Raw genomic sequence first — 144,179 nt, 5'->3', positions numbered from 1 at the left:
TTCCATCACATTCATATTGATGTTATCACGATATCTGTTTCACTGTGGTCTGCAAACCTAACACTAATTGCAGACCTGAGGTTGATGTTATGTACTGAACTAAGATCTGTGCTCCGAGAGAGGCTCGAACTTTCGACCTCCGCATTATAAGTACGGCGCTCTAATCAACTAAGTGCCGGCGACCATACCACGTTGAAAGCACCGGTTCTCGTCCCTATGACTTTTAACATAAGTGATATGTAACACTAATCAAGAGTGAAAAAGCTGCCAATTAAAGACTTAAAATATCGAAATGAATAGCATCGTAAAAGAAATCGATAAAAAATTGTGAACTATAAGAGTCATGAAGAATATAAAAGATAAAAGATAGAAATTTACAAATGAATTATTCAGTGTATAGTTTTCATATTTCTACAAAATATTCTGTAATTTGTATTAAAGTACATTGGTTGTCCTCACTTTTGTTGCACTACTATTATTGTCAGCACAATTAATTAGCATTATAACATGAATCATGAAACTTTTATAAGAAATTTTGCATTAGATTTACAAATAACTTAATTCATTAATCATAAATCAAATGATCTAATCATTTATTTTATTGTTAGCTCTAATCTTTAAATGCAACCTTTCTTGTATTTTAATAGTTGAGATTATGAGTCAATTGAAGTTAGACCATCATAGAAAACCTGGAAACACTAGATGGCCGTTTCGTCCTACTGTAGGACTCCTCAGCAGTGCGCATCCACGATACTACATCGCGAGATTCTTATATTTATTATTCGAATACTTATTGATAATTATTGTAATAGAATATAATCAATTATAAAATATTCGAATATTTCAAAGTGGGATTTTGGATACTGAGGATTTTCACAATATGACAAAACAGCCTTCCAGATTTTCCATGATAATCTAACTTCACCTGATTCATGATCTAAATTATTAAAATTATGATTAGATTCACAAAAAAACCTCCTTTTCTGATATAAAATATTTGCTCAATAATCAATAATTAAGAGAAAGAAATTTATTAATCATATGATTATCAGAATGTGTTTTGTGGAGATTTTTAGAAATTTTCACAGATTGAACTCATGAGTCAGTTGAAGCTAGACCACCGTTGAAAACCTGGAAGCACTGGACGGCCGTTTCGTCCTAGTATGGGACTCCTCAGCAGTGCGCATCCACGACCCCACATCATATGGTTATATTTCTATAGTAATAATACATAGACACAGGATGCACATATGCCAACATGAGACTGATCAATTACAGTTCTAAATAACAATAGGAAGATATAAGTAAAACAATACCAAGTGAATATAAACTTCACTCCATTGCACAAGCAAGTGGAAAACGCTATGGTGTTGGAAGCGAACAGTACTGGGTTCGAGTCCCGGAGTGAACATCAACTCTAAGATGCAGGTGCATCCAGTTGATGAGTCCTACATTGGATGAAACGCGCGTCTTGGATTCCACTGTTAGCCACTATCCATTTTTGCTTAAAAAGCTTGTGAATTAAGGCAATATTGAGGCAATCCTCACACGATACACATATGTCAACATGAGACTAATCAGTTACAGTTCTAAATAACAATGAGAAGATGCAAGTAAAACAATACCAAGTGAATTTCATACATAGACTATTGAGAATATTATCGATTTAATTCAGCTATAATATAGAACAACAAAAATAATAATTGATAATAATGAAACACACAGTTCATTAGACATTTTATTGTTTTTCTTTTCCTTTTCGTTTTTTTCTTTTCAATCATTTTATCGTTAATAGAAATAAATTAGATTAAACTGTTAATTATTATTGTAATACTATTAGTATAATTAGTGTCATTCTATTTAATGGATATAAATTCTATTTAGAGTAATAATGATTTTCTCTTAGTATCTATCTTAGTAACCTACTCATAATAATCACTTCATTATAAGATGGTATAAAGATACAACTTCAATCTTTTGCAATAATCTATCATGTTAACAGTATTCTATCTAATTCCGTCAGACTGCGAATCCTACAGACGGCTGAAATAATTGTTATTCGGTTCAGAAAGCCAGAGTTTTACATCCAAAAGATGGATGTTCAGCCTTTCCTTTTACTATGGCCAATTTAGTTAATAATCAATTTTATAATATGATGACGTCATTTGACTAATGTTCATTTTTATGTCCCAAGCTTATTATTATTTAAAACAATTAGTCCCTTTGATAAATTTCGATAATGCAATGAGAAGACGAAGATTATCAGAACTATTATTATTATTATCTTTATCATTATCATTATGATTATTACATTCGATAATCTTTTTTGAGAAATTTATTCAACATCCACCCCTATCATATTATTCTAATTTATTACGTAATTTCTCATTTGTGATTACATTATTCTCTCTCTCTCTCTCTCTCTCACATCCCATGTTGACCATATTTATACTGATCATTTATCTCACAATTTCATTTTACTTATAAATTGATTCAAGTTAACATTTCATATCAGTCAGCCCCAACATGAATGATCTGAGTTCAACCAGGTCTATTGTGAGATATCAACTCACTGAAGACAATGATGTACGGTGGCGCAACTCCGTGGAGGCTGTTGTTGACATTCTGGACTCAGCTGAACGGGCTAGGCGTGTAACAGACCAATAGGACGCTAGGCTGATCAGACCGGTCGGATGTCATCGCTTTAGTACAGTATAAGAGCGAATTTTGATTGGCGAATAGATTACTTGATAACTGGCGGCCCATAAAGTCACAACAATTGGCGACGAGATGGGATTCGAACTCACGCGGGGAAACCTCGATGGGTTAGCATCATCATTTAATGCTCAGTTTTGTTTGATGAAATATTATCAAAACATATATCGACAATCATACTTAACTAACTGAATGTATGTAATTATAAGTAATATGATGTACATTGATTAGATTTTTACTTGGTGCCAAATTGTAAATGGTTAGATCAATGTGAAAAACATGTTATTGCCAATCGAGTTTGTTTTTCATCTAGAATTGACAAAAAGAAATCATATTGATTATTGTCGCTTTCACATTGCTTTTTCTTCTTTTGTTATTATTTAATTTATCTATCTTAATCGTTATTAGTTTCCATATATACAAAATATACTTCATATGTAATTGTATGATCTTATTATTTGAAATGTATTATATCATTCTGGTTGTCTGTAATGGTTTAACTTAGTTAAGCAATCATTTTGATAACCATTATCATATAAATCTCTAGCGGCGTTTGGACCTAGAAATGATGACTATACAGTTTATTCACAAATAACGCAGATAAGAAAGTTACAAGTACATCAAGCGAATTGGAGCAGTGACATTTATATATACAGATGTGAATTTATAGTCAAATCGAATCAAGACGCAGCAAGGCAACTAATAGAATTCCGACACATATATACCTAGGAAAGAGAATGATTAATGGAGCAATATTTAAACGATCAACATTTCAGTTAGACTAATGTACGTATGCTGTCATACGTGATCATCAATTGTACACGTTTATATAGATATATTAGTTAGTGATCATTAGAATACAGAATAACAGTGTTTGTTAAATAAGTTAATAAAAGGGTTCGATGTAATGAATCACAAACGAAATCGATCGTAGGTAGAGTTGCCATAATCTTTGTCATTTCATTATATTATCCAAATTAGTCAAAGAGAAAAACGATTCTTAAATTACATTTTCTAATATACCTTTTTTCAGTTATTTTTTGTAAAAATTTGTCAAACTGATATTCACTAAATGTAACTTAGAACTAGAAGTAAATGATCCAATCTTTAGCGCGCTAAGTGGTAACTTAAACAAAGCGTTTATTTGGACATAGAAGATATTTGCTTAGTTTTCAGTAATAATTATGCACTTTTGGAATGCAAATTTTGGAATCCTTCACATACCTGGGAAGCATCATCGATGAACGAGGAGGATCAGATGTAGACGTAAAGGCGAAGATTGGCAAAGCAAGGGCTGCATTCCTACAATTGAAGAACATATGAAACTCAAAACAACTTTGAACCAATATCAAAGTCACAATCTTCAATACGGACGTCAAGACAGTTATACTGTACGGAGCTGAAACTTGGAGAACTACAACAACCATCATCAAGAAGGTACAAGTATTTATAAATAGTTGTCTACGCACGATACTCAACATCTATTGACCGGATACATTCAGCAACAGCCTTTTGTGGGAGAGACCAAACCAGCTTCCATCTGAAGAGGAAATTAGGAAATGACTATGGAAATGGATAGAACATACATTGAGAAAATCGTCAAACTGCATCACGAGGCAAGCGCTAACTTGGAATCCTGAAGGAAAGCGGAAAGGAATAAGGCCAAAGAACACATTACGTCGGGAAGTAGAAGCAGGTATAAATAGAACGAATAACAACGGGAAAGAGCTGACAATGAGTTTCCCAGGACAGGGTTGGATGGAGAATGCTGATGGGCTGCCTATGCTTCTTTACGAGGAGTAACAAGCGTAAGTAAGTAATTTTGAAGAAAAGCAAGAATAAAGAACTTTATTGACGATCTTAAAGTCAAAGTTTGTAAGGATTTTCATAAATCTGTATCAAAAACTTTGATAAGAGAATAACTATGTTTAAGGTTTCTGTAAAACACTTCGAAGTTTATCTAGAATTTATCAAATATGAAGCTTAATAATACATAGAAATAGAAACCTTATCACAGGAACTCAAATTTCGTATACCAAAACAAATACTGATAGGATTATTGATACAGAAGCTCCTGCTAGATACTTTAGTCTTGTTATTTTCAAAATGATAAAGGGAACTATGTGTATGAAATTATATAATTATGTTGGAATGGAAGTAAATGATTGTTCATTTATTAAGCTGTAGATGTTATCCAAAGCAGTATAGTTTGGATAAACCACATTTTATGGATGATTGACAGTAAACTATGAGGACATTAAGCAAAGAAGATAATCATTTAGTATAATCTGAATTAAAACAATATTATTCTTTATAGTGTTGAAAGGTAATTTATAGGAAAACTTGAACATAGATTTCATGCTAGTTAGTGCATCCCAGAAGAGAATACTGATAATTACCATGTGCTCAATAGTGACTAGGTTTGCGAGATAATTCTCGGATTTCTAGTGAGAAAACGTGACCAGTGGAGCTAATCCATGTCAGGTTGAGACAGGTATGTAACTCAGACAATGGAAGATGATCACGCAATTTCGTGTATTGATTGAAGTTAGACATTGACATTGTTGGTTTCCGGCTCAGTGGTTTGGAGATTAAGTATTCGCGTGCGATACCGAGGGTATTGGATTCGAATCTGATGTGCAGGATCGTAGATGTGCACTGGTGAGGAGTCCCATACTAGGACGAAATGGCCATGTAGTACTTCCACGTTTTCGATAGTGGTCTAACATCGATCGACTCATGATCTCAATCAAAACTAAACAATCACCACAACCCCTTATTTAAAATCAATGTAACCTGTGAGATTTGAACTTGTTAATCAAACCTCAAATTGTCACACATTATCATTAAACTCTTCGGGTCACGAATGAACTCTTGTTGGATTGATGAATAATAGCAAATACGAGATATAAATCCAGGGTTTTCTGCCAAATGTTTCTAAACATCAAATGTTTTTCATTGTAATGAAAAAATGAATATTTTATGTAAATTGAATAACAAACTACTTTAATTCTGGCAAACAGACTGGAATTGTGATTTATTTAATTCCTTTATTAAAAACTATTAAATTATGCCAGTTAATAATACAACATTCCATGAAAATAGAAAAATGTTCCTTGAAATTATACATCATTCTTGATAAACACTTACTGATCAATTAATGAGAATTTATGCACACAATTCAATGAGATAGGAACTGGGAAGGATTACACATGACAGAGTACGATAGAGAATGTTGGTGAGAGGCCTATGCTTCTCTACGAGAGGTAACAGGAGTAAGTAAGTAAGTAGGCAGTGGGATAAGACTCCAGAAAGTACTGATATCATTCAAGTATTGTTAAGTCAATATATTTTTTAAAAATCTAAGATATGCTCTCCCTTCTCTTTGGCCAATGTAGCTACTTTGTCAAGTACATGTAAATTTATTAAACACAGTTTTTGGAAGTTTGTTGAAGCTATTAATATCAAGAGTCAGAAGCATGATTCAAAAAGAGATCATTGTTATTCTTACTTTACCGTTAGGACAAATATTCCTTCATTACATCATAAAATTCTTGTTTAACTCTTTCCTTCAGTTAAATGCATCATTATTTCTATTGTGAGATGGTGGAGAAGATTTGTAGCTCAGGTGGATGATTTTGATGAAGTTTTGTTCTCTGAGCTGGATAGTTTAGTCGTGGAGCTTTCATCGTTCTTCTGAACGACATCGTCAGCACGAACTTCAGATAGAAGTGAAGTTTGTGCTGACGATGTCGTTCAGAAGAACGATGAAAGCTCCACGACTAAACTATCCAGCTCAGAGAACAAAACTTCATCAAAATATTTTTATTGTCTTCTAGATTTGTATTAACATTTAATTAACTGAGCTTTACTCATTTTATTCTTATTTATTATCAATATTTACTTATTACGTAACTATTTATCTCTAGCACATTGTTATTATCAACGTTATAGAATGTTCTTTTATATATATTTTCAATAATTCATTCAGTCTATTAAATTTATTTAAACCATTGTTATACCATACAGATGTGTCTTCAAAGGAACTTCCAACTGAACTCCTTTATTCACTTGGTATAGTTTGATTGTATCCTCCAATTGTTGTTTAGTACTTCAATTGATCAGTATCTTATTGGCATATGTACATCCTGTGCAGATTGCCTCGATATTGTCTTAAAAGTTACAAGCTTTATAAATAAAGATGGATAGTGACTAGCAATGGAATCAAGGATGCGCATTTCATCCTATTTGGGACACGTCAGTTGGATGTACTCCTTTATGTAAGTAATTTAAACCTATTGTGTAATTATGATTTTTAAATATCATAGATTGTAAACAGCTGACAAGTAATAAACGAGATAAAGTTAATTCATGCTATTCTAATAGAATCTTTATTTTTATTCTTTTGAATATGATAAAAGAAATTATGTGTATGAAATGCCAGTAGATTTGGTAAATTCTTCGTTTACTATAAACTAAATAGGCTCAGTGGTCTAGTGGTTAAGCGCTCGCGAGCAAGATCACTAGGTCCTGAGTTCGAATCTCAAGGGATGGGGTCGTGTATGTGCACCGCTGAGGAGTCACACAATAGGACGAAATAGCCGTCCAGTGCTTCCAGGTTTTCCACGGTGGTCTAGCTCCAATTAACTCATGATCTCAACTACTGAAAATACTAAGATCTCCGCAGATTTATATGAACCCTATGAAAATGATTTTAGGAATGTTTATCTTAAACGTTTTACATTAATTTTATAAGGAAAGATGCATCTTTTTATTATTCAAAACTATGTTAAGGAAAATCATTCATCAGTATAGTGTTTCAATTTGTACGTATAATCTACTTGCTTAATATGATCCATTTTATCGAGTTAAGAAATGAGATTATTTCTTCATCTTTGTATTGGTTGTTTGAATCTTTTAATTGAGGTTTAGGACTACAGACAACAAATGCCCTGGTACAGCTGATAGTGAGGAGAATCAACTCTCCTTCTTGAAATGCTTTCACATGGCCACGTGTATACAACCACTACCAGGGAAATCCTACCCACTGATTTCTCGCGGCTGGGGTGTTGTTTACGAAATTGAGAGGAAAAAAAGTGAATGTCCGGCGCTTTAACCAGGTTGGTGGACACGGAGAGTCCAACTAGGGGAGTTTTGCTCCAGGATTCTGAAGGAACAAATGGCGTATGAACCAATCGTTGGTCTTTGGCCACCATGTGACTGAATTTCCGGACGTTGCTCCAATGCCTTATGGATCGGACTTTTAGGTCAAAGGCTCCGAGTGTGGCTCTCTAAGAAAACTACCTGCTTCAGTTTGGGGCATCCGAGCAGTATCCTAGCCCTCATACAAATCGAATGATTTATGTGGTGCATATCTATTTGGTGCATTCTTGTATCAATGTTAATATGTTTAAATAAATAAATAAAAATTAAGACTATAATTAATCAACTACATTCAGCTGTGTTATAACTTGTGACCTGCGATTAGAGGGCAATGACTTATCGATCGGATCAATGACTCGTAAACCCCTATAAGCAGCCTAGAGTCCTGATTGGCCCTGCTTTCTGCCTAGCCCAGCCAGTTAAGTCCAGAACACCAATCTCAGCCTCTGCGATATGAATCATACATCGAACGAAAGTTTATGTTCTGTAGAATAGATTACGGACAAAAATAAATGTCAGTGTTTTACAAGCTTTGAATAAGATGGAATAACGTCCCGAAAAATAGCTTTCGTAGTTTGTCAGGGCTTCTTGTTTCCCTGCTCACATCAAGCTGATGAATCTCAAGCAGAATGAAACACACGTTCTAGATTTCACTACTAACTATTATTACTCACTGCTTATAAAGCCATTTCCTTTTTTAAATGATCATAAAATTTATGCAATGAATAATAATCTTAGACCATAAATGATTATTTATGAATAAAATAATAACCATAATTAATCTACATTAAATCTTATTAGATTAATAAAAACATAATATTACTGGGTACCAACTTAGCAACTATAGTTATCACTATGAACAAAATTCTACTCTATGGGTATTTTTAATATATATTTAGCACATATATTACCTAAACAGACACTTAATGGCTAAATATACATAAGTTAACTCGTTTAACAGTATAGTACCAATTACATGAATTATTAAATGTTAAAATAGGTCTCTTTGCTTCTACTTTAAAACTATGGTTATTGTATCAACAACAACAACGACAGCAACAACAACAAAACGTGACTTAATTGAAATATTATTCGATTGAGTTTAGAACTTTACATACTGTATCATATTATATGATTGATTAATTGTAAGATTTGAGAACATTAATATTGATTAACAGTATGAGATTTTTATTGAGGATTCAATAGTAATATAGTAATGATTATAATTGTTATATCTAGAGCTTAAATTCTTAATATACTGTGTGTAACTTAAACATTTGAGCATGTTAGAATACTTCCAAGTTGCAAATAAGAAAACAGAAGACAAATGACAGGGAATACTATTCTAAACAGTGTCAATTATGGTACAAAACTGTTAAACATTTATAGTTTTTAGTAAAAGTCAAATCGTCATTATAGGCATTCAATCCGCACACAGAGAGTTTGTCTAATAGGGAAGCTACATGTAGGGATTCTAGTATATTCTTCCAAAAGATAGATCGGTTCTTTCTGAGCTTCTTAGAGCTTCCTCGAGTTCACCCATCGATCGTTCTCATAATAATAATATTGATTAAATGAAATACCGTGTAATCATATTGAATAGTGAAGTTGTATTTATGATGAACAAAATTTTATTCAAACCTAATATATTTTACATCTGGATTTTATACTCTTTATGTTGTGTAAAAATGGATGTTTTTGGAGAAAGTTAAATGTGCTAAACTATCTATCGTATATAAATGAACAAATGCAAGTGAAGAGAACTAGTGTAGCAATAGCCTCTACATCAATAGGCCTCAACATGCACAAAAAAACGCCAGATCCTCAAGTGCAACATAGAAAACACCAACCCAATCACACTTGATGAAGAAGCTCTGAGAGATGTAGAATGTATCACGTACCTGGAAAGAGTCATTGATGAACAAGGAGGATTGGATACGGAAGTAAAGGAAAGAATTTGCAAACCAAGGACCACATTTTTAAAGTTGAAGAACATATGGAACTCAAAAAAACTGTCAACCAATATCAAAGTTCGAATTTTCAATACGAATGTGAAGACAATTCTATTGTACTGAGCTGAAACTTCGAAAAATACTACAACCATCTTCAAAAATGTACAGTTATTTCTAAACAATTATCTACACAAGAAACTCAATGTCCGTTGGTCGGATACCTTTAGCAACAACCTACTGTGGCAAAGAACAAACCAGTTTTCAGATGAAGAGGGAAATTAGGAATAGACGACGAAAGTGGATCGAACATAGATTACGGGAATCGTCAAGCTGTATCACGAAGCAAGCGATAACTTGGAATGCTGAAGGGAAAAGGAAAAAAGGAAGACCAAAGAACAAATTATGTCAGGAATCAGAAACAGGTATCAAAGGAATATACATATGTATAATTTCAGTCTCTTTCAGTAAACAGTATAATTATGAACTTAACTGACCAACGTTATGAATTATTAAAGAACAATTAATTAGGCGCGGTCGTAGATGCGCACTGGTGAAGAGTCCCACAATAGGGCGGAACGGCCGTCCAGTGCTTCCAGGTTTTCCATGATGGTCTAGCTTCAATTGACTCATGATCTAAACCGTTGAAATTATTACAATCTCCACAAATCCCCATCTGATACTGAACAGTTAGTCCTTATAGAGTCTTGTGACATTAAAAATATTCATTACTATTTGCCGTAAAATTTTAAACTCTGTAGTGTAAAAAAAGTCAAATCTTAAAGCTCTATGATAAATTACTGTTGATGTTATAATAATCATGTCAAGTAAGAACCCTCGATATTTATTTGGAGAAGTGATAGACATTTTGACCTGAGTTAATTAACATGAGACTAATGTGTAAATGATATAATTTGATTGTTTTAATTAAATAATTCCTTAAATAATCTTAACAAGCTAGATTGATGTGTGTACATAACCTTGAGTATGGATTTGAATATAAGTTTGGTATTTAACATTGAATGATGCTTAGGTTTCGCAAAATACTACTTTAGTTTATTTACGATATAAGCATAAGGGTTGTTGTATGGCTGAATCAATGTTAGACCACCATTGAGAACCTGGAAGTACTGGATGGTCGTTTCGTCTTAATGTGTGACTATTCACTGGTGTGCATCCACAATCCCACACGCAGGACTTGAACCCAGGACCTTCAGCCTGACTATTAAACCATTAAATTGTGCTACACACTTGATTAATCAATTAATTCTCATCAATCCACTAGATGGCTTTTTATACAATTATTTGCTCAATAGAAACTTGCTTCATGAAATTCATGTCAAACTCTAACGAAAATCATAGTAATATCAGATATAATAATTAACTGAAGTTGGTAATTTAGTTATTAACATTTGCAATGAGATTTAAAACCTGTAGTGACTGTGCTTCGTTGACCAATCACCCTCGTAACCGTTACCATATAATCCTCAACGGTGTTTGAAATCAGAAGGCAAAGAGAAGCAGCTACTACAGTTTTATTAGCATATAACTCAGACCACAAAGCAGAGAGGCAAATGAATGGGTCAGCGAACCGAGAGTGTAGAGTGTAAATGTACATGTATATATATATATATAGGGAAATGAATGGATCATCGAATCGATTAAGCAGCTAATAATAAAGCCAGCAGAATGAATACATGCGTAGGCGGTAAGCAATGTTCAAGTATACTTATTTCATACAAGCACAACAATAATAAAGGTACAATAAGTTGTTATAGTACGGATGACTTTGTCCGCTAAATAAGTTAACAAAAGGGCTTAATCGAGTTAAATGAGAACATACTCAATTCCACGTGAGTTGCTACAATCCAGTATGTTGGCAGAATCCACTTATTTGAACAGTATTGAACCTTGCCATTCTAACAACTTATACGCTTATAAATATTTCCATTCTAATCGTTTCATATAAGTTTTATTGAGTGTGTAAATATCTGAATCATAATGGGATTGTAAAGGATAAGCTAATAGGCAAGTTAATGCAATTTACTCGAGCTAAGTATTAGTAATTGTAACTAAAGTAACAAAATCAATTTCTTAGTTTTTTTTATTTTTGAGAGAATCGGAAAATAAATAAAACTCAACGTATTATACACTAAACATTTCAGTGATTCTTCTATAGTTTCTATAGTTTTCAACACCCAATTTTTGACGAACGATATGGTAATATTTTTGATTGAGATCATGAACCGTTTGGTGTTAGACCACCATTGAAAACCTGGAAGCACTGGACGGCTGTTTCGTCCTACTGTGGGACTCCTCAGCAGTGCCCATCCACGATCCCGCTCGCGGGACTCGAATACAGGGCCTTTGATCTCTCGCGTGAACGCTTAACCTTTAGACTACTGAGCCAAAATCCAACTGTGTTAATGTCTAACCTAAATCAACCAGATGAGGTAATATCTCATGTTGAAGATTAATTCAGAAAACATCTTCACACCTATTAAATTAATATTTGAACTTTCTACCTACATAGTAATCAAAATGAAACTTTACAATAAGGTAGGTCTTTGAATCCCCTGAAGATTTCACCAAATCAGACCACAGTAATACACTTAATTGGAGTGTTAAAGCCTGAGCCATCATGTTGATTATTTTCAGTTACTCTGCCTCAAAATGCACCTGAAAAAAAGATTTGAAATGTTGTCTTGATATTTACATCAACTTCTTCATTTTCTATCCGCATTTCAATGATTAATGGTTGTTGGTAAAATCTATTATAATCTGAAGTCAGATTCGGCCAATATGTACTTTTCCAACTACTGACCGACGATACTATGTAGATATAAAAGACAAAGACTGTCGAGGAAGTTCTACTGTAAAAAGTTGAATAAATATGATTACAATCTATTCAAATAAATGTCGCCGGAATGGCTTAGTCAGAGACATAGGAGCAATGACCCCGACTAGATAAATAATTCATCTACCTGTAATAATTAGCTCACACCCCCATCCCACTTATCAAATGGCCTTGATGTATCATATGGTCTTTCTCGTATCGAATGACATTTTAGGGAGCACCTCACACCAGTGCTCACATAACAAGAAACGAAGAAGATCCATATATTTTATGGAACACGATACCCTTAATTCATTGTGTCAGTAACTCACTTTTGATTGACCTTTCAGTGAGAAACCGTAAACTATATAGTTATTCAAGAGAGCAGTGAGTCAGTTACTCACCAGTGATAATTAGATTAATATCGCGACATAAGGATAACAGGCAATGGATGAAGGTTGGGCAATAATATGAACTAGGTGAAGTTAGACATGAACACAATTAGATGCCTGCTCAGTGGTCTAAGTATTAAGTGTTCGCATGCCAAACCGAAGGTCCTGAGTCCGATTCCCGTTGCCTGGGTAGTGGACACGTACTGAGGAGGCTCAAGCAAGGATAACATGGTCATTCGATAGTTCTAGGCTATCAGTGGTGACTTAGCTAGGATTGATTATTGATTTATTATCCAGTGTAACTATTATTGACATGATAAATTTCACTGATTGTTAATCTGTAAAAAAAATAATTTGAAAAATATCTCAATAATCTAGACATTTACATCATTCTTCTTATTGTTAACATATTTTTAATTGACATAGGCTAATTACATAGAGATTTTGAGGTCATTACCTTACTCGATGAGGTTACTTATCAAGAAGAAGAAAGCCATACTACTTATAAAAAAAACGGGAAACACATGTCATCATAAGATACTTGTTGATACAAATTACTGCTCTATTTCAACGAAAGTCAGACACAGTAGAATTAATATAAACTAAAATTAACTAATTAGAAGGAAAGATTAAATGGTCATGCACCTTCCAACTAATGATTATCTTATCTAATTTCAATGTAACTAATATTTAATATACGGGTAGGAAGAGGCTCAACAGTGAATGAATACTTGTATGTCGTCGTTAGTGTTTTGATTAAGATTTGACAAGTCTTAGTTTGTATATGTGCATTTAGACAGGATGGCCTCGATATTAGCCATTGTAACACAAGTTTACACAGAATAGATGAAATTTAACTAATGGTGGGATAAAATAAACCGTTACAGACTAAACTTTAATTCATATTCGTTGCATAGGTAAGTGGATATTTAGACTCAATAGCTAAGTGGATAATCCACTGAGCATTTGAAGCGAAAGATACTGAGTTCGACTCCCGGACTACTTAACTTCTCTAACTATGAATTATGATTATTTCAGCTATTCCGATCAGGAAGTCTGGACCTAGTGATATGGCTCAGGTTAATGATTTCGCACTCATCTTTCTTTTAACTTCGATGCCATCCATTGTGACTGGAGAAATAAAGACAATTTAGAGGAGTAACTTTTTCCGAATCGACACAAGTTGCATAATTATCTAAAGTTTAAGGAGAAATTGTATCATGGAAATAGTTTACAGTTCACGGTTATGGGGATACCTGTCGAAGTAATAATAAAAAATTGGAAGAGGGTAATAATAAGTGGTTAGTGGATATGAAAAACTCGAACAGTTGTCAAGGTCACTGTTAAACTAGATACTTTAGCTTAAACATTTAGGCTTGAAATGATAAACTGTTAAAATCACTGTAACTTTTACGTTTTTGATTTGCATTCCGTTTGAACCTACTTGTTTGACTGTATAAATAAATTTGGAAGAGAACCCCGGTGAAGCAATACGACTATAATTGACAAGATGGTCCAGAAATAAACTTTTGACTGTTTTCCATTTTTCTTACAAGTCATATAGAGTAATGCTATGAGATGTGTTAAAAAGGCGTTTGCTTTGTGAGTTAAACGTAAGGTGCTCCCCAAGAACAAGTAGATTAACAGGTTAACATGCCTACTTATTGAAGTGAAAAAGTGGGCAAGTACTAACAGGATATCGTTTGACATACCACTGATAAGCAATAATAATTATTGAGTAGAGTTCAATTGATATTGTTGAGGGGTCAATCAAATCCAAATGCCTCAAGCACATATAAGGAGCTACAATTTGTCACTAATTCTAGTAATGGCAGCAGAAAGATCTTTGTGATACACTACAATCATGTTTTAACTTAATCACAATCTATAAATCTGATACCAATAATATTATGGAACATATGGTTGCTCGTTAGAATGAACAAATCCTTAGAATTCCTTAACAGAAACATAGGATAGGACAATTGTCACATATTTAGCTACAAAGTCATAAACATATTTCATTTATTATGCTTCATAAAAGAACAGTTGAAAAAGACCGGTCAGTCAGCTACAACGTAGAATCAGGCACATATATGTATCGATCCAAGTCGTCATACCTCATTAATACACCAGATTCATAGAAGTGGTTTATTCAGTGGTGGTGATATATAAAGGAAAGATTGCTTATACGGGTTGAGTACAGGAAGGAAGAGTTAGTTCGTAGAAAGAAAGATATGAAATAGTTTTAATCTCATAGTTTAAAGGAAAACAAAGAGAGTATACACCGACGCCATTGTGATCGATTCTGAGCCGTGTCACCTACAGCCTCCGACCATTGGTTACGATAGTCATACGGACCACAACTATGTAGTCTGCATCTACCAACATGGCTCAGATTAGAAGTTAGTGATTTCAAGCACTGATGCAACGTTTTGGTTTAGCCGCCGCTAACTTCCTTCCAACCGTCCCCTACACTAGTCAGCATTGCGCGTCGTGGTAATGATCCAAAAATGATGATGGCAAAAATAATAATAAGGTGGCATTAAAAAGGCAGAAAACAATTGTCCACAAGAAACAAGATCAACCTTAACATCGGATTTTTTCGCATTGAACGCATCAATTCAATATTTCTATTCCCTGAACACTTAAGGACATACACTCAGAGTTATTTGACATCCCCATTTTAATAAAACGATCAATTTCACCAACAGATCCATAACCAATAAGCTGTCGTTGAAAATAAACAGAGTTTCAAACCTTGAATTTAAATCTACCTAAATTATAAAACACTTGCTTACCCCAGTGAAAGAAACAGCAACTATTTGATTTTAAGTTTGTCTAACTGGGGCAATATAAGTTCAGGACAATTAAGAAAATATGAAAAGTATAAGTGACACAATTTTATGCATAAATGATGATTGACAATTGTATGCTCTAATCCGATTATATAAATCCAGTAAATAGAAATAAGTCAAGTCGTGAAAGAGAACGAATATTAATAAACCCGAGAGGATGTTTTCTGAATCGAACATAAAGATAACAGCAAAAACCCATTAACTGGATAAAGGTTAGGAAAGGTTGTTTCATTAATAATAATAACATCTTTTAACTTCTTTGATAAAACTTCATTACGATCTGGGGCATATCGAAGTAATAACTGTAAAGAAGCTCCTTGATTATATGCACGTGCTGACGAGCGCATAAATGACGATAAATTGTTTTATCTGCTTTGTTTTTCTGTAAAAATCGATAAATATTGAGTTAAAAGTAGTGGCGCAGATGTATTCATTCTTCATCCTTCCTTAGTTTCTGAACAGTAGAATCTTATACCTTCCTTTTTCTACACCTATTATTGTCTACTACTCCCGATATTGCTGCCACTTCTACTACTCTGGAATTTGTCTTGATGCTTTCATCCCGCTGTTATGACAATTTGAGCTGACGCATATGTGTCACGTTTTATGCTGGATATCAGTTTCAGTTTGGAAAGGACAGGAGGCTTGATGGCCTGTGTTAGTCCTGGAAATGGTGGTCTCTCAGTCGATCCAACTTTCTTTTGAAAGAGTCGACGGATGGAGCCTCAACCACGTGCTGAGGTAGTGAATTCCACTCTTTGACGATTCGATGGGAAAGTCGATAGTCAGATGACAAGTAATTTGTTCTGGGCTTGTGAATTTTTTGGAGTGTCCTCGTAAATTCTCTGTTTTGAAAGACAAAAAAAATGAGGACATATCAGGTGCAAATTTGACACTAAGCAATTTGTAGACTGTAATCAAGTCGCCTCTAGTTCTACGATATAACAACGGGAAAAGGTTTAGTTTGGCCAGTCGAGCATCATAGGAAGCTTCGCTATTCCGGGAATCAGCCTAGTTGCTGTTTTCTGAACCTTTTCCAGAAGCTCACTATCTTTTTTTAAGCAGGGGATAGCCGCTTGTATGCAGCACTCAAGTTTAGGACGTACGAACACCGTATACAAAGTCAAAAACGTTTTAGCGTCGACATGACTAAAAGCCCTACGTATTGACCATAAGGTTCTAAAACCTTTGGCGGCTATTGCATGGCAGTGTACAGGTATATCTAACTGACAAGTCCCAAAATTGAACAAAACGAGCCTACTGTATCCCACTGCTACCTAGATTCTATCTATTGTGTAAAATTATGTTATAATGGCTATATGAAGACAATCTGCGCATATGCCAACTAAGACTGATCAAATCTCAGTCAAAATATCAACAACAGTATAAGTCAAACTACTCCAAATTAGATGTAGAATACTCATACTTTTTATTTAGTGAGTTCATCTTTTCTATTGAAATATCTTGTTTACAATTTATGTATTCAACTATTACTGATACTGTTAATACTTCTACTAATCTAGAATTTGTCTTGACAATTTCATCTTATTGTGTTAATTTGATGCGGGACAAATTGAATCAATGTACATATGTGCAAGATTCTATGTTTCTTACGACTGAAACAACTTGTAATAGTACTCACACACTTGAAATAAATAACCACAGCTCGACAGAAATCAAAAATTTATGCATAAATCTCACTTTGAATTAAATCAATTATGACAACAAACACAAACAGTGTGACATTCATACAAAAACTAATTCCCAGTAATATATAATAAATGCAAATAAGTTTACAATCAGCTGATCCCAAATCGTAACAAATCACATGCCCGGGTATCCTAAGATCACCAGAACTAAATATTTATATATATATATATATATATATATATATGACATGATTTGTACTATTATTAAAAAGATTTTTTCGAGATATTATTCATCACTGTACAATGAAAAACATCTAACTTTTAAGTAAATTAGTCCTTTGTAAACGCTATTTCGAGCATGGTTCCCATTGAAAGTAAGCATCATTTGGAGTCTTCCAAAATTAGAGTGTTGATCCTTTTGTTATGAGATTTCGTAGAAATTTATTTTCTTATCTCTATAATCAACCCTAGTAATTCAATATTTAATTCCAATTAGTATTCTAAAAGTTTCTTATTTCAATCAATAATATGATTACATTTATTGATAAAACTCTGAAGACACTGGTGGATGTATTGCTCAATTTCGTGGATTAGTTGGAGTTAGACATGAACACTGTTGGAGCTGGGCCAGCTCAATGGTTTAAAGGTTAAGTATTCGCGCGCGAGATTGATAGGTCCTGGGTTCGAATCCCGCGAGGTAAGGTCGGGCACTGCTGAGGAGTCCCACAATAGGACGAAACGGTAGTCTAGTATTTTCAGGTTTTCCATGGTGGCCTAGCTTAGATTGATTCATGATCCCAACTATTAAAATTGCTATAATATCCACAAAACCCCTTCTGAAAAGTCACTAAGTATATGTGTAATCAGATTGTTTGAAATGTATTGCGCAAATATCTATCGCATAATCCTGATAACTTTGGCCTTCTCATTGCATTACCGAAAAAAACGTGCTCAATTTCTTATTGGAATTGATTAACTTGTTTAACAGAATAGCACTAAACAAGGATTATTCTTAATTTTATCAATGTGGATTCAAAGCACTATAAATAACTGACCATTTTTTATAATAATTTGAACCTTAATACACAACAAAATCTCTAATTTGTACAGATGTAGTGTAAGTACAAACAGCTGAATTAAATTCAAATAATGACAAGGCTATAATTTATGGACAACCTTCAAGCGAGGCTAAACTGACCTTGAGAGTGAGTGTCCACCTAATAACTACGACCGAATTAGGGTTATAAATTAGTGTGACGAACCCGAATTATGATTTACATTTAATGGTTAAGATTAGAAATCAGAGTTAGGGTTTTCATCACTAACTGACATCAGCTATAAATCTATTTAACCAAATGGATGAGTAAATTTCGTGCCAAAATTCGAGACCTTCTATCTTATACCTGATTGGTTCGTCTATAAAGTATAGTCTCACCTAAATAATTACCAACTAATTAAAGTATCATGTATATAACCCGAAGTACAACAGAATAAACACCAACTGTACGGATAGACTATCCTTTTCATCAATTCCTAATTGGTTTTTTCTTTGTTGAAAGAAATCACAAAAACCGTGTCCACGTTCATTCACATTATGTATATATATATACATATATATATATGTATATATTTCATAGGTTAAAATCATGAGTCAATTGGAGCTAGACCACCATAGAAAACCTGGAAGCACTGGACGGCCGTTTCGTCCTAGTATGGAACTCCTCAGCAGTGCGCATCCACGATTCCGCACCCCGCGGGATTCGAACCCAGGTTTTCCATGGTGGTCTAGCTTCAATTGACTCATGATTTCAACTTATGAAATTTCTAAAACTCTCCACAAAACCCATTCTGATAATATATATATAAGTATGAAATTGCTTGTTTAATTTGTTTACATTTATTTATACCTTATTGAATAAACATCAAAAAAATATTGTTTTATTGTTAAAAAGAGAGAGAAAAAGAACAAACAAATCAATTCAGTCAATATGAAATTGACATTCATATATAGGTAGAACCACCATTTTATTCATAACACCAAAATAAATAATCATAATATTTACATAGAAAATAGGACAAATGTACGTAGTATGTGTGTGTGTGAGTGTACGTGTGCGGATGGACAAAGTTCAGAGAGCGAGAGAAATAGACATAGAAACGATATGATCACAACAACAACAAAAAATCGACAAAAAAGAAGAGAAACAGAAAATCAGACTTACGAGTAAGTAGATTTTAACTGTTGCATTGTTAACATAATAAGTATAGTGCGCTATGAAAGACCAATTAATTACATCACAACAGATTACAATAGTTATTAACTTTCATAGGAAATACACACACACACACACATGTGAACGGAAGTAGCAGTAGCGTTGAAATAATACAAACAGATGAGGAATAAAGAAGACAATACGTTTGTCAGGGAAAGGAAAAGTGACAGAAAAAGAATTAACAGACATAATACAACAATTATCATAAGTGAACAAATAGATTTTTAACTCTGTTTAGATGAAATGCTTACTGAAATTGAAGAATACCACAGAGAGAGACAGCATAAGCCAACTATCAATAGGATAAAAAGTGAAATGATCTCCATTCGACATTATGAACAATAATGTTATTGGTAAATACATACATCATTATGAGAACTTTTATTCGCAAAAATGTGAAGAGATAGCAAACTTCAAGTCACCGGACAAATGAATTAAAAGCGATAATAATAATATCGAAGATCAATAAACCATAACTACAAGAACATGTTAAAAAGACTAAATCTCTTCTCTCTCTCTCGTACATACACAAACATATGAACACTATGAAGGAAGGAAGACTCGGTGGAGGCGGGCAAGGGAAGCATAATTACAACCAACTATTCATATGTAATTGCTTAATAATGGAATGCAAAACAGTTGTAATAATCACGGGAATTTAAAGTCTAGAATAGAGAAAAATAGAGATCTAAAATAACATACATGATAAATAAACATGTGTACACACTGTCACAGAGCGGATAAATCTATCTGTATAACATATTGAATGTCGATAATTTCAACGTACATATTATAGAGGTGAACTGGGAGAAAAAAACTGACTAAGTAATTCACAAATCTTTCAATAATAATAATAATAATAATAATAATAATAATAATAATAATAATAATAACCGCAACAACAAAAGAAAAGAGAGAAAAAGAAGAGAAATAATACAGATACATCTTGGCATCTTATACATATAATTCATGTGCATATATAGAATTAAGCATCTTAATACATTTTATTAGTAAGACCATGGACAAAAGAAATTTTTAATTAATTTATTTATGAAATGTAAGGTAATAAATGCCTCACTACATTTTTTTAAAATATGAAATATATATGTCAATTAGTAGAGTTTATAGACTTATTCAAAACCAGTTTTGTTTCCGAGTAGATTAGAATAGGAAATGCTTATTTAGTGATCATAGTAACAATAATAATGATAATAATAATACTATGTTAGATTATTCACAAATAGTTTTGTTAATTGGAACAATAACATCGACTAATAATAAGGTCACAGTAATTGGGTCACAACACCAACACCATAATTTCATACACCAATATATATATATATATATATATATATATATATATATATATATATATATATATATATATATATATATATATATATAAAAGAGAGAGAGAGATTGGTACCAAAGATTAATTGAAGGAATGCTTTCCTGATTGATTTTTTTTTTGTGTGTAAATATAATGTGACTTATCTTTTTAAATATTCTGTTTAATTAATTCACTGTAAAAAGAAAACTGTGTAAGGGATACATCAGTAACTAAACACAAGGGATAATGGACACAGGGTAATTAAAAAAAAGAAAGCAGAAGAAAGATATTGGACAACTAGTAGTTAATATAAGTTCGACAGGATACCCCATATATATATATATATCCGGACACCAGTCATAACACAGATTATTGTAAATTTAAAAAAATAAATTGAGAAAACGAAAGACAAAATCAAACAAAACATAGACACACACACACACACAAAGAAAAGAGACAAACAAATCTTACATATATCAGTCAAAATGAACAATGTTGTGTATGCTCCATTTATTGTATACAGGGGAATTATGATCATTCAACTAACTACTCTCTAGGTTAATACCATATACATCATGAATGTAATCATGACAATATTTTTAAAAAAAAGTAATAAGAAGTGTGAAATAGCCGGCACGAAACAACTACTGATATAAAAGATTGGCAAGATAATTGAGACACTTATTTAACCGAAAGACAACGAGAGAGGGAGGAAGGAGGAGGGAGAGAGAGTCAAATACACTGCATAATCTTTGAGAGAATTAAGTTTTACCAGTGTTAATAGGTGTAAAACGATAAGGAAGAAAAAAATCTGTAGCTGTATTATTCCTTCTTATTTAGTCGTAGTCTTTCAAACTTGATTACATGGGAGTAGACTTGAATAATCGTTTGAATCAGTTAGTAATTGACGATAACAATTATTAATAAGACGACTACTATTTTTATTTTCATTATTATTAGATGATTGAGCAATATTGTTGTTAGGCATTGAAGATACTTTACTAGATGATGATTTCATTGAAATAGATTTTATATTGTTATTATTATTACTCCTAGGAAGACGATCAATTCTATCACCTGTTACATCATCACTAGTAGTAACAGGTAGAATGCGATCACGATGACGACCACCATTATTATTGTGTTGTGATACAGCAAGCCTTTGTTTTAACAATCGTAATTTATGTACCATCAATGTTAATTGAATTTCATCATCACGATATTTTTGTGAACGAGAACGACGTATAAATTTATCTAATTGATTTGCTAAATGGGTTGTAGTAGCACTATCGAAACCTTCAGTTCTAGTGGCTTCTAATAATTGACTTCGTAGATTACTGACAGTTTTCCAAATATCTGAGAATGAATGATACATTCGAAGATAAGTTGGATAGGTACATTCAAATTCAGCTAAATACATTGAAGCTTGTTCTGATGTTGAGATTTCTGGATAAAGCCTTAAGAAAGAAAAGGATATAAATATAACTGTTTTTTAAAAAAATATTCACAACTTCACATGCTGTTAAAATCTATCCATTGTATGAAAATCTCAGTTTATTGGTTTGATTTAACTGTCATAACTCAAAATATTACAAAATACTTAGCAGGCTCAAAGTTATTTAGCTGCTGTAATCTAACGAGAACCAGTCCTTTAGATGTGGTATAATCACAGTGGATTATTGATTAACACACTCGACTTTTAATCACTAAGTTCAAGGTTCGAATCCCGCTCTGCATATTTCGGTTTGACAATCCGGGTAGTATCTGTATAGCCCTTATACTGTAAATACTTGATGAATGAGTAAATTTTTAAGATATTACAAATCCTAGTCTGCACATACATACGTTTAATATCTAGTTCAATAATGTGGTTCTCAAACATATATTCTAATAATATGAATTATATATACATTGTGCGACAACATTACTTATATCAAAAATACTACTAAGATATTCACAGAAAACCATTGAAGTATTAAAAATTGATTATCTACAAGACGCTAAACAGGAACCAGTTGACAATCTATTGTAAGTTGTATCATAATTGCTGTAAATAGTTTTGAAAGAGGATAATGATAATCCAAAGAAACATGTAAGCGGAACTTTAAGCATCTCATACCATTCTAGCCTGAAACATTGCCTTTCAGAAAAAATACAATTCATTATTATGCTAAATCTAACAATACTGCTTTACAATTAACAAATTTAAACATAAACAATGTATAAATAATTAAGAGAACATACCGGTCGATTTCAGCCAATTTACTGCTCAAATCGCCTACATGAAAACCATCTGTTCCGACAATACTTTGAGACAAAGCTTGTTCAGTTATACCATATGCTGGTGTATTTGTTGTATTACCTGAAAATATGGAAGAATGAGAGAAATAGACAAAAGATAAGCAAGAAATGAAACATAAATTAAATATATAAAGACTAGACTAGTACACTCAATAATTTTCCATTTCATGAAAACCAGACTGTTCGAAATAGGTACAATATACTTTTAGGAATCTCTTAAAGACATACATAATTTGCTAAGCTAATATGAGCTATCTTTGGAACAGACTTAGTAGTGATACATTATATAATCTTATATTATACTGCCGCATATAAACAAAACATAAAGTATATATGTTTCATGCAATGTTCAATTTAGAGATAGTGTTTATTCATAACTGATATTTTTGTAAGAGAGAACTACCATTGGAAAGTGCTTACATTTAAAGCATTATCTTTGAGTAGTTCAATTGATTGGTATTTGCATCAAAAAAGGTCAACCGGTAAGACGATAATACAGAATCATTTGTTTGACAAATTATTAACCGCTTTATTCGACAACAACATAACAAGTTGAAGTAACATATATCCTGTCATCAGATCAGAAGTTTCATCAAAACAATTTCAAAAGTACTAACATGGTTTCAATCTTTATATAAGTGCAACATATGTAAGCTAATAGAATGAAGTGATCATTCCTATAATACACAATGATTCACTTTGAAATGATAAACAAAAGATAAATACAAAACTGTAACGTATACAAAATAAAACAGAATGACCTAAAAATAATGAATGACAGTGTCATGAATAAACGACAAGAATTTTTATAACTGAAATTTTAATGACTTCGATGGAGTGCACCAAATTTATTAATTTGTTTAAACATTAATACAAAAGACCACACAAATAATTGAGTTTTTATGTGGATCCTCGATATCCACTAACCCAGGTTAAAGTGTTGGATATTCGTTTTTCGTCCTCACAATTTCGTAAACAACACCCTCGCCGCGAGAAGGCAGTGAGTAGGACTTCCCTGGTAGTGGCTGTATGCACATGGCCACATGACAGAATTTCGAGAGGGAGAGAGGCCTCTCCTTATTTTCAGCCGTACCAGGGCATTTGGGACCTTATCGAAAGATGTAGATGATACTCTATTTGCATTATATTAGCTTACTGTTATTATTATTATTATTATTTAAGCTTAACATAGAAATAATATTGTTCAGCTTAAAATTGTTTTTCATGAAAGTTGGTTCCACGGCATTTTTTATGTAATAGTAGCCAGCATACAATACTTAAAGTGAATAACTTCAGAATCCCCAACTTATTTTTATCCTTCAAGTTATAACCAGCATTCAATGAATGTTATTCACAAATACGAAGCTTTGACAATACACCCATTAAATCTAAATTAACTGCTTTATTCAGTAGTTGGATGTGAGGGTTAAGGATAACATACAAATCTCAAAACCGAAGTAGACGGTGTGGAACTCGAACTTGAGAGTAAGCGATTGAGAGTCGAATGACTAAACTATCATTTCATCACTACCATCAATGCCATACGCACAAATATATTAATAAGAGTAAATATCTTATAAAAACATACACAAGTAGTACACTCGACACTAATGTTTATTTGTGAGGGAGAGTATGATGATAGCAATTTACATTTTCTTGACATTTTGTTTAAACAGAAAGATGGATCAATCAGTAGAAACGTGTTCAGAAAAAGTTCATCTGGGTGTCAACACATACACACATCTCAGCTTTGTAATTAATCATTGCAAAAGAAATCTGGTTAGTTGTTTTACAAGCAGAGCTAGAAAGATATAATACGACAATGTCATAAACAGAGGAGTTAGACTATATATATTGATTGTAAACGGTTACCGATAAAAGATTATGAGGAGACATATGCATATAGTGAGCAGAAAGTCAGAAACATGTGCTTTTCGTAAGAAACCTTTCTTTTTGAAACTACAATTTAATGGAGATATAGATAGTTTTCCTATATGGTAGGCTGATTAGAATTGAAAAAATGACTTCATACACAGTTAATCATTGCTTGTCATTTTTTAAAGTTTTTCTTGAATTGACCAATTTAGTTCATCAATCTGTGGAGAAAGATATTTACAGGCCTACTGTTAGACAATTTAGCCAATTAGAAAGTGAGCATCTTCCTTCGTGGAACACTTCAATACCCGGGTTCATTTTATTATACCTGATTGATATTGGTTATGTGATAGATGGAACTAAAGCATTCTGAGTGATTTACCTGCAATCCGATCAGTTCATCTCGATAGCATTTGATACGTATAATGAGAATTGTAGGGATTAGAACTAATAAATCTAGTCCTGTTTAAAATAAGTTTGAAATACCTTTGTTTATTTCTTTCTGAAACACTTACATCTCCCTTTTACTCAGATATTTAAACCGATTATTCACACCTCCCGTATTACATAATGCTTGATTAGTTCATTTTATCAAGTTTTATTTACTTCCTGTGTTGAAATATTTATTCATTGTGCTATTATTTTTACTTTACTATAAGTTTGCACTTTTCATTGTTACCAATGGCCCAGAAAATCTTCTAACCAGGTTAGTAACTGTCATTTATATGCATATAAATAGATTATATTCTATTGAACATCTTTATGTTTAAAAACTCAATATAAGTTCTAACGAAGAAAGTTTATTCTTAAATGGTTTAATAAAATCTACAAATGAAGAGTTTTGATTTATATATCATAAAAAGTATATTTGTGTATTTGAAAATGAAAATTTAAATCATCAGTTTAGGGGTTGTGGAGATTGTTAAGTTTTTGATTGAAATCGTGAGTCAATTGAAGCTAGACCATCATGGAAAACCTGGAAGAACTGGACGGCCGTTTCGTCCTAGTATGGGACTCCTCAACAGTGCGCATCCACGATCCCGCACCCCGCGAGGCTCGAACCCAGGACCCATCAGTCTCGCGCCAGGCGCTTAACCAACTAGACCACTGAGCCGGCATCCAGTGGTGTTAATGTCTAACCTCAATCAATCCATGAAATTGCGCGACCATCTTTTATTGTACTGAGGTAGATACCTGTTTCTACCCGACACGGGTTAGCTCACTGGTCACGGCTTTTCACCAGAACTCCGAGAATTTTCTCACGAAGCTAGTCACTAGGGATCTAGCTTCAATTGACTCATGATTTCAATCAAAAAAATTTAAATAGACGAGTTATTTTATCAACCTTAGTATTCTCAATATGTACTATCTGCCAATTTCTACAAACAATTAATCAGTGTTAAATGTATACAACAACATTTATACATAGTTAGTCTGCATCACAAACAGTTTCTACTTTGAATTCTCAAGACCATTATATTATATGCTAACAAAGTTATGTCCTTAGTCAGTTGAACTCATTTACTTTAATTATGGCCCCTATGATATTTTAAACATGTTTGGAAATTTTCAGTAAAATTCATTCCTTAGACTCTTTGAACTAAAGACCTAGACAAGCTAACGTTGATGGGAATGTCAATTATTCAAGGTTGTTATAGAATCATATAATTAAATGGTATATTATTAATTGTTAATTGATAGTCAACCGGAGTGAAAATTTATGTTTCTAAGTTCAATGTCATAAGTTTGAGGTGATGAGGTCTCTGAGCTTGATGGACTGGTTTTGAAGCTTTTATTGTTTTAATGAACAACAACATTAGTATGTACTTCAATTAGAAGTGAGTTATTAGGATTTCTTCATAAGTGGCTAACAACCTGTTTTGTTGATCTGAAACTTGGTTGTTATCTACAATTGTATGGTAGTTGTTTATAAGTGTTTTTTTCTCCTGACCTGAACTCTGACCTTGCAGTTGTTAATTCTTTTCCTTATTGGTCGATAGATTAAATTAATTCTATTGTATATATATTGATTAACGATTAATTATAGTTACAAGCGTCTAATAACTCTTTAGTTGTTTTCGTGTTTTTCCTGTCCAATAACTTCATCCTTTCTCAATCGAATTTATGGTTACTGTTGTTCACATGCATTGACACGAGCGAGTGTATGTTATATAGATGTAGACGAAGAGGGCATCCACTTTATCCTACGTGGTGTTGATTGAAATTTATCTTGTAGATAACATTTGGCGTATAGCCAGTTTTCGAAATACATCCAATAGGTATTTTATTTCTTTATTTTTTGAATAACTCCAATCTGGTTATTCGTTTGAAAAGTGCTCGTATACAGCTGATTTTGTGAGACATCAAGTTATTGGTATGTAATCAAGCATCAGATTGGTATGAACTGATTTCCGGTATATATATATATATATATATATATATATATATGAGCATCTATCTTTTTCATATTGGTTCTGGTGATTGACATGTTTAATGATAGTTTGTCTGTTTCTACCTCTAATGTGAATTTTATGTTGTTTAACACGCAGTTGATCAAATTATTATTAGATGATATTTTTGGATGATGATGAATGTGTCGTTCACATAAAGTATACAGATTTTTAGTTTGATCGTTGGCAGGATCGAAGTTTTCCAACCTCTGCATATATGCTTTCGTAATTAATTCGAATATCGGTGAACCCACTGAAGTTCCTTTTTTTAGTATATTTTCGAGTTAGAAGTAGGTTGTCAATGAGATTAATCAGGCTTTGGCATTGAAACTTGGTGTATTCTGAAAGATTTGTATTATTGGTGAGAATGATGAATAGTGTCCTTTGTTATATTTGGTTCGATAGAGGCAAATAGGACAATAGCATTAAAGGATACCTTCAATTTGTTGTTGGACATTAGATCTAGTGATCATATGAGTTCGTCAGATATTTTAACGGCTGTGATAATTCTTGAAAGATTGTACGTAGAGGTCCATGGAGGTGCAACGACTGGTCATAGAGGGATGTTCAGTTTGTGTAATTTTGGTATACTATAGGTTCATTTGACCTCATTCTCCATTGACCATATTTTGTCAGTAGTTCCGCTTTGACAAGTTTGTTGACAGTCCCGTTGATCTTATTATAAATTTTTTGGACAGGGTTATCTTCCATTGATTGATATGCACTATCGTCTTTGAGTAGCTCCTCAGACCTCTGAATGTAGTCTTCTTCATCCATTATTATGGTTGTGTTTTTCTATATTTCCAGTTATGTTAACGCCTTTTGTTCTCGCATAGTTAATTGATAGTAACTTTTCTTTTGTTAAACCAGGAGTACCACCGTTTGTTTTGGTGTTTGTTGAGTTTCTTCACTTAGTAGTGAAATTTTGAGTGATGACTCCAGCGTTGCGAAGAATTCCGTTTTCGACACCTTTTCAGTGTTGTAGTTCTTTTTGAAAAAGACATTCTTCCACTTTGGTTAGAGACTGTTTGAAGAGTTCATTACGCAATCGTTTATTTCTGCTTCAGCTGGTGTCCGAGAGATTTTGGTCGATTTTACCCTTAATATTTTGTCTCTCCGTTCTATGTCGTTTGCTTGATATTTTGATCGCAATTATTAAGGTTGTTGCACAAAAGGTCAGTCTAGGTCTAAATAACTCAATAATAACATATCAGGTTGTGAAGCTAAGTGATGCCTGTTTGAATCTCACATTACATAGACCGATGATTGGTCTGCTGGATTTGTAAAATTCATCTCACAAACACGATGTGAGAAACCAGTTTAATCAGTATATATATTAGCCTAACAGATTAAAAATATAGTACCCAGAAAACTGAAATGAGTGACTATCGATTATAAAAAGTTTGATACTTCATGTAAGCCACGTTATTTATGTAAGTCATGTGAGTAGGTAATAAGCAACAAAATCAACACACAGAATACACAGTTTATGGTCACTATTACGAACTGATGAACACATTGTTTTATCCAACAAATCGATGGCAGTTTGAGTGTAACAATATAAATACCAGTTATAGGCTTAAAATATGGCAGAAAAATTATCTATGAGATATTGCTATACATTGAAACTACATACAAATACAAAACCATAAAAATAATTTTGGGTTAATTTAAATACAACTCATCAAATAATGAATGGTATATTACGTTCTACTAGAGAACTATGGAAGCATGAGTATGAGTACGGAAAAGTCTGAAGTTATTTGTTTATTTTTCGGTTAGTTGTTTTTTTAATCGACAAGATTGTGAATATGAATAGGTTAAGTTAGGTCAGAATATACTAGAAATGTACAGCTCAGTCAGTAACAACGTAGAACTTCGTACGTACGTACATCAGTTCGAGTTGCCATACAATTAATATCTAATTTAATTATTTTAATTAAGCCGATGTCGAGTAAAAGAGCTCTAAAGGTGATTAGACAGAGGAATAGGTCTGCTGATGATTTATATGTTAAAAGTAAACCATTGATTTTCATCTCAAGTTCGAAATACGATGGAACTGTGTGAATAGATAACTTAAACAATAAGAGTTAGGTAGAAGCAGAAAAACGTTTATACAAATCTGTAATAAATTTCAGGTTTAGAAGCTCATTTAGGATCAAACTTGCTGAGTGAAAGTGTGATATCCTATGTAGCTTTTCAAATCGAATTAAGGATTTAGATCAAGAGCATAATAGTTGATGGACATGTTTTTAAACAAGTCAGATATGATATGAAATACACAAATGTATTTACTGATTTTACACTCAATGATGAACAATATAATATAAACTCGTCAAATCATCTCAATACATTGTTTCACTAGTTACAAAATATTCCTATACAACCTGAATCGGAAATTGAAACACTTCCGTCAACTCTTAGGGACGTTCAAAATAAAACATTCAAATTGAGGTGAGAAAAAGCATCAGGACTAAAAAAATTGACTCCAAGTGGAGAGTATATCGTACAGCAGTCTTCTCTGTACTACACTATGATTTTCAAAAAATGATTTATGAAAGTGAAAGACAAGTGTCAGTTAAGTGTTTGGATATAGGTGTCTTCAAAGCGTTAGTCGTGCATGCAACTGAGTGAGCAGTGATAGTGCAAACTGATAAGCAAACCAGTTGGAGAGGTAGTGGAATCCTATCGGTTGGTGTGATCAGGACATGTGCTACCTCTATCCAATCACTATTTGCCTCAACCAGAACGTTAACTGGAGTAAGAACGAGTGATGAAACCAGGACGCACCATCAGTCTACAAAAGCATTGGCTATTGGATAGAAGCACTTCGACAGGTATAAACTACCTGATTAGGAACCGCATGATAATCGATATCAGTGGTTAGAGGCGCTAGGTGGCATAGCTTAGAATAGGTCACGATGGTACAGATGTGTTCAATCAGTATTTCTTTAGATCTCGAGCTCAGGGATGCCTCAACACATACCATTTCATTCTAACATTCAAAATCTCCAGTCTCCCTCACTATTGTTGATATCGCTATTATATTGACTCATCGTATTTTTCTCATTAGTCATGTCTCGTTAGAGTGATAGGGAATAGCAACTTGAGCTAAGGCATATTTGTCTCAGACTATAATGATGATGGCTGACTGGCCGGCAGGAAAAGTACGTATTACAGTAGGGATTATTAATTACAAACAAATACTCTTAATTTCACCCACTACAAAACAATGGAGGTTCGGTATTTGAAAACCAACTGAAATTTTACACTAGTCCAATAAACAATCGACAAATATTTTCGTAATTTCATTAAACCCTAAGACAAGGATTATGGGGTTGTGTAACACTGGTAAGCCAAAAATAATAGTATATAAACATGCAAATTGTTCAATTGTACCGTTTTGCATTTTATACACGATGTATAAGATTTAGAAGACAAGTGAGTACACTAGCATTTCAAACAGAAGTAAATGATAAATCATTGAACAGAAAGAAAAACTGGTCCCACTAAGGATCAATAACCGTTATAAAAAGATTTGAAAACTAGCTATCACTGGTAAACTGATCTGTTATAATTAAACATTTGGTTTTAATCACATTATACTCGCTACAATTCAACTCAGCATGATATAAGAAAACTAGTCATTTCATTTCACTATTGAGTGATCTGTATACTCTCGAACAAACTATTAATTTTTCGAACTGATAGTATTATATTAAGAAATACCCAAAACTTACCATTAGACAATTGATCTTCAGCTTTTAAGCGACTAGACAAGCATTCAGAATGAACAGACATTGTCAAATGGCATCGAGATGTAGATCCTATTAATCCTTCACGGCGATTGTCAATATTAATACTACTGTTTACTACTCCACTAGAGGCAGTTAAGCCGTTGTTTGAACCACCATAACCACTGCTACCAGTACTTGAATTGGAGAATGGAGTATGTTCGGCACTTTCTCCCTCACTCCCACCGGCTATATTATATGTACAGGGTTGATTTGAACGACTATACGTATCAAGTGTGTGAGGGTTATCGTGAAGTGGAGGAGAAATAGTATTAGTTTGATTATTATGATCATCATTGTTTTGATTTGGAAATGAATGCATAATGGATGATCTTGAAACAGTTTTATCAGAGGTAGAATATGTTAAGTCTGTTTGTTGGTCAGCAGAACTAGAGGGTGTATTGGGCACATCTAATTTAGCACGTTTATGGGGAGAAATTGTATTTCCAGGATTTGTTGAAGTAGAACGTTGACTGCCAACAACATCATTTGCAGTGGACATAGTAGGATTTTGGTGACGAACACCGACAGACTTATCATACACCTGGGAATGTTGATTGAAACCGGAGATCTGAGTTGAGGGTGCTGAATTTGTGTTTGCATTGAGTCGACGAAATTTCTGAGAATAAAACAAAAGTAAACACAATAATGAGACATTATTATCTGGATAAAAATAAAATTTAGTATGCAAAGTAACTGAAAAATGGAGTGATAAATGCTTAGTAGTAAATGTGTTTTAGATACTTAGCTTAAAACCACTGGATTACACGTTTCCTTCAATATGAACATCCGATTGATTTATTCAATACATAGAAGTGATGTACTGACACAGTTGATTGATGGGTTTTGATTTTTGAAGTTAGGCAGAAGTCGGTTGGAAACAGAATCTGTCTGTACCAGCAACTTCAATTTACGAAAATAACCAATAATTTTCTGCATGTCAAACCCGATTCTGTCAATATAATAAAACTTATGATACAAATAAGCCAAATATTCATGGGTAGATATACATTGAGAGCTCTTGGTCATTATAACACTGGGATATATTTGCTATATCTGAAAATTCGATAAAGATTCATCTTGAAATTTATTTATCAGCTAATAAAATTGGATCTATAAATAGTTCCTATCCAAACTAGGTTGGATACATCAGAACTGAGTACGAAACGATGATTTTGGCTATTAAATAATTTATAAGCCTATAAATTATTAATCAGTATTTATGGTCAATCTACAAGTTATCACCTTCCTTGAGTCTAACTTTTTGGACTTATATTTAGAGATCTCTTGAACACACAGATTTAAATTGAGTGAGAATAAATAAGTAGTCAACTAGATTCAGTGTAGATTTAGACTTATAATCAATAAGAAAAGACAATTGTATCACAAGATAATATTAACGGGACGTAAACAAGTTTGAAATGTGTTGGGCTTTAAACAACTTCTGAAACAATTTCTAGGGCGTACAACTGAAGCCAATGTTTACCAACAACAAAAAAGCAAATATATATTACATCAATCGTTTTGATATGAAAATTTTTCATAATTAATTGTGATAAAACTATTTTAAATGTACTTAGCTAATACAGTCTGCTATTGAGTTGTATGATCCAAATATTCACTCATTTACGCAACTCTCTCAGTTCCGGGACTAATAGTCCCGGACAATCAACTAGTGTACAAGTAGAAGTTACTGAAACCAATTGTTCTTTTAAACGTTCCTTGTTTCTTAACACAGAAAATAACTAATAAGACACAAGGAAATTAAAATCCTAATGTGAAATCAGTGATATTTTACAACTAGACATTAGAATTTTCCGCATTTATCTATATAACGTTGTAAGATCCCTTTCTACTACTCATCAATAACTATCAAAAGATTTAATTTTATGAGCTGTAGATTTAGATATAAGGATCTCTACCTAGACAAAGTGATTACATGGATTATATAATTACTCCATGTATAAAGATTTAGTCATCTACGAAGGGTTGCTGAAATGTGGCAAAAATTGATGAAAAGAAATTAAGCCTGGTAAAATGTACGAATGATACTGAACTTTGGTAGCATTTACAAAGCATGTACATCAGAGAAACCATATAAAAAATGAGGTGACCATACTTTAATACTGATATCGCAAAGGCAGAATACTACAAAAATTAAAATTAAAACTACTTTTCACTGAAGATTTGAGGAGTAAAATCTAATATGAATGATGTCAAGTTACTTTTATAGGAAAGATAGCTAATCTGGGAACACAAAGTAGGTAGTATTAATATATTAGGAGAGAGATCATTCATGTAATATATACCAAAAATGTAATCTATATTTTGTTGCTTGATGGCTGCACACAACGATAACTCTTGTTAAGTCCACTGTTGACTATGAAAAATAATTGAAAGATCTGCAAACGACTTGAACAAAATTTTACAAAGTCAACATAGAAATATTCTCACCTCTCGAAGTTCTGATTCATTGGCTCGCCACTGATCCAACAGTCCACGGAATACTCCTAGACGGGCGGCAACTTCCACATCACTCACACCTGCACACAACATATCTAGTGCAGCAATCTTCTTACTCAATGCATGAGGTGCCGAAGGAGCATTTGCTCGTGTTGGACGTCGAGTAAACTGGTCGTCCGAGGGGGTGGACGAGTTGTCAGGAGAAGCGGTTCGAGATCGGTCAGTGGGAGATTTGGGAGGAGTTTGAGACTGCTGACTAGTCTGGATAAAGAGCAAAATGCCGAATGATGAAAATTAACTTAAAAATTCAGTCAGTCTAAAATACACAAAACAACTGTTTGGTCTGAGCTAAGTAGAGTTTCGGACATGAGACAACAAGAATTTAACATATCAGATAACAAGCAACGAGAATCACCAACATTGTCTGTTGAAGCCGAAGCAATAATCAGCACGTTATACAGATCAACAACTTAAAAGTTAATAACTAACCTTCAAAGAAATGATCCGTTTTCTCTCAGCACCAGTATAACCTGGCCAGTTTTCATCTAATTCTGATACCACAGACGGTATAAGGTAATATGCCGACTGTCTTCCAACACGACCCACTGACGACAATATGTCGGATATTTGGTCTTTCTGGATATGAGATAGGCCATCACGAGACAACCGTAATAATAATTCGGGGCGCTGATAAGGCCGTAATGCCAGTATGTGAATAATGCGTTCTCTAAAATGTATATAGAAAAGTATAATATATAAATAATATGGTTTTAAAACACAATTGGGATGTCACAATGCAAACAAAACTAACCTTCGAACGTAGGTACACATCTTTCATATAGTGACCGGCAATAATGTGCCTTGACATGAAACGGAAGTTATACACCTAACGTCACTAACAAAGCGTTATCCATATTAGGCGCACTAAACCCAATTATCACCAAACACATCATCCCTATATTTGAGGTAGCTTCCTTTATAATATCAAATTGAACAAGTACTTATGAGACCCTTGACCAAACGAAGGAGAATTCAAAAATATGGTTCACAAATTAGATATAATGTTACAAACTAAACCATATTTATGTCTAAATTAATCATATACTGTCTTCTTAAGTAGGTCACGACTATCGAGGCATATCACAAATGACTTACAATAACCGATATTACTAAACACATGTCAAAATATTACGCGAAAGATGGTACTTTAAAGCCAGTGGAACCCACGTGTACAGTATCATAGTAAAAAGGCTAACTTTGAACTAATTTCAAGAAAACAAAGCAAAGCAAGGGTAAAGAACTTCTCACAGCACTTAAACTACTCCTAAATTGTAATTATAATCAGAAAATTATGCGCACTTATGTGGTTGGTTAGTAACACCTATATCACATTAAAAAGAAGCTAGTGAAACTGACGTTTTTTTACAAAAGTGAATCAGTTAAATACTTAACCTGATTATGACCGATAAGATCATCAACAAATAAAAGTCAGTCAGTCAACTACAACGTAGGAGCAGGCAGGTTAGTATTCAAATCCATAAAACCTACAACTAGAAGTAAGAAGGCCTTACGGTACATGACCAATAAATTTATATTAAATAAAATCAAACGAGTTACGCTTCGGGAATCATAAACTACCACCAAGTAATATAGTACTGCCGTATTTACTCAGATATAATGTACACAGCTGTATGGTTTCAATACAAATGTATAATGTAGTAAGAACAATAAGATAGAAACCTACAGTGGAATGCCATGATAAATTTCCCAAATATAAAAGTTTTCAGTTAGATTGTTGGTTACGTACAACTAGGATATGATCATACGATATATATATATATAACTATGCACCACAAATGATTAAGTTATATTTAAACGATGGCAAGTCTTTATTACTTGAGATGTTATTGCGACTAAACGAAGAATGATCTGCAAATGGTAGACAAACGAGTCTTACCAACTAATAGTACACTAATAAAAAGTAAGTACTTCAACAGCCATTGATTCAGAGCCAAAACAATCCATTCAATGTAGAACTTCCAAACAGCCACTACGGTATATTAGAGTGCCAACAGACTGAGATTACACGTACATTTTTCATGTGTATAAGCAAGAAGTAAACACACCTCAGTGAGCGTGCCAAAACGTCTGGATTAGATAGTGGAGGACTGGGACCACAACCAACAGGATTCTGGGACTGAACTCGGTTGGCTACGTTAGGGAAATCTATGTTCTGAGGTGAAATTTCATTTCCCTTTCCCTTCAAATTCACACCCTGATTGCCTTGTTTGTGAGTGGATTGAGATGCTGCTGTTCTTGAAGCCATGGATTTAGCAGATTTAATCTCTTTTGTCTGAGACTTTTTGTTTTCGTCTTCTAATTGTGTCATTCGCTCCTTAGCCGCTGAGAAGCTATCCTCCTTAGCATTGACCGTGATCCTGGAGACCATCCTTCCCAGACAATGAGTTGAAACTCTTGAGTAAACGGTAGGTTACATAAGGAAAATTCCTTACCCTTTGGTGCGCAAGCAATTGAAAGATTCATCGTGAGTACTTGTTAAGCTTGAGGTACTGAATGTAAATCTGCTGCTGCTTTTCCCGACAGGAACAATAAATGACTACAGAGGTGAAATAATTATATAATAGAAAATTACTCCTTCGGACCCACTGAACGTAATGCTAAATTTGTGGTTTCCCTTTATTAGTTAATCAACATAATACTTGAATAAAAACTTACTGAACTGCTAGCAAGTTGCTCAATATGTTTCAAGGCAGAATCAGTAAGACGAAAGTGAACTAGTTCCAGATCGTTATATGAAGCATCATCGAACACAAAACTAGAGTCCTTCAGACAGCGGAGAGACATACCAAGTGCAGACGCTGCGGATAACGAAGTCAGCTGTAACCCGCACCCGCCTTTAACTCAAAACTTATAGCCATTGACAGATTCAAACAAAAATATAACAACTCATTTTTCAGAGTTATTTTGGTGTAACGATTGGAGGGCTAGCATCTTTATATTATTGAAAAAATTTAACATATATTTACTACATTCTGTTACAAGCTAGTCAGTTTCTTTGCCCTTGAATTATGTTTTTAGCGAACGGTTTCAGGTCTTCGGCGACGTCCAGCTTGTTTTGACAAGCGACTCACTTTCGATGATCCGAACTACTGTAACAATCTTTTGGAATCAGAATGTTTTGAAGCAGATGATTAACCTCACCGAATATTGTATGATTAGAGTTGAAGAACAGGGAGGATTTTAAAAGTAAAAAGAATAATAATATAAAAATGTCCAAGATGGCTTGCCAAGACAGCCTAAAGGTAAGTATTTCTGACCGTCCTTGACTAACGTCAGTTATGTGAGAGCTTTGTCTGTATTTTCAGCGAACAGTCACCTCTGTTGTTCAGACTATCTATCAAAAAATGTCCAGGCTAAACGTCGCCTGAACGCTGAAGGAGTCACGGCTGCAGAAAATGTAGGTGTTATCTTTCTGCTAGGTTCATATAAAAAACAACTCGAAGCTTCATCATTTATTTGAATAGTTACAGTGTGTAATTGTGGTCTACTGTGGTAATAGTCCATTTATTTTCGCTACCGATATCGTAGACCTAATTTCGAAATGTCAGATTTATCATGATGTGACTTCCAAATCCATATGATCTTACATGGAAGCCACATCATAGTCTACACTGACTTTTTCTGTCTTGGCAATCATCAATATTATGTTCAGTACTTTCGAAGAACATATTTCGGCTAGGGATGAAGTAATATATTGAATGTGAGAAGGTATGGGCTACACAAAACAATTATGTCTTCAAAGATGAGCCATGCCATGACGATTCCTTGTTGCTGCGTTCACCATTGTTGACCTTCTCTTAGTGTTACATGTTGAACGTAAATCTTTTCAATAAGTGTATTCTCGGCTTCAAAAGTCGTGTAATTAGGAATCAATCCCACTACAACGGAAATCTACGAACATTCGGCAAAGCAACTGACTGGTGGTTTTTTTAGAACAATGACATCAAGTGCTGATTTCGGCCGTGAATCGCTACAAAGTTATGAAAAAGAGGCAATTAGACACTTGATGTATAGTCCTCTAGGTAACTAATAATGTACAGTGAAAATAATTTAAATTCATTTAGTTTGTTTCTTCGTATGATGATTCATCTTCAGCATTTGCTGTCGCCAGTTAGGACACTCAAGGAAGAATGCAAAGCGAAATTCATGGAGGAGTATTAGGCATCACAGAATTTGTTCCGGCTTTGAGTGTTATCTTGAGTTTCCGGCTTCGACTCAAAAATGGCCAACTGAAATCATGTGGCTGCTTCAGTTATTAATTCACTCCTGAGAGGTATACAGTGACTTCCTGGTCTGTCCCAGCATAGAATGATGGGCAAGTCGTTTTGCTTCCGTAATTCCTTCTCAGAAGTAGTCGAAAAGTGATAAGAGATGTTTATGGTTGACAGAACAAAAGTGTACACAGACGGCGATGAAGCTGTCTTACATTCAAATATTTGTTTCCTAGGTTTTGGTTTTCTGTGAAGTTGAAAGGAACATCATGACCTTTGCTAGGTCGTTGAAGATGAGATCTTGTTAACAATGAGTAAAAAGGTTCAGTGTTAAGTCACCAATATTGCAAACGCATGAACATTCTGTAGTGGTATTGGTTCTAACCACTTGACCCTCAAAGTTGAACATAGGATAACTAGGAAAATTCACATTCAACAGTGAATACGGAGTGTAGATCAATAATGGTGAGTTAGGGAACAATCAATCGAAATGGCATGGTATGATAATTAGGAGTATTTGAATTATAGTATAAACTAAGAATCCCAAAAATAACACAATTGGATCATGAAGTACTATATAAGCACAAACGAATGTACTGTATTTAGAATTCGAAATCAAGCATTTAACAACTAAGAAAGAATCATTAGTTCATTCAAACACCACATATGGCTTGGTCATGCAGGCGTGGTCAGTCTATGTAACTTTTGCCTTTTATATCCAATATTTTACTCTCTTCTCAGCCCAAATGTGTTCTTCAGAAGTTCGTGGCGTGTTCCATAATTCAGCTCACCAGTTGTAGCGTGGTGTCGAGTTGAGAATAACTATGAACACCGCTACCAAAAAACACGTGCCAAGTAAATCAGAAGGCGAAAGTTGAACGTAACCAAACAAATCCATAAAATCCCCGAGAAGCCAAATATCAGAAGACAGTTAATGGACCAAGTCGAGATATATTTGCTGGCAATCTCGTGGTATCGAAAGGATACCGAGGTCGTGCCAGGATACAAGCTTGGTTACAGAATGTAACCGAATTCGCGCGAAGTCACAATCAAAGTGTAAGAATAAGAATGGAAGCACAATATAGCTGTAATTAGCACAGTCAAACAAAAGTACATTATAATAAACACTGGTACAGTTGGTCATAATAATGATGATTGTTTTTATTAAACCAGTCGTGTTCTCGTGATAAATGTGAGTCACTACAAGTTCTAGACGTCACATTGCTGATTGTCAAGACAGAAAAAGTCGATGTAGACTATGGTGTGGCTTTCATGTAAGATCATGTAGATTAGGTGGTCATATTATCCTAGAGTTTTAGTACTAGATCTATTATCATAAAGACAAAGACCAATGTCCTAATGTCGAACCAGACCATGATTTCACAATTCCACCGTAATATGATGTCACTCGTGGTCGGGAAAGTGCCATTCTTCAACTAACTGCAATCTATAGTATATGTGAACGGAGAATAAGTGAATGGTAGCTGCCAAAAATATTTATGGACTATTATTATACATATTCTTATGACATTGTCATTAAACAAATATATTTTACATATTTACATTCCTTTCAATATAAGCTTTTATTTGAGTCGTTAATTTTTATTATACGTTTTACTGTTCTTAATTTATTCCCGATCCATTATTTACAGTTTATCACTTGACTTGGCCCTATATAAATGTTATTTTTTCATTTCATTGTGTTGTAGATCATTACCGTAAATGATCTATGTCAAATGATCGGGGGCTTACTCGAGTTCGATGGGAATAGTGCGATCAACCAGCTAACGTCGAAATCACAAATCACGGTTAGTAATTGACGTAAACTACCTTTTCGTTGTATCAAAATACTATGGATGCGTTGATGACCGTGCGACAAGAACAACGTTAATAAAGAAATATGTCAGTAATAGTAGGTAAATACAACAAAGTGTGACCACTGCTTCATGGGTCAGTCCATGAAACGCATTAGCCGTTTTTGACCTTGATGGGGATCGATGAACTGTTTTATATTCAATGACCCGACTGCCCAATGACATTTCACTGGCCCTACAGTGCAATACATCCTGGTCTGCTTATATATGAATTATATATGTCTGAATTATAATGTACATAGAAAGGAGGCTGATTTTAATGTTTCGAACCCAGTGGGCAGAGAAAGGTGAGAAGCTGTTGTGGTGATTGTTGTTATATCCTCTTATTTGAACCATTACAGTTCTTACGACTGGAAGCAAGGCAATTAAGACTGTTAAAAGTAGAGATTTATTAAACCTGGAACATGACGATCCTAGTTGAAAATATACTCACTTATATTGATTGTACATCTAGTTTGCTTATTAATTAGAACAAAAGCACATATCTGAAAAATATCCTGAATTCTAACAAACCATATAATACATATCAAGCTGAGCATATTTCACACTAATCTAAGACAAGAATAACGTGACTTGAACAAACACTCCACTTAAATAAATTAATGTTACAAATGTTACGCAACACAATCATCATATTAGATTAAAAAACGGAAGTGATATTGGACAAAAATCACAATGATTAAAAGGATGTCATTTTGCCTTTTCATCCTATTATATCAGTTGCATAGAGTTTAGACATGAATGTAGAGGAGATATTGAATGTAAAATTATATTTGTGAAAGTCTCATAATAATTAAGGTCAAAATAATCAATGAATTTGTTCCCAACTATTATCAAACCACGATAATGTGTTGAATTTGGTTTACAATGACATTGTAGGTTAGTTTCTATGACATATGTTTAATTTGTGTTATGCACGCATCAAACGATGGTCATATGAATGATGAGTTAAACACCGCTATCTTAGATGATCAGAGAATTTTCTAGATGAAACTCAAGTTATCTATGTACTAATCTGTTAATTCATTTGTATAGATTCTGTTTCATTATTTTGTGAACATTTCGATGATTTTTTAATGACCGATTATTCTTATGATCAAACACTGAGCATGCATTACTAATGTAATGCAATGTGTACTGTGTAAAGAATATTATACGTGAAATTGTAATTCGAAAGATTATTAATTGTATTTCTATTGTTTAATCAGTAGATTCATGTAATTTTGTACTCTTAGGTCTCTGTTATAACTCACTGTTATATGTTTTATTGTTCTAGACTAACCATGAACTGACTATTTCTTCATTACTCCTGTTTTTAATATTTATGACTAAGTTATATAAACATTGTTTTCCCTTAGTTGTGTTGCTGTGTGGTTATTTGAAGTATATTAATGTGTGGGTTTTGAGTTATGATTGAATAAAATACAACAAAGAACTGATCATTTTACTATCACTGTTTTCTGATTGACCAGTGGGTTCAAAGAGCCTTAAAAATTAATAGGCGTTATCGTTTTGAATGTGATGTTTTAGTTTATGTATCAATTGGTTAATAAAAGATCACCGGTTTCAGTTGGAATACGGACAACTTAAACGATAACCAGACTACTGAGAGATCACATAACTGCTTTTTTACTATTATAGTCTGATTACACGGGACCCAATGCAATTACAACAATATTTTTTTAAAACATAATAGTTGACTGAACCCAATGTAACTCAATGTAATCTACAAGATAAGTAGAAGGTTGATAAAGGAAGTTATATTGCATATTCTAAACATTTCCAAAGCATTAGCTACACATCTGCGATAACCGGAATTGTGTGTCCAAAAGATATTGGTACAAACTCTTCTTCTACTATGGTCATAATGTCTCATAATTTTCTTTCTTCTTCATACTTTTCTTCCTTCATATCAATCTACTTTCTTTTATATCTTCTTGTGGTACTTGTATGAATTACCTACTGATTACGAATTTCAAACACAGTACGTTCATTTTTACTCGTCTAGTCCGATTTACTGTAAATTTTACCGTTTCGAAATCTCAGCACGGATTCGAAAAGCTCGTTTGGCTTTTGCCAACTTATGTCACCTATGGCGATGGCGAGATATCCGTCTATCAATTAAGGGACGAGTATACTGAACGGCGGTTCGTTCTGTCCTACTTTACGGCTGTGAAACGTTGCCAATAATAGTAGAAGATACTTGTAAGTTACTAGTATTTGACCACAGATGCCTTAGAAATATTGCTGGCGTCTGCTGGGATCATCGGGTAAGTAATAGCGTGGTTAGACTCAGGGTATTAGGGAATGATGGAGAATCAGTTGATGAGGTTGTAAATCTTCATCGACTGAGATGGTTGGGCCACTTGTTACGTGTGCCTGAACATCGATTACAGTGACGCGCAATGCTGACTAGTGTTGGGGATGATTGAAAGAAAGTTTGGGGCGGCCATACCAAAACGTGGCATCAGTGCTTGTAATCACTAACTCCTAGTCTGAGCCATGTTGGTAGATGCAGACTACTTGGTTGGGGTCCATGTGACTGTCGTAACCAACGGTTGGAGATTGTAGGTGAAATGGCTCAGGATCAATCACAATGGCGTCGGTGTATACACTCTTTCTCTCCCCCTAAATTATGAGAATATAATTATTTCATATCTTTCTTTCAACAAACCAATTCTTTCTTCCTGTACTACATCCTTACATAATATCTTTCCTTTATATAATACACCATTGAAGTGACTACTTCTATGAATTTGGTGTTCGTCTTGCTGTGTTAATGAGGTGTGGCAACTTGGACCGTTGTACATATGTGCCTAGTCCTACGTTGTAACTGACTGACTGACATTAAATCAAATACTTCTAATTATCATAGTTCTCCATAGACCTTTAATCCCAAGCTGGTTTATTTATTCAAATTTCATTTCAATTCTGACATTTTATCATGTTGAGCTTTACTTTTCTAATTATAATTTTCCTATCTATCTTTATGATGTAAATTTAAGCCCTTGACAATCAGACGATTATTAGTTTCCCTGTTTATAAAAGATCTTTTTTTAAATACCTTTGTTTATCCTACCTCACTGTTACCATGTCTAACAGAAGTTTATTATCACTATTATTGTAATGATTATCATCTTTTTAATAAATGAGTACACATTTGAGATTGTACAGCTTTGAAGATGAATTCAGTAACAACAAAAAAGAGAACTCTTCACAGAGCCAATCTTTCTTATTTTATATTTCACTGGGTCTATTCTGTTTACTTGAAAAAAATCTATGAATCATTTGGCATGAAATAAATTTAATGCAAATATTTTAAGAATGTTATATGGTTTTCATAGTTTATCAATGAATAGAAAAGTATCTACATTAAGAGGTAACCAAGTAAGAATTAAGGTTGAGGTTATGCAACTCATAGTGTGTGTGTATGTATGTGTAGGTGTATGGTGCTGACTTGTTCATTTGTTGAATAATGTATTTTATCATTGTTTAACATTTTCATACCAAAGATAGTTGTTTTCGGACTGTAATTGATCAGTGTCTTATTGATATGTGTGCAGCCTGTGCAGATTGCCTCACTACTGCCTTAGGTCATAATCTTTATAAGCAAAGATGGATAGCGGCTAGCGGTGGAGTCGTGATTGAGCGTTTCATCCTATTTGGGACTAGTCATCTGGATGGACCTGCATCCCAGTGTTGATGTCCACTCCGGGAATCGGTGACATTTGAGGTGAACGGTACTGGGTTCGAATGCCGGAGTAGACATTAACTCTAGGATGCAGGTATATCCGAATAACGAGTCCCAAATGGGACGAAATGCGCGTCCCAGATTCCACTGGTAGTCACTATCTCTCTGTTTTTGCTTGTTTAATAATTATACTACTTACTAATATTCAGTAACTTACGACATTATCAATTATTTCTAGCATTTGACACATTGCTTCTTCGTTATTACGTGTGATTATTTGATGATCAGTGATGTTTAATTTATTTCTAACAGCAATTCTACTTTATTAGCATTTTTACCGGTTACATTTATCTTCTATATATGATTACTGATTATTTATTTGTTTGTTTATAACAGTTTCCAAAATTTGTGTGTTTAGTTCCCATTTGGATTTGTTGGCTATAAGTGTTCAATCGATACAACTAAAGATTACGAATTAGTTTATTGCATTTCGGCAAAAGATTCTTTTGTATTTGTTTCAGAGAGTACCTCTCATAAGTATAAACCCGTTAGACAACTTATAAATTGTCATTTTTATCAGAATGGAATTTGTAGAGATTTTTAGAAATTCCACTGGTTGAAATCATGAGTCTTCAGTGAGTTCCTATCTCACAACAGACTTGGTTGAACTCCACTGGTAACGACTTCTCACTAGAACTCCAGGAGTGTCTCCTGAATACGCGCTGCTGAGGAGTCCCATACTAGGATGAAACGGCCGTCCAGTGCTTGCAGGATTTCCATGGTGGTCTAGCTTCAATTGACTCATGATTTCAACCAGTGAAATTGTCATTTATAAAATACATTATTACTAATGTTGTTATTAATATTAATACCATTCTACAGAAAAATCTTTTGTTTCATTATTGAGCTTCGGATGTGACTTAACTATTTCGTTTGAATCATTACTTTGATCTGAAAGATACACTTTAAATAAGCAATATATACTTCTAAGAGAGATAAATTATAATTTGATTGTGTTATTATTTAAACTGAATCTTTTATTATTGTTATTCTGCTTATTATTGTCATATGATGTTTAATTCACAGAAACATCGTTCCAAGATTTTGGCACATTTATATTAATGCTTCAATCTATCAAGATTATTTATGTGCAAATAGTGATGGAAGTAAACTTGAAGTGTGTTATATTTACAAAAATAACTTTTTAATGACTGTTAACGGAATTGATGAGTTTCAGTTGAAGAAGTTTTACAAATCAAATAATAATAACTGTGGTTTACTATCAGCATTATATCATTGGTAATCATTCCATTTATTTCATTAAAGATTCATCAATGTAGATAGTAAGCGATAACGAGTTACTGATGATACTCACCTGTAAAGTGAACTGGCATTTATTTCAAAACCATTTCAAGATGATCTTGGTTAACTTAATTCATCATAAGCAATTTCAATGTATTCATGTTGATGATTAACGACTGGTAAATAAGACTGATTGTCAGTGTTAAAGGTAATATATCAGTTCTTTGATAATTGTGTATTATAAATGGTAATAATAATAATCATAAAACTATTGTTGTAAATAATTTTGAATACACACTTTATAAAGTGAACTAATAACACAGTTTTATGCAAACAGTTAACAAAAATTCTTTTTGATTGAGATCATGAACCGATTGATGTTAGACTACCATTGAAAACTTGAAAGCACTGGACAGCCGTCTATCCTATTTTGGGACTCCTCAGCAGTGCACATCAATTCAATTAAACATCTTCAATGCAGTTTCGTTCTGCATAATTCTTTGTGAACCAACTAAACGTTAGTTATTTTTTAACTAAGTATTAATCGTTACGGAGTATCCGACTGTGTATTGGTTAAAATCCTAAATCAATCAATTTCGAAATTTATCTATCATTCAATTGCTTCTAGTGTACTATTCCATGCTACTTGAGATACGAAAACAATCTGAACTGTATTTAAACATTTCTTTGGTTTATATATCTGTGGTGTGTGCTACTTATATTGACATAAGTAGTATATAATGTTAGTCATGAACAGAAGGTCTGGCAGCAGAGAGACAAGAGGATGGAACAGTAAAGAATGGAAACAGGATGGAATTTGTAGGAAAATGCAAGAACAATTGAAGTCTGAATCATTTTAGGACGATTCATGGACATTTTGCAAATTAAGCATTTACTATTTGATTGTTAGATTTTACCAACGAGTCCTGTAATTTTGTGTTAAAGATATCCGATTGTCCCCACTCGTGTTCTCTTCATTACAATACTATTACTAGCCATAATATAACGAATGGACATTAAAGGAATATATTCAGATGTCCAGTGGAAAGTTAAAGATAAAATATCATTTTACTTATAGATAAAAGTGGGTATTAAAAAGGTAACAAATTTTTAAAGTAGTACATAAAGGGAAATACATAGTTAATCAAGGAAATTCTGATCATGGCAAAATATATGTCATCATTCAAACTAGGTTTGTATGCATAAATCCATTCATGATATCAATTTAAACTCAACAATCTCCTCAATTCTATACTGATAATGACTAGCTTCAAGATGGAGTTCCGAGAATTCTAGTAAGAAGCCATGACCAGTGGAGTTCAACTGTATCTTTTGTGAGGCAGTTACTGAAGATAATGGAAGATGGTCGCGCAATTTCATGAATTGGTTAAAGTTAGACATTAACACCATTGGTTACCGGTTCAGTGGTCTAGAGGTTAATCATTCTCATGCGAGACCTAAAGTCCTTGGTTCGAGTCCCTCTAATGCGAGATCGTGAGTGAGCAGTGTTGATGAGTCCGATTGTAGGAAGAAACGGCCGTCCAGTGTTCCCAGGTTTCCAATGGTAGTCTAACATTAATCCAGTTATGAACTGTATTTAAACATTTCTTTGGTTTATATATCCTTTGGTGACAGATATTGTTGTTATAAGCTATTTACCATTAATACATTTCTTGAATGTTTAGAATCTGCTCTTTTTTCCTTCAAGAAATAACTTACATTTTCAATTCCATAAACAACAGTAAAGCATAAGTAACTATAAACCTGATTGATATAAATAAGGACGACTTTTTCCAATAAATATTTAAATCATTGAATTTATGAGTTGATATTAGTTAAACCACCATAGAAAACCTTGGAAACACTGAATAATCATTTCATCCTAGTACGAGACTCCTCAATAGTACATATACACGATTCTATTCATGGGATTGTCAATGAATTCAACTATTAAATTATTACAATCTCAAACCCCCCCTCCTTATTTTTTCTCTGAAAATATTTAAATCTATGTCATTTATATTTAATAAATAAAAGTACAATAAATGATTCCTTTTAATTGTTAGGTACTTATAATACTTGTCTTTTAGTATTTCAATTTTCTACCTTAGAAACTAAGAATAAACAGTCACATGACTTGGCATACTTTACAATTTTAATCGGATATTATATTTAGATTTCTTATAATTGAAAAGTATGAATAGTGTAGTTGAATATAATTGAATACATTTATGAATTTTATCCTTTTTAAAATGAGAAAGATACATTTTTGTAGGTATTGTTACCAAGGTTTGATTTGATAATTTTGAATAAATTGAGCATTAGATAGATTGTTTCATTGTATGTATGAAGAAGTAGCTTAAATTGAGTGACGAAACGTCAGAAAATCTAATTTCTCTACTCATTTGGATATTACAAGTATATGGGTGTCAACATTAACTTCTAATCTCTTTTGATATATTGTAGTGAATGAGAATACACAAGTGGAGACAATCGAATGTATTTGAATAGAAACATTACAGAATCTCTTAGTAAAATCTGAGAATTAGACAATAAATAGTTCATTCGTGAAATGTTAATCAATTGTCTCAGACTTGATTATTCCTTCATTTCTACACTAATCATTCTCTGTTCTCGTTCTGTTCTCTTCAATCTTCTTAATCTTTTGTCACCAGGTATTTCACTTTTGATTGATGATACATACTATTTATATTTGTCGATATCAGTAGCACACAACACATTTGAATTTTACAATATTATTATTAACTCATTCGTTTTGGTTGTTTGAATCTTTTCATTGACGTTGACAACTGAAATTGATCAGTCTCTTTCAAGGTATGTGCATCCTGTGCATATTACCTTAAGTTACAAGCATTGTAAGCAGAGATCGATAATGGCTAGAAGTAGAATCCAAGAAGAGAATTTAGTCCTATTCGAGACGCGTCCAAGCATTGATATTAACTCTGAAATGCCGGTACACTCTGCTGACGAGTCCCAAACAGTATGAAACTTACATCATGAATTCCACTGCTAACCACCATTCAACTCTACTTATATTTATTATTAATACTGTACTGATTTGTTATGTAACCTTCTCTAAACCATTTGTTACTTCACCTGTTTTAAAATTATCTATAATTTTCACTCAACTTATGTAAACTCTCTTCAAATCTTCCATAATTATTGCCTAATTCATTTTGTTGGTTTCATAACGATGTATACATACATAGATTACTGATAAAGATTGTCATTTCAACTTTGTTCTAGAATTAGTCCATTATTTCAGAATATGTTATCATTTGACATCAAGTCTCAATACAAATACAGTTGTAACGAGATGAAGGGAAATCACAGAATGTTTAATGAATTCATGTTATTCTGCCTTGATTACCATTATAACTTAATTCAGAATAGGTGAATGCATGACTTGATTTCTTTGGAATTCATATTATCAATATTGAATTTTGTCTAGTTCTGTTACTACCCTGACACTGTTCTGATATATTATGGTTACTTAACCCAGTGTACATATGTCACAGATTTAACATTCCTTATGACCGCCTCTCTTGTTGATTGAATAAATGAGCCCCACTTTGAGACATGTATGAATTTTCATTCAGAACAATTTTATAAACCAATATTATTACTCGACCAATCAGTAGGTCTTGTATTACTGAACGAACTACGAACACAAGCTCCAGCTAATACCTTTCATTACATTATCAGAAAAGATATTTTCTGGGTTGTTTCTTTTTGACTCTACACAAAGCCTTTTATAATAGCGAATATAATTCCTTTAAATAAATCAACATTAGGATGGAAGCACATTGAAATATGATGAGGAAACGGGACATATCAATAATTCTGAAGCCACATTATTTACTGATGCTTTCACTATAATCTCCAATCATCATCTTTGTGTAATAATGTGCATCAGATTTAATTGTAATGGCAGTGTACTATTACTAGTAGTGTTGTGAACGAGAACACAGGAGGGAACAACCGATAGTATTTAAATACAGAATCTTTTAGTATAATCTGAGAACCATACAGTAAATTTCTCATTTGCAAAATGTCAATCAATTGTTTCAGACTTCATTGTTTCTTCGTTTTCCCACCAATCTGTTCTTGTTCTCTTTTCTTCACTTTTCTTAACCTTCTGCCGCCAGGTAAAACATTTTCGATTAATGATACATACTACTTATATCTGTCGACATCAGTAGCACATACGTCAATATTTCTTCTTATTTATATTTCCTCCTTTGTATGTGTATGTGTTTCTGGAAATGTGAAATGTCCTATCTTTTACTATTAGCTAGTCATAGTCAACACTCCATGTTTAGCTATGGGAATTTAGTGATTATATATGAATATGCAGAAGAATAACCGTACATTATCATTTCTTAGTCGACAAACTTTTTTTAAGAAGTTTAAAACAAGCATGATTTTCATTCTATTTGTTAAACAAACTACATTAAATTGACTGACTAATGGACTAATTTAACTGGAGATACTGATTTCGACAGATATAAGTAGTATGTGTCATCAATCAAAAGTGAAATGTCTGGTAGCAGAAGGTTAAGAAGATCAAAGAAAATAGAACAAGAGCAAAAGGAGGTTGTTGTGAAAACCAAAGAACAATTAATTCTGAGACGATCGACTGATATTTGTAAAGAGAACAGTCAAGTTTGAGATAGTTGATAGACACTATGCAAATTAGGTATTTACTGAATGGTTCTCAGATTTTACTAAGAGATTCTGTAATTTTGTATTCAAATACATTCGACTGTCCCCATTTGTGTTCTCATTTACTACAGTTTGACTTCATATATGTTTCAAATAACAATCACTCAGTTAGCTGTTCGACTCTGACTAGACTTAATCCATTATTAACCGTTATTTCATGAGAAACAGCACTAGTTTACTTCGTATGAATGATATTTTGTAAACGATATCATGTTCATAAACCGGTGGGCATGGTTGAAAACTTAGGTGAAGTAACACACCGACTACTAGTACGTATGGAAAGTTGTTATAAATGGAAGTGTAATGAGTAAATTTTTTGTATAGACTAATAAAAGCCAGGAGCAGCTAAATCAAAAGTGGTCCATGAAGTCATTAACTGTTTGATTTAGCAGTGTTGGAAGATGTAGATCAGTTAGTTCGGATCCTATCAACTATTCTACGCAATAGGTGGATATTGTGGGTGATATGGCTCAGAATAATTCAGAACGACGCTCAATGTATCTCGGCCCAATAGGAGTTTTAGTAGCTTATTGGGTCTGAGTTCCACAAAGACTATTAGTTTTCACATGGTTGCAGGTAATTCTTGTTGACGAGAGCTAACTAGCAAAAAACCCACGTTAACAAGGGCTTCTGCAAATCACTTCCAGTCGCATACTACGGTAGTAGTCTATTTATGTAATGTCGAAAGCTTTAACAAGTTGACATTTTTTGGCTTTATGCTACTTAAATATCGTTACGTTTTTCATCAATATTGTTTGGTCTTTTAATTGATCAGTTCATTATTCAATGCCAATCTTCGTATTTTAAACACTTATCAAAGTATATCGTTTATTTATTCCAATCAGTTTAAGCGATTGACAGAAAATTGAACTGACTACTGTGTTGATGATATGATACAGTCAATTTTCCCGTTAGAGGTTAATTAGAATGATAAATTCCTTTAAGATTTTAAAATGATCAAATAAACATTTCTGTATATATGGTGACTATAAAGTATTGTCTACAATATGAACTTTTATAGTTGAATTCATGAGTCAACTAAAGCTAGACCACCATGCAAAACCTTGAAGCACCGGACGGCTGTTCCAACCTAGTATAGCACTCTTCAGCCGTGCGCATCCATGACTCCCCCCACGGGACTCGAATCTGGGACTTGCCGGTCTATACGCGCAAACCCTTATCCTCCAGACCACTAAGCTGGCACCCAACGGTGATAATGTCTAACTTCAACCCCTCCCGATAATATAATATAAAGAGCATAGTCAATTGGTAAGTATTAAACCTGTTTAAAGTATTATATTTAATCATAATAATAGTAATAATAATAATGACTTCTTTTAAATAAGCAGATTAAAACAAAGTATGTTAAACAATGAACACTTATGCAAACAAATGGAAATTCTTATAGCTAAACAGTAGTTTCATCAATTTAATAACACAATTCGAAATGAAACCCAAAAGAAGACAAAGATGTAAAATAAAATATAGAAGCCACAATACAGCATTGGATTGATCAATTTGACAGGTAAACTATAATTATTTATATCTTTCTTGTTACTAACGCACAGTATGTATGACATATATTGCATAATCAATTTAATGTAATCGTAATCTTTATGTAATAGTTATTACAATTTGTAAACTATTGATGAAACATTCTCATTAAAAATGAAACAAATAAGTCATTATTATTATCATCATCATCATCATCATACGGTATTCTGTATATAGAAATGATACATAAATTAAATAAGCGAGAAAAAAGGTACGAATGGAACTATCTTTTCTCCTTAGAGCAATAGGGATTATGAAATAGATGTAACGAGATAGAAATAAAGAAAACTCTATAAGCAAACAATAAACATGGTTCATAAATAAAATAATCATGTAATGAATTATCTCCAACACCATGAATATAAAGTATGAAAATGTGAAAATCTAGTAAAGTATGTATATGTGTGAGTGTGTGTGCGTTTATGTGTGAGTGTGAAAAACATCACGACAACTTTCTTGTGTGCCATATCAAAAGTTAATAGATTAAAAGGAAATGTATTCATGAATAATAATTTTCATTTTGTACGATAAGATTTGCACTCTGTCTGTTGAATGAGCAAAGAAAAATGTTATTTTAATGAATAAGCGTATATTACTAAGTACACACACACACACACACACACATACACATACGGACACATAGACATAGATACCTAGTTATTAGGCATTAGTACTACTTGGGATAGGTATTATATTTGGTTCATTTGTTGGTGTTAATTTCAATTGTGAATTCGTTGATGATGACCAGCCTAGATATTGTCTTCTTTGTGCTGCTTCACGTGTAGCTTGTACAGCTGCTTCATTAGCTTCACAGAGTTCTTTAATTACACTATCTAATTCACTTAAATATCGACGTGAATCATCTTTTGTCACTCGTATTTTATTATGAGAATTTAGTACAGGGTTATTAATGGGACTTTGTACTGATTCACTGTTGTTGTTGTTATTGTGGATGGTAGCATTATTGTTGTTTACCTCTAAGGATCTACGGGGAATAGTCTTTTCAGCTCGGAATACTGAATCTACTTTAACTGGTAAAGAAATTGGTTTAACAATGCTGTTGTTCGTAGTTGGTGAACATGTTGACAATGTGCAAGATGACGAAGAAGAAGGACTAGAAGTAACATTTGTATGTTGTTGCTTTAATGTTGGATGAGGTCCAGATAGAAATAATGAAGCTGTACTAGATTTGGAGTTGGTAAAGTGGGAAAAGTTACTTGGAAGATGTTGTTTCTGTTGTTGAGGATCAGGAACATCTGAAAAAAAGTAACACAATATTATCAATTACCAATGAACAGATGAATAAAATGAAGCTATTATTGTGGTTTGCTTGTAAGTAGTATGTAGAGGTACACCGCGTGGAATTCGCCACAGCCGACAGTTGGGGAGAAGTGTTTTATAAAGTCAGAAGGCACAGCGTGTGCAGGACTTTGTAGAGACCGGAGGAGAAGCGAGAGAAGACACTACTACCAGTAAGAAGTTTATTCATTCAGGTGGATTTGAGTTATTACATTATTTTTATGGGACTTATTTATTAGAGTGTTGTCAAACTGGATATAAACATGAATATTCATTTAGTATGGGTAGTGCTTTGGGGAAGAATATTGAATTTCGTGGTTCACATGACGGACTAACTTGAGTTGGATAACCTACCAGAAACCGAGGAACATTCGAAAACTATTACATCCTAGTATGAAACACAACAGCAATCTGTATCCTAAACAACACACAGAAACTTAGAAGTTTTGAATGCGATCCTCAGTGAGGATATCGATGCGCACTGTTGGGGAGCTCCAAACTGGGACGGGACAAATCTCCAATACTTCATGATTTCTAATGGTTGTCTAGCTTAGATAAGTTCGAGAAGTAAATTACAAAATTCAATAATCTCAACAAATCTTTTGCAGCTTCTGAAAAGTGGTGTAATGTGAAATTTTAGTTTGGCAATATTAACGAATCCTCATTGACACTTTTGTATGATAGCTGCAATGTAGTAAGAGTGTTAACTTAATATATCTGAATGACTAATTGCTTGTTTTATGTAATTTGTCGTCTTGAATTCTAATTCTGTATCGGATGAAGAGATTGTGTTCAGGCGGCTAGGACATAAACTGTGTATATCTATCCACTACCCAGATTGATATGCAATGTTTGCTGATATAGGAGTAAATTGAAAGAAGCTAGAGGTGGTGAAACCAACAAATATCTTTTAAAACATTAGTTGTTGAGTTGAGCTATGTAGATAGGCATGTATTTTATTATTTATTTGAACACATAAACATTGGTACAAGGAGGCACCAAATAGATATGCGCCACACAAATCAATCGATTTGTGTGAAAGCTAGGATACTGCCCGGGTGCTCGAACCGAAGCAGGTGGTTTTCTTAAAGGGCCACACCCGGAGCCTTTGATCTAAAGGTCTAATCCACAAGACAGTGTAACAACGTAACGAGAAGCAGTCCCATGGTGGCCGGTGACCAACGACTGGTTCATACGCCATTTGTTCTTTCAGAATCCTGGAGCCCATGTGCACCATTGGTTTAGAACCAGGGTTTTCCAACTTCCCTAGGTGGATCCTCCATATCAACCAATCAGCTTAAAGCGCCGAACATTCGCTTTTCGTCCTCTCAATTTCGTAAACAATAATAATGCCGCGAGAAGTCAGCGAGTAGGACTTCCCTGGCAGTGGTTGTATGTATGTACCAGACTACCTAGGTGGGGTATACGCGATTATATTTCGAGATGTTGGCTCACGTAAGCCAGAATTAGTCATATATACATTCAGTTTTTGTCTGGAAATACTTATACAATTCTCATTTCACTAATTCATTCTATCATCTAGAATCATATTGTCCATTTCTAAACCTTTCTATCATCATTGATAATGGTACTGGCTTTTACTACACTCTGGGATTGACTGCCTTGGTAATTTAATTTCACTGTGCTAATTTAATGTAGTAGCTAAGTAAATAATCATTTTTGTATTACATAACTTTTTTTTGGGTCTATACTGTGTCCAATGTTTATATTTGACTAGAAAATGTCTAATGATATCAGTATTTCATATTGAATGTTACTTTACCAAAAAGATCAGTCAGTTCTTAACTTTGGTAATTTTTTTAATTTAATTTTACTCTTGATATTCTCAAAGAATATTCAGTAAGAGTTCAACAAAATGAGTATCAGAAGGGGTTTTGAGGAGATTGTAGTAATTTCAATAGTTGAGATCATAAGTCAATTGAAGCTAGACCATCATGGTAAACCTGAAAGCACTGTACGGTCGTTTGGTCCTATTGTGGGACTTCCCAGCGGTGAGCATCCACCACCCTGCCCGGCGGGATTCGAACCGAGGTCTTATCAATCTCGAGCATGAGCGCTTAACCATTAGACAGTTGAACCGGCCGGATTCCAACGGTGTTAATGTCTAACTTCAACTAATCCATAAAATTGGGCGACACATCCACCATTGACATCAGTGAGTTACTATCTAGCAACTGACCTGGTTGAACTCCACTAGTCACTGCTTCTCTCTAGAACTCCAGGATATACATCATGAACATCTTCAACAAAATGATACTAAATGCAAACAATCTATGAATATTGTGAATGTTTGCAATAAGAAAAGAAGATGTAAACATTAACTATATAATGTTTTATACAATTTCAAATAGTTAGTTTCATCATAATAAAAAAGACATGTATGAATGAATCACAGAATGTATACAGTATCTGATAAAAGATAAAATGTATAGAAAAATGTCTATATTCATGAAATCAGATGGAAGCACCCTACTGAGTTGATATCTCTATGTATTTAGATTAGTCACTAACTAAGTGACATGTTATAAGGAAAAGGAAAGAAAACAATCAGACTTTTTCTGAAATCGGTAACACTTTTACAAACTAAAATCTTCACTGATATCTTTATATATATATTTGAGACTATATTACCACCTACCTTTATATATAAACAAATCATTTTTCTCTATCGTCTATTATAAGAAAGCATAGAGTAGCATAGTTTATTAATGAAAAGAAAACTAAACATTCACTCTGGGATGTAGGTACATTTAGCAGATGAGTCCCAAATAGGACGAAACATGAGTTTTGAATTCCAGGGCCAGCTACATTCCATTTATTCTATGTAAACTTGCATCATAATGGTTATTTTAATGCTAACCGTATAGGATATTCAAAAGTCTAACTAAAACTAATCAAATTTCAGTCAAAAATATCAACAATGAGATAATTCAAACCATTTCAAATTGAATTAGTTATCTGTTGAGTTTGTAAATAATTGAGCTTTGAAAATTTGGTTATATAAAATTATATGAAAGTATTTTGATTGAGATCATGAATCGATGAATGCTAGACTACCATTGAAAACATGAAAGCACTGAATAGCCGTTTCATTCTAGTGTAGGACTCCTTCACAATCCCACACTGATATATAAAAGTAATTTGATTAAGATTGTAAAGCGATCGATGTTAGACCACCATTGAGAGCCCAGAAGCACTGGACAGCCTTTTCATCCTGGTATTGGACGCCTCCAAAACCCCACATTGATATATGAATGTATTTACGATTTTTGAAAAATAATTTTCTACATATTGTATATCACTCGAAGGTAATTTATAATCTAGGAATGAAAGACGCTGTAACGTTTAGGATCAAACAAGACCAGTTTGAAGCGATAAATACCTCATGCTATATATTGAAAATATATTAACGTTGAAACTATGGCCTAGATTATGATTCAATAGCTCAATAAGGGTATTGTACGCTCCTTGCAATTTCATTGTTGTGAAAAGTAAGCTATCACTATTGAAAAGTTTTAAACTATTGGTTTCGAATCTCGCGAGGTGGGATCATAAATGCGCACTGCTTAGGAGTTCCACAATAGAACGAAACGGCCGTCCAGTGCTTCCAGGTTTTCCATGGTGGTCTAGCTTCATTTGACTCATGATCTCAATTATTAATATTAAGAACTAATTGTTTATTATTCCATCCAGCCTGTGTTTTTCATGGGATTTTACTTGATACCTGTTCGTAATGAAAATTACCTTTAAATTATATGAAATCTTTAAAAAGAAACCTTGGTAGATGATTCAGAGTATTCATATGAATCGTACAATCTTGTATATTTGATATTGTTGAAAGTACGTCAGGATAATCATCAGTGTATTGTGGCGGTAATTATTAGTAAAGAAACTAAAACTTTACTCAATGAGTGACATTTAGAACTGCATCTATGCAAAAGTCAAATCGTTGAGGCATAACTTTGATATTTAATACAGAAGTTCGTTGAGAATAAGTTTACATTCAATTTTAGGATTGGGTTTACGTAAATCGATAGTTCGAACAGAATAAATAGTAAAAAGTGATCGAAATATTTCACCGCGAACATGGCGATCTCGATTGTTGCTAAAGGGATATGGTGCTTGTCATTATCTTGTTTGCCAACACTGTAGAAGAATTATTCTTACTGAATTACTTATATAGGAAAATGGGTTTGGAATGGTTTTGACCATCATTGTGAGTGATCACAAAATCCTAAGAATAACTGCTTGGCCATTTTTATGGGTTAGTCCTACTTTGTTTTAGCCTTACCGTCAGTGATGGAAATTCATGGAGTAAGGTAAGGTGCAGCACTTTTATGAAAAGGTATCATCGCTGAAGATGCTATTTTTTTTGAAGGAAACAAATTAATATCGTTACAATCGACTACAGTCAGCAGTACAATTCCGCCCCCCCCCTGAACTTTAGCCGATGCGTTTAGTTTACCGCATCCAGTCAACCTGTTTGTAATAGTAGAACTAAAACGGAATAAATACTCTAGCCAACATAGCTTGATTGGGTGATCACAATAGACAAATCGGATCAGCAATCCAAAGTAGTAGCTATGATCAGGTAAGCAAGTGATCATCATTATGGCTATTATGTTTACAGCTTAGTATAAAAACATTCAGTTGTGATAACTTGTTTGTACTATTAAGAATGTTCTTACTTAAATAACAAAAAAAATAATTGGAACTTCCAAATGAGAGTTTAATCCCCATGTATAAGGCAAAAGATTATGTATTTTTGAAAAAAGAAGACTTTCTATTACAGTCCGCTATTTCATATGTATGGTTACCATTGACATCATAGTAATTAAAAAAATATTGTTTGAATGAATGACCCTTTTTTAAATTAAACAATTAATTCATCAATTGTTTCCCTGAATTCATTAAAATAAGCTTTATTACTCCTTACAAGGCTAAAAGTATAAGTCGATTGGAACTTCCAATGTATAAACCTATTTCGTTCACTTGAAGCAATTTAATTAATCAACATATAGAAGCTATTGAATAACTTTGTATCATGAAAATCTAAAATGTAATCAGATTGGATTTATTATTATAATAGTGAGTGTTTAGATATAAGGTCAGTTGTTTGAATAATTGACATTGAGATAAAAGTACAATTGAATACTAACTAACTTTAATAATTGAATTCATGTGTCAGTTAAAGCTAAACTACCATAGAATACCTAGAAGTACTGGATAGCTGTTTTTCCTAGTATAAAAGTCCTCAAAAGTGCGCATCCACGATCCCTCTCGCAAAATTTGAACACAGAACCTCTGGTCTTGCACGTAGCGCTCAACCTCTAGAAGTTTTAGTGAGAAGTTGTGACTGATGGAATTCAGCTATATCGGGAGTGAGACAGATACTCAATAATGACAATGGATGAGAGTCGGGTAACACAGAGAATTAGTTCAAGTTAGAGATCTTAGAAATCGCATACTAACACAGTGGTCTGAAGGTGGGACCGTGTTGTAACGGGTGGACTGCAGGTTTTGATAAGCAGAGTATTTACCGATCGATCACAGTGACACGTATAACACGTACGGACGACCTAGTGCCCTGATTGGCCCTGCTTCGCTGTCTGTCCTAGCCAGTTGAGTCAAGAACACAAGTCACAGCCTCTGAGTTATGAATCGTTGTATTTCAGACATACTATATTTATATACTAACCAAACAAACCACATCGTACCATAAACTAGAAAACAACATTTACACAATATTTAACAAGTGAAACAAACATCGACCAATGGGAAATGTACATTTAAGGTCCAAGGCCACCATAGACTTAACACGATAATTATTGGTATATTTTTCCTCAGCATCCATAACAGACCGTACATGTAAACTACTGAAGAGTTGCGTACTAAGAAGAAACAGATGTCCACTGCTTCCATGATATAATCTATAATATTGAGTCATTAATTAAACAGTTACAGTCTTCTAAATTTAGGAGTTTGCCGTAAAAACCATAGTCCCTTAATTTCCGAGGGTCAAACATCCAAGCTCTAATATCATCAGTTGGATACTTCCACATACTCAATAAACTACTTATCTCAACTAATATGTATGTTGAGGTTGGTTAGAGCTAGACCATCATGAAATATCTAGAGTACTGGACGGCCGTTTCGTCTTACTACGGGACTCCTCGGCAGTGCGCATTGGCGATCCCGCCTCGCGAGATTCGAACACAGGACCTGTTGGTCTCTCATGCGAACGCTTAAACTCTGTATCACTGAGCCGGTATCCAACGGTGTTAACGTCTAACTTCAACCAATCCACGAAATTGTGACACCGTCCATTATTATTTTCAGTGAGTTACTATCTCACCTGGTTGAACTCCATTGGTCATGGCTTCTCACTAGAATTCCAGGAAATTCGTCTTGAAGCTAGTCACTTGTGAGCACATGATGATTATTATCAGAAAGGGATTTTAACTGACTCATAAATTCAACTATTAGATTACTACAATCTCCACAAAACCTCTTCCGATACTAACTAATTTGTTTCGTAAAATATTTTGGAGAAAAGCAATTTAACGTGTGAAAAGTTTTTTTAATGATTAATCACTAATTAATTGATTAATGAATAGTGATGAATGCTATTTTGAGATGGTGGAGATTTGTAGCTCAGGTGGATGATTTTGATGGAGTTTTGTTCTCCGAGCTGGATGGTTTGGTCGTGAAGCTTGAATTCTACCTGAAGTTTATGCTGATGATATCACTTAGAAAACCGATGAAAGCTCAACGACCAAACCATCCAGCTCAGAGAACAAAACTCCATCATGATCAATGCTATATTTATTCAATACTTCACTGTTGATTGAATTATGTTAAGTAAGATGTAATGTAATCAAAAGTCCTGGGGGATTTAACATTAAGCGCATTATGTTGAAATGTTTGGAAGTAGTCGAAGGTAAAACCTGGATTTAAGTTTCATACTAGCTGATACTCGTCATCGCAGCATAAGTTCAATATTCAGGAAACTGATACTCCCTGTAAAATTTAAACATCCATTCATCGGACTTCGCAGTGTGAGATATTAGAGTTATTAAAGTTTATTATATCTTGCTGACTATGTACAACCGGCAAAGAATTTCTGGAAGTATGATACTTAGATTGATCAGAAATAAAAAGACACATAGTATTAAACTAAATCTTACAATTGATTGATCACTAGGTAGTGATCGATGTTATTTATGTCAAGTCCTTAGTACAGATCTCTACCCAGTGACCAATCAATTTTAAATACAATTTAACAGCTCAAAGGTAATGTCTGTAACTGTGAAGCTAGATGACATGGGATCAAATCCTTCAAAGAGCATCAGTTCACTCAAGATTGTAAGTACACCTTACTAACAAGTGACAAAAAGTACGAAACTTAGATCCAGATTTTCCTATCGAATACCTCCATCCACCACTTTAAACTCAATCTATGAACACATACGAAAAATGTCAGTCATTAACCTGATCAAAGGTCAATGATTTGAATACAAGGACACTTGAAGCTAATGAAAGTTATGAAGGTCTCTAATCACAGTCAAAACATCCAGAACAAACTGATGTAAGACACATGGAATAACTAAAGTGTTCATTTCTATATGAAGCAAGCAGTCAGTCAGTCAGTCAGTTAGTAACATACGTACATCGGTTCGAGTTGCCATACCACATTAGCACAGAGATGCCGTTACCCATTCAAATCCCGTAGTCGTAGAGGTAGTAAAAGTATAAGCAGTGATCGGAAAGATTAGGGTTTGAAGATATTATTCAAAGAGTATAATCCAGTGAAAGAGAAAACAGGGACATGAAGAATTCAGAAGATTAGAATTTGGAAGAACAAAAAGAGTGGATGCACCTTCACCATAGCAAACGATTTTGAGCTATGTGATTCAAGGTCTCTAACCATCGGTTGCTATCATCTCGTGGACCCCAACCAGGTAGTCTACACTTACCAACATGGCTCAGTCTACTTATCAATGACTTGATGGATTTGTGCCATGTTTTACTCTGGCTGCCCTTAGCTTTCTTCCAACCTACTCCTATACCATAAAACATCGCACGTCGAGGCAGTCGGTCGTTGGGCATACTTAACACGTGTCCCAGCCATCTCATCTGATGAAGTTTCACTGCTTCATCAACTGATTTGTCATCCTTACCTAGTACCCGTAAATAAGCACTTGATGATATTATTCAGAACAACTAATGAAAGCTTAGTAAAATGAATCATTGAACTTAGAAAACTCAACAACATGAGAATCAAATCATAATATGAACTGCTTGAAGGCACATATCTTGATTTAGTTCATTGAATACGTGATTATTTCTCATAAAAAAGCGTATACCCTTTTTTTTATTAAAAATTTATATCCAAAAAGAATTATAAACTAATTTACGAAATTCGAATAATGGACATTTGAATATTTTATCATTTTCAGCTTGATTGAAACAATTTCAATCATTTAAAAAGTGTTCAAAATTAATGACAAAAGTACAAATACTGTATTTTTAGAAAAGAAGAACAGTTGAACTATGCTTTGAAAAGAAGAATTTCTAAAATAATTTAACTGAAGAGATCCAGTAAGAGTTTCAATGTTCAATAAGTATGTTGTATTCAGCATTTCCGATTATTCCACGATTGATTCAACGGATAAATATTGTATATTATCACGTTATTTACACTAGAGATTTCATGTTGAACCCTAATTTACAATGTATGTTTCTTTTTATTTCGTATTTTAGACTATTCTGAACTAATATTGCTTATAGTGAACAGTTACAAATATTTCCAGATGCTGAAGATGTAATCTTTAGTGAAAATTACACTTCAGTATCCAGTACTCACAAGCAAAGATGGATGATGGCTAGTAGTGGAATCCATGATGCAAATGTCGTCCTATTTGAGACTTTTCAGCTAGATGTACCTGCATCCCACAGTTGATATTCACTCCAGGACTCAAACTCAGTAACATTCCCTTCAAACGTCATCATGTTATACAATTAGCTAATAATTCCCTGTCAACAGATTTTAGTTTATATATTGACTTGAAAATAAAACACGATATACGTATTTCCATATTCAAATTACTTGAATTTCTCCTAAGGCAAGTGACTTCTAAATATAAATTGATGTCAATTGTAGTTTTGAAATTTTCATAGCTTTCAAAGAAATTTCGAAACCTTGAATGTATATTTAGTTTAAGAATGACAGTATTTTGTAATCAAATAACCGCATGTTTAAAAATAGAAAAACACATAGAAGTTTATTGACATTCACATACTACTAAAGTTTGAGCAATTCAATGAAACTTAGATTCTTATACTCTGTATATTTCAATCAATCGGTGAATTGCTTAATTTCTATATGGAAATCACTTAATTTTGAATCATTTTTATAAGGTTTAAAGTTATGTACTAGCATTAAAAGATAGTTTAAAGATAAACCAATTACACTGGTTGAAATCATGAGTCAATTGAAGCCAGACCATCATGGAAAACCTGGATGCGCATTGCTGAGGAGTCCCATACTACGGCGAAACGGCCGTCCAGTACTTTCAGGTTTTCCATGGTGGTCTAAATTCAATTGACTCATGATTTCAACTAGTGGAATTTGAAAAAATCTCCACAAAACCCATTCTGATAAACCAGTTAGTTATACAGTTGACTGATCACAGTATAATGACCAAGGTTATATTTGCTCAGTCTTTTAGTAGTTATCAAATGCTATTGATTAAAATCCAATCTGGTCAATAGTTTAAGTAACTCGACATCATTTATACTAAGCAACATGTTAAGTTGCTCACGTTCAACTTGCACGTTTTGTTTTCTTTGGGGCTCATCAGCTGAATGTGCCTAGATCCGAGGTTTAGTGTCTATTTCACAATTCAAACACAGTACCGTTTGCCTCAAATGTAATTACATTATACACTTACTGATTTCAAATAACCAGAAAGAAATGGGGTTTGAAGTGAACGGTACTGAATTCCACTTCTAGTCATCGTCAACCTCTGTCTATAATGTTTGTATTACAGTGGAAGATGAAGACTGATTTTCTTTTATCGACTAATAGCTAACACTAACTAGGACAAGTTATCAAAGTCAAAATTATTCAATGTATCAAGGAAATCAATCAGTTGTTCATACATAATCATTGAATACATCAAACACATTAACATTATCAGAAGGGGTTTTTTATGGAGATTTTAATAATTTCAATAGTTGAAATCATTGAACAGATCAAACATATTAACATTAATCGAATATTGACAAATAGGTGTTCAATATCAATTACCTAATATCTTACAATGATATTAGGCTTTTTATTCATTAAAGCTAACTATCTTTTCAATGTGTATTAGGGTAAATGGATAAGTATAAAACTATAATGATCTTTTACCAGATATATAAAGTTTTCAATCAATCTATACTAATAATAATAATAATTTTAGCTTCATATTTTAACGTCATAGTGTTATTAATTATTAACCTTGGAGCAGTAAGTCATGTGATCAACTTACTTACATTAAGTGAAATCTACTTATTTAAGTAACGAAGGGAAAAGGAGAATATATATATATATATATATGTGTGTGTGTGTGTTAGAACAAATACAGATACTGATTGTAGAGAGTTAATGTAAATACATTTTGCAGGTGAATGCAATAAAAGGGAAGTAAAACTATTTACTTTATGACCAGTTGTTATGGTAACACACTTCATTTTGTTTTTATCTGTTTCTAGTTAAGGATTTTTATTCTACTTAAAGCTTCTAGAAATAATCTTATATATCAAATTGTGATATGGATTTATCTATTTATTTATTTATTTATTTATTTTGATGGAAATATAATAATATTATCGGGAAAGGATAAAATACTATCCACAAAACACCCCTCTTTGTTTATAATCATAATATGTTCACTAGTGACAGTCTCCAAGAGGTATTTCCTGGAGTTCTAGTGAGAAGCCACGACCAGTGGAGTTCAACCAGGTCAGTTTTGAGATATCAGCTCACTGATAACAATGGTGGACAGTGGCGCAACTTCATGGATTAGTTGAAGTTAGACATTAACACTGTTGTAAAAAATTAGATTTTCTGACACTGTTGGATGCCGGTTCAGTGGTCTAGGGGTGGATTCGAATCTCACCAGGTGGGATTGTGGATGTGCACTAGTAAGGAATCCCATACTAAGACGAAACGGCTCTCCAGTGCTTCCAGGTTTTCCATGATGGTCTAGCTTCAAATGACTCGTGAATTCAATCATTAAATTACTATAATATCCACAAAACCCCTCTTTGATTAAAATACTATCTTGTTATAATATTAAACCATATATTGTCGAGAATTATTATGATTATAGAAGTATAGCGGGGTCGTTTATTTACTAATAACTGAGAGATAATGAATTGAATAAGTGTTTAGTGCAACAAATGTAATGTTAATACATTTTGACAGTAATATTATCTGAGGGTTAAGGAATCTCTGTGTGACTAGCAAATCCTGGATTATATCCTCTATGAAGAGTCATGGATGAGAACTGCCTGGGACGAAACACCGGTCCCATGTTTTCTGGTGATTAATGGTTGTTTAATTAAGGTCTGCTTGTAAGGAAAATAAGGAAATTAAACACTCTTCACAAACCCTCCATTCTATTATTAAAGTCAATTTTTTAAGATATATTTCCTGGAGTTCTAGTGAAAAGCCATCAACAAAGAAATTCAGTACCGTAAATCGATTAAAGTTAGAAATGTATGTTATTGATTAAGCCTTCACCAAAAGATTTGAAGATGCTACATTTGATCTTCAGTCAGTTGGTAAATGTACACCACTGAGAAACCGTATATTAAGACGAAACAGCTGTTAGATACTATCTAACTATTAATGGTACTCAAACTGAAACATATCTATGATGTATTCAATTTACAAATGAAAGTGAATGGTATTAGAAACTACCTCAACTATATTTAATTACTTTGATTTTCATTAGTGTTCGTGACCGACAATTATAAGTGAATATTTTGGTCCATTACATACTTATCTGGTTATTCAGACTAAACCAACTGTCTTATATCGATCATGATTTATATACTGTTCGGTTTAACACTTATTACTAACAGTTTTACTAGATGGTGGTTGGAGGTAGTCGACAGCAAACCCTGGACCCAGGTTTCGTGCTACTTGGCACTCGTCAGCAACGTGTACCTATAATCTTGAGGGAACTGGTGCTCACTGGCGGATTCGATCTCGTGTCACTCAGCTTCACGGTCAGAGACGTTACCACTGAGCTATCCGAGCCCCGACCGACCTCCTGTAGGACTGAGATGTAATCACAATTGATTGACCACTGGGTGGCGATCAATGTCATGCATGTCTAGTCCTTATTAGTGCAGATCGAATGCTATCGATCATGTTGCAATGTGGCCACCAGTCTAGGTGACTTGACACTGCGTGCACTATATATTGAGATTAGATGGTGGTTGAAGGTAGTCGACAGGAAACTCTGAACCCGGGTTTCGTGCTACTTTTCATGTTGCAATGATCGATAACATTCGATCTGCAATAATAGGGACTAGACACTCATGACATTGATCGCCACCCAGTGATCAATCAATTGTGATAACAGTTTTACTACATTCAGATGAATGATTCCTATATTTGTTCGTAATATATTTCAATCATGTTATCAGTTAAATTAGTTTCTTCATAGAACTTCAAATTAAAAAGAAGTACATTAATTATCTTTCCATTTTCTTTGCTTCTCTTTCTTTTTTCCTTTTTTGAAAGAGGTGGAGGTCTCTTGAACATCTCTCTCAACAGAACTGTCCTTAAATTGAAATATTTCAATGTTTATATTCTCTATGTATATAGTTTTGAGGCAAATGAGTTAATCATCAATTCATTGAATATAAACACTGAAAATGATTATCTCTATTCGTATGTAACGCTTAAAGTAAGCATTAACTATAAACTGAATAAACAAAAAAACAAACAGAGATAGGCGTAACTAGAAAGTGAAAAAGATAACTTCTTTTCATAATTCCTTCATTGTTTCACTATATTTTTTAATCAGTTAGTGAAATAAAATAGAGAGAAACAAATCGATTGTAATAAAATTCAATATAAAAGTACAGGAGAAGGGGGATAAAACTTGAGGTGAAAAAAATTTTTTAATGGTTGAGATCATGAGTTCATTGAAGCTAGAACATCATGAAAAACCTGAAAGCACTAGATGAACGTTTCGATTTCGTGGATTACTTGAAGTCAGACATTAACACCTTTACATGCCAGTTCAGTGATCCAGAGGTTAGACGTTCGTTTGCAAGATCGATAGGTTTCGAATCGATAAGATTCGAATCTTGCGAGGTAGGATCATGAATGTGCACCGCTGAGGAGTCCCACAGTAGGACGAGACGACCGTCTAGTGCTTCAAGGTTTTCCATGGTGATCTAGTTTCAATTGACTCATGATTTCAACTATTGGAATTACTAAAATCTCCACAAAACTCCTTCTGATAAAGAAAAATTGATTAAGTAACGATTGAATACAGTTATGATATTTTGATAATAAAATAAATAAATGTTGGTAGAGGTTTACTCTCTGATCTGGATAGTTTGAACGTTAAACTTTCATCGTTCTTCTGAATGACATCTATCAGCACAAAATTTAGATGAATAGAGAAATACTTCTACAGATGTTTTGTTTAAATTTGTTGATTTATCAACGGTCCAATTGTGAAGGTTAGACATTTAGTGTCTATATTAGGGAGGAACACTAAGTTTTTTTAAGATCTATGATACATAACGTATGTTTACTTTCAATGAAGTGTATGATTCACGTGAGGAAGCTATGAAAAGCTTCCATATAGTGAAGCTCAGAGAGGTTATGCATTCTTAAATTGAGTCATGTTGATCATTATGTTAAAAGTTTGTAATCTTTCACTGTTGATTTTTGAAACCTCAGTTGATCAGTCTCCATTTCCATATGGGTATCCTGAACAGATAGCGTCGATACGAAGTTATGTCACAAATGTTTTAGTATATCTGGTATGCAACTAACAGTAGAATATAGGACATGCGTTTTATCATGCTTGAGACTTGTCAATTGAGTGTACCTGTACTCCGATGTTGATGTTCATATTGAGACACGAACCAAATATCTTTCGATCAAAACCTCTAACGCATTATCTTATCCATGGAGCCAATGAGCTCGAATAGCCACAAACGTATTGAACGAGTATTAAGTTACTGATGTATATAGATGTAAAGGTTTGAGTTCTATTGTTGTTAATATAAAATACTGCATTTGTTAGCCTCTGTTGCCATATATGAACCCTGAACGGATTAACTCAATACTGCCTGTTCAATTCTCATTATGAATATCAATACTAAGATCCAGGTATATATAAGTGACGAGTCCCAAATGGAACGAAACGCATGTCCTGGATTAAAATGATAGTCAAAATTCAACCTTGATGAAATCTGTATTTAAAAGAAATATTCAGATAGTTCATGCTCAGGGGGTGTACATCTGACAATAAAGGCTGGTTAATTCTAATCTTCAATATCAACTACAGACAAACTCAAACCCTTACACATACGTCTAAAATTTGATCTTACTGTTGGCAAACAATTCAACCCTACTTAATGACTCCGGTCTAAACCAAAAGAAAATTCGATATTAAGTGAATTAATTACAAACAAATTGAAAAAAAGTCAATATTGATTAAAATAATTATTGAGGTGTTAAACGTTTCTGTAATAAATATGCACACCCTTCTCATACTAATAAAGGATAAACTATGCAAAATCATTATGAAAAAAAAAGAACCGGTATCATAAGTGTTTTCAGAATCATGAGAGAAAAAACGAGATAACAATATATATATTTCTAGGTCACCCACATAAATACATCACGCGCATACCTACCTGACTGTGAATTCATCGATGAGGGTACCCGCATTTTTCCACTTAAATTTAACAGTTTATTTGTTGAATTATGATTGCCTGTTCTTGATTCACCATCATTATTGTAACCATTAGTTGGTGTAGTTTTAACTGCTGAGGAAAACGAAATTGAAGCTGGAAATTTTAATGATGATGATATTGTTGTTGTTGTGGTGGTGATGGTGGTAACTGGGACAAACAATGAAGAAGGCTTTGATTTATTTGTCAGATTATCATCAACAGAGTGATTATTAGCATAGTAGTTTGAATTATTTGACGATATAGAAGTATACGATTGTATTAAAGATTTAACAACTGAATTGGATGATGGTGAGGATGATGTTAGTGTCTGAGTCGTCAAAATCGGCGTCGTTGCGGTCATTGTTGTCTTTATCGTAGATGTTGGAATGGAAGAACATGCATCAGTTGTCTTTATTTCTGAACTGTCTATAAAGTTTATCGATGATAACGAAGACGATGTTAATGTATTATTAGTTTCATTACTTCTACTGTACAAATGAAGACGACTGGATGGTGCTAACGAGGATTGTGATAGACAAGTAGGAGTCACCGCTTTTTTACTCATAAAGGCTAGAGATACCGATGGTGATGATGATACTGATGAAGAAGGTGAAGAAATAGTTGATGGAGTTACCATTGAAGATGATTCATTTGGTGTTGTATATGGAGTAACTGCTGGTGATGTTGTAGTTATCGTTGATGTTGGTGATGATGACGATAATGTTAACGATCCTAATGAAGACTGTGCTCTTATATGCTTAGAATTAAGTTTTACTAAATTATCAAGAGTATCTGTAGAAAACTGTGTATCATTAGTGCTAATTGGTGTCTCAATGTTTGCAGAATTGTGTAAATCTTTTTGTTTGTGACTACGTGCCGGTAATGGAAGTACATTAATTGCTCCTGCTAAACGTGAACCACGACGTGGTGGACGTGGTAGATTATCATAAAGATTTGATGATATATTCACTGATTCTTCATCATTCTTAGGCTAGAAAAAAGAAAAGAAATAAAATGTAAAAACAATATAATCATTTCGAAAAACAGGATCTTTACAAATGTATCCACTAATACAATAGATTCAACTCATTTGAATGAATCGATACACAAATATTAAAGTACACCCAAAACTATTAAAATATTGATTTATAAGGGTTTTTATTTTCTTGGTATTGATGTCAATATTTGGAAGAGATCTGGTTCCATTAGGATATGTGCATTCTGAAGTTGAACAATGGCTGGTAGTGGTATCCAGGATGCCATTTTTGTTCAGTTTCGCACTCATCACATAGACACGTTGAAAGCAAGAGGTGCCAGGTTCGAATCTCTTTGTGAATATCAGCACTGGTAATCAATTACATTCAGTTTAAGTCCCAAATAGGAAAAAATGGGGGGAAATATTATTTTCTGTCAGATATTTGGAGTTGAAAATCTGAATCCAAATGTATGGTATATATTTTCTGCTTACAACTAGTAATAAAAACCTACGGCAAAATAACCTCATCCAGTCAGTTCGCTCAGGATGTGCATATATGTTAGTAAAGACTGATCGAAATTCACTCGTGAATATCAATAACAAAATCATTTAAACCCTTGCCAATCACAGCGTATAATTATAGTTGTAATAATTAACACCGAATCATTCCGTCACAATTCGATGCTCAATTAAGTGTTCGTATACATAAAATAATGGCTGGACAAATTCACTTGGTGTTGTTTTACTTGTCCTAAATAACAATGGGAAAATACAAGTAAAACAACACCAAATGAATTTAAACTTCACCCCATTGCACATACAGGTGGCTATCAGGACTCAGTATCTTAATGGAGAACGCGATGGCGTTTGAAACGAACAGTACTGGGTTCGAGTCCCGGAGTGAATATCAACTCTGGGATGCAAGTAAATCTAACTGACGCGCTTTCTGGATTCCACTGCTATTCACTATCCATTTTTGCTTATAATGGTTAGACAGTTAAGAGATCGAAGAAACAATGATAAATCCGGAGTTATAAGTACCTATTACTTGTAGGGTGACTACTTTATCTGTTATAAGTAGTCGATATACTGAATTTTCATACAAACGATCAAAAATTATATACATTCAACCAAAACTCATTTTGTCTTAAAACTAATAAGACGATAATCAATTCCGAACAGACAAAATATCATAAAAACAAGTGAACCATTTTTTGCATTCATTACTTATGAGTCACATAATCGGTGTTCAATAAAAATATGTTCAAACAAATTAAATAGTTAACAGGCATGTTTTTCATGTAGTTAACATTCAAAAAGAAAGTAATAACCAATTTTAGCATATAGATATTTGTGGATAATGTAGAATTTTCATAGTTTATATCATGGACTGGTTTCGCTTAGAACACCGTTGGAACCTAGAAGCACTGAAAGACTGTGTCATCTTAGTGTATGTGACTCAGCAGGACTCGCCCACAACGTTGTACCTGGGAATCGAACCCAGGACCTATGGTTGAGACTATGAAAATTCTACAGTCACTCCAAATCTCCTATTACTACTACTAATAATTATTCACTGTCTAGTAACTAGCTTTAAGTTCTAGTGAGAAACTGTGACCTGTGGGTGTTGGATGTCTATATCAGATGCGAGGTAGTTATCTACCACAACCAAAAGAAATTTGGTTGCGCAATATCGTGAATTGATTGAAGTTAGGTAATAGCACCAGTGGATTCCGGGTCAGTGGTCTAGAGGTTAAGCGATCGTGCGGGAGACCGAAGTTCCTGTGGTCGTGCACGTGCACTTCTGAGGAATCCTATACCATACAAGTACATCCAGGTTTGGTGAATATGGATGACATGTAGACAGAGACTAGTGAAGAATGACACCGATACTATTGAATGAGTCACATTTTTGATAGTTAAAGGTTGTTTTGCTTTTAATCCATTTTAAACGAGTGAAATTATGACCGGTTTATAAACTAGCTTTTAGATATTCAAATGAAGTTTGTATCATGACAAAAATAAGATCAAAAGATTAGATAGCAAATGCTGTTACAGCCATAAAGAAATAAATTGGTAGCTGGGATGAAAAAAAACCCAGAAAGATCCTTTAGTTATCGAAAAATTACTGGAAAAACAGAAAGTGACTTCGGATAGCGCATTTATTTAATTATTAGTGTGGGACAGATTGTTGAAATGTATAGTTTACATCAATAACTGGCCTTCGTAACATATGAGCCTTATAAGCTAGGAAGCACTGGATAGTTGTTTCGTCCTAGTATAGGGCTGCTGTGTGATAAGCGTCCATATGCTAATTATTCACTAATTTTTAGACATAGTTTTGACCTTTTAATGAGAAGCTGAGGCTGTTGGAGTGAGACAGATACTCAATAATGACAATAAATGAGAGTCCAGTAACAGAGAATTAGTTCAAGTTAGACATCTTAGAAATCGAATACTAACACAATGGTCTGAGTGTGTTCGTACATGTAGACTACCGAAGAGTTGCATACTAAGAAGAAACAGATGTCCAGTGCTTCCATGATATAATCTATAATATTGAGTCATTAATTAAACATTTACAGTCTTCTAAATTTAGGAGTTTGCAGTATAGACCATATTCCCTTTGTTCCCGAAGGTCAAAGGTCCAAGCTCTAAAATCATCAGTTGGATACTTCCACATACTCAATAAACTACTTATCTCAACTAATATGTATGTTGAGGTTGGTTAGAGCTAGACCATCATGAAATATCTAGAGTACTGGATGGCCGTTTCGTCTTACTACGGGACTCCTCGGCAGTGCGTGTTGACGATCCCACCTCGTGGGACTCGAACACAGGACTTGATGGTCTCTCATGCGAACGCTTAAACTCTGTATCACTGAGCCGGTATCCAACGGTGTTAACGTCTAACTTCAACCAACCCATGAAATTGCACCACCGTCTATTATTGTCTTCAGTGAGTTACTGCCTCAAAGCAGACGCGGTTGAACTCCACTGGTCACTGTTTCTCACTAGAACTCCAGGAAATCCGTCTTGATGCTAGTAACTGCTGAGCACATGATAATTATTATCAGAAAACGGGCTGTTGTATTCTGAAGACATCACTGTACGACCATTCGGTTACAAATATTACGCTGCTTTTATTCAGGCATCATCAATAACGCTTTCAAAAAAGGATTCCTGTTGAAAGTTATACACTTTAAAGACGCATTAATTAAGTATATACAAAAACTACTAGAAAATAATTGTTACAAGAGGTCGAATGTAACTGACAAAAATCTAACATCTTCAGTTTCATCTGAGACTGACTAAAAATAGGGAGCAAATATCTGGTAATAGTAGTAGTTTCACTATAATGAAACTCCGCCTCAAATCGTGTAGTTAAAATGATGAGTAAAATGTTTCAACATTTTAGAACAGTGTATTTTGTATCCGATATCTGACAGAAAAAACAACTTCAGATGTGCATAGTGCTTATTTTTGACTGTGACTAGTAATAAGGTATATATTTAAAAACATAAGAAAAGTTGAACTCCACCTGTGGTCTTTAGAAGATTAATGCCAGTACCAAGCCCAGATAAGGAGGGGGTTGGACATGAGGTCAGCAACCCCATCCCGTAGAGACAAACCTTACTTAAAAAAGCACTAACTAGGAAAGTCATTTAAACCATTTAAACTCTGCTCTGAGGGCTGAATAGTTTTCATTTAGAAGAATAATGACGCCTCATGGTGAAAGACGGTATTCTTCAGGAGAGATGTTGCTGTACTCTGGTCGCGAAGAAGAAAATGCTCTGCACACTCAAGAAGTTGCATTGAAGCTGTCCAAAGAAGAACGAAGAGCGCTTAAATGATCTCATTGACCTAGAATCTTCGAAATGAAGAAAAAGGGGTTACAATGAATATTATCCAGTGCTATCCGTCCATCAATGATAGAAATGAAGACGATAAAAATCAGTTTTATGAAAAGCTGCAGTCGATCACCGATAAATACCAATGAAAAAAGACCATCCTGATGGGAGACCTAAACGTCAAGGTTGGAATGGACAACAACAGGTATGAAGATATCATGGGACGACATTGACTGGAAGAAATGAACTACAATGGTGAGAGATTTTCGAATTTATGTGCCTTCAACAAAATGGTTATAGGCGACACTACATTACCCCACAAACACATAGACAAAGCTACAAGGGTCTAAACGGATCACGCTACATAGAACCAAATTGATTAGATTTCAGAAGATCCATGGGAGATGTAAGAACAAAGAGAGGAGCGGATGTAGCTTCAGATCACCACCTGGTTGTGGTCAAAACGTGACTGAACCTAAAGAAGCACTGTACATCAACTTTCTTGATTATGAGAAGGCGTTTGATAGTGTGGATAAAAGGACTTCACGGAACCTTCTTCGACACTATAGTGTGCCTGAGAAAATCGTTAACATCAAACAGAATTCATATTACGCACTACACTGCAATGTTTGGCATAGAGGACTGCTCACAGATGCCTTCCAAGTGAAGACTGGTGTCAGACAAGGCTGCCTACCCTCCTTTTCGTTCTTCTGGTGATCGATTGGATTATGAAGATTTCCACATCTAAGGAGAATCACGGAATGCAATGGACTACTTGGATGCGGCTAGACGATTTGTACTAAACAGATGACCTAGCTCCCCTATCCTATACACAGCAACAAGTGCAGGTAAAGACAGCCAGTGTGGCACCAGCCTCTGCAGCAGTACGCCTCAATATTCACAAAGGAAAAGGCAAGATCCTCAAATACAACACGGAGAACATCAACCAAATCACACTTGATAGAGAAGCTCTGGAACAGGTGGAAACGTCCACTTACTTTGGCAGTATCGTTTATAAATAGGGAGAATCTGAAAATTTGAATGCACGAATCAGCGAAGCAAGAGCAGAATTACTACAGATGAAGAACATATGGAACTCAAAACGACTGTCAACCAATATCAAAATCAGAATCTTCAATACGAACGTCAGGACAGTTCTACTATACAGAGATGAAACTTAGAGGACTATTACAACCATCATAAAAAATACAGGTATTTCTAGAAAATTGTCTACGCAAGATACTTAATGTCCGTTGATGGAATGCCATCAGAAGCATCCTTTTGTGGAATAGAACAAGCCAGCTTCTAGCTGAAGAGGAAATTAGGAAAAGACGATGGAAGTGGATAGGATATACATAACGGAAATCATCGTACTGCATCACAAAGCAAGCGCTAACTTGGAATCCTGAAGGCAAAAGGAAATGAAGAAGACCAAAATACAAATTGCATCGGGAATTGGAGGCAGACATCAAAAGAATGACCAGCAGTTGAAAACAACTGAAAAGGACAGCTCAGGGCAGAGTTCATTGGAGAATCCTTGTCGGCGGCCTATGCTCCCACGAAAAGTAAAAGGGGTACTGTAAATATGTAAGATAAGTTGTGTTGGGGGTGGAATATTACGGATCTGAATTCAACTGAGAAAAGTTCAAAGTTCTCGACCAGAGAAATTCCAAGCATGATACAGTATGTTTGGAAGCAAGGCACTCAGAAAAATCGATAATTAGTAGATATATTGCTAGAGACCTAACTTATAGAGCCAATATGAAGAAGGTCAATTAGTCATATAGTCAGAGGTAGGTTGAATAAGACAGTTAACTTGAATACAATGACAAATAAAAACAACGGAATTCAGTAAAATAACTATTCACAAAGTCATCAAGACGAACTAATTGACCGCTTATAGAATAACTATGGAGATAAACTCTATATGAAGTAAAAGTCGATAATATTATCCAGAATGACAACAAAAGTTTTATGATTACATCATATAACTTAGAGAATCCGGTAAAATCAAAAACTTAAATGTCATTTACTCTAGTGTTTAGATAAACGCAAAAATGAATTTACAGATTAAAAAATAACGTTCAAAAGAGTAACGAACACCAACTTACTACTGCTGCTTTACACAAAGTCGCTTTAAATACTTCATTTTTATCATTGGTATTTGATGGAATTACCTGTGAATCGACATCATCCGATGATTCCGGAGTGGCTTTCGGAGGAAAAGACTCTGATAGACCACTGCTTCCATTATTATTATTGCTTCTATTACTACCATTAATAGAATTTGAACTAGATCGTAGCATTGCAGATTCACTTGGTAATTTTGTACGCTTAGATCTTGCACGTGGTAATGTTCCATGAATACTACCATCTAATTGATCATTATCCAAATTATCATTTGTATTAACTAATGATTCGCCTACTTTGGTATGATGATTAATATTATTAGGAAGAGTGCCACTATCATTATTATTATTAGTAGTATTGTTATTGGCATGTAACTCTAAATTACTCAATGTTAATTGACTACGTTTAGTACGTTGTTTCGCTTCCAATGCTAATTGTCGTATTTGTGTAACTAAAGCATCAACTGGTTGACCATTTGGTGGACTACATCTAAAGAAGAATTTGCCATCACCAGTGGAACATCTTCGACCAGCATCAACACGTAATACACCATTGGATGCACCAAATCTACAAATGTACAAAAAATTTGTTATTGTTAAATATGAATGGTTCATTAAAACAAATAGGACTTTTGAAAATCATTCTACTGGCAATTAATATATATGATTATTACTATTACTTTCGTTATTGTATACTATATATATATATATATATATATATATATAGAGAGAGAGAGAGAGAGAGAGTCAAAAAGGGACTCTATCAAAGGGGGCAAAATTAAAAGGTCCTGAATTCAAAACATTTATCCTGACTAGTCACATTCAGTACTAGCGAAAAGAATTGAAGAAGTTCGTATATGAGTAGTAATGAGGGTTTTCTATGCTTTCATATAACATTCCCAAAGATTAAAAGTTCTTTCAAGCTAGAAAAGAACTTCTAGGATCTGAAGCTACTAAGAAGAACTAATCGTCAAATGGTTATTATTAAAATCATTTCAACAGTACGTTAGGTCAGCTAATCAAACTTAAGAATATAAACTATGAGGAACTGGAACATACCATGAATTATGATTGATCCATACGTTTAACCAAATAGAACGAAGTTAATACTTATTCTAGGAGAAGAAATTTTATGCATTAAAGAGATTAGACACAATCACTATTGAATTTAGCGGATAATTCCAGTGGAAAATTATAATACCTTACGTTATGAGTAATGAGGTGCCAATATTTCAACATTAAGTGATTTTTCATTTATTTCAGGACTTGGTCATAGAGAACCTTAAACCAAACTCCTATCATTTGCTTAGTGTATATCAAGTTAACAATAAAATTAGAGAATGGGGGTTCGTGGAGATTGTAGTTAATTTTAACAGTTGAATTCATGAGTCGATTTAAGCTGAGAGAACTGGACGGCCGTTTCGTCATTGTGTTCATTAGTGACTAGCTTCCTGAAGTTCTAGTAAGAAGCCGTGACCAATGGAATCCAATCTGTGTCAGTTGAAGACAGTTATCCACCTCAAACAATTGATGAACAGTTGCACAAGATCATGGATCAATTGAAGTTAGACATTAACACCGTTAGATGCCAACTCAATGGTCTAGAGAATTAGCGTATACGCGCGAAACCGAAGGCCTTGGGTTCGAGTCCTCTGTGCGGGGCCGTGGATGTGCACTGCTGAAGGCGAAATGACCATACAATGCTTCCAGGTTTTCAATGGTGGTCTGGCTTAGATCAACTCATGAGTTCAACTATTAAATATGAAATTCTAAAGAAAAACCTTAATAAAACGCTTTATATTACTGAGAAATATATATTTCAATGGAATCACTTCTCAACTTGAAAAAAGTAACATTAAAATATAAACGTATCAAATCTATTGTGGAAAGAGGTATTCAAGAAGATAAAGTGTAACAAACACTTTGACCTTTGCCATTTACTTAAAATCTATCATATTCACGAAGTTATTACAGGACATGTTCTTCAATGTCAGATCTAATATATATATATATATATATATATATATATATATATATATATATATATATATATATATATATATATATATATATATGGAACTGAACAGTTCACAATACTTCACACGGTCGCATACGTTTCAAATTAGATATCTACTGACTGATAAGCCATTTTAAGACAAACTGTCAGACCATTCAGTCAAACATAAGCAACAGAGAAAATGACACATCTACGCATCAATTTAGTAACCACATCATAAAAACCTAATAAAATGAAATTATTAGCGTAAATGTTAGAGTATTAGAATAAGTGGCAGTAACAATGGTAGAGAATATTATATACAGAAAATATGTTTCAAGAAGAAATAGTGAATTCGTGGGATAGTAAATTTTAGGTATCTTTAAATTTCGGGATCTAAAGGAAGACAAAAGGTAAATCAATCTGTGCCATTGTGATTAATTCTCAGTCATTTCACCCAAAATCTACGACCATTATTACGGTAATCTCGAGAACCACAACTTGATAAACAGAACATACCAACACGATTCAGTCCAATAGTCAATGATTCGTTCACCGTGACATTCAAGCCTATATCACCCAGCTTCAAGACTGAGACATTACCATTGTGCTATTCAGGCCTTGATTGACTTTATGTAGGACTGTTATTTACGACTGGTAGGTCATAAAGCAATAACCGATGTTATATTTGTCAAGTTCCTTATTGTTTATCAAATTCTGTCAATCAATTTTCAAAGTAATTTGTGAAGCTCGGTGACAATTGTTCGAACGAACAGAAAGAATCAGTTTCATCAAAATTACAGATATGCTTAGTTGGCAATTGCCAAACAGCACTAAACCGAGGTCAGATTAAGTATCCTGCCAACTATCTTACATTTCAGCACTGTCCGAATGATATCAAGTCACTTATATTAACATTTGCATTGTCGTTTCAGTTCATTAGTAGCACTACAGTACTCGATAAACATAACATTAGTCATTAGCCAGTGATTAATCCATTGCAAACAATGGAACTTGTATAAAATTGAAAGAGAAAAAAAATAGAAACACTAATTAAATATGACGGTTGCAGCTTTCTTTATCACAGACGGACAGAAACATACACACACACACACAAACATGATAAAGCATCAAACATATCCGAAATTCAAACTTTTCTTACATTTAAAAGTTCCAACAACAACAAAAACAAAAAAACGGGCAAACCAACAAATCAACAGAGAAACTCATTCACCAATTATGAAAAAAGAGAAACTAAAGTGTACATTATTTTAATGCTTCATGTAACAGTTATATATGTATGTAAATAATTAACGTGTGCTAACTTATCAGATTTCAAGAAAACATTACTATATACGCCCCCCTCTGTATTGTACTATAATACTTGGTAACTAATGACTTACATTCCGTACAAAGTTTATTATTATTGAAAGAGTTAACACATTTTATTAATTTTGTGTAACTAAGTGATAAACTAAAATCAAGTACATTCATCTGTTTATATGGTGAATACAAAGCTGAAATTGGCCGTTATTTTGTTTACTACATGGTAGGTAATGCATAAATATTCATATATATATATATATCAGTAGAAATTTCTTTCAGTCTATAAAGAACCAAATAAATAAATAAGACAAATGGGAATGAAATACAGCATTATAGATAGAAACTTTTTTGTTTTTAGTGTAGTTCAAAGACGTTAAGCATGAATGATACTGTGATTATGGCTAAATAGATGTCTTTATTGTTTATAAAATCTGTGATTTGTACAGTTTTAAGTCTGTAAGCTTTTAAGAAAGTGAACGTAAACACGAGAGGAATTAGTTTTTCAGGAGGAGCGGGGGGTAGAAGAAAGAAACATTAGACTGTATATAAAAAGAATAAAAAAAAGGAAACTTACACTAGACTATTAATGACTTCAGTTTTGAATCATATGTCAAGTACTTTCTTTTTACTAGAATAACTTCTAATGTTTTACACAAATAGTAAAGATGTGCCAAAAACAATAATTGGAAATTGGATGTAAGTTTATTTCATATCATGAAGTGATTTTGCGAATCTGATGCTTCTCTAATTGTTATAACTTGTGCCCTGTGTTCTATTAATGTATAATGTAATCGACCGGACAAATGACGCATAAAAACAAGTACGAGTAGTCTCGAGTCCTTATTAGTCCAGCTTCCTGCCTAGCCACCAATCTCAGCCTCTGAGATATGAATCACTTATTCCAAACATACTGGGTATATAAACCAACCAAAAAGACCATATCGTACCATAAAATAGGAAGCAACATTTGTACAAGATTTAGTCAAATGTGGCTGTGAATGTGGAAGACTATAATTAATAAACTGGGAATAACTTAAGAATAGTAAATCGTATAATCATAGTTCATAGGTCAAAATAAAGCTCATAATTAGAAGGACACGAGTATGAATAGTTTAGTTACTTAACAATTTTACGATAAAAATATACGTCTAGCATTAGTCCATAAATGAATCCCAAAAGTTACCATTCATTATTCTCATTGGGATATAACACTAATTCACTTAATCAGTTTTAGTGTTAACACTCGATATGGATTCACAGTGGGAATATATCTTCAAAAATCATAATCATGTGTTTACTAGTGATTAATTTCAAGAGGTATTCCTTAGAGTTCTAGTGAGAAGCTATAACCAGTACAGTTCAATCATTGTCTAGGTGAGAGATTTAACCACTAATAGATCTGACTGATGGTTGGGTAACATCAAAAGTTGTTTAGAGTGGAAAACGTCAACCACTGTACGTCGAATTCATTAATTTATAGGTTAAACGTTTTTTGCAAGACTTGAAAGTCTGGAGTTTAATCTCCGGTGGAGAGGTCATGGACGCGTATTACTGATTAGTCCCATATTAAGAAGAAACATCTATCCAGAGATTGACTTGACACTAAAACTTTATCAAATAAGTGGATATTGAAGTAATAGTAGTATGTTTATTTTTCAGTAAAGTAATTTAGTGTAATTTATCAAATAAATACCAAAGTCCTACAGGGGATTAGTCACAGACTGAATAGTTCAGAATTAACGTCTCAAACCATTAATATAGGTTATGTGCATTCGGATTCTGTGGAGGGAGGGAGTATCAGTTACATAAAAGTTTCAGTTACATCAATCTGAAAAGTATCAACCAGTCTAAAATCTATGTTTAGGGTTTTCTGCTGACTCTCACCATAACTTAGGACACCAAAAAATAATCCACGCAATGTTTAGTCACTTCGACTGGTGGCTATATTGCAGTTTGATCGATAGGATTTGGTCAGTACCAAGGGAATATACACAAATACGAAATCGGTTACTACTCAGTAATAGAGAAGTTAGTGGAATGTTGGTCTGAATTAAAACAGATATCTACCATTGTAAATTTTCTTCTAAGAAGCCAATAATTCTAGACTCTAATTTGTCTAAAACTTTTTAAAGACATTGATATGTTGACAGTGAAAGTAAATATGTTTGGCCACCGAGCGTGAAATGACAAACACAGATTATTAACGAATTAGTATTTTGTGATTTCCTTCCCATTATTGATTTCAACTCTGAATTCACTGAATATAGACTACTTGATATATTATATTCAATAAAGATTTGTCTACTTTATACTTTGGTTCTTTATAATTTGTCGTGAATCATGTGTCTGGTTTAACATGATCCGAGTCTTTGAATAGCATATCGATAATGTCTACAATCTAACAATAACATCATCTCAGTCATCAAATGTACTAGCTTATAATAGTAGTATAACATAGCAAACAGAAAAAATATTTCTATTATTCTATTATATCAGAAACTCTATACCTATTTTACTGAAATCAAAGTTGTCTTTTAATTGAATAGTAATTCTACAAAGAAAAACATATAGTATTACACATTAAGACAATATACTTAGTCTTCAATTGATTAATGTACACTCAAATTGGGAGACCATATATATGTACAATGATCACTGATACATTTTTATTTATGGTCTTTGACCGATTTTGAAGAAACAACAATTAGGTTTAAAATTTCATTTAGAAAATGATGAATGAACTATATATATAATCATAAAAATGGTCTAGTTTTAAGAGACTGTTTTATTTATATCTATGTGAAAAAGGGTATTTGTTCTATGCATAACAGAGTAAAATAGATAAAGCTTACTAATTTTGTGTAACTTACACTTCTTGAATTAAAGATCAGCCAATTCTCAATTCAATTATCAATATATATCACAGGTTGAAATCATGAGCCAATTGAAGATAAACCACCATGGAAAACCTGGAAGCACTGGATGGCCGTTTCGTCCTGGTATGGGACTCCTCAGCAGTGCGCATCCACGATCCCGCACCACGCGGGATTCGGACCGAGGACCTACGGGTTTCGTGCGCGAGTACTTAACCACTAGAACACTGAGCCGACACCCAACGGTGTTAATGTCTAACTTCAGCCAATCCACGAAGTTGCGCCACCGTACACCATTGTCTTCAGTGAGCTGATATCTCACAACAGACCTGGTTGAACTCCGTCCAGTGCTTCCAGGTTTTCCATGGTGGTCTAGCTTCAATTGACTCATGATTTCAACCTGTGAAATTTCTAAAAATCTCCACAAAACCCATTCTGATATCAATATATATGACAGATATTAAAAAAAAGATTCAGATAAGAAGAAAATTCGATGTTTAGTACTTGATAATAACAATTTGAGATTGATATTAATTGAAATCAACTCTCTTAAGCTGAACATTAAAAATGTATTTAAAGTAGTATTAAGTTACTGTTATTGGGGTTTTCCCGTGTGGGTTCGAATCCCATCCCCGTCGCCAGATGTTATATCTTGAATGTTGGTTTCTTGATATACCGCGTATTCTTCCGAAAGGTGATTGAATGGAACATCTTCGGCTCCTTCTGAGCCTCTTACAACTTCATCGAGTTCATCGGTGGTCCATCGTCACAGTTACATGGTTTTGAAGATTGTTCATCTTGAAAATAGTTTTGACTAAAACCTGATATTGATTGGGAAACAACTATAAACGTGAAAGTATTTGTTTAGAACCCTTAATAATAGTGGTATTAGTGTAGTATGTGTTACTGATGTCGATAGATGTATGTATCATCAATATAAAGTGGAATGCCTGGAGACAGTCGGTTGAAAAGATCGAAGAGAAGAAGATGAGAACAGAGAGCGATTTGTATGGAAATGAAGGAACAATAAAGTCTGAGACAATTGATTGAAATTTTGCAAATGAAGTACTTACTGTATAGTTTTCAGACTTTACTAAGAGATTCTGAAATTTTCTATTCAAACTCATTTATTTCTCCCTAATTGTCTTCTCGTTTATTACATAAGAAGTATACGCTCTTAGTGAAAAATAAACTATGAAAGTAAGGAATAATAACAAGGGTTACTATATCAACTGGTAAATTAGTAATTTCAATAGTTGAAATCATGAGTCAATTGAAGCTAGACCACCATGGAAAATCTGAAAGCACAGGGCGGCCATTTTGTCGTAGTATGGGACTCCTCAGCAGTGCGCATCCACGATGTCGCCCCCCCCCCGCGAGATTGTGACAGACATTTAAAATGTAATGTCAGTCACAAATATGTGTATTGGTTCAAAGCATCATGTTTCAAATAAGTACAGAGTTAGAAGAGGTTACATAAATGAAAAACAGAAGAGTGGAAACAGTGAATCTCATCATTTCAGTGGAAATTAAAATATACATCTATGAGTTAAAACGAATGAACAAGATCGAAAATAAAAAGTATGGAATAATATTAAGCCATTAGTCAGGCTGCCATCAGTTTTATTTCGATCTACTAACCAACGATGAACATCGGGTTGAGTTGTATTTGAACATAATCAACATGTAAACACTCCCCTTTATTGATGGTTATTCATGAATTAATCAGGCAACCTACTAATTTTTATCTAATTCAAATAAAAACTCTCCCTCCTAAACTACTTCACTTTATATACATGTGGGTAATTATGATCATGAGTTCGACTGTGGAAGCGTCAAAATATTGAACAGCTGCAACATGAGATAAATTCCAAAAACCAAGCACTCAGATCAATCAGCAACTATCGATATATTTAAATAGATTCGATTTATTACCCGATGAGAAAAAGGAATAAACAACCACAAGGCAATAAATCAAAGAATCTATAATCTCCTCACTAGTCAGATTTTAGGTGATGCATAAGTATCTAGAGTGTTATCATCAGCTTAAAATAATCAACCTTATAGTTTATTTATTTAAATATAAACCTAAAAATATTAAAATTGCTTTTCACTAGATTTAAAAAAATATAACCACAGTTGACGAAATTTTGGGCGTTAATCATAAACTACTTGTGAGACATATGTAACGGGAATAAAGTTATGTTAATTATAGCAAGCATTTATATAATAGATTGACTCATGAATTCAACTATTATAATTACTACAATCTGCAAAAATCCCCATTCTGATAATAATCATGTGCTCACTAGTGACTAGCTTTAAGATGGATTTTCTTAAGTTCTAGTGAGAAAGCGTGACCAATGGAGTTCAATCTGTGTCAGTTGAAGACAGTTATCCACTTCAAACAATTGATGAACAGTTGCACAAGATCATGGATCAATTGAAGTTAGACATTAACACCGTCGGATGCCAACTCAATGGTCTAGAGGTTTAGCGTATACGCGCGAAACCGAAGGCCTTGGGCTCGAGTCCCATGTGTGGGTCCGTGGATACGCACTGCCAAGGAGTCCCTTACTAGGAAGAAACGGCCTCCAGTGCTTCCAGGTTTCCAATGGTGGGCTGGCTTAGACCGACTCATGAATTCAATCATTAAAATTACTACACAAATCTCCATTCTGAAGAAACAAGGTACATGTAATATTTTATTATTACACCATCTACCTTATTCTCATGTTCTGATTGGCTCTTGTGAATAGGGATTTTGTTTTAGCCAATAAGCGTTAAAATATCAGGTCATTTAGTAGGGACATTAATAATGTAGATTCAAGCATAGTAAGATCAAGTTAATGTCACTAAGTATGATAAGTACAACACTATGATAAGGTTTTTGGATACTTTAAACAATGCAAAATAAATGTTGTCAAGTTGCTTGGCATAGCATCCCTTTTTTATATCAAATCTGATGGTACAGATCTCTACAAATTAATATATCTCAACTACGCAATGACAATAAACTGTTTTATTAATCCCTATATACCAATATTTCAGTAGTTAAACATAGTTAGGTTCATATTGATGCCAAAATGTGACTGGAGGAGTCGACTTGTTTTAAGCCAAAACGTACCTATTATAGGGTTCATTTCTAAGATATACCATTTCGCAACCTTAATAATATAGCTAACCTTGATAAGTACAAAATTACCCACTTTCTAACTACATGGTTAAATACAAAACAAATCTGATCATGAATTAAGTTAGTGTATTGGCTGGTGACAGTGATTGTTAGGAATTAAAAGAAACATAACAACATTATTCTCATCTAAACTCAAAGTAGTTGAGAGAGTGTATCAAATAAAAACAGTTGTGTAATGTAATCAAAACGTGCATAAGAATCTAGAATGAGTAGAAATATTAACCATGTTGCTAGAAATACAACAATTTCCTTTATAGTCTTTAACGAATTCATGTTTAGTATTGAGATGTTTAAAACGTTTTCTAGGATGATCTTACTTATGTATTATGTAATTATTATTAGGGTAAAGTAACAACACAACTGTCAGTCAACAAGAATGATATGAGTTGTGTAGAAAAGGATAGTCTTAATATTTTTTTAAAGCAGAGCCTACTATAACCAGTGTTTTGTCAAAGCATTTTAATTATTTCTTTATTTTGGAAGCATTGAAACTGATAACCAGCATAGTTTAAGTTGTCGGTATAATTTCCGCGGAGATTGTTGATTGTTGAGACTACCAACCTATCAAATTTAGACAATCATTCAAAACCTGGATGCACTGAACAACTGCTAGCCCTAGTTTCAGTTCCCGGTGGCGGGGTTGTGAATGTACACGTCTGAGAAGTCGCGTACTAGAACGAAACAGCTATCCAGTGCATCCTGACTAAGGTCTGTTAGTCATATAAACCATGAAAATATTTTAGTAATAATGAATAATAATCGCATGTATATAATACAACTAATCTAACCATATATGAAAAAGTATACACACAATCGTGAAATTCTTCACATTAGGTTGATTAAATAAAGTTGCGTATATCCTAATCCGGACACTTCATAGCACTAGCATTATAGCACATATACAAAAATATAAATTGTGAGACAAGAAAATAGATTCAAATTATGATATTACAGGTTTCACGCTAAGCAAGTTGGTAGGTAGATAGTTATGTGAAACTTGTTATCTAGATAACTATAAGCTTACATATATATGTATTCACATCAATGAGAGGAATATACCTTGTCAAATGTCGGTTATCACCACCTCAGATTTTACTGCTAATAAGTGTTTTAGCTTTAATCTGATGTACCGACTACATGTTTAGGCTTCGTGTATGAGATGATGATTAACTCAGGTAAACAAATTAAATGGTAGCATATTTCTTTTTAATAAAACATACAGCAGGAAATTTCTTTAGATAATAGAATATAATAATCAGACTGATGAATAAGTATTATATATCCTAAAAAGAGGGACAGCTGTATATGAGTATTTTCCATTCATGATTTGATTTTGATCAACTGACTTGGTTCATGAATACATCTATCGAACAGTTCGACAAGAAGTTAGTCACTGACCAAATAGCTCAGTGACAAAGTCTGCAACTGTGAAACTGGGCAATATGGGATCGAGTCCACTAAAGAGCATCAATCACCTCAAGATTACAAGCACACTTTACTGGCGAGTGATAGAAAGCACGGAACTTAGGTTCTGGGTCTATTTTCGATCGTCTCCAACCAGTAGCTTACATAAAGATATATATTAAGATTGGGTCGAGAGCCAGCTCTCTCATGGCCATTTTATCAGTTCGGAAACATAAAACACTATTAAAATGAAATTATAAATAATTACTATACGCTAATAAAACCTGATTGACTTCATGCATAACATACACAAAAGAAACTCCTAAAAATTGATAATAACAAAAGAATGGTGTTTAAAACTGTTTAAACAAAACAATTACGTGACCTATTATATCACTCCATCATTGTTTAGATCTTGTCTCCATGCCCTTCTCAGCTTCTTCTTCTTCTTCTAGGATGCTTATAGAGAATTAGGCGAAAAGAAGTCAAGAGCACAAATGATTCTTTTAATCCTTTTATAAGGTATACTGTAATTCTTTGAAACTGCATACATATCATCCTCCAACCTTTATTAAAAGTCTATGTCAATGTGATAAAAAAAGTATCTAAAACTGTTTTCCTTTTTAAAAATTAATATTATTGTTCCCAACTTATGTGTGATGGTGTGAATGAAAACCATGTAATAAATGGATTTGAATAATAGCTAACAACGACTATTGTTCACGCTTTATTGGACTTAATTGAATGAAAAAATAGTAGGGAAAAAATGGTTGAAGGAATTATGCTGACTAGTCAATTGATAAAAAAAATGAAAACTATTTAGTCAGATTATTCATACCATGAAGCATCAAAACTAAAATCTAAAATAGAAAATGTTTTGCACAATACGTCATCAGCTTATTTCACTTACCTACTTCCTAACAGTTCTATTTGACAATATTTAGTCAGAACTCTCAGAATCAAGCGAACTACTTTCATTAATCTGTACAATTGTCATCACATAGAAGTCAAAACCATCTCGCGAGTGGGATCGTGTATACGCACTGCTGAGGATTCACACAGTAGGACGAAACAGCCGTCTAGTGCTTCCAGGTTTTCAATACTGATCTATTATCAATCGGTTCATGATCTCAATCAATAACATTTTATTAGAACTTGAATTTGGGATATTATTCAATAACGACTAATATGAATTCATTTCGAGTCAATATAAAATTTGATTATTCACCCACCTTAAACAATAAACAATAGATCAATTACATTAAAAAAATTAATTATAGTTGGGAGATTCTAATGCTGATTACAATAATGATTGTAATCGTGTTGTCTACTAGGAACTCAAAGTTCGTCTGGGATTTGACCGTCATTGGTGGTAGAGAACTAAGACAAAGTCTTGTTTCCCCTTTGGTCTAGTCCTCTAATTGATCAGTTCAAGATGTGACCTCTTAGACTCAACAATCTTCGAAAAAAATCCTGTGAATAACTTTAAGAGATAATTCTCGGAATCCCAATAAGAAGTCTGCATCAGTAAAGTTCAACCATTTCCAGTAAGAGGCCGATACTCATCAGCACAAAATCACGTATTGATTGAAGTTAGAAATGGGAATCATTAGATGTCACCTCAATTATTTAGAGGTTGAATGCTTACTACAACACTTGAAGGACCTGAGTTCGACCCTGATTTTGGTCATATATATATATATATACCCTAGCGAAGATTAAATTACGAGTAACTTCTGAGACCTAATAATGGACTAATATTATTTATATATCCTTATGGTATAACTATTCAGTAACTAGATTGTGTATATTTATATTCATCTTATTATAAGCTTCGTTTTGACCTATAGATCATTATTGTACGACCTACAGTTCTTAAGTTATGTTCAGTTTAGTAATTACTGTCTCCCACGTTCACAGCTACATTTTGGTTTTATTGTGTATGAATGTTACTTTCTATCTTATGATGCGCGTTACGGTCTGTTTTGTTATATATGTAAACCCGGTATGTCTGAAGTAAATGATTCGTATAGTGAAGGCTGCTATTAGCATTCTGGACTCAATTGGACGGGCTAGGTGAGCAACGGACTAATAAGGATGCTAGGCTGTTCATACCAGTCGAATGTCATTGGTTTAGTTCAGTACAAGGGCAAATAAGTCGTATTTTGATTGACCATAAAGACACAACACTAACTAAGATTAACTCGTAATGCAAAACCATAAGAATTCAATAATCTCCATAAACCATCTTCAACATCAAATCAATCTTTACAATCCATAAAATAAACATTCAATACACTTGGTATTGTTTGGCTTGTATCGTTCCATTAAGGTTTAAGACTGCAATTGATCATCCTGTTATTGGCATATGTGCATACTGTGCGTATGCCTCGAGATGCAGGTACATCCAGCTGACGAGTCCCAAATAGGACGAAAACACACGTCTTGGATTCCACTGCTAGCGACTATCCATCATTGCTTACAATTAGCTTATGAATTAAGGTAATATCGAGGCATACGTACAGTATGCACATATGCCAATAACAAACTGATCAATTGCAGTCTCAAACCTCAATGGGAAGATACAAGCCAAACAATACCAAGTGAATTCAAATTCACCCCATTGCACAAGCAAGTGACTATCAGGACTCAGTAGCTGAGTGGATAACGCGATGGCGTTTGAAGTGAATGGTACTGGGTTCGAGTCCCAGAGCGAACATCAAATCTCTGAGATGCAGGTACATCCAGCTGACGAGTCCCAGGTAGGACGAAACGCGCGTCTTGAGTTCCATTGCTACCGACCATCCATCATTGCTTACTTTAGATAAAAATTTGGAAGTAAATTTATACATATATGGAATTCGACCAATTCTTATTCCTATTTATATATAATAAGCACAATTAATGAACAACTTGTATTCTCATTATTAGTATTATTACTACCACCACTACCATTATTATTATTATTACTACTATCATTATTACTTAATCATTTGGTTATGAATAAAATTTCTCGTTGTGTCTAGACATTTGTAAACATTTGTTTTCATTGTATAACTACAATTCCAAGTTAAATAAATTTTTTTAAAAAAAACACGTTACTTATGCCACATATTTTGTCAATGAACAAGTAACTATCGTATGAGCCCCTAACCCCCTTCCCCCAACCCCGATATATATATATATATATAGACATACGTTAGAGTTCATTTTCATATATTCACACTAAACTAAGTAACTAGAATAACTACCACTGGTTTTAATGAGAATTTCTAATCTCTAAAGTAAATAATTTCATCTATAGAAATGTTAAATTCTTGATGATTTATATACATAACCATAGTAATTTAATGAATAATGATACGTTATATATAGTTTACATGGTATCTATTTTTTTAAACTGTTTTAATCAATAATTTGACATGAAGTAAAAACTGTTTTATATAAAGTACTATCTATCAATCGATCATAAATGATGTAGAACTTGGATCATCATCATCATCATTGTCGTCATCATCATTTCAACCTATCACATTATATTAGTATAAGTGAGATGAAATTACCACCACCACCACCACCAGCAACAATAATAACAACAAAACCCAAAGTAGCAAATATATATTCTCGAGATTATTTTAGAATTCCTTCTAGTTTAAAGGTACAATTATTATTCTATGAATAGTTATGTTAAATGTATTAGATTGATATATCTATTATTTTAGATTGTTTAAAGTGTTATTGTTCAAAAACTGTTTGGTTAATACATTCTTCACTTGGATTACAGCAATGAGGGATAGCAATAATAATAATAATAATAATAATAATAATAATAATAATATCAGTGGTAGTAGAACAAACCAAGCACAGAAAATAAGATTAGAGGAGAAACAATAAATTCGTAGAATAAAAAGTATGAGATAATTTTAAAACTGAAGAAAAGGAGCGAATACATTTGGACAATTGAAACTCATTCTAAACTATGTTATCATAAATTATTTGGTTAAGGTAATTATGTGGGCACCAACCTGGTAGCGGAAATTGTTTGATATTGATACAGATCTCAGAATTAATATTAGATGAGGGAGATAATTCAATAATGAAAAAATGGTTTTCCTTACTAAGTCAACAAAATTGAGTTTTACAAAGATTGGATAAATGGGAATTCGAACATTTATTTCCTTTTAAACAGACTAATTTTACCTATTATGCGCTCACCAATCATGAGATTAGATCATTGGTTATTTATTTATTTGTAAAAAGTATAAATTAACAACGATTGTTCAGATCTTAATTACGTCATATAATGCTTTACTGAAGTTTCATCATATCATGCGTAATAAATTAAGTGTTTGAGCGTGAGGCCAGAAGTCCCGGGTTTGATTCTTGGTTGTATGGTCATGGACGTGAACAGTTGAGGAGTCCCAAACTACAGAAAAACGGTCATCCAGTCGATGTGACGGCAAAAATCAGATCACCCATTAGTTATTTTTGGAGTCCCTGTGATCAGACCATGAGACAGGAGAGCAGTTGTATTGATTTAGTCTGAAAGTTGATTAGTTTCCTTAAACTGTCTATCAAATCTAAATGACCTTCGGTCAACCTGTGACACGATGACACTGAGATAACAGTCAAAAATAACACCTAATGACTATTGGTTCAGAATGTGATCACCTAAGCTCGTTTACCCCAATTGACCGATTTGAATACATTATAAGCGAACAACTTCTAATCATACAACCAGAATTTATGAGCCACTCACACAATAATGCAGGGTATTTAATGATTTGACTAAAAATCAGAATAATTAAGGGATTACAATATAGGCATAACTGTGCCATAAGTGGAAAGGAATTGAGTAATGGATCAGTAATAAAGTAACAGTAACTTAAGAAGGCTACAACACATAGTCACTGTTTATGCATCACAAAAATGCTTACAGGTTGGAGAATACAGAAATACAAGTGTTTAAGTATTCAATAATTTTAGAATAAATATATAAACAATAACATCAGATAGAACCTTTCCTAAAGTTCAACATTATCTAGTATATACCCCAACATAGCACCAGTACTTCCAGATTTTTAATGGATGTCTATCTTAGACTGGTTTGTGATCGCAATAAGATTCAACAATCACCATACAACCCCATACTGATAAATATTATTACTTTTGATACATGTAATAAAGGATTTAGAAAAATAAGACAAGTCTTATTTATTCTAGACGACAATTGATTGTACTCCTTGAATCTACAATATTGGGATTAGAATTTAAGGACAAATCACTTGAATTTCAGTTGATCCCTTATAGAAGATTTCAGTGCAAAATTCATTCATCCATATGAATTCTGGTATTTCAGTTGAAATCATAGTGTTCATGATAAAAACTGGAAATGCAATTTCCAACCCTAATTCAAAATTCTGATACTGTTTTTTTACACTAATTCATGATTCAATTGACTGAAATTTCCCTAAATTAATTTAATATCATTCAAAGATCATCCATAAAAATTGATACTGGAAAGTGTTCATTCAAAATTGTATTTTGTTTAGTATTCACCAATAAGGACCTTAATTAAATCTTTCCAATGATGTTAATTTTCACAGATTGAAATCATGAGTCAGTTGAAGCTAGACCACCATGGAAAACCTGGAAGCACTGGATGGCCGTTTCGTCCTGGTATGGGACTCCTCAGCAGTGTGCATCCACGATTCCGCACCGCGCGGGGCTCGAACCCAGGACCTACTGGCTTCGCGCGCGAGCACTTAACCACTAGACCACTGAGCCGGCATCCAACGGTGTTAATGTCTAACTTCAACCAATCCACGAAGTTGCGCCACCGTACACCATTGTCTTCAGTGAGTTGTTATCTCACAACAGACCGGTTGTACTCCACTGGTAACGGCTTCTCACTAGAACTCCAGGAGTTTTTCTTGAAGTCAGTCACTAATGAGCAGTTGATTATTATCAGAATGGGTTTTGTGGAGAGTTTTAGAAATTTTCACAATCGAATGATTGTTGTACTTTATGTAGCATAGAAAACTAGTTTTATTACTTTTATTATCAAATATAATACTGTACAATATTGAGTCATTTACTAAACTGACTAAATCAATCATAATGTGTGGTCTTTATCACTATGATAAGTACATTATGTCATTGATTGATTATATGAATGAATTGTATAACCACTAAACTATGTTTACTTCAAAACTCTGGAAATATCAATATATTATGATAAGTGATAAAACTTTATAATTCTTGTTACTATGTGAAAAAGATCATAGATTTGTTACGATACACTTTTTCTAATCAATGTTATTACTATATAAAAAGAAATCAATAAAAATAGTGCTTTGTTCAATCAAAGTTATTTACATGACTTAAAATAGTGAGCAAATTAACTTATTCATTAATAGTAAAACCATGATATACTTAGTGATAAAATAATGAGTTCATGTTTGAGTTCTTACATATGGATTATTATCAATCTACATTACAGTATTACTGACGAGTTTTCTTTATACCAATAACGAACATATAAAAAACATTCTTTTAGAACCAATTATATATGTTTTAGAGGATGGATCTACATTAGGGGAATAATCTCATTCACAAATTCTCTAATTGTCATCAACTTAACTCTTTGTTAAAGAGAAATAAAACAAAAATGGCCTTGGAGGGGGGTCGTGATTAAAACAGTTTTGATAAATATCAAGTCAGTTGTTAGTCAATTAGAGGGCAGTTTCTATGGATGGATAGTTTGTAGATAATAAAAAAATACAATTATAAAGTTAAAATAAATGTTACATAATGAATCTAATGATGTTTTTTATAAGTTACGCAGTCAGTAATTAGAAGAAAGCAATATATATGGATATAGATTATCAATTTTCTTAAACCCTTGCAAGAATCTAAACAGACTTCCGAAAAGTTTCTATACTGTCCTTAGTTAAGGTTAGAGGATTTAAATCCAAGTTTTTCATCACGAATTAACAACAGCCATAATGTAAAAAGCTCTGTAACCGAATGGATGAATGAATTTCGAGCAAAAATATGAAATAAAATATAAAGCCACCAGGTTGAAATTTATTTTACAATTAAAGGTTCGAGGTTAGGATTTAAGGATGATGCCTATTTGCCTGTTTTGACATATATGCACCCTGTGCGAATTGGCTCGATATTGCCATTTGGTTACAAACAAATAATACACACGAACCATAAGAAACAAGCTAGAATTTTTGCATTTTCAATGTTTAAGCATATTCATTTATGACACTACTCATATTTATTTTAAAATTTTATCTAATAGATGTTTCAGAACAATTATTCCTAAATGTCTGACTTTTTATAAACACATATTGGATGTGAGATATTATTCACTTTGAAATGAAGGTATATATTTGGATTTACAAGTTATGCATAAGCCTGGTACGGCCGAGGATGGAGAGAGTCCACTTTCCCTCTCCAAATGCTCTCACATGGCCACACGTTTACAGACACTGTCAGGGAGACCTACTCACTACCATCTCTCAATAGGGGTGTTTACGAAGTTTAGAGGACGGAAAGCGAATGTCCGGTGCTTTGACCGGGTTGGTGCACACGGAGAGTCCACCTAGGGGAGTTGGAAAAACATAATTCCAAACCAGTGGTGTACGCGGGCTCCAGGATTCTAAGGGAACAAATGGCATGTGAACCTATTGTTAGTCATCGGCTACCATGAGAGTGCATCTCCCTACGTTGCTCCACTTCCTTGTAGACTAGACCTTTAGGTCGAAGGCTCGGGTCGTGGCCTCTTAAGAAAACCACCTGCTTCGGTTTGAGCACCCGGGCAGTATTCCAGCTCTCGCATAAATCGAATGACGAATCTTAAAGAATATATATTTGGTGCCTTCCCATATCAAATTTTGTGTGCTTAGATAGATAAATAAACTCACAACTATTTATTTTTGAGAATATGGTATATATTTGTCATCGTTTCGTTGCTGCATTTCGTGAAATCGTTAGGGGAATTTTTATAGTTCCAACTTCAAACGATAGATCTTTTTCACTATTTAGCTTAAGTTCTTTTCAACAGAATATCGACCTTCCTTTTGAATGTTATCTGATAACATAATACATTACTAATGTCATCGACAATATGAAGCAATTACATTTTCACAACATATAAATTATGGTAGAAAGCATTTGGAACCGATTGTCAACGGCGTGTTATCACTGTTGATAAAACATCTGTTAGATTCTTTTCGATTTGTGCTTATTGATTATTTAGTTTTAATCTTCATAGTCTGTTATTCAAAGAGAATTAGTTCTACTTTAGCTAAGAAGTAACTCCTGATTATGTGTAATGATGACTTCAACGTTAAGTTCTAATTTCTGTTGTAGATTAGATCAAACTATGTACATATCAATTAAAGCATGAATTCTATAAAGAAGATTTCCTCCAATAACTTTTCATAATTAGTATTCGTTTAGATGAATAAAGGGTAAAACTATAATTTATGGACGACCTATGAGCAACGCCAAATTGACCTTGAGAGAGTCTACATACTTCAAAGGGTTAAATGAAGGTTATAAAGTAGTTTGAGGTATAAAGATAATGATTTACAGTTGATGGTGATGGTTAGGATTTAGGTTTATGGTTTTCATCATAAACTGACATCAGCTAAAATGCCAAGACGCTATTTGAACGAATGGATGAGTGAATTTCGCGCCAAAATCCAAGACCTGTTATGCTAAATCTGATAGGTTCGTCGATAAATTATAGTCTCGCCGAATAAAGTCTTTTTAAAATTTAGAATTTATTTCATATATTGACTTATTTACAAAGTATAACTTAATAATAGTTAACTATCAGTATAGGGTTGTGGAGATTGTTAAGTAATGATTCACATTATGAATGGATCAATGTTAGACCAACATCGAAAACCTGTAAGCACTGGACAGTCTTTTCGTCTTAGCATAGGACTCCTTAGCAGTGCACATACATAGCTGATTTCGAAAAAGTTAACTCCTCCTCCTCCTCCTACTACTACTAGATCATCCAAATGAACTTATGTAAAATGAAATTAGACCTTGTAACTTATTTACTATCTGGAAGTGAAATTGTTTTAACCATTGACATATCACTTCAACAAGAAGCTACTGAACTAAAAGAAAAATTTCTTAAATTAGGAAGAAAATTACAAACATAACAATGAAACTAAAGAAGAATTAAGTTTAAAGTTTTTTTTTAATTTCAGCAAGATATTATCATTCTCTAAATAGTGAACTCTAAAAAGAACTCCTGAGTGTGTGTGTGTGTGTAGGTTAAATGAGAAATATTTCTTTTGTAAAGTTATTTTCGCCTACTCTTACGACATTTTTTGGCATCTAAATTTTCATGTCGGTTTATTCCTTTCTTTATATTCTATGTTTTTTATAAAGCATGGCAATCTGAACAAGTATGTTACTTTATTAAATCTTAGTATTGTCAATGTCTGATGATAGTGATAGGTTAGGGTGTACAATTTATTGATTAATAATTTATTGAGATTAATAGAAATCACAACCAATCTATACTCAGTTAGTTACTTTTCATTTGATTTCTCTTCCTAACATGAGGTGTCATTCGTCTTTTTTTATACATGATCACTCATAATGACTGATGTATTTATTGTCACAACAGTTTTGATATCGATTCCGAAAAGGCGTGGGTTCGAACCACACCTCCATCACAAACTTTCGATTCTCCCCCTCGAAATACAAAATGTAACTTCAGGATTGGGTTGCATCGGCACTCGAACTAATGATATGAGGTAAAGTAGTTCAACCTGTCGAACGCTTCACTTATCTTGGGAGTTTCATCAGCCTTTTTGGTATGGTGTGTGACGAAATCTCAGCACGGATAAAGAAGGCTCGACTAGTTTACGCCAACTTGTGTCACTTACGGCGTAGGCGAGTTATCCGTCTACCAACCAAAAGACGGACTTACTGCGCGGCGGTTCGTTCCGTCCTACTTTATGGCAGTCAAACATGGCCGGCAAGAGTAGACGATATTCGTAGGTTACTAGTATTCAATCATAGGTGTCTTCGAAACATTGCTAGTATATTATGGTACCATTGAGTAAGTAACGCAGTTGTTAGGAAACGGGTACTACGTATTCAACCACTACGGAATATAAATTGACAATTATATCTCTGTACTAACAAGGTATGGCAACTCGAACTGATGTACGTACGTACAAAGTTCTACGTTGTTACTGTCTGTCTATTATTGAAACAGTACAAGTGGAATAAAGAATATTACTGGCAAGTTCTGTGAACTAATATTCCCAGATCCCAAAAACACAATCGAGCTTGAAGTGTTATTAACAAATATTGATGACTATTTGCTTGCATTATTGTTTCGTAGTAGTTTCAATCAGTAATTTTGATGAAATCATCCTATTATGGATTGTAAAACAATTAATTAGAATTTTTAAAATGGAGTTATTAATCACCTCAAAAAAACACCATCTTAAATTGATTTAAATTGTAACAAGTAAGAATGAAACTCAATGCAGTTTGATAAAAGGTAGTTTATAGGGATGAGCCAATCAGAATCAAGAAAACAACTTTCAAATTTTTGAGCGAAATTCGAAAATGTGTGACTTGTATTATTTATAACAGATAAGGGACAGAAATCTTATTGTATAGTAGTCAGAATGTATAATGTTCATCGTGAAAATTCTTTCATCATCATAGAGTAAAAATGACAATGTTAAGTTTACAATTGATTGATCACTGAGTGGTGAATAATGTTATATATGTCAGGTCCTTCTTAGTGCATATCAAATCCTATCGACCAAGTTGCAATGTGGCCATCAGTCTAGGTGACTTGACATTGCATGCACTATGTTGAGATAACATGGTGGTTTGAGGTAGGATTCGATCTGCACTAAGAAGAGCCTGACTGATCACCACCCAGTGATCAATCAATTGTAAATACATCTCAGTCCTACAGGATGTCAGTTGTGTCCTCGATAGCTTAGTGGTAACGTCTCTGACTGTGAAGTCAGAGAGTCGAATCCGTCAGGGAGTATCAATTCCCTTAATATTAAAGGCACACCTTTGCTGACGAGTAGTAAGTAGCACAAAACCTAGACAGCGTTTCATGTTGATTACCTCCAACCAACATTTTATTTCAACAATGTCAAGCGTATCAAATACTCATTTTTTAAATAGAAATTTCATATAAAATACGAATCAATAAGTTTTTATTTCAATTTACTTGGTTCACTGAATAAAAGGTAGTTCAGTGAGTGATGCAAGAATGCTAAAAATAGATTATAATCTTTATGTATGACTTTTTCCTATCGATAATGATGACAACAGTTGTGATCCCTATAACTTCACCTCAATGACACTTCAACGGATTTATTAAGCTGTGACCAGTGGAGCTAATCCGTGTCGGGTAGAAACAGGTGTCTACCTCAGTACAATGGAAGATGGTCACGCAACTTCGTGGATTGGTTGAGGTTAGACATTAACACCATCGGTTTCCGGCTCAGTGGTCCAGTAGGTTGGGCGTTCGCGCGCGAGACCGAAGGCCCTGGGTTCGAGTCCCACGAGCGGGATCGTGGATGCGCACTGTTGAGGTTTTTAATGGTGGTCTAACATCAATCAGTTCATGATCTCAATCAAAAAAAGAATTTATTAAGGTTTTATTATCGGCGATAAATTTTCTATAAACTTGTTCATAGGCTTAAGAAATATTCTCAAAGAAATCAATTATGTGAATAAATTTGCATTCCTACTAATGATGTTACATGGCGATAGTGCCACAGTAATAAGACAATTAAAGCCTTGAAGAAACTGTTAAACTATTCAAAACGCCTAAATACTAACAGTTTTCTTGAAAAACACTATTGATTTACACAGATTTTCATCTTACTGAATGAAGAAAAAATTCTTTGAAATAACCATGAATTAAAACTATAAATCTATGAACTGCTTGACTATTTTATTAACATATAAACTAAGAAATCGGCAGGACAATAATTTATATACGAACCAATCAGACTTAAGATCAAGAGTCTTGGATTTCAATGCAAAGTTCATTCATTCATTCATATGACTAAATGGCATTTTGACATTTAAAGCTGATGTTAATTCATCATGAAAACTCTAACACTAATTCCTAACCTTAACTCCTAACTCTAAACCCCGATTGTAATCTCTTTAATTTTAAGTAGATTGGTGAAATTTCCCAAGGTCATTTTGGCATCGCTCAAAGGTCGTCCATAAATTATAGTTTCACTCCATGTAACATAGAGATAAGCGTAGAATAAGGCTGAGACTTCTAATGAATTTATATTATTTTAATAAAAATATCACAAGAATTTTGCCAATTTCATGTATAAACTTACTCATATATTTATACATGACCTAATTCATGTCAGGTAGAGTCAGGTATCTACCTCAGATAATGAAAGATGGTCGAGCAATTTCGTGGATTGGTTAAAATTAGACATTAACATTGTTGAATGCCAGCTTAGTGGTCTAGAGGTTAAACGTTTGCACGCGAAACCGAAGGTCCTGGTTTCTAATCCCATATACTGAATCGTGGATGCCCACACTAGGATGAAATGGCTGTTCAGTGCTTCCAGATTTCTAATGGTGGTCTGGCATCGATCAATTCATGATCTCAATCAAAAACACACTTTATTTACTCCATCTAATATGTTTTATTATCATTATTCTATTATCATTTGTTTTTTTTTTAAAAAAGACTTACGTCAAATACATACGCTTGAGTATAAATAAGTAGTTTACAGATATGATATTTCATTATTATCGATTACTTATGGCACCAATCTATTATTATTTCTTTGTTAGCATTGAAACACGTGCTCCTTATTGTCTGTATACAGATAGTTCTCTACACTAAGACTGTCTATTCAGATCGATTTATTAAACATAAAAACCAGGATTATAAATACAACATAGACAATATCTAATTATTCATAATTAAATATTTGACAATAAAAAAGAGAGTGATCAATTTGAATAAATACGTGGAATCAGAAACTATTGATGATGATACGTAAAAGCGAAATGTGTTTCGTATTATGATATACGAGTACAGTTGAATAAGTGAAGTACATTATTGATATAATTAATAATAATAATAATAATAAGGATAGTAATAGTACTCTAGTGAAATTATATGTCACTTGAAAACGTCTCGGTAACATACTATTTTCTCCTTGAAATAAATGGTAGAGATGATTGATATCACCTGAATTACATTTAGTAAAAAATGGTCTTTATATGTCTCCCGATTTATGTATATTACGAGATCACTTAAGCCTGAGTACGGAACGAAAACTCAGTGACACAATGACCAGATAAGCTAACTATACCGATGTATCACAATTCCGGGTAAGAAGAGGAAAAGTGTATTCCACAAGCAGACAAAAGCACAACTCAAGCGTATACATACAGCATAAAAATGTCACCAAATAGCATATTCAAAGAGACAACGAATCAATGACATTTAAAGTCCTGTCAAGAGTGAAATATGATATGAAGGTGAAAATGGGCGCTTTTGACGCGAAAAAGGAAATTTCAATTTCCAAAATAAAATCACAAAAATAAACACTTACTAAATGGGTTCTGGGGATCTAGTATCCGCAACAGCTTACTTACTTACGCCTGTTACTCCCAATGGAGCATAGGCTGCCGACCAGCTTCTGCAACAGATATATATATATATATATATATATACCAATCTGTAATTTTATCACCTTTGAATCATAGTGAAAAACGTTTATATGGATGTAAACAAGTCAAACAGTGGATAAATTTACAAATTTTTAACAAGTTCCAATCTGAATAATTAAGATTTTTCTGTAGTTTCATTAAAATGGTACATTGATGCATGCAGTAGTTAAGGGATAAAAATAATATATTAACTTGCATTGTATAATTTTAATCTATCAAATATACCACAAATCAAAGACAGTTACTGAAGAAGGATAGGTGGTATGTATTCCACTCTAGGAGATAAATAATCACAGAATACGTTGGTTTTCATTCGAGTTAATGTTATCTTAAGTAAAACTTAAATAAACGCAATACTATGGAGGTTGCGGATAATGTTGAATGTTATTGATATAACCAATCAAGGTAAGGCAACCATTGACTCTACCCAAGATCAAATCCAGGACCTTCAAGGGTGAGACTATAATTTACGGATGACCTTTGATAGGTGCCAAAGTGACCTTGAGACAATTCACCTACTTACTAGAATCAAAAGAGGGTTATAAATTTCTATGAGGAATCAGTAATGGGATTTAGAATTAGAATTTAATATTAGAAACTTAAGTAAGGTTTATATCATGAACTGACGTTAGTTGTAATGCCAAAATGCAATTTAGCAATATGGATGAATGAATTTTGCGCAAAAATCCAAGAAGTTCTATTCTGAATTCGATTATTTTGTTGGTCTAATCCCTTCATGATCTTGTAATGAGAGTTTAATCTTTAGACATTCAACCAAAGGCCAGTGATTTATATATTTAACTGAGCGATGCAACAAACTGGTTGGATTTAGTCATATAAATAACTGGGTGCCGGTTCAGTAGTCTAATTTAATTTCTCATCGTGAAACCTGAAGGTCTTCGGCTCGATCTGCAGCAGGGTTGTAGATGTGCACTGCTGAGAATATACATATCGTGAATAGGAAGTTCATTGCTTACAGGTTTTCAATAGTTGTTTGACCTGGTTGGTTAGTGATCTCAATAAAACGTGACAGCTTTATCCTTGAAATAGCTGGTGATCAAAAGAATTGTTTCATACATAAGTGAAATAATGATTGTGAAAATTTTATTTGAATAGGATAAGTAATGGAGCAAGTTAAAAAACGGTAAACATTCATACCATAGATAATGAACTATTTGAATTCTTATCTAACTGCATTAGTTACTCAAACACCGTATGAGGATTGTCTTCCTCCAAGTCCGCTTTGGTTAACAACAAACATATCACATTTAACATAGTACTGAATGATTGGTGTGGACTGAATGCTAGTTGTTTCTAGGTACCAAAAATTTCATCCATTATTCAACGGCTTATTTATTCTTTATTTAATATGGATTTGAAATGACAGTCCTCTCCTTAATGGATTTAATTGTCTGACAACAATTGTCATGGAACTGTTCAATCGTCAATGATACTGACAACTAATTAGTCACCGATTAGTCATCAAGTTGCAATGTAGGCATCATTCTGGGTGACTCGATATCTCACAGACTATGTTCGAAGGTTGACCTGGATTTTGTATAAATTAACACTCTCCAGCAAGGCGTACCTTCAATCTTAAGGTTAGCGATTCTTCCCAGTGAAATTTAAACCGACTTAACTTAAACTCAGCTTTACTGCCTAAGACGTTATCAGTGAACTATTCGGACAGAGATTAATGATCTGTGGGACTGAGATATTTACAACTATGTAATCGTTGTAATTCAGTTATGTTTTGTCAATTTCAGCATCCAGCAGCATATTACTTCTTGACCTAACTGGTTGTTTACGAGTAAAATTTATTAATCTAAGGTGCTTACCAATAAAACTTTTAGTGTTAAACAATAATCTTAATGGGTTTTTTTTCCTACAAAACTACAAAAATGATGTAATTGTGATCTAATGTGAACTAAAGATGAGATAGATATATAAAGTGAAGAATGATTCAACACAATGCAATTTAGCCAGCAGCTTACATCTCTTTTTAGGACAAAATTATAAAAAAGTATCATGTTTGTTCTGGTTACTTCATGTTCTAAATTAAAAATTGCATTTTAGTAGTACATACATACAATTTTATGTAAAGCGAACAATACTATCTGTATTGACATGATTAATATTATCATTTATCAGGAATGTAGTATAAATTGAGTTCTATGCATGAACAGTAAATATACTTTTGTAGAAAATACTGAATCGATAATAATTAGATTTCTTGCAAGTGGAGAGTATTGGATACAGGTACCTATCTACCTTACTCACCTGACTACCTATCTACCTACCTACCTACCTACCGATAAAAAGAGATCAATATAATATGTAAGTTGACAGAAAAGCGCATGCGATATCTACGCGTTGACATACACACAAACACATATACACACACACACATGTAAACAACCAATCATTTTTGTGCTCAACTAACTAAGCATTGACATGAAAGGAATATAACAACATTATGAAATTAGTTGATAAGCTATTCAACCTTATTATAATATTATATAGTATAAAGTTGAGTAGACTTTGAATAGTGTGCAGATAGATTGATAGTAATAAGATTGCATAAGTAAAAAATACTTTAATAAGAACTCATTATTGTATTATTATTAAAGAAATAATTTCCATAGATAATAAGAACATGGATATTGAATAATATGTCCATTCTAATTAGTTTGCATTTTTGTAATTTTGGTATCTGTGTAATAAAGTCTTATTCATTTCAGTAGTTAACAAATACAATGAAAGTATGTATTCTTGTATACATGTGTACACACACACTCTCTCTTACACATACACACACATACACATACACACATATATACAAAAGGGTTCATTTGCATTGATTTTAGAATTTCTAAATCAGTAAGTTATCATCATTGTAGAGCCTTGGACATATATATGCATTAGCCCAAGTCATCGTATTATATAGACCCGATAATATGAAATTAACAAGATAAATGAGTAGTGAAGGCATCGAAATAATGTAGTCATCACAATGAAGGACAAAAAAGCGAGAATATGATTCGAAAAGATAGGATGAACACAGATGATGTACGAATAATTGGACGGAAGATCATATGAAAAATAAATAGTGAATGTATCTGTCCATTTGTAACTACATCTGAGACCTCTCACTCAATGTCTCTAACCTCTGATCACAATAATCACGTGAGCTTTAACTGGATAGTTTTCACCTAATGACATGGCTTAGAACAATGGTCAACAATCTCACAGACTGATCCCATGCTTTGGTTTGATCTCTCCTAGTTTTCTCCTAACTTACTATTATACTAGCTAACACTGTCTATCAAGGTAGGTGATGGTTGGGGATGCATAACACAATTTTTAACCACCTCAGCCAATGAAGATTTACAACCTTACTGACAGATTTTTCATCTTCATCTAGTACTCTATTTCTAACCTCACTATTGCTCACTCCGTTATTTCACGATTAGTAAGCGAAAACCTACACCGTATGTATATTTTCTGCTTTCATGGATCATGTTTCAAAGCTATAGTCATAATAAGATAAAATATTGAAATCCAAACGAAATGTTACCGGAAAGGCAATGAAAACAGAAAAATAAAACAAGTATCGACAAATTCCACCTTTAGAAAAGGTACACAGATGACACTTTTATTTGTGATAATAAATGTGACTTGAGTAACAATCTAAAGACCTTCAATAGCTGTCGCCCAATGAAAAAATGTACGGTTTGATATGACAACTAAACATTTACTTTATGGATGCTAAAATGACAGAGATTCCACATTCGGTCCCTGATTCGGGTCCCGAGCTCGGAATCGTAGATGCGCACTGTTGAAGAGTCCCTTATTGGGACGAAAAGGCCATCCAGTGCCTCCAGGTTTTCAATTTTGGTCTCAATTCAAATTCAACAATCTTTACAACCCTGTAATATAAGATTTATTTACAAAAAACCTACATGGATTGATCAACTAACAAAAAAGCCTCTGAAGTTCAGTCACCATCAATAGTAAGATGAATTTAATCATATGTTTGATTACATGAATTCAATGAATTTTCAGTTCAAATGTTATAGACGAAAGAGTGTCAGTATATAAACTATATCTATTTAAAATATAAATATTGTAGAAGCCGGTTGCAACTTCTGGACTTAATGCAAGGGATAAAGAAGAGATTGCGAATAAATGAAGCTTAGTTGTCGGCTCAGTGCTATTGGTCAGGTGTGTGATTGGTCGATTTGTGGAGACTTGACAGTCTAGGCAATAGTGGACGCTAAATAGACCTAATTAGAATAAGGATTCCGACTGGTGATTGGAAATATGAAATTAGCCAGTGGTCTCAACACATAAAAATTTTATACTCTGATAGAATTTTATTTATTTGTTTATTTGAACACATAAATATTGGTACAATGGGGCACCGAATACATATGCGTCATACATAACACTTGATTTGTGTGTAGGCTGTGGTACTGCCTGGGTGCCCGAACCGAAGCAAGACTCTGATAGATACATTTATGTGACTGTCTTATTATTCCAATGTTAATTTTCCAGTCTAAATCGGTTAAACTCTATTGAAATATAGGATTGTGATGAGAATATGAAGTATTTCTTCAAGATTAAAATGTTGGTTTCATAAGAAAATGATTATTAAGATTATAACAGATGTTAAATTGATTTCATTGAATAAGTTTCTGTTGAATATCACCTTTACTTGTACTCATAAGTGAATTCGACTGTGAATGAAATGACTTTTGTATATAATTATAGCTTTCATTTATTTATGTATTAGGAATGAAGATATTTACTAATTCGGACTAAGATTAGTTATCTTAACCACTATTCTTGGAAAAAGAAAATATTAAGATTTATTTAATAAGTCTAGATACATAGTACTCTACAAATATGAGCTGATGGTTGATGTCTTTGAGTCAGTCAGTCAGTTACAACGTAGGACCAGGAACATATATGTATCTGTCCAAGTTGCCACACTTCATTAGCACAGCGAGATGAACACCAAATTCATAGGAGTTACTTCAATGGTGGTAATGTATAAAAGAAAGATTGTATATAAGGATATAATACAGAAAGAAAGGTATAAAGCACTTTGAATCTCATAGTTTAGGGAAAGACAAAGAGTGTATACACCGACGCCATTATGATCGATTCTGAGCAATGTCACCCAGAGTCTCAAACCATTGGTTACGACAATCACACAGACCCCAACCAAGTAGTCTGCTTCTACCAACATGGCTCAGATCAGAAGTTGGTGACTTCAAACACTGATGCCACGTTTTGGTTTGGTCGCCCCTAACTTTCTTCCAATCATCTCCAACACTAGTCAGCATTATGCGTCATGGTAAACGGTGTTCAGGCATACGTAACACATGGCCCAACCATCTTAGTCGATGAAGATTTACAACCTCATCGACTGATTTACCATCATTCCCCAATAACATGCGTCTGATCTCACTATTATTCACCCGGTGATCCCAGGAGATGCCAGCAATATTTCTAAGATATCTGTAGTCAAATACTAATAACTTATAAGTATCTTCTACTCCTAATGGCCACGTTTCGCAGCCGTAAATTAGGACAGGGCGAACTGCCGCATAGTATACTCGTCCTTTAATTAATAATCGGATATCTCACCTTTGCCATAGGTGACGTAATTTGACAAAAACCAAACGAGCTCTATGAATCCGTGCTGAGATTTCTTCAGACTTCCAAGATAAGTGAAGTTATTGACGCGTTCGACTACTTCACTCCCCATACTTGATGTCTGTGAAGTCAATTTTAATAAAATAAATTGTATCAACAAATTAACAGTCACCTTTTGAATAAGACTATGATCTTTTTCTAGGAAAATTGTTTAACAAGACTAAATCGGTTTTATATATTTCAGTGATTATATAAGAGAGTGTAACAAGAAAAACTGCATCTACACAGCATGATGAAATTATTTGGTAAAAAACAATGTCATATGAGAAACCTGAAACGAATTCATTTTACTGATTAATTCTACGTAGAATCTGGAAAATGTTTCACATTTGAAAATAAATTGACTGAAGTAATTTACGATTTAGTCAGTCGGCTACAATGTAGGACCAGGCACATATATGCATTGGTCCAAGTTGCCTTATCGTATTAGCACAGCAAGATGAACACCGGATTTGTGTCAAAAGATGTATTCCGTTAGGGAATCAGTGTAACCCAAAAAGTAATAGACAATTGTTTCATTCTAGTAGAATTATCCTCAGTAGTACACATCTACGACCCGTCTAGAAACCGAACCTAGAATCTTCTGAACCAGAATTGAACAGTTAACTACCAGACTAATGATTTGGCAATATTGCGAAATCATCTTCCGATCTAGTCGGTAAGTAATGTATGTCTTATACATAATATGGTTAGAAATATTAACTCACTGGTTCAAAGATTAATCGCTGGCTGCTAGGTTTGATTCTAAGAATGATTGTGAATGTGCGCATTGCTTAGAATTGCTAGACACTGAAGAAACACAGTTGTCCACTAACTCTCGACTTTCATTGGTTGTCTAACGAAGGTTATCTTGTGGTGAAAACTGTAGAATTCAACAATCTCCACAAACTTCCTATGCTAATATAGTAATAATAACTCAAATATTACGATTTACCACTCACACCAATATATTCATTACGATTAGAATGATATTTCAATGACATCAGTGTAAGCGCAATTCTGGATAGCTATTATGAACACACTGGAAGAATATGTATTGACTAAACATACATATCTCTATATATTTGCTAGACAATAAATTTAATGGACCGTATTAATTGTCTCAGTGGCCAGAATATACAATATCAAATAATTTAACAAAATCAAAGACCCATTTTTCTCCATTCAGTGACAAACATATTATCATTAATTACCCAAATATAAATTCGAAAATATCCTCAATTACACAGGAAAATTTATTATGAAAATCATGTTAAGTTACTATTAAATCTCAATAATTGAGTTCATGAATCGATTGAAGCTAAACCACTATGGAAAACCTAGAAGCATTGGACGGCCGTTTCGACATAGTATGGGGCTCCTCAGCAGTGCTCATCCAAGACCACGCCCGCCTTACGCGAGATTCGAACCCAGGACCTATCAGTCTCGCGTGCGAGCGCCTAACCACTAAACCACTGACGATTTACATACTAGGACGAAAACGGCCGTCCAGTGCTTCCAGGTTTCAACTATTGAAATCACTAAAATCTCTACAAAATCCCTTCTGATAATAAACAAATCTGTTTATAATATTTCAATAATAAGACAAAAATGATATTGATCAATATAATTTCTAAGAGAACTTCACCTTCTAGAAACTTTCACACACCAAAAACGATTTGAGAGTAACTAATTAATGTTATTTCTTTAAATGCGGTTTATTAATAATTAGTTATAAGTTTAAATTTTGTATTATCTGAGTTTGTTTAAAATATCAATGGTTAAGATCATGAGTCAGTTGAAGCTAGACCACCATGGAAAACCTGGAAGCACTGGACGGCCATTTTCGTCCTAGTATGGAAATCGTCAGTGGTTTAGTGGTTAGGCGCTCGCACGCGAGACTGATAGGTCCTGGGTTCGAATTTCGCGGGAGTTGGGGATCGTGGATTTGCACTGCTGAGGAATCCCACAATAGGACGAAACGGTCGTCCAGTGCTCCTAGGTTTTCCATAGTGGTTTAGCTTCAATTGATTCATGATCTTAACCGTTGAAATTACTATAATATACAGAAAAACCCATTTGTTTAAAATAGACAACAGAAAGGAATCATATATTGATTTTAAGTGCAACCTCAAAATCTCCAACAATTAAATAGGTGTCCAAGAAAAAAAGAATAAAGAATGTTTGACCAAAAGAAACATGAACAATGATAAATAATTTTAGAGAAAATTTTTTCATTTTTTATTTTGTTTTATAGACTTACCTACGTATCAATAGATATGGAAACCAGTGTACAGGTTTATGACTGTAAAAATCCAAAACTTCTAAACGATCTGTTGTTAAACGTAAATAACAATCTGGTTGACATAAATGTAATTTCATCCAATCACCAGCTTCTTCAAGAAGTGCAGGAATTTTATCCTCTATAAAAAAAATTAATAGTTGAAGAGTGAACAAATCAATGAGTATAGAAGTTGAAAGTATGCTGGGAAAAAAAGAAATAGATGTAGTTTTATTGACTTTTTTCGTTGAAACTTTCAATTAAAGAGTAAAGACAATACTACAAATGAGTAAGTCACCCACTAAAATGAAAGTTGTCAAACATTTACCTTAGTAGTAGTTATAACATTTCTCACTTTACACTTTTGTAGAACTATTGAGACAATTCAAAAACACTAATAGTTTAAAAGATAATACACCATTAAAAATCAAAGAATACTTGGCGGCTATTTCGACACAGTTTAGGACTTCGCAATAATGATTATCTACGGTCTCAGTAAAAAAACCGTGGATTTAATATCTACGTGCATTGTAGGATTCCCTTATTCGCCCAAAATTCTGTGGTTAACATTTTTTTAACTATCGTTAAATTAGAAACTTAGATTGGTATACATTGAATATTATTGATTAACATCCGTCTTACTACCAAACTGGTTAATCTAATATGGTTAGTTGAAGGGATTTTGTGGGGGTTAGTCATATTTGCAAACTGTATCTGCCACTGTTGGAGTACCAGTTGATCCAGAGAACACTGGACAGCTGTTTCATTCTAGTATTAGACTATTCATCAGTATGTGCCAAAGGCCTGAACGGAGATTGAACTCAGGACCTTCGGATTTTAAACGGAACGACTGACCCGTAGAATCACTAGGTCGTGGGTGATGAACTTCAGAAATTTCAAGAATAAGACAGTTTTCACAAAATGATCAAATTCAAAATTGTACCAGTTTATGCCAACTCAGTGAACCTAGATGTTAACCGTCCATTGCGAGAACTGAAGGTCCTTGGTTCGATCTCCGGCTGAGGTCGAATTTCACACTACAGAGAATTCTCATACTAGATACCGAAGCACGCAGCGATAAACCACGCATCCCAGAATGTGCTTTGAACCAAAATACAATTTCGTCCCCGTTTCACTGAATAAATAGAGAATATAGAAACATATTCAGACGTCCCACTATCGTGGTATTTCTCGACCTTAAGGCGGCATTTGACTATGTTGATCGTGAGGTTCTGTGGCAGTGTTTGTCACTGAAAGAAGTGCCAAAGAAGTACATTAACTTTATAAAGGCTCTCTACTCGAACACACATGGTCAAGTGAGAGCTTATGGCGAACTGTCATTAGAATTGATTACCTCAAATGGTGTTTGTCAGGGCTGTTCGTCCCGTCCTACTTTATGGCAATCAAACATGGCCGGTGAGAGTAGACGATATTCGTAGGTTACTAGCATTCCATCATAGGTGTCTTCGAAACAATGCTAGTATATCATGGTACCATCGAGTAAGTAACGCAGTTGTTCGAAAACGGGTACTAGGTAATGATGGCAAATCAATTGATGAAGTGGTGAAACTTCATCAGTTGAGATGGCTGTGACACGTGTTACGTAGGCACAACAACGAACCACCCCGACCTGCAATGTTTTATGGTGTAGGAGTAGAATGGAAAAAGCTAGGTGAGGCCAGAGCAAAACATGGCACAAATCCATCAAGTCACAGACAAGTGGACTAAGCCATCTTGGTAAGTGTAGGCTACCTGGTTGGGATCCGCGAGATGATAGCAACCGATGGTTAGAGACCTTGAATCACATGGCTCAAAATCATCTGCAATGGCGCAGGTGCGTCCACTCTTTGTGTTCTCCCAAATTCTAATCCTCTGAATTCTTCATGTCCCTGTATTCTCTTTCACTGGATTATACTCTTTGAATAACATCTTCAAACCCTAATCTTTCCGATCACTGCTTATACTTTTACTACCTCTACCACTACGGAATTTGAATTGACAATTATATCTCTGTACCAATGTGGTATGGCAACTCGAACTGATGTACGTACATACAAAGCTCTACGTTGTTACCGACTGACTGTTTAAAAATGATAACTTTTTATTATGTATTTTGAAATTTCTACATTCTCATAATGGCTAACAAAAAACTCGAACTTCTGCGTTGTCATTTCCTCCATCCATTTTTTAGAACGTATATCTATTGCTCAACTTAAACCTAATTTGATTTATTAATTATGTCTATGATCTACTTGCACTTACGCGATCCAAAAATTGTTTACATCCTAAAATAAACCTAAGTAATGACAAAGTCTATAAGTCTTATCGCAGTAGTATGGAAAATCCCTTTCTCTGTCGTCTGGAGAAATGAAAGGAGATTGCTACGGTATTTGTGTATCAGAAATATTCAGCGATGAAAAATATTTTATACTAAACGAAATTGATCGTAAACAATGACGTATGAGTATGAATAGCAGCTAATCTCTGTTTAAAAACTTTACAGATACGTGTTTTCGAATACTCACATGATAAATGTATGTAATTATCAGTATAGGGTTGTGGAGATTATTAAGTTATTGGTTGAGATCTTGAACCGATTGATGTTAGAACACCATTGAAAGCCCGGAAGCACTGGACGGCCGTTTCGTCTATTACGGGCCTATTCAGCAGTGCGCATCCACGATCCCACTCACGGGATTAGAACCCAGGGCCTTCAGGCTCGCGCTTGAACGCTTGACCTACTTGGCTTCTGAGCCGGCATCTAACGGTGTTAATGTTTAGCCTCAATCAATCCACGAAATTGCGTGATGCCAGCTCAGAGGTCAACTAGGTTAAGCGTTTGTGCGCGAGACTGAAGGCCTTGGGTTCGAATCCCACGAGCGGGATCGTGGATGCGCACTGCTGAAGAGTCCCAAAACAGGACAAAACGGTCATCCAGTGCTTCCAGGTTTTCAATGGTGGTCTAACATCAATCAGTTCAAGATCTCACTCAATCAATGTATATAAAACGGGAAGTTTGTAGCAACTTTGCATGTTTTGTACTGAGAAATTTTTAATTCAATTGAACATGTGGTATGGAATAATTATTATTAACAAAAATCAATATCACAACTGCATTTAGGAGTGACTACTCAAGGTCGAAATACCATTACAAATGATTTACTCGGTGTTCCACAACGATTAGTTATCTTAACCACTATTCTTGGAAAAAGAAAATATTAAGATTTATTTAATAAGTCTAGATACATAGTACTCTACAAATATGAGCTGATGGTTGATGTCTTTGAGTCAGTCAGTCAGTTACAACGTAGGACCAGGAACATATATGTATCTGTCCAAGTTGCCACACTTCATTAGCACAGCGAGATGAACACCAAATTCATAGGAGTTACTTCAATGGTGGTAATGTATAAAAGAAAGATTGTATATAAGGATATAATACAGAAAGAAAGGTATAAAGCACTTTGAATCTCATAGTTTAGGGAAAGACAAAGAGTGTATACACCGACGCCATTATGATCGATTCTGAGCAATGTCACCCAGAGTCTCAAACCATTGGTTACGACAATCACACAGACCCCAACCAAGTAGTCTGCTTCTACCAACATGGCTCAGATCAGAAGTTGGTGACTTCAAACACTGATGCCACGTTTTGGTTTGGTCGCCCCTAACTTTCTTCCAATCATCTCCAACACTAGTCAGCATTATGCGTCATGGTAAACGGTGTTCAGGCATACGTAACACATGGCCCAACCATCTTAGTCGATGAAGATTTACAACCTCATCGACTGATTTACCATCATTCCCCAATAACATGCGTCTGATCTCACTATTATTCACCCGGTGATCCCAGGAGATGCCAGCAATATTTCTAAGATATCTGTAGTCAAATACTAATAACTTATAAGTATCTTCTACTCCTAATGGCCACGTTTCGCAGCCGTAAATTAGGACAGGGCGAACTGCCGCATAGTATACTCGTCCTTTAATTAATAATCGGATATCTCACCTTTGCCATAGGTGACGTAATTTGACAAAAACCAAACGAGCTCTATGAATCCGTGCTGAGATTTCTTCAGACTTCCAAGATAAGTGAAGTTATTGACGCGTTCGACTACTTCACTCCCCATACTTGATGTCTGTGAAGTCAATTTTAATAAAATAAATTGTATCAACAAATTAACAGTCACCTTTTGAATAAGACTATGATCTTTTTCTAGGAAAATTGTTTAACAAGACTAAATCGGTTTTATATATTTCAGTGATTATATAAGAGAGTGTAACAAGAAAAACTGCATCTACACAGCATGATGAAATTATTTGGTAAAAAACAATGTCATATGAGAAACCTGAAACGAATTCATTTTACTGATTAATTCTACGTAGAATCTGGAAAATGTTTCACATTTGAAAATAAATTGACTGAAGTAATTTACGATTTAGTCAGTCGGCTACAATGTAGGACCAGGCACATATATGCATTGGTCCAAGTTGCCTTATCGTATTAGCACAGCAAGATGAACACCGGATTTGTGTCAAAAGATGTATTCCGTTAGGGAATCAGTGTAACCCAAAAAGTAATAGACAATTGTTTCATTCTAGTAGAATTATCCTCAGTAGTACACATCTACGACCCGTCTAGAAACCGAACCTAGAATCTTCTGAACCAGAATTGAACAGTTAACTACCAGACTAATGATTTGGCAATATTGCGAAATCATCTTCCGATCTAGTCGGTAAGTAATGTATGTCTTATACATAATATGGTTAGAAATATTAACTCACTGGTTCAAAGATTAATCGCTGGCTGCTAGGTTTGATTCTAAGAATGATTGTGAATGTGCGCATTGCTTAGAATTGCTAGACACTGAAGAAACACAGTTGTCCACTAACTCTCGACTTTCATTGGTTGTCTAACGAAGGTTATCTTGTGGTGAAAACTGTAGAATTCAACAATCTCCACAAACTTCCTATGCTAATATAGTAATAATAACTCAAATATTACGATTTACCACTCACACCAATATATTCATTACGATTAGAATGATATTTCAATGACATCAGTGTAAGCGCAATTCTGGATAGCTATTATGAACACACTGGAAGAATATGTATTGACTAAACATACATATCTCTATATATTTGCTAGACAATAAATTTAATGGACCGTATTAATTGTCTCAGTGGCCAGAATATACAATATCAAATAATTTAACAAAATCAAAGACCCATTTTTCTCCATTCAGTGACAAACATATTATCATTAATTACCCAAATATAAATTCGAAAATATCCTCAATTACACAGGAAAATTTATTATGAAAATCATGTTAAGTTACTATTAAATCTCAATAATTGAGTTCATGAATCGATTGAAGCTAAACCACTATGGAAAACCTAGAAGCATTGGACGGCCGTTTCGACATAGTATGGGGCTCCTCAGCAGTGCTCATCCAAGACCACGCCCGCCTTACGCGAGATTCGAACCCAGGACCTATCAGTCTCGCGTGCGAGCGCCTAACCACTAAACCACTGACGATTTACATACTAGGACGAAAACGGCCGTCCAGTGCTTCCAGGTTTCAACTATTGAAATCACTAAAATCTCTACAAAATCCCTTCTGATAATAAACAAATCTGTTTATAATATTTCAATAATAAGACAAAAATGATATTGATCAATATAATTTCTAAGAGAACTTCACCTTCTAGAAACTTTCACACACCAAAAACGATTTGAGAGTAACTAATTAATGTTATTTCTTTAAATGCGGTTTATTAATAATTAGTTATAAGTTTAAATTTTGTATTATCTGAGTTTGTTTAAAATATCAATGGTTAAGATCATGAGTCAGTTGAAGCTAGACCACCATGGAAAACCTGGAAGCACTGGACGGCCATTTTCGTCCTAGTATGGAAATCGTCAGTGGTTTAGTGGTTAGGCGCTCGCACGCGAGACTGATAGGTCCTGGGTTCGAATTTCGCGGGAGTTGGGGATCGTGGATTTGCACTGCTGAGGAATCCCACAATAGGACGAAACGGTCGTCCAGTGCTCCTAGGTTTTCCATAGTGGTTTAGCTTCAATTGATTCATGATCTTAACCGTTGAAATTACTATAATATACAGAAAAACCCATTTGTTTAAAATAGACAACAGAAAGGAATCATATATTGATTTTAAGTGCAACCTCAAAATCTCCAACAATTAAATAGGTGTCCAAGAAAAAAAGAATAAAGAATGTTTGACCAAAAGAAACATGAACAATGATAAATAATTTTAGAGAAAATTTTTTTCATTTTTATTTTGTTTTATAGACTTACCTACGTATCAATAGATATGGAAACCAGTGTACAGGTTTATGACTGTAAAAATCCAAAACTTCTAAACGATCTGTTGTTAAACGTAAATAACAATCTGGTTGACATAAATGTAATTTCATCCAATCACCAGCTTCTTCAAGAAGTGCAGGAATTTTATCCTCTATAAAAAAAATTAATAGTTGAAGAGTGAACAAATCAATGAGTATAGAAGTTGAAAGTATGCTGGGAAAAAAAGAAATAGATGTAGTTTTATTGACTTTTTTCGTTGAAACTTTCAATTAAAGAGTAAAGACAATACTACAAATGAGTAAGTCACCCACTAAAATGAAAGTTGTCAAACATTTACCTTAGTAGTAGTTATAACATTTCTCACTTTACACTTTTGTAGAACTATTGAGACAATTCAAAAACACTAATAGTTTAAAAGATAATACACCATTAAAAATCAAAGAATACTTGGCGGCTATTTCGACACAGTTTAGGACTTCGCAATAATGATTATCTACGGTCTCAGTAAAAACCGTGGATTTAATATCTACGTGCATTGTAGAATTCCCTTATTCGCCCAAAATTCTGTGGTTAACATTTTTTTAACTATCGTTAAATTAGAAACTTAGATTGGTATACATTGAATATTATTGATTAACATCCGTCTTACTACCAAACTGGTTAATCTAATATGGTTAGTTGAAGGGATTTTGTGGGGGTTAGTCATATTTGCAAACTGTATCTGCCACTGTTGGAGTACCAGTTGATCCAGAGAACACTGGACAGCTGTTTCATTCTAGTATTAGACTATTCATCAGTATGTGCCAAAGGCCTGAACGGAGATTGAACTCAGGACCTTCGGATTTTAAACGGAACGACTGACCCGTAGAATCACTAGGTCGTGGGTGATGAACTTCAGAAATTTCAAGAATAAGACAGTTTTCACAAAATGATCAAATTCAAAATTGTACCAGTTTATGCCAACTCAGTGAACCTAGATGTTAACCGTCCATTGCGAGAACTGAAGGTCCTTGGTTCGATCTCCGGCTGAGGTCGAATTTCACACTACAGAGAATTCTCATACTAGATACCGAAGCACGCAGCGATAAACCACGCATCCCAGAATGTGCTTTGAACCAAAATACAATTTCGTCCCCGTTTCACTGAATAAATAGAGAATATAGAAACATATTCAGACGTCCCACTATCGTGGTATTTCTCGACCTTAAGGCGGCATTTGACTATGTTGATCGTGAGGTTCTGTGGCAGTGTTTGTCACTGAAAGAAGTGCCAAAGAAGTACATTAACTTTATAAAGGCTCTCTACTCGAACACACATGGTCAAGTGAGAGCTTATGGCGAACTGTCATTAGAATTGATTACCTCAAATGGTGTTTGTCAGGGCTGTTCGTCCCGTCCTACTTTATGGCAATCAAACATGGCCGGTGAGAGTAGACGATATTCGTAGGTTACTAGCATTCCATCATAGGTGTCTTCGAAACATTGCTCGTATATCATGGTACCATCGAGTAAGTAACGCAGTTGTTCGGAAACGGGTACTAGGTAATGATGGCAAATCAATTGATGAAGTGGTGAAACTTCATCAGTTGAGATGGCTGTGACACGTGTTACGTAGGCACAACAACGAACCACCCCGACCTGCAATGTTTTATGGTGTAGGAGTAGAATGGAAAAAGCTAGGTGAGGCCAGAGCAAAACATGGCACAAATCCATCAAGTCACAGACAAGTGGACTAAGCCATCTTGGTAAGTTTAGGCTACCTGGTTGGGATCCGCGAGATGATAGCAACCGATGGTTAGAGACCTTGAATCACATGGCTCAAAATCATCTGCAATGGCGCAGGTGCGTCCACTCTTTGTGTTCTCCCAAATTCTAATCCTCTGAATTCTTCATGTCCCTGTATTCTCTTTCACTGGATTATACTCTTTGAATAACATCTTCAAACCCTAATCTTTCCGATCACTGCTTATACTTTTACTACCTCTACCACTACGGAATTTGAATTGACAATTATATCTCTGTACCAATGTGGTATGGCAACTCGAACTGATGTACGTACATACAAAGCTCTACGTTGTTACCGACTGACTGTTTAAAAATGATAACTTTTTATTATGTATTTTGAAATTTCTACATTCTCATAATGGCTAACAAAAACTCGAACTTCTGCGTTGTCATTTCCTCCATCCATTTTTTAGAACGTATATCTATTGCTCAACTTAAACCTAATTTGATTTATTAATTATGTCTATGATCTACTTGCACTTACGCGATCCAAAAATTGTTTACATCCTAAAATAAACCTAAGTAATGACAAAGTCTATAAGTCTTATCGCAGTAGTATGGAAAATCCCTTTCTCTGTCGTCTGGAGAAATGAAAGGAGATTGCTACGGTATTTGTGTATCAGAAATATTCAGCGATGAAAAATATTTTATACTAAACGAAATTGATCGTAAACAATGACGTATGAGTATGAATAGCAGCTAATCTCTGTTTAAAAACTTTACAGATACGTGTTTTCGAATACTCACATGATAAATGTATGTAATTATCAGTATAGGGTTGTGGAGATTATTAAGTTATTGGTTGAGATCTTGAACCGATTGATGTTAGAACACCATTGAAAGCCCGGAAGCACTGGACGGCCGTTTCGTCTATTACGGGCCTATTCAGCAGTGCGCATCCACGATCCCACTCACGGGATTAGAACCCAGGGCCTTCAGGCTCGCGCTTGAACGCTTGACCTACTTGGCTTCTGAGCCGGCATCTAACGGTGTTAATGTTTAGCCTCAATCAATCCACGAAATTGCGTGATGCCAGCTCAGAGGTCAACTAGGTTAAGCGTTTGTGCGCGAGACTGAAGGCCTTGGGTTCGAATCCCACGAGCGGGATCGTGGATGCGCACTGCTGAAGAGTCCCAAAACAGGACAAAACGGTCATCCAGTGCTTCCAGGTTTTCAATGGTGGTCTAACATCAATCAGTTCAAGATCTCACTCAATCAATGTATATAAAACGGGAAGTTTGTAGCAACTTTGCATGTTTTGTACTGAGAAATTTTTAATTCAATTGAACATGTGGTATGGAATAATTATTATTAACAAAAATCAATATCACAACTGCATTTAGGAGTGACTACTCAAGGTCGAAATACCATTACAAATGATTTACTCGGTGTTCCACAACGTCACTCCCAGATAGAACAAGGCACACTTTGACTGAAAACATGATAATCGTAAAACTTTTACTCAATGGTATACATTTTGTTACAATCGGGAATTCTAGGTGTGTAATATTGCAGTCAATTTCTCGTTAACATACAATGGAATTAGAATTATACACAAATAATATTTTCAAAATGATTTTTTAACACTCAGTTTCTGTTTGTTATTTCTAATGGCGAAAGTATACCATTAGTTTGGGTATCATGATTATTTTTTCATTTCTTTAGATATTGGATCTGTAAATTCCAATATATTCATCTCACTTCGTTCTAAGTGGTATACAGGGAAGAAAACATATCAATAGGCGCTTGGTTCTGGTTTAAAAATCCCAGTATTTAGCATCGCAATAGGTCGTAAGCCTATTTATTATTGTGTGTATGCACAGTCAACACCCATAATTATTCGGGTTAAATGCAGGCGAGACTCTAATTTATGGACGAGCCAATCAGAAGCGGTTTGGATATTTCAAGGTTATGGAGCCAACTTTAGTGCTTAATGCTAACGTACGACCGGTTCACACGGAATTTTGTACAAAACGTGATAATTGAGAGGCTATAACAAATAAAACGGTGAGACTATAATTTGTGGACGAATCAAGATAAGAGATCTCGTATTTTAACGCGAAGGCCTTTCATCCATTTGGCTAAATAAATTTCTGGCATTATAGATGATGTCAGTTCGTGATGAAAACCCCATATATAATTCCTAAGGCAAATTACGACAATCATCGTGAACTGGATAATAAAAGGACCAGTAACACTGGCTGCAGCCAGGTTCTAAAATATATACGGATGGTTGGAGAGCGTACATACTCCTACATAGACTTGGTTATGTGCATCGTGTCGTTATCTACAAGTAGCATTTTGTGCACTCAACAACCGCAGCGCACATAAACAATAATGAAGCTACGTGGTCGATGCTGACAGAGTTTTTGAGACTTAATCATGGCTCCAGATGCCGACTATTCTGTAACCGTATGGATGATTTCCTCTACTCCATGAATTGCGATTTTAGAACCTCTGAACCTCTTTCTAACCTTGACAAGTTTTTGAACCACATATAAGTGTATCCGCTTTTTTTCCATGGTTTTGTATAATATATTTTTACTCTATACTGTTTGCTGTTTGGCGAATATTTCTCAAGGTCACTTAAAATTCGTTCAAAGGTCGTCTGTAAGTTAGAGTCTCGCCTTACTGTCCACAAGCGCATTCCATGAATCTAAAACATTTTATGATTTTCTCGTCAGTCAGTTTTCCCATGATTATAAAGAAGGTAAATATAGAAATTTAAAAATGTAAAGTAACTTCCAAAACCATAAACGTTAAAACTACGACAAGGACAACTAAATGAATCTTACAGAGTGAAGCATGATGAAAAGAATTAAATATTCATGGAACCATTTAGTGTCCCTTAGATACAACAGAAACATTCTTCAAACGAGAAATTTATCCGTAAATTGTTTGTAAGCCAATGCGATGGAATTTTGAAAATCCATTTTCAAAAACAGGCTATTTTACCTCTTGCAGTTGTGTAGTACTCATTACTCGACAAAACATCACATAATGATGATTATTACAACCAGTCTCGGATAGTTCCAACATTTGACATATATCAGTAAATATTTATTGATAACATTTATTCCTCAAAATGAGATGTACAATATAGACACAAACTATACATATTTTTGGGGGCAGGAATTACGCACTAACTTTAGGAATTTACATTTTATAATGTACGATTTGTCAAGCAAAATGAGTCAAATCCATGCTTGAAATATAAGTTGTTTTTTCCTGAATCATTAGGTCTAAAGTTTGGAAGTGTTCCGACAAAATCGTTGCGAAGGTCCTCTAACTTACACTTCGTTGATATTGATCATATGGTAAGTAGAACTGGGGATTCAGTGATTTTTCGCATACCATTCCATTTTCCTGATGAGGATCGACCTAACCTGCTGCACACAATCAAAGCTGCAGGTTAACAACCGCTCTTTGTATTCAAAAGAAGTTTGTAAGTCCAGTTTTTTTATATAGACAGATAGCCAACAATAAACAACCCTACCAATCCTTTGAACCCTTTGTTTGAAGGTTTTTCTACACCCCTCTTCTTCAACATTTGTATATTCATACCGACTATTTACTCATTCCTTATTACATAGTTCATGATCAATTAAATAAGTTTACTTTTTTAAACCATGACCCGATTCCTATGTCAATATATTAGTTCATGTTATCATGCTGTTTATCATTTACATATTTATTACTACACCTGTCACCTTATTATCAGTTCATACTCTTTTCTTATTTAATACTTTTCAAATTTGTCATTTGTTGGCTTGATAAGGTTAATATTCTGCACATGCACACGTAAAATAAACTCTGAGGCATATCTAATTGAAAGCAGTATGGGTAGCTTATTTGTTATTCAAATTTACACTATGGGAATTTTTAATATCCCGAAGTTAGTAAAAAATATATTTTAATCTGGTCCCAAAACTGCATCGTTTAAGAAGATTGGAGATTCTGACGGATTTGGTATGATTGGTGATTACCATTTCTCCAGAAATTCATAAATACGTTGTGGCAGTTATTTATTAATGTTTAACATATATTAATTATTTTGCAACCGCTGAAGATACAAATGAGTCCCAAAATAACTGCGTCTCATTAGAAAGCTCCTATACATGTATCTAATAGCCCAGGTAACTGGTATTGATTTTGTACATAAATGAGGTTTCTGTGACCTCTTATAGTTACTTTCAAGCACCCTCATTGTCAGTTGTTTTACATATGGCTCTTGATGTACGCTATCAGATGACGTCCATTAAAAAATTCACTGGTATTAAATGTTTTTATAAAAGGTTGATTTCCATTTTATTGAAGGCCAGATATGATTGGCTCCCCTTTAATAATGAGTGACAGTTCTATGCAATAATAATGTCATTAACTTAACTAACATGAGGTATAGCTAACATTTATTTTATTTCATGATTTACTCAAGTGCATCTTGGACTTCAAACAAGCCTTCAAAATGTTTTTCATCAAGTGGTTGAGACGATAAAAACGAATTATTATTTGGGTATTTTTAGGAATTAGGAACTCCAAGTACAAACTGAGACAAATTAAAAATTTTTGTAGGCAAAATAGTAAGGTTTTGTGGTTATCAGTAATTAATTAGGAAGGTTTTTTATTTATCTGTAACAGTGCTCCAGATAATCTAATATGTCTAAAGTAGCGTTTTTTGATTCGTATGTTTTGCAAAATGTATCTAGTAAATTGTACAATAACATATTAATAACATGAACGCCCGCTTTACATTACTTAGCAAACATTACTTGATGTATAAAATTCATAATATTGTATGGACACACACAATGACTCTATATCTCTTTCAAAAATAATGGAAAACAAAACTAATTAATTAATCAAACAATAGAAAATAATTTAAAGTAAATCTTGAGAACAGGAATCAAAGAAAATGCCTAACGAAAACATGCTAAATTGAATCAAAATATTACAAACCGAATAAGCATGTACAAACAAGTAACCAGTAGAATGATTTTTCAGTCACTTTGCTAATCAATACTACAGGATATTACCTATCTAATATTTTTGGATATTGAGTTTTCAGTAGAATTTTTCACTCTTCTATTCCAACCACAGTAGTGTTTCTACCGTATTACTTGATCTGTGAATAATTCATCATAGTGCAACCAAACCTTTTACGATGATTCTTAAAAGATTAAGTCAGAGTTACATATATAGTATAAGTTGTAAAATGATTAACATTGAATAGTTTTAACATTTCTGTCATTGACCGATTATATCAAATAAAAATAATGTACACAATTTAATAGGATTTTGAGTGAACTTTAGAAATATGAAGGGGTATTAGCTTGGTAGTTCGACTCGAGAGATTTTGTCATCTGAATAGTACCAATAGATCGCATTAGAAAGTAGGGCTTCAAACAGGTTGCATAAATTTGTATTCATTAACTGAGTTACGTTGTTGATAGGGATGAGGAAAGAAATAAACTCTAATTTGATCCAAGTTGCGTCGCCTATGAATATCTCGCCATTAGTTATAAGCTTTACACGTTTGTTGCTCGACATTTGTACTATATATTGATATTCTTTTGATCATACCTAATTCTTAGGTTTCTAACTTGACATTATTAAGTAGACTACGTCAAACTGTCTTTCTGAAATTCGTAGGACATTTGTCAAGTAACGTTGCTCTTGTGGCACAATAAAGTGTTGTTATTGTCAAAAAGATGTCTTGGCTCCACTTTAAAGTTGGCGAGAAGAATCATGCAGCTAGATTCAATTTTGTTTAAGTGTTGTCCACTCCAAGGCTTCAAGAGTTTTGTGCCTAGCTGATTAAAAATCGCCATATTATATTGACTTTAGTCTATGAAGAAAAATCAAAAAACATTCCTTGGTATACTCTTAAAATATGTAGATGTTTTGTAAATGGAGAAATTCTCACAGTAAAGAAGGTCTTCTAACTACCAGACACTGCTGTAAGATGTGAAATGAGTGTGCGTCATGAATAATGCGGCGTCGAAAAATTTTTGAAGTAATTTACACAAGTGTCAACAATAAAAAGAAGTGTTCAAAGTAATCTTAAAACAGCAAAAAGTCACCAATCGAACCTCAGTCATGAGAAGTAATAATATAAACATGTTAATACTTTACAAGAACATAAAATGTTACTATATGATAAATTATATCTTATAACATCTGGTCAAATAATTATACCTGAAGAGTATGCCTCATAAACTTCATTGTCCATTAGTCCATCGTCAAATTCACTTTCACAAGCCTGTGAGTTTGGTTTAAGTGACATAAAGCTGCCAGCTTTGCTAAGCGTTCCCAAATTACATGCCAGGTCTCTGTTATTTGAAGAGCCATTTCTCGACTTCTTCCCTATACATGTCTTACAAATGGCCAACCAAGTGGTGATCTCGTTCTCATCTTCTGTAGCAATGAGAAGTTTTTTATTTCCGAAAACACTCGAAGGCACAAGTTTAAGTGCAAAGGAGGCACTCGAGTTAACGGCCTCTGTTCTCATTGAACATGATTTATATTCACTTAGATTACATAGTGCAGTGAATGGTCTCGTAGCAAAGTTTTCTGGCCGATACGGACTTTTTTCAGGGAGTTTATCAACGTTGTTCTCTATGCAGTTGTTATGTTCACTCAATAAAATCGAAGAAGGTAGTGATTTAATGCACAAAAATGTGTCGGTATCATCAGTTAAAAGTCTTACATCACACAGAATCCATTCATCCTATTAAATAAATCAATTATGATTTTAAATGAAACTATCTTACTTTGGCAGCCCGTATATAATTCGACTTTACAAAAAACCTCCCGGACAGATTCATAACAATTCTGTATTAGTACCTAGGTCATTGATGTGAATAAAAATCATGTGATCGATTTAAACGAAATAACCGATATTTCAGACTTTGATCTGAAAACCTAACATTCTGTAACTTTTTAACTTTAACGCGCATAACTATTGACTTTTTAGTATATGAGACTGTAAAATGCGGTGTCATGACATGACGTTAGTACTAAATAATTGAAATTAAATTTTGAAAGAATTCGTCATTTGTATTTCGAAAGCGCAAACGAAGAAATTGGGAGAATAATTATTGATATATAAGGGTATATATACATGTTCACGGCCAAAGAGTATTATGGGCACAGAATGCTGATTTTCTCTGAATGATTGTACACAATTGTTAAGAACTTCGATTTTCAGTTTCAGTTTCAGTTTGGGAAGGACAGGAGGCTTGATGGCCTGTGTTAGTCCTGGCAATGGTGGTCTCTCAGTTGATACAACTTTCTTTTGAAGGAGTCGACGAATAGAGCTTCAACCACGTGCTGAGGTAGTGAATTCCACTCTTTGACGATTCGATGGGAAAGTTGATAGTCAGCTTACAAGTAATTTGTTCTGGGCTTATGAACTTTTTTGGAGTGTCCTCGTAAATCCTCTGTTTTAGAAGACAAGAAAAATGAGGGCATATCAGATGCGAATATGGCACTAAGCAATTTGAAAACTGTAATCAAGTCGCCTCTAGTTCTGCGATATGACAACGGGAAAAGGTTCAGCTTGGCCAGTCGAGCTTCATACGGAAGCTTCACTATTCCGGGAGTCAGCTTAGTTGCCGTTCTCTGAACCTTTTCCAGAAGCTCACTATCTTTTTAGAGCAGGGACTAGCCGCTTGTATGCAGTACTGAAGTTTAGGACGTACGAACACCGTATACAAAGTCAAAAACGTTTTAGCGTCGACATGACTAGAAGCTCTACGTATTGACCATAAGGTTCTAAAAATTTTGGCGGCTATTGCACGGCAGTGTGCAGTAGTCTTTAGGTCTTGGCTAACGATGACTCCTAAGTCATTATATATCTGGACGACAGGTAGCTCAGTGTTATTCATCGCGTATGTATCTGTACCATGATGACCAATATGCATCACAAGACACTTGGAAGTATTTATCGGCAGCTGCCAGGTTTGAGACCATTCAGATAATTTCTTCAGGTCATTTTGGAGTTCCAAGCTATCAGGCTTACATCGCATCGTTCTCCATATCTTGACATTGTCAGCATGTAGCAAGACCGATGATGATAGGAAACGAGGAAGGTCATTTGCATACTTTATTAGCCTAGGATGTAATTCATCGTGCCCCGTGGATTTACCTATGTCAAGCTTAGTTAGTAGACCAAAGACATCGAGTTCTTTAATGGTCATGCTATCCAGTGTATGTGTAGGGGGATCTATGGTATATACATTGCTAAAGTAGTTCGAGAACACTTGAGCCTTACCAAAGTCGTCCTCCATTAATGATGCGGCAGTACTGTTTCCCCATAGAGCAGGAATAGTTCCTCTTCTCTTTGTCCTTTGGTTTATATAGGAATGCAAGCGTTTAGGACATTCTATGGATTCCTCAACAATTTTTTCTCCGTGCAGCTTTCTAGAGTTACAGAGGGTCGAGGCACCGGTATTCCGAGCTTTTCGGTACTGAAATTTTGTCTCATCGGTCCCCAGTAACCTAAATCTGTCCCACGTTTTTCTTCTTTTACGGAGAAGGATGCGGACCTCCCTACTGAATCATAGTGGGGAGTATCTCAGCCCTCTTGGTATAGTCCAAGGAATGTGGGGTGTGGTACCTTTTAAGTATGAATTTCGAAATGGGTCCCAGGCCGTTTCAATTGAGGACTCTGGGTCTATTGTCCAATCTACTAACGATGTTGAGTGCATGATATCTGTTATGTTTGCTTTCCAGACGTTAGGTCTGGACTGGACTGACGCGTGCTCGTGACTGACAGTTATATAGAAGTCGAAAGTTAAAACTGCGTGATCACTCTTACCTAGGTGTGGCATATGTTGAGTGAGTATAAAATCTAGTAAGGATGATTCAGTGTCCGGGTCGTACCTAGTCGCTTCTTTCACATGTTGCAATAGGGCACATGTGATAACCTCATCAACTAGTTCCTGCTCGAAGGAATTTTCTGACGATTCAGTTCGCAGATTTTCTCAGTCTACCATTGTTGCATTAAAGTTCCCTAGGACTAGACATCGACCACTTTGTGACCAAGTATTGAGACTGCTTAGCAGGACTTCATTTACCTCACAGCTTGGACTGCAATAGACCAAACCGATCAGCAGCTCTTGTCTCTTGCATTCAAGCGGCAACTAACTAATCCACACGTCCCACTATCATGCGATACACTGCCGATAATGGCAAATTGGAAGGCATTCCTGATGAATAGAGCTACTCCCCCTCCTTTACGCTTTTGTATTCTGTCGGCCCTTACTAACATGAAACTCTTGAAATCAAGTTCCATACTATCTATAGCCTGTGTCAGCCAGGTTTCTGTAGCTGCGATTATGTCTGGCTTTGTAGAGTCAATCTGTACATCTAGTTCCGATCGCTTATTAAGTAAGCTTCGGGCATTGGTGTAGCAGATCCGAAGCTTATTTGGGTGGCTTCGTGCTTCACTCAGAGTGGCTTCAGCATCATACTCTGTCGAAGCCTTACAACCCGAAAATTTACTATTTGCAGGTCCTTTACGCCAACGTCTAACCTAAGTTGTAGTTCTTTCTCGGCTTCCCGTCTTTTTACGCGGTCTGCTAATGGTAAATCCTTACGGATAAAAACTCCTGAACCCTTTAATTTATGTCCATTCTGTAAAATTAGGTCGCGTTCGTTCGATGACTTGAATACTACTTTACGCAGACTGGATTGGTTTGGTTTCAAGTTCGCTAGACTCCCTAGTCTGTGCACCTTTAGCAAGATGACCCGGGTGATATTTTGAGGCATGAGTTGATTAAGCAGCTGTTTATTCAGCACACTGACATGCTTAAAACGAGCTTTTGGTCCAGAGCTCTCACTCTCCTTGATTCTATGAAAAATAACTAATCTGTCGCTGTGATCAGCTTTCGATTTTCCGACTTTATTTAGGAGGGCAGGATTCCTTTTTATATCGCTACGTTGTTTCTTTCTTACAACCTGTACCCATTCGTCAACGGTGCTAGGAGAAGCAACAACAGTTGCGCCAAACCTACTGTTGGATTCCGGAGGGTTGTCGACGACTTGGGAGGTCAGATTATGTTTCCTGCTAGAAACCGATTGAGCCTTGCGACTGCGACTTCTAGGCGTTTCCTGTTGGATCCCACCTGGGAGACGGGGAACAGAAGAACCCACTTTCCTTGAAATTTTGTTCAAGGCAGGCCCCTTTGGAGACTGTTTTTCCTTCCTTGATCGGTATGAGTCACCTATTTTCGAACTCACCTGAGTTTACTTCTTATCAAGTTGCGTGTCGACAGAGCGAGTGCTGTTTGATGTGTCCTGATTACGCTTGCTAAAACACTTTTTCGCAACGTCTAGCAGTGAGATGGCCTCGGTTAACAAGCTGTTTGCATTTGAAAAGCACTGTCGACAAAGCCAAACGCTACCCTTTTACTGAACCTTTTGAAGGCCGCAGGCGTTAAATTCGTGCAAACTTCGTGGTACCAACCTTTGCACTCATCGCACTACGTGCCGCTTTCAACGGGATAACGACAACCCGGACGTTGACAACTGCGTTTTTGCACTGTCCGGTCATTAGAGAAGGTCCTTTTCGGTAAAAAGAGAGAGATGCAATAATGCTCAGCGACAAAAAATGATCTATGACCAAAAAGGTGGAGAACTGTAGATTGTTAGGACCAAAAGTACTAACAGATACAGTAGAAAACAAAGTTGTTAAGTCTATCGAAGCGCCCAAATCACCCGATTGAGATACGCGCAAAACCGGAGTTTCCAAAACAACGATTCGTCTACAATAGCGGTTCTTTATTAAATAATACACAAAATGTAGTTACAAACATCAATTTGTGAGGTGTCTAGGCGTTTAAACGCGTCCTTCAAGAATGAAAATAACAAAAGCTTCCTGTAGGAGTAACATAAAGAATAATTATAACATACGATAGTACAAAGACAGCCGATAGCTGTGTCTAAATTTGATAACAGTTTATGAGCAACCGAAGCTCAAACCAAGAGCAAAACAATATGGAAACTGTTGCATTTAAACAAATGCACAAGACTGTGGATAATGGCTACAACGATTAAGATACAGTAATTATAATGATAAATACAATGATAAGTACAGTAAACGTTATAAGTATATGTGAACATTCCAGAATATTATTACAACTTGCGTTACAACATAAGTGTGAAAATTGTTGGGAATACAACGGCTTACTGAATGCAAATAAGTAGTATATGACAATATACAAAAGAGTAGAAAGAGAACGAGTAGGAACAATGTAAGACAAACTCAAGAGTACCGACGATAAACTAATTGAGAAACAGTAAACGATACTCTAGTCGAATGCTTTAACTGAAATAAATTCAATTAAAGTGAGAACAGTAGTATTGATACGTAATAAACGATCAAAACAATAAAATTTACTCAGCGAGAAAAATACCACTGTCCTTTTCAATTAGCGCACTTCTTTTTATAAATATTTAGACGAGAAAATTTGAAAAAGGTCCAAATTACAGATTTTTTGCTCTCGATGCAGCAATAGTCAAAAATTAGTCAATTTTCAACTACTACATGGTTTTACGGCACCGTTCAAAACCATGTGTATCAAACAGTAAGAGCAAAGAATTCTTTCTAATTAGCGCGTATATTTTATTGACATAATGATGTCACAGTTGCTCGGAGCTTGACAACTTTCTTACCAGTAACACCTTTGTAATATACCAGCCCAGTCAAATCACAAGTAAGAAATGAAGAGGTTCAAAGACATATTTGAGAGGCTACCGATATATCGGAAGGCCTTTAGTCTGAGCTGGTTAACGGTTGTGAGGGGTGCATAGCACAGCTTAGCCACTCGAGACCTGGTGCGGGTGTGTGATCGACCTCTTTCAGCTAGGTGTTTCCAGCAAGACAATCCGGTCGAAGATTAGTCCGTTCGCAACTTGTTGAAGACTACACATAAAACCAAAGTAGTTTGCCTTTGAAAGTATAGTAAGCTGAAAGTAATACGAGATATCTTGATACCATATGATAGGATTCTAACGTCAAATGAAACAAAAAGGCTTTTGAAGCAATCAGAACACTACAAAATTAAGTCATATGTTAAGTCGGTGTTAGAGACAAACAATATGTTAAATCCTCAGGTTTAATCTGCCTCCCTTCCAATCAAAGAACTACTTTCGTTTCCACTGCAAATGGATATGACTGCACTTCAGCATATCCAAAAATTAGTCATGAAGGCATTTCGGAACTAAAGTTCAATACTTGTGAGGAACTCCATCAATCAACAGATATTCATCCATCAAAGAAATCATTTTGACTATTTCAGGCATCCTGAGCACTTCTAGAACCCTTTAAAATACCTGATTATTCTAGGAACGTTCTTTTGAACCATCTGAACACTAATCTCTAAAAAACTGTCAATATCAGTAAGACTAGTGAATTCAAATGGGCGGACTACTCATATTAGAAGTTACTTGATGTACAAAATTATGAACGAACGACAAGCAGAGGACTTAAACAGAATAATTTCTCTATATTAGCTCTAGACGAATATATTGTTAATTGAATATGTATATATGGAGACTGATTGTTTAACACTGTCTTTGAAAGTGCTCAGTTATACAATCGGGTAACTCAACCATATATACCCTGGACTGTCCCAAAGAAAAAGAAGCACGGACATCCCTGTTTAGGGCGGGATATTCGACGCTTACTAAGACAAAAGAAGAAATGCTGGGATGTTGCCATCCGCCTTGGCACAGCAGGTACGATGGAACACTACAGATCGATAAGAAACGTGTGTATAACTAAAATTCGGGAAGCGCAAAGAAAATATGAAATGCAGCTGGCAGAATCTGCACTCAAGCAGCCCAAGAGGATATTCTCGTACATAAACTACAGAACAAGGACTCATCACTGGATTCCCAACCTAATTAAAGTAGGAAGTGAATCTGAAATGATAGAGGAAGATCAGGAAAAAGCTGAGGTTATGGCTGACTACTTTGTGGCAGTTTTCACTCAGAAACCTCCTCTAGAGAAAGAACCAGACCCAATTACAGAGTCAACAAACCAGCTGCTCACCGTGAACTTCGACCAAAACGATGTGCTTAAGGCTCTTAGCACCCTAAACATAGAGAAGTCAACAGGACCAGATGAACTACACCCTAAAATCTTGAGACATATTGCCGAATATATCGCAGCCCCACTGACTGTGATATTCAAAATGTCACTTGACCAAGGTGTGTTACCTATGGACTGGAAGGACGCAATCGTCACTCCCATACATAAAAGTGGTCTACGACAAGTTCCATCAAATTACAGACCCGTAAGCCTCACCAGTGTTGTAATTAAAATACTGGAAAGGATAATCAAACGAACCATAACAGCATTTATGGAAACCAATAACTTGCTGAACATGGCACAACATGGTTTTAGAAAGGGTCTATCCTGTACAACGAACCTCCTTATAGCTAGGGAGCTCTGGATTAATGCGCTAGACAACGGAAACTCAGTGGATGTTGTCTACATAGACTTCAGTAAGGCTTTTGACAAGGTGCCAACTAATAGACTGCTATTGAAGTTGGCAAACCTTGGTATTGCCGGACCTCTTTTAAAATGGATTAGGGATTTCCTAGTAGGTCGTAGGCAAAAGTAAGAATAAATTCCAAGTGCTCCATCTGGAGACCAGTACTTAGTGGAGTACCCCAAGGTTCCGTCCTAGGTCCTTTACTTTTTATAATGTACGTTAATGATCTTACAAGTATAGTACAGTCTCCAATGTTATTATACGCTGACGATGTAAAAATTTAGCGAGTAATAACTGGAGACACAGACGCATTTACTCTTCAGGCGGACTTAAATAATATGATAAACTGGTCTAAAGAGTGGCTAATGCCTATCAACTCGGAAAAGTGTGTCTACATGCACTTGGGGAATTCAAAGGTTAATACGTACAACATAGGGGATGTGTCATTACCCGTAGTCCGGTCTCATAAGGACCTAGGGGTGACAGTAAGCAATGATCTTAAGACGACGGCCCATTGCCGGGAGGTCGCAGTTAAGGGGTTTCGAACCCTCTGGGCTTTAAAAAGGACATTCACTAAGCTTGATACTACCATGTTCACCACATTATACACATCCTTAGTGAGAACTAAGTTAGAGAACTGTGTTCAGGCTGCAAGCCCCTGTTTAAAAGGTGACTCAGACATACTAGAAAAGGTACAGAGGGCAGCTACGCGTGCAATTCCGGAACTCCGGGGTTTATCATATAAAGAGCGGCTTGAAAAACTGAACCTCTTTACTCTGTCCTGTCGCAGACTAAGGGGAGATCTAATATTGATGTACAGAATACTGAGAAATGATTTCGGACCTAACTTATTCTCTCTCTTTCTTCCCACTAGATCGGGACACCTCAGAGGACATAGCAGGCGAGTAGAAAAGCCAAGAACGAACAAAATACCCCTGGCATACAGGTTTTCACACTGAGTCATCAATACTTGGAACCTGCTGCCTGAAGCAGTGGTATCCGCACCTTCAATTGACTCTTTCAAGAGAAGACTGGACACTCACAGAAGCATACTAGAAAAGGAATAACATAGGCCATAGGCCTTCTGTCCTTACTACACAAATCTGAATCTGAATCTGAATCTGAATTTGAACACTGGTTTTACCGGGATGCGTTACCGCGTTCTTCTGTTTTCCCAATTTCGCTTTTAAGGGATACACTTACATCTCATAACTACAGATTGAAAATCGAAGACCTGTCAAGAGAATGGCAGACTTCAGCATTCAACCAGTTTTCAGGCTACCTGAATGGATCTATGACAATGTTCAGTTACATATTTGGTTAGTGAAACAGTTTTGAACCCCCCCACCAAGAATACTTATCGAGTAGTGGTTGATAGAACGGGTCTATCGTGTGCTTAGTTGTGACTGGAGATAATCTGCAACCAGAAAAGGAAGTTACGCAAACATATAAATTAGTGTTTCCGTCTACTAGCCTCCGTTTGCACGTATCGATAGTTAAATTGTTGTGCTGTAGTAGGTCTATACCAATGATTGGCATGTGAACGTCTGCAACAATAAAGATCCAGTGTATGGGTTTGCGTAAACCCACGTTAAGGTAAACGTACCTTTTACTGTATATGGCGATAGGCTTTCTGTTTGCCGCCTGTAGATTTAAAACTGATTCGTGAAGCCGGTCGTTCGAATTTGCAGTAAGGGCGCTAACTTCTGCGCCAGTGTCGACGAGGTAGCGAACTCTCGTTATCACATCTGTGACATATAGCAGGCAGCCATGTTCGCCGGCTACGGTTACCATTAACGCGTGCCGGTTTGGAAGTTTCCCGAATTGTTTTTCGTGTCAGTCTATTTTGAGTCGGGGAAATTGCAGGGTTTTCTGCAATTTCTGGAGGACTTTCCATACTGGTTATGATACCAGCACCAGTCTGAGTTATCAGCCTCCCGTGGTCTAGAGACAGATCACTTACGTGAAGTGCCTCTTCATGGGGTGTTTGACCGTTTACGGTCATTACGAAATTTAAGATAACGTGTAAGTGTATGACATAACTTTTTTATGTCATTCTGGGTTGTTTGAGACTTTTCTTTAACTGAAAAAACCTCGGCATTAGATTTCGTGATTTCTAAAATGCGGTCAGCAGATGCAGCCAGCTTGTCTAAGGCGTTGTTTTGAAACGAGACCAGCACAGTTTGCACCTGTTGAGGACGTTTGGATAAGAAGAGTTGTTTAAATAGGCCACCATCGAAGGTTCTTTGACCTATAACCTCTCTCATTCGATGCAACATGCCCATCACAGAACCGTGTTGCAGGTCCATGTTACTAAGGAGTTGGTCTAACCTTTGTCTATCGGTTAGGTCTCCGCGTTTGAGGATAGATCGTTTCAGTGTTTCGTAGGGTCCAGAAACATCACTAGTAAACATACTAGGTGTTACGTACCTGCTGAATTCACGCGGTAGTGCCTTGACTACTGCGAGGAATCGTGCACGTAGTCGTTCATGCCGTGCTCGTAGAAGTCCGCTTCTGCGTAGCAGAACTAGGTTCCGATGTTGTCTGGTCAGAAGGGCATCAGTTGAAACGAAGGTGGGGACATAGTCTTTAGCTTAAGTACTTTGGGTGTCTGTTCAGTCATAGTGAAATATGAAGTACGAAGATGAACGAGTGTTAATATATATATATATATCCAAAAACACGGAAAAAATATCACAGTGTATAAAAAATTGAAACAAGGCAATGATATATAGAATCCCAAAAAGGAACAGACTCACAGTTTGCAATTTGGCGTACCAGATCACGTTAGGTTCACCAATGATCATACCACAGGTATTCGGAGTTTGACACCTTATATTATGAATCGTACCCACCAAGTGAAATCAAAAGACATAAGGAAGGAGGTTCGAAGATATATTTGATAGGCTATCAATATATCGACGATTGTCTGGTCTAATCTGGCTAGCGATTGCAGGGGTTGTTGAGCACGGCGTTCCCACTCGTGATCTGGTGCGGATGCATGACCGAGCGCCTTCAGATAGGTGAGTCCATTAAAACTAATTTAGTCAGCGTCCAATATCGAAAACTTACAGAGCTTTTTATTTTGGTCATTTATTTACCGCTACAGTGTTACCGGTTAAGGCGTTGTCAAACTCCGAATACCTGTGGCATCTTCAGTGGCATCATTTTTACTAAGGACTATGTAAAAAGCCGCATTTTTAGTAAATTAGATACAATTCGCTCAGTAAAATACTTTCAACCTAGGTAGCGTGGTGTTTAATATGGGTTACAATTTACTAAACAACCATCCACTGGCCTATGCTAACCAGAAAATGTCCTAACACCTCTAATTTTGCTTATATAGCTTTTGCTGAAGCAAAGAAAATTTTAAAATTTTAACATTTCCTTTTTCTGTTTCAAGTTAAAGCTAAGATTAAACTAAATTGTTTTCCTTTTTTGGTGGATAAGTTGACTGCTAAATGACATCATTAGTAGTATGATTTATAAATAGGTGATCCATATAGTGTGAATGTCAGAATCTTAGAGTAAGGAACCAAATTAAACTCATGTTGACAATGTTAGAAATGTTAGATATTCTTAAACGGTCTTATTTATATATTTATGTGTCACGCAAAGAAATCTGTAACAGTATTCGCACTGACTGGAATAGAATATTTGATATACTTTAACTGCTAAACACAATAACGCCACGTTTGGTTCGTCAGTTTTGATCCTTTGGTTAGTGCTTTGGCTCTAACCGGAAATATAGGTTATTTATAGCCGAAAAGTTTTAAATGTCATACATAATCTTAAAAAAAATAATCCCCAAGATGCTTACTACCGTAGATAACGACAATACACTTTAATATTGAAAATACGTAAATTAGTAGGAGCTAGTATTTTTCTGAAAATATGTTCAAATGCGCCATAAATGAAGGTATGTTTACGGACGTAAGGATTTAAAGTGGAAGCTGGTGTTTTTCCAAATAACATTTCAACGGGATAGACTGCTCTTTTGTCGTAGCAAAAAACAAATTTTATTATTTGAAAACTGTATCATTGCTTTTCTACCATTTTCCATACATATTAGTGTTTTTAGTTACTTCATTTTCAAACATATCACCGAAGTACACTATCACAACAATTGTGCAACCTTCTAACGTCAATGTAGTTTTGTACTCATAACTTGTAGTCTATCCACATAATCTCCCAAACTACATGTTTATTATAAGCAGGGTGTCTTAATTTATGTGGCATATTAGTTTTGCAGTTAAATCTTAAACATTTCCGCCTGGACGTTTAAAACGTTTGAGTGAAGAAAGATTATCTTTAAAGTAGCTTTTGATCACAGCTTAGTACTTATATGTGGTTTTATACTAAACTATGAAAGTTATTATCAGTTAAATGATAGTGAGTAAAGTAACTCCATAACAATAAAATGTCAACACTAAACATAAAGTCAATGCAAATGTATCATTTGAAAGCACGTATTGAACTCCATCTAGTTTTTTCTTATGCTTGCAAGCATAACCTCACACAAACTGTGGAAGCCACAGAAATGAGCTCAAACAAACCTGACTCTTGCATTCAGAAAACTTGATGTTTCCTGTTTCTTTATCTAACCATCTGAATGATTTCAGATTTATAGTTTTCTGATTCTAGACTTAATTTTACACTTTTTTACTTTTATTCTTATGTAATTAATTATGTTAATTACCTATGTCTTTGTGCCTTTATATTATATATTATATATCCGACCTTAGTAACCAACTAATTCACGTTCTGATTTATAATAATATTTATTTTGTTGACGATTTCCTACATATCTTTAAACAGAACAGTTTAGATTACAATATAAATTTACCAAACTTGTCAAACCTAAATTAAGTATCAAGGTGTAAATATTATGAATATCTAGATAAAAACTGGGTCCTGCTGTGTAAGTGTTATCATTTGGTACCAACCCAACAGTCTTGCAGTTAGCATACTTAGCTGCAGCTAGCTTTTCCTTCCAAATTAACCAATTATATATGGTCACTAGGCCTTGATATGTCTTATCGATTGAACTCTACTTTTGACGGATAACTCCCATTTAAACATTAAAATTAAAACAAGAGGTTCAGCAAGGTACATTGGCCGTAGCCAGCGCTCACTTCCAACTCGGATACGGGAATATATCCCAGCTTGGTTCTATAAGGGTGAAAGGAAAACAGTAAGGAGTTATATACTTGAACACCTAATCGACTATAACGATTCTACAGATCCACAATCTGATTTTTAGGTTGTTTACATGATTCGTTCAAATCTGCCCACATTTCTTCGTATCCAACTCTTAAAAATAGCCGAAGCTCTTACCATCCAGGAGCTTAAACCAGAACTATACGTACAAAAGAAGTACGTCTTATCGTTATCGTTGCCTTGGCCTTAAGTATTTTGATTATTCAATTATTATTATTATTATTATTACTACATTCCCCCCCTTTACTTATGTCTTATATTCTCATTATTTTATTCGTAAATGCTCATTATATCACCTAATTTATTTTTTACACCTCTATGACCTTTAATTAATATAACAAAAACATTTTAATCGTCTTATTATATTCACTAAATCTATTGTTATTGTTATTATTCATATGACGTAATCTAGTATTGTAATCTTCTATTCGCCATCTTGGTTATTGGTGTTTACATTTCCTCACGGAATTAGTACTTTAACAAAAAAAAATTTCATATATATACGATTGTACAGCTTGATAATAAATTCGTTGAAAAGAGATCCCTTCGCTGAAATTCGTGTTTTAATTTTAAACTCTACTTGTTATATATGGTCGTCGCTGATTGTTGTGTTGGAAATGCTTATCACTTATATTCGAAACGAGGGACCTTTTCAAGTTCCACGATGTGTAAGTACACGAAGACTGATATAAGTGAAGAGTTATTACCCGTCAAAATACGACGACGACACTAGTCGAAAATACACTCATATAATGATTGTACACCCATTTTGATGAATAATTCAGATGAAACCACATATATAAAAATACTCAGTCATCACAAATCACATACTAAACATAGTTTATGTCAAGTGTACACAATAATATCGTATATTATACAGAATAAAATATCATACGAGAAAAGAAAACCGAATACTACATTGAATGATCATTGCATTAATTTAAAACGGGAGTGATGTTAAACAAAAATCACAATGAGTAAATCAATCGAATTTCGATTTTACTTCCCGTCATATCACGCTACTTACAGTAAGTATGACTTATTTTTGAGGTTAAAAAAATTTATACCAATATTTGTCAAGATTAGAACAAATAGTTTGACAGAAATTGAGCGCCGAGTATAGAGAAGTCATTATATGCGAAGATTATATTTGAAATATTCTCAGCGATTGAAATTTAAATAATTCCAACGTTTCGTCCAGCTAACTTGTCTGGACTTCAAAATTTTGATTATTACCCTGAAGAAGTCCAGGCAAGTTAGCTGGACGAAACGTTGGAATTATTTAAATTTCAATCGCTGAGAATATTTCAAATATAATCTTCACATATAAAAAAAATTTAGTTTGTATTTTAGCTGCGGTTTTATTAGTAGTATGTGTTTCACTTTTGGAGAGCAAATATTTAATTATCAGTAAAGAAGAATCCTTAAAAGTATCTAATGTTAACCCACTGAGATATAATGGATTAGCTATTGTTTCTATAAAATTTTGCATCCGATAAATAGAGTAGAGCTGACTTAAATAAAAGTCGTTGACGTTTTTTCAAATGTGGAGATGGTTTCCCAAAAGTAAAACATCAATAATGTATAATATATAGTTTTACCAAAGGGACAACACCATAATTCTGATACACTTTCTAAAAATTACATCTAAATTTGGCTCCAAATTTGTATTGGATAGTATTAAGTAGTACCATTTGCCTAACAAATATTATTGTAGCTCTAAGTCTTGTTTTCTTCTAAATAAATAATACAAGGGACAAGTCCGGTACACATTCCCTATTCATGGAATAAAATGAATTATTTTTCTCCTGATTTTACGTAAAACAGAAATTAATTTATATTGTTGTGAAATGTTGTTAGTTTGGGAAAATTTCACTACACTTGATGATCTGACTGAAACATTGTATTTTTTCCAACTTTTTTACTACTGTATGAATAAACATCAAGAGAGTTCTAGGATTAAAACCCACTGACGATAAAAAAACAACTTTTATTTTTACCTTTTATTCAAACTAAAATATAAAAATTGGGGTCTGCAAGTTTAACAACTGGTTTTCCAGTTCATCTTAATTTATATCTCGACAAATTTCTTAGCAGTAAGTGTACGATACCACTGTCCTACCTCTGAAAATTTAACTACGCTTAACAATATTATGATCATCATATCAGTATTCAGTAAACGTTAAACAAACAGTAAAGGTCTCATAGAGAGTTCATTTTGCCATTAAGAAGATGTTTTTGTTGTTGTTGGCTGTTATAAAGGTTGAAGTACCAAATACAATTGGCCGGACACTATTAGCAAGAACGTACTGTGGGAGAGAACAAACCAGATCCCAGCGGAGGAAGAAATTAGGAAGAAGCGCTGGAAGTGGATAGGAAACACATAGAGGAAAGCACCCAACTGCGTCATAAGACAAGCCCTCACATGGAATCCTCAAGGCCAAAGGAAAAGAGGAAGACCAAAGAACACATTACGCCGGGAAATGGAGATAGACATGAGAAAAATGGACAAGAATTGGATGGAACTAGAAAAGAAGGCCCAGGACAGAGTGGGTTGGAGAATGCTGGTCGGCGGCCTATGCTCCATTAGGAGCAACAGGCGTAAGTAAGTAAGTAAGTAACCAAATACAAATCGATCCTTATATACTGACGACTATAACGTCAAAAGTTTCACTTGTTACCAAGCCGTTTCATTCTGAAAATCAGTCGTTTTCATATAGTACACTAGTATTTCACGAAACTGAATTATTTTCAAGATATCATATCTTCAAAAGTACTAAATTTTAAATAATAGTTAGTTCTGGACAAGTTTTACAAGACTGAATTTGTTGTTCCATGAATTAGAGGAATGGCTGTCTCAAAGTAAAATAAAATATATTGGAACATACTCAAAAAAGCAGCCGTTTAAAGTTAATTTTAATTTTTTCATTGAAATGTGATGATAAACGTTAAACAATCTAATTAAACACCGATTTTTTCATTAAAACGAAAATTTAGGAACTTTAAAATTTATACTCACTGTATTAACGCCGGTTTCACATATACAGATCTGACTCTGCCCATGATATTGACTGTTGTTCGGTTGTACAACACCTTTGGACTATAGAGCAAAATATTTTCCGAATAAAACTTAATTAATAGTTAACCACATATTGTGCCGGTAAGGACTATATAAAAAATATATTATTAAATTCAGACAGAGCTTGGTAATCTATGCCAAACTCAGAATTTCATTTGGAATCTGAACACGGCTCGGATAGCTCAGTGGTAGCGTCTCTGACTATGAAGCTGGGTGACACGAGATCGAATCCACCAGGGAGCACAGGTTCCGTCAAGATTTCAGGTACACCTTGCTGACGAGTGCCAAGTAGCACGAAACCTGGGTCCAGGGTTTCTTGTCGACTACCTCCGACTACCATCTAATTCCACAATAGTGCACTCAATGTCGAATCACCTAGACTGGTGGCACATTGCAACATGGTCGATAGCATTCGATCTGACTAATAAGGACTAGACACGCATGACATTGATCACCACCCAGTGATCAATCAATTGTGACAATAATATGTTTATTATGTGTTTTTATGCATGTGTTTCACCATTCAGTTAACTAAACTGAACGTGAAACCTGAATCACTGAACTCTTCTTCTTCCAGTTTTTTACCCAAAAATTTAAAGGTAATAAGGAATAACAAATTAGATAAACCCATTGATTTCCTATTCTTTTAGGTTTCAGAATAGTAAGGTAACAAGTAAGCTTTTACCTGTCAAGATAAATATGGAAATTCGTTGACTCATCTATTTTGTGAATCAGAGGTAACATTATTGATATTGATTATTTAACTCTTCCCACTGATATTTGGGACCGGATTAGTCTGGTACATTAAACTTATGAGTCCTAAATATGACGAAACGTATATTCACAGTTTCCCTGCTAGCCAACATGTATCCCTCCTTATGACCTTGAATTTTCTGTAAGACTTCTTGTCAAGTTTTCGAAAAGTTCGACTGTACTAACGACATTATATTGTCGTAGTACATGACATTATATAAAAAAATTACAACATCGAATCAACATTAGTCAATCCCGACAGAAAGACATGGTTTTTGGTGTTTGTCTAAATTATATTGCTTAATGATTTTAATGAAATTTAACAATCTGCAACACCTCATACTGACAGTTGTATTTTTGTGTAGAATTGATCATTTCAAAGAAAACAATCACTTAATTACATCTGGAAACTAAGAATTGACGGGGCAATTTTTTTTATTAAATATTGGTATTCGTAAGTATAGTATTTTCAATCATGGATAAGGTTGAACCAAAGATATTCCCAGTGGACTTGACACCAACAGTCAAAATTTTTAAATCTAACAATCTATTTCTTCAGTCTTTAATAATTCTGGAAATAGGAAAAAAGTAACCGCTCATTATATTTTTGTTGGTGAATTATCCTCCAGTTCCTACCAGTTAGAGATGATAATTTTTTTAAAAACAGATCTGTTTCCATTTTTTATATTGGATTATATGAAGAAGCTGTACAAATGTATGTTCAGCTTACAGAGATTAACTAGTAGTGAGTAATTAGTCCCGACCGTTGTTGCTACCTTGACGTGGTGGTCGGGTTTGCCTATCGTGATGAAGCAACCGAGCTATACTGGCTGGAACGACCGCTCCTCAAGGTCCTATCATATCAGACAGGTCTGTTGAAGGGCGGTAAGACTAAAAGCAACAAACTGTACAGAGGTGTAACAGCAGTAAGATGTTTCCTTCAGACAACCAGCATAACAGCGATGCTGCTTAAAACTAGTTAAGTTATTCGTTATTAAGCTAATAAAACTGATGTAATGGATTCGAAAATCGATTTACACTGGTTTACTACTATGTCTAATTGACATTCTCAAAAACTATGAATTTTAATAAGTTCTGAATGGAATATGAACTCACCCAAACTTCTCTACTCAAACCTGTTAAATATTGAACTACAAGTTTTATTTTCACTGAATAACAATTATAACTGTTTACTTAAAAAGTTGTATATTCAATATAGTCACTTAAATTTAAAGTATATAAAAAGTCTTATTTTCTTTGATTTATCCGTTGAAACTAAGATAAAACTAGACGAAAATTGAAAACCTTGAAGCAATGGACGGTTGTTTCGTCCCAGTATGAGACTCATCAACAGTGTGCATTCACGATCGCTTATGTGGGACTCAAACCCAGAACCTTCCGTCTCGCCCGCGGATGCTTAACCTCTAGACCACTGAGCCATCAACGGTGTTAATATTTAACTTCAAGCGATCTATGATCTTGCACAACCCTTCATTCATTGTCTGAGGGGAGGGTTCTTAGCATTTGTCTAATAGGGAAGCCCTACGTCGGGATTCCGGAATATCTTTCCAAAAGATGACTGGATGGAACATATTCGGTTCTTTCTGCGCTTCTCAGGGCTTCCTCGAGTTCACCCGTGAACTGTTCTCACAGTTTGTTTGCCACCTACACAAAAGAGGTTACCTCCACGTTGACTTTGTTTAAGTAAAAACCAAAACTTTCTACTTTATGTAAAATCCAAAAATTACTTAAAATGAAAACGAAACTTTTTCAAAAATCTGGTTATATAACTTATTTTACTTTCATTTAAGAGTAGCATTTTGATCGACTAAAGATTTGTGAAAAAAAATTAATACTCATTTTTAATATCTTGTTACTTGTTTAGTTGGCTGATATTGTATATCTGGATCCCCCGGTTAGAGTAGGATTCTCATATGCTATGGATAATAATATAACTACAGATGATGATTTTGTGAGTTTTCTAAACATATCCATCATTATGTATTAATTACTACTATTCATAAAAATGACAAAGTTCACATTTTTAGATCAAAGCAAGTTGTGTTTAACATAAAAATAAAAATAATTGGCTGTAGATGGTTGTGGAAATTGTCGAAATTTCATTGAAAATGTGAACCACTTTAAGTTAGACCACTACTGAAAACCTGGAAGTGATGGATATTGATTACCACTCAGTGATCAATCACATAAACACTTACATGATATCACTGAAATCATGAATTGATCTAAGTTGGACCATCATTGAGAATCTGGAAACACTCAGTCAGTCAGTCAGTCAGTCAGCTATAACGTAGGACCAAGCACATATATGCAGCAGTCCAAGTTGCCACACCTCATTAGCATAAAAAGATGAACACCAGATTCATAGAAGTAGTTACTTCAATGGTAGCAATATATAAAAGAAAAATTGCGTATAAGAATATAATAGAGGAAGAAAGAATTAGTTCGTAGAAAGAAAGATATACCCGTTGAAATTCATTGAAAAATATGGAAAATGTGAAGATAAAATACCCAAAGAAACTACAGTAAATAAAAAAACTATTTTTAGTCAACTCAAGTTCAAAGGTGATAATGTCACAGGGTAAATCAATATGAGATGAACAACTGCAGTCACAAAAACTTATCCTGCAGATAAATAGATTGTCCTCTCGAAGACAACATGTTTTTCACAGAATCAAAGGTCAACAGGTATACATTTCATGTAACCACCAACTCCGTATACCTACAGACATTTATCTCCCAAAGTAACTAAATTGGTAGAAAAGAAAGGAGTGCAGACATCCCATTAAAGAAAATAATACGAAGGGTTTCATATTAAAGAGAGTAAAAGAATTCAGAGCAATATAAAAAGATAACGAAATATAAACACGACACGAAGACGAAAATTTTAAAACAGTCAAGAAAATCACCAAAAAAAACAGTGGCGAAATAAACCAAAGAAAAGGTGGTAACGAACAGATAAAAATGTAAAATCCATTAGACAAACATACAACATAATAAAAACACCAAAAAAACAACAACAATGATATAAATGAAATGAAATCAATTGAACTAAACAACATGAACAAGACCATCTAGTTTATTGTCATGATGTAACATTGAAAATTATCACATTACAATCATTATTCAATTGGTATAAATTGAAAGCAACCGAAAATGATAAAGATTTAGAGAAGAAGCTAAAGTGAGATGCAAGACTCACTTGATTATTTTATAGATGGATGGATGGATGGATGAATGATTGCCTTCTTCTGTTGTTTTCTGTTTTTCTTCTTTCCCTTCTCATTTCTGTTGTTGATCTTCAGCTATCTACACTTCATGGAAATGAGTGGTTATATGTAGATAATAGTAAAGTGCAATAGGTAAGAGATAATAATAATACTACTGACTTAATTACTAACTTACCAAATTGCTTACTCATTTACGTACTTGTGGCTTTCACTGCCAATCGAGCATAGGTGACCGACCAGAATTCTCCAATCCACTCTGCCGCGGTTCTTCATTTTCGACATCCAATACAGAATTATTTGAACACCGACTGTCGTTGTGGGACGAGCAGCACCATCACCGTTCTAATGCTTGTCTCAACGAGATACAAATAGCAAATCTATTAGAGAAAAACACAACATCAACATCAGCAACAACAATGATATCAATGAAATGAAATCAATTGAACTAAACAACATGAACAAGACCATCTAGTTTATTGTCATGATGTAACATTGAAAATTATCACATTACAATCATTATTCAATTGGTATAAATTGAAAGCAACCGAAAATGATAAAGATTTAGAGAAGAAGCTAAAGTGAGATGCAAGACTCACTTGATTATTTTATAGATGGATGGATGGATGGATGAATGATTGCCTTCTTCTGCTGTTTTCTGTTTTTCTTCTTTCCCTTCTCATTTCTGTTGTTGATCTTCAGCTATCTACACTTCATGGAAATGAGTGGTTATATGTAGATAATAGTAAAGTGCAATAGGTAAGAGATAATAATAATACTACTGACTTAATTACTAACTTACCAAATTGCTTACTCATTTACGTACTTGTGGCTTTCACTGCCAATCGAGCATAGGTGACCGACCAGAATTCTCCAATCCACTCTGCCGCGGTTCTTCATTTTCGACATCCAATACAGAATTATTTGAACACCGACTGTCGTTGTGGGACGAGCAGCACCATCACCGTTCTAATGCTTGTCTCAACGAGATACAAATAGCAAATCTATTAGAGAAAAACACAACATCAACATCAGCAACAACAATGATATCAATGAAATGAAATCAATTGAACTAAACAACATGAACAAGACCATCTAGTTTATTGTCATGATGTAACATTGAAAATTATCACATTACAATCATTATTCAATTGGTATAAATTGAAAGCAACCGAAAATGATAAAGATTTAGAGAAGAAGCTAAAGTGAGATGCAAGACTCACTTGATTATTTTATAGATGGATGGATGGATGGATGAATGATTGCCTTCTTCTGCTGTTTTCTGTTTTTCTTCTTTCCCTTCTCATTTCTGTTGTTGATCTTCAGCTATCTACACTTCATGGAAATGAGTGGTTATATGTAGATAATAGTAAAGTGCAATAGGTAAGAGATAATAATAATACTACTGACTTAATTACTAACTTACCAAATTGCTTACTCATTTACGTACTTGTGGCTTTCACTGCCAATCGAGCATAGGTGACCGACCAGAATTCTCCAATCCACTCTGCCGCGGTTCTTCATTTTCGACATCCAATACAGAATTATTTGAACACCGACTGTCGTTGTGGGACGAGCAGCACCATCACCGTTCTAATGCTTGTCTCAACGAGATACAAATAGCAAATCTATTAGAGAAAAACACAACATCAACATCAGCAACAACAATGATATCAATGAAATGAAATCAATTGAACTAAACAACATGAACAAGACCATCTAGTTTATTGTCATGATGTAACATTGAAAATTATCACATTACAATCATTATTCAATTGGTATAAATTGAAAGCAACCGAAAATGATAAAGATTTAGAGAAGAAGCTAAAGTGAGATGCAAGACTCACTTGATTATTTTATAGATGGATGGATGGATGGATGGATGAATGATTGCCTTCTTCTGCTGTTTTCTGTTTTTCTTCTTTCCCTTCTCATTTCTGTTGTTGATCTTCAGCTATCTACACTTCATGGAAATGAGTGGTTATATGTAGATAATAGTAAAGTGCAATAGGTAAGAGATAATAATAATACTACTGACTTAATTACTAACTTACCAAATTGCTTACTCATTTACGTACTTGTGGCTTTCACTGCCAATCGAGCATAGGTGACCGACCAGAATTCTCCAATCCACTCTGCCGCGGTTCTTCATTTTCGACATCCAATACAGAATTATTTGAACACCGACTGTCGTTGTGGGACGAGCAGCACCATCACCGTTCTAATGCTTGTCTCAACGAGATACAAATAGCAAATCTATTAGAGAAAAACACAACATCAACATCAGCAACAACAATGATATCAATGAAATGAAATCAATTGAACTAAACAACATGAACAAGACCATCTAGTTTATTGTCATGATGTAACATTGAAAATTATCACATTACAATCATTATTCAATTGGTATAAATTGAAAGCAACCGAAAATGATAAAGATTTAGAGAAGAAGCTAAAGTGAGATGCAAGACTCACTTGATTATTTTATAGATGGATGGATGGATGGATGAATGATTGCCTTCTTCTGCTGTTTTCTGTTTTTCTTCTTTCCCTTCTCATTTCTGTTGTTGATCTTCAGCTATCTACACTTCATGGAAATGAGTGGTTATATGTAGATAATAGTAAAGTGCAATAGGTAAGAGATAATAATAATACTACTGACTTAATTACTAACTTACCAAATTGCTTACTCATTTACGTACTTGTGGCTTTCACTGCCAATCGAGCATAGGTGACCGACCAGAATTCTCCAATCCACTCTGCCGCGGTTCTTCATTTTCGACATCCAATACAGAATTATTTGAACACCGACTGTCGTTGTGGGACGAGCAGCACCATCACCGTTCTAATGCTTGTCTCAACGAGATACAAATAGCAAATCTATTAGAGAAAAACACAACATCAACATCAGCAACAACAATGATATCAATGAAATGAAATCAATTGAACTAAACAACATGAACAAGACCATCTA

The 144,179-nt window shown here is 34.4% G+C and overlaps 2 protein-coding genes across 4 annotated transcripts; both read right to left on the bottom strand.

The window, feature by feature from the left end:
- Nucleotides 1-19,436: 19,436 nt before the first annotated feature.
- ELL2_1 (Elongation factor, RNA polymerase II) lies at nucleotides 19,437-36,973 on the bottom strand (the record flags this gene model as incomplete). 2 transcript variants are annotated; one of them, XM_035732484.2, is made up of 9 exons in its annotated part: nucleotides 19,437-22,619; nucleotides 23,407-23,524; nucleotides 31,529-32,201; nucleotides 34,037-34,306; nucleotides 34,535-34,772; nucleotides 36,172-36,519; nucleotides 36,559-36,662; nucleotides 36,699-36,740; nucleotides 36,782-36,910. In XM_035732484.2, the coding sequence occupies 9 exons, from the start codon at nucleotides 36,908-36,910 to the stop codon at nucleotides 22,013-22,015; spliced, it is 2,529 nt and encodes an 842-aa protein (XP_035587172.1). In that variant the 3' UTR covers nucleotides 19,437-22,012. The 2 variants fall into 2 exon arrangements, with proteins under 2 accessions (XP_035587172.1, XP_051066921.1); XM_051216344.1 differs by lacking the exons at nucleotides 19,437-22,619; nucleotides 23,407-23,524; nucleotides 31,529-32,201 and having other exon boundaries at nucleotides 33,401-36,519; nucleotides 36,782-36,973.
- A 14,245-nt stretch (nucleotides 36,974-51,218) lies between these two features.
- On the bottom strand, nucleotides 51,219-122,375 carry MS3_00008008 (uncharacterized protein). 2 transcript variants are annotated; one of them, XM_051216343.1, is made up of 6 exons: nucleotides 122,174-122,375; nucleotides 121,599-122,130; nucleotides 113,611-113,770; nucleotides 74,748-75,333; nucleotides 67,771-68,800; nucleotides 51,219-52,760 (listed from the first exon to the last, which is right to left on the bottom strand). In XM_051216343.1, exons 1-6 carry the CDS (start codon nucleotides 122,225-122,227, stop codon nucleotides 52,165-52,167), a joined length of 2,958 nt encoding a protein of 985 aa, XP_051066920.1. In that variant the 5' UTR covers nucleotides 122,228-122,375; the 3' UTR covers nucleotides 51,219-52,164. The 2 variants fall into 2 exon arrangements, with proteins under 2 accessions (XP_051066920.1, XP_012792862.3); XM_012937408.3 differs by lacking the exons at nucleotides 113,611-113,770; nucleotides 121,599-122,130; nucleotides 122,174-122,375 and adding an exon at nucleotides 107,273-107,664.
- Between the last annotated feature and the right edge of the window lie 21,804 nt (nucleotides 122,376-144,179).

This window comes from Schistosoma haematobium, chromosome 4 (genome assembly GCF_000699445.3).
Source record: "Schistosoma haematobium chromosome 4, whole genome shotgun sequence".
In the NCBI taxonomy this organism is placed as follows: Eukaryota; Metazoa; Platyhelminthes; class Trematoda; order Strigeidida; family Schistosomatidae; genus Schistosoma; species Schistosoma haematobium.
Note: the sequence above shows the minus strand (reverse complement) of the source record. Positions and strands in the feature narration are given on the sequence as shown.

Excerpts from the sequence above, each read along its gene's own strand:
- MS3_00008008 (XM_051216343.1), bottom strand. The coding sequence starts at position 122,227 with ATGAATCTGTCCGGGAGGTTTTTTGTAAAGTCGAATTATATACGGGCT. Across the intron at positions 113,771-121,598 it reads TTATGAGGCATACTCTTCAG|AGGATAAAATTCCTGCACTT; the intron begins GTATAATTATTT and ends TTTTTTTTATAG. Across the intron at positions 68,801-74,747 it reads CTTTGTGTAAAGCAGCAGTA|CCTAAGAATGATGAAGAATC; the intron begins GTAAGTTGGTGT and ends TCTTTTTTCTAG.